This window comes from Scyliorhinus torazame, chromosome 19, assembly GCF_047496885.1.
Source record: "Scyliorhinus torazame isolate Kashiwa2021f chromosome 19, sScyTor2.1, whole genome shotgun sequence".
Taxonomy (NCBI): domain Eukaryota; kingdom Metazoa; phylum Chordata; class Chondrichthyes; order Carcharhiniformes; family Scyliorhinidae; genus Scyliorhinus; species Scyliorhinus torazame.
The window spans coordinates 111928950-112073128 of NC_092725.1; positions in this window are offsets into that span (position 1 = coordinate 111928950).

The window sequence follows — 144179 nt, forward strand, 5'->3', positions numbered from 1 at the left end:
TCAGCATGGACTTCAAAGGACCACTCCCCTCCACTGACCGTAATGTGTACTTTCTCAACGTTGTTGATGAGTACTCCCGCTTCCCGTTTGCAATCCCTTGTCCTGATATGTCCTTTGCCACTGTCATCAAGGCCCTGCGCAGCATTTTCCCCCTGTTTGGTTTCCCCGCCTATATACATAGCGATCGGAGCTCCTCTTTTATGAGTGAGGAGCTGCATCAGTACCTGCTCAGTAAGGGCGTCACCTTGAGCAGGACTACCAGCTACAACCCCTGGGGGAACGGGCAGGTGGAGAGGGAGAATGCTACGGTCTGGAAGGCCATTATTCTGGCCCTACGGTCTAGAAGTCTCCCAGTCTCCCGCTGGCAGGAGGTCCTCCCTGACGTGCTCCACTCCATCCGGTCGCTTCTGTGTACTGCCACAAACGAGACCCCTCACAACCGTCTATTTGTCTTTCCCAGGACGTCGATCTCCGGGGTCTCGCTCCCGGCCTGGTTAACGAAACCTGGGCCGGTCCTCCTACAGAAACATGTGAGGAGCCATAAGGCCGATCCCCTGTTCGAGCGGGTTCAGCTTCTCCACGCGAAGCCTCAGTATGCGTATGTGGCACACCGCGATGGACGACAGGACACAGTTTCCCTCCGGGACCCGGCTCCCGCGGGTACCCCTGCGCCCATTATCACCGCGCCCTTCCCAGCCACTTCCCCACCCACTTTCCCACTTACACCTTCACCAACATCTCCCACAGGGTCCTTTAGCCCTGCCTCTGCATCGTCACCTTATCGGGGACAATGTTATGTGGACGATGTGCTCCCGGAGCCGCAGGTTTCGACATCAGTGTCCACGCCGCAGCCGGAGCTGCGACGTTCGCAGCGAACAATTCTTCCTCCTGTGAGACTGAACTTGTGAGTCCCTTTCACCCCCGCCGGACTTTTTTTTAACGGGGGGTGAATGTGGTGAGCCACATATGGCTACGTAAGGCTGTTGTATATATGTTCTACTGTTCTATTAGTATTGTTATCGCCACTGTTGTATATACTTATTGTTATTGCTGTTCTGTTATTGGTTGTTGCTGTTGTACTGTTGAAATGTTATTTTTGGTGCTGCTGTTGGCTCCGCCTGTGGCTCCGCCCAGCTGTGGAGGTATGAAGCCTGTTGACCTGGGTCAGCCCTGCAGTGCGGGACGAGCTACAGGTCAGCACATATTTAGCTTATTAAAGCATCGGTTCACTGCTTCCAGTGTCTCGTCTGAATTGATGTCTGTCACTCCCACCCGCCTCTCCCTTTCTCCCACCCATCATCCCAACTGTCTATCCATCTCCCATTTCTCCCCTACCTCTCCCTCCCACCCACCGCCCCACCTCTCCCTTTCTCATTGCCAACTCCTCAGCCTCCACTCACCACCCTCAGACTCCCAGACTTTAAATCTGCTACTCCCAGCCCCAGACCACAGACTCCTCATCCTCGGACCTCGGACTCTCTAATGCCAAAATTTCCGGGGACGCCGGTCCGACACCCTCCCAAGCGGCAGGAACGGCCCGGTCGAGTTTCGCGGGCCGCAGGCCGGAGGATCGCCGGAGACACCCAAAATGGCGATTCTCCGGCACCCCCGCTATTCTGAGGCCCGGATGGGCCAAGCGGCCAGGTCAAATCGGCGGGTTCCCCCCGGCGCCATCCACACCTGGTCGCTGCAGTCGTGGGCAGTGCGTGAACGCTGGGGGGGGGGGGGGGGGGCGGCCTGTGGGGGGGTGAGGGGGGATCCTGCACCGGGCTTCACCTGGAATGTGGGGTGGCCCGCGATCGGTGCCCACCGATCGTCGGGCCGTCCTCGCTGAAGGAGGACCTCCTTCCTTCCACGGCCCCGCAAGATCCGTCCCCCATCTTCTTGCGGGGCGGATTTAGAGAGGACGACAACCACACATGCGCGGGTTGGCGCCGGCCAACCCGCGCATGCGCGGATGACGCCCGTTATGCGGCCCCGGCCACGTCATCTCTGCGGCGCCGCTTTTACGCGGGCGACAAGGCCTGGCACAGGTAGATGACGCGGCCCCGATACTGGCCCATTGTCAGGGCCTGAATCGGTCGGGACCGGGGCCGTTCCGCGCCGTCGTGAACCTCAACGGCGTTCACAACGGCGCGGCCACTTCAGCGTGGGAGTGGAGAATCCCGCCCAGAACTCCTGTTCCCCTGGCCTTAGGCTCACTCGCCCTGTGTCTGCTGCCTAACCCGCTCCGCCGTCCAGTAGCTTTCGCTCTCACCCTGACTTGCTGCTATTTCTAGTTCATCCAATCAGAGGCCGGCTTCTCAGTGCATTGGCTGCTCATAGTCTGACTAGGGCGCCAAAGTGAAAACCTTTGAATGGACAAGGTGGAAGGACAGTTTATCTCAAATTTAAAATGGCCGGACCTACCGTAGAACCCCGGGATGAGTATTGTGGAACCCGTGAATTCCACGAAACCCAGTTTTGGAAACATTGCTCCAGAGAGTCCTGAAAAGTTCTGTACTGAAGATTTAAAAATGTGAAACCTGGATCAAACACCAAGGCATCAGAAAAGCTGAAAAAGCAGTCACGAAGATGAAAAAAAATCAAGGAAAAACCCAATTCAAAATTTGTCCTGCTTCTCTCTAGTTGGAGTGACAATGATGAAGTGCCCTCTCCTTGTGTACAGAGCGTTTGTCACCTCCCAGTGAAATGTCACATGTTGACAATCTCACCTCCTTCCATCTAGAAAGATTCACTGGCTAAGAAATTGGGGGCCATGGTGATCATACTAAAAAGCAGTAATACTAGCACCGGTAATGTGGAGTTCCATTTTTTAAAAATGTTTTCAATTAAGGGGCATTTTGTTTTAATTCATACATTTACGGGATGTGAGGGTCGCTGGTTAGGCCAGCATTTATTGCCCATCCCTAATTGCCCTTCAGAAGGTGGTGGTGAGATGCCTTCTTGAACCACTGCAGTCCCTGAGGTGTAGGTAGACCCACTGTGCTGTTAGGGAGGGTGTTCCAGGATGTTGTCCCAACGGCAGTGAAGGAACAGCGATATATTTCCAAGTCAGGGTGGTGAGTGACTTGGAGAGGATCCTCCAGTTGGTGCAGTTCCCAGGTATCTGCTGCTCTTGTCCTTCTAGGTGGTAGTGGCCGTGGGTTTCGAAGGTGCTGTTTACGGAACCTTGGTGAGTTACTGCTGTGCCAATCCACCTACCCTGCACATCTTTTTGGGGTTGTGGGAGTGAGACCCATGCAGACAAAGCGGGAATGTTCAAACTTCACATGGACAGTGGCCGGGAGCGAACCCAGGTCCTCAGCAATGTGAGGCAGCATTGCTAACCACTGCGCCGCCGTGCCACCCTGTGGAGTTCCATTTTAAGTGTACAAGACCAATTCAGACAAGATTTATTGTTTTTTTTCTTTTCTCCTGCTTATCTCTAGTTGGAATGACAATGATGAAGTACCCTCTCCTTGTGCACAGAGCCTTTGTCACCTCCCGGTGAACTGTCACATGTTGTCAATCTCACCTCCTTCAATCTCGAAAGATTCACTGGCTAAGAAATTGGGGGCCAAGGTGATCTTCACAGCCACTGGAAGTGTCAACATCACCTGGCTGAAGGTCCATCTATCGAAGTTGGCACAATTCACTGACCGCAGAGATGTCTCCATCTCAGATGCTGCTCTTGTTTGAGGTGGAGTTCGGAGAAGGGTTCCCCACAGATCTTTGGTGAATATGGCCTTTTATTGAGAACCACCCTCCTCCTCCCTCTGCTCACAGCTTCCCTCTCTGTTCCCTATGCTTCATGTGGCTTCATGCCAACTTCATGGGTGGCACAGTGGTTAGCACCGCTGCCTCACAGCTTCAGGGTCCCGGGTTCAATCCTGGCCTTGGGTGACTGTCTGTGTAGAATTTGCACGTTCTCCCCGTGTCTGCGTGGGTTTCCTCCCACAGTCCAAAGATGTGCAGATTTGTTGCATTGGCCATGCTAAACCCCTTAGTGTCCAAAGGTTTGGTGGAGTTATTGGGTTATGGGGATAGGGTGGAGGCATGGGCCTAGGTAGGGTACTTTTTCAGAGGGTCAGTGCAGACCCGATGGGCCAAATGGCCTCCTTCTGCACTGTATTGATTCTATGATATCCTTGTCATGTTGCAGACCAAGAAGAATCACAACTGTGGCCCCAATTAGCAGGACTGCTGCTGATAGGCCTTCAAAGTTCTTTGGAACACTTTGTAAAAGTACAACAACATTACTCTCTGATTTCAAAATCATTTCTAAATGCTTCCAACAACATTGAACACGGAATTCCACTCACCCTACAACATCAATTGAAAGTCAAAAGCACCTCTTCTGAAAGGCATGTGCTGATCCCTTTAAGTAACACTCGTAGGGGAGACGTCCCCATGCAGTTCAACACATGTTCTGCAAGTGTGAGTGTTCAAAGAGAGGGTGTTAACAGAACTTGTGAGTTCCAAAATGGCATATTGGGCACCAAAACCAGTTTTTGATGCTGAATGCCGTCACAAACTGCCAAATCAGCATGCTTCCAGCACACAAATAGTTCACATGCACAAGCGCCATTCGAATCATACATATGTCACAATGTGCGGTGCAAGAATTTGGCAGAATCTGTACTCCGGTTAGTTTAACATCTCTGGACTGAAAGAGTCCCCATGGTATCACGGAGAAAGCTGCTGTAATATGACACTTACACCTTTCCATTATAACAAAAATAAGATATCATCTAAACTCAGTACTTTTAAAGGTGTGAGTTGAACCCCTGGTATTCCACTCCACAGCAACTTAGATATGAGCAAATTCTGCTGAAGGGTAAGTTTGCTCCTCATACAGATTTTAGCCAAAGGATAGTAAACTGTTCCAGTATTGAAGGGTTTTACTTTGCATTCCAGTGCACAGTGCAATGACGGAGAAGGAAAGCCATCTGCTTGTGATAGCTTACAATCTAATAGATTTTTCTGTAGTTTTTAGAAAGTTACAATGTTTTCCTTATGGATTTTTTTCCTACACAAAATGTCCAGCTTAAAAGCACTTGATCCCTACATATCAATGGTGGTATCAATTACTAATATTAAAGAGAAAGTAAAATCCCTCATAAATACCAGTCTTAATGAAAATGCCTTTCTTGTCAGATAAATCTTGGTCTTAGGAGCAATCAGCTGCATAGATCTTTACCCATTGCCGAATCGTAGAATCTTGCAGCACACAAGGAGACCATTCAACCCAACGTGCCTGGGTGAACTGTTTGAAAAAGCTCTCCAATTACTCCCGCTCCATTGTTCTTTTCTTAAACCCTACATTTTTTCCCCCCCTTTTAAGTATCTGTTGTAAATGTCTTTAAAGGATCGCAGCATGCCATCACTTTAAGGGATGTGTCATGTGATCCAGCCTTAGTTTCACTTCAGCCAGAAGCAGGGCACAGCATAAGCTTCAAGCATTCTGCTCACATGTTCACATGTATATCTGTTCACATGTGCCTAGAATTAATAAATGCACCCACAATGTGTTTGCAAAATCTATTATGAAGCGATTAATGCCTTCATATCATTATTACACCCACCACAGTATCTCCCGATTCCCTTTTGAAAACCCACATTTGATATGTTTTTGTCACTCTTTCTGGCAGTGCATTTCAGCTCAGAATAACTCACTGCAGAAATAAAATTCCTCCACCCCACCGGTTCCTTTGCCAATTTACTTAAACCTGTCTTCCAGTTACTGATCCCACTTATCTGTAGAAAAGTTCCTCCCTGGTTACCGTTAATAATCCTCTCATAATTCTGAGTATCGCAATTAACCTTCCTCTCACCTTCCATGTTCCAATGGGAAAAATCCCAACTTCTCCAGTCTCTCCGGATTCTTTTTTCATTCTTTCACAGGGATGTGGACATCTCTGGCTAGACCAGCATTTGTTACCGGTCCCTAATTCCCCGTAAGGTAATGGTGAAATGTCTCCTTGAACTGCTGCAGTCCATGTGGTGTAGGTACATCCACAGTGCGGAATCACTGACCTTGGGCACGATTCTCGTAAATCTTCTCTGAATTCTTTCCAAGGCCATGGCAACCTTCCTAAAGAATGCCGTCCAGAATTGACCACAATATTTCAGTTGAGACCTAACCAGTGTTTTTGTTTAGCTATCTTGGATTTTGTTTTCAATAAGCATAGTTGTTCTGTTCTGGTGTTTGTTTTAACAATACCTCCCACCACAATTTTGAGGAACATATTCAGTAATCTCCAAAGATCTGATTTTAAGTTATGCAGGAGCCAGGGAAGGCAGAAGCTGCCCATCACGGCACTGGTGGTGAGGCCCTTGCTATTTTATCTCCTCAGCATCATTGCCAACCTTCAGGCCAAACAGCATCTCAAACCCAACAGGAATGATGAGGAGGACAATGAGCAGGAATGAAGCTTCACTGAGCAGGGAGCCTGTGCTCTGGACTAAGGCAGGGTTTCCTAAACCTTGTTTAAAAATTAAAAATGACCAGACCAACCGCAGATCCCCAGGAAGAGTCCCACGGAACCCAATTTGGGAGAACCTGGACTAAGGAATTAATCTCCAGCACTAAGATGGGGGTGGCTGCAGGAGCGGTGCGGAAAGCTGAGGTGAACTTGATTGTGGGAAAAGGATGAAAGCTCAGGGAAAGGAAAGCCCAGGGAAAGGTAAGCCCAAGTTTTTAGTTTGTGGCCTGAAGGAGCACCATTGGCCCACAAGGAAACCTCCAGAAAATTAAACATATGCTTAGTAGTACAGAACCTGAATATTGCTGTAAAGAGAGGTATGCTGCCAGTCTTGCACTGAACAGGACAAATGCAAGAATACCAAATTTCAAATTTCATTCTCCGCAAACAATTATGTTGAATATGTTGAAGCCTTGTGCCCTTTTAAAATAATTTGGAAGTCTTGGTGCCTATACTTCCTATATTGCTTCCTCCATGGAAACACTCCAGCCAATCAGAGTTGACTTGCCAACCAATCAGCACCTTTTTCTCCTGTAATATAAATTGTTGAGCTTGTTTGAAATTTGACATTTTTGCATTTGTCCTGATGAGTTCAATCTGAAAGGCCACGGCAATGTGTTTCCCTTTTCAGCAATATGAAACATTTTTAACTTGCGCGTGGCTCTTCTGCCACCAAATGGCAGCGAATCCAATAATGAGCATTTTTGTTGTAATCTGGAGTTCAAATCGTGGCATGGCCTGAATAATATCATCAGCCTCTGGCTTCTACATATTGACCAGGTCCCGATCCTGCTAAAAACCCAAAAGGTAAAATCGTGGTTAACTTCTTGGGAATACATTCAGAAGCACCAGTTCATCGTGATCCCATCTGCCCTCTTCCCACTGGATGATTCGGGTTAAAATCCGATCTAGAACCTTAAATGGTTGTTTTATTTTTTTCTCCATCTCAGGGTTTATTTAACTGAGCTTGGATCTAATATAAGGTTAAAGATGGCATGACTGATGCAACACACATTCATCGTCATGCCCATAACCTTTTAAAATGAGTTCCTTTGACATCAGAAAACAATCGATACAAGACTATCTTTTGTGCATCGTTGAGCAATATGAAAAATCTGCTTTGGTTAAACACAGTAATCTGCAATATCGCCTGTGTCTAGGGATAGACTTTGCGCAGCATTATTAACTTTTTTCTTTCAGGCTAGTAAGTCAGAAATGTATTTTAACATCCAAAACAGTTAACGCCTTATAACAATGTGCCCTCAATAATTCAACAGTGCATTACATGGTGGCAAATAAGATCTTCTCAATTCATAAACTTTACTACTGCAGCAATTCTACTCTTTGAAAATCACAAATCAATTGGAGAACCCATCAATGATTTTAACTTGCAAGATGTGGTTTATGTACGGTTGAGATAAGCAGCTTCACAATACTTACTATTAGAATATGGTACTGCATTTCTGACGCAATTTCTCCTGTGCTACATTGATTCACTTTGTTGTGAAGCAGGAGCTGTCAATGTTATCCACTTACAGTTCCCACAAAGTGTACTTTTCATGTGATTGTTACATGATAATAGCTCATATTTCCTTCTCAAAACATTCAATGGGATGCTAAAGATAAATGGCAAAAATCAAAAAAGCACATGCGCACATTTCCATTCCACATTCCAGCATCAAAAGGTTTTCCGAGAATCAACTGTTCCTCCACTGCATGTTAGAACAGCCATTTTAGAATTGGATTATAATCCGAGCCCATTTTAGAGGCTATTCCGGATCAGACATACCCTTCGGATGATCACTCCCTCTCATGGTTGAGAAAGACAGGCCTCACAGGCATTTTAATGGGTCTGATGAATTGATCGAACACTCAGCGAAGGAAAAGAACCATTATATAATATTACTGTCATCCGGATAGCCTTTTTAACAAGTTATTTTAACAACATGTTATAGCATCCCGAATATTATGAGGGTCCGGCCATCTCTCCTCAGCACTCTACCTCTGCACTGAGGAGTGCACCGAGGGGCTATTTAAGTCTGGATGCAGAAGACTGTATGAAACATGGAGCGCGATTTAACGGAAAAAGTTCTGTGCCATTTCGGGTATGATTTGTGGGTGTTCCCTGACAGCTGCGTTGGCGAGATCGCAGTCGGTATTTAACGACATTGATGCCAAAAATGAGCCCCCACGAGCTCTCATCAATATTGGTTGTCGCACCGTCTGCTTCGCCAGATCCGTGCCTCAACGTCTCGCCGCTAACAAGGCGAGCTGCTTTTAAACTCTTCCACATCACTCACTCCCAGTCAACACACAAACATCACAGCGCACAAACCTGCTCCTCGTTTTGGGCATGCAGACCTTGCCAGGCTTCTGATCACAGCGGATGCCAGATGGGCCATCCTTTTCCACCGATGGAGTAATCAACACCGCCTGGGAGGCAGTGGCAGTGGCTGTCAGTGCGGGCAGCATAACCAGGAGGATCGCCGTACAATGTCGGAAGAAGACTCAAAGACACCCACCGAACTGCAAGGATAATTTACCACCTCTCTCCTGGCTTGAGTTCCACCTGCCACACCTCAAATTCCCAACCCACTCCCATAAGTCACTGGCTGACACCTCACACCTTCCCCACACCTTGTCCTCAGCATTCTCTGGCACCCACCAGCACAACCCCTTCATGTCCAGTTGCAGTGCCCACACATGCCCCCTGCCATCAAGCGTGCAGCTCACAATGCTCTCTCTCTGTCCTCACAGGGTAAGTTTTCCCTTAATTAGTGTGAGAGGACCAAGATGGGGAGCAGAATACCAGAGATCAGTGCTCCCACCCCCTATGAGGAATGGTCCCTGAAGATCGTGGGGTTGACCAGGGAGAGAGCAGTCAGCAAGTCACCAACAGTGAGGTTGGTCTGTGCCACAGAGGTGATGATCTACAGGCCCAAGTGAGTTGTTCATGTCAGAAGAAATAATGCTTCACTCTCACTGACCGACTCCCCCCCCCCCCCCGCCGGCCACCCAAAGAGGCCACCTCGGAGCAGAGCTATCATATCCCACTCTCTACCAGTGCAGAGACACACACCTCAGTGGGGGACATTAGTGGACAGGTTTCGGAAGCACAATCTGGTGAGCACCACACAGTTGCAGATACACATCAGGTGGAGGCAGGGACAGCCAAGGGAGTGAGCAGTCGGAGGTCTGCTGACTCAACTGAGTCCCAGTCAGATGTCGAGCTTCTGGACAAGGTTATGCCAGAGCAGGTGCAGATGCTCGGACATGGCCATGATATTCAGGAGGACATCAGTGACACTCCGGCTGGTGCGTAGGTGATTGGAGTAGTCCCAAAGGCTAAGGGTGCAGGAGATGATGGCGACACTGCGTGGCACCAGGGCCAACACTGCTAGGGTGGCGACCGCAATGAAAGGCCTGCAGCACGATGTCAGCATCTTGCGTGCTGGTGTCCAAGGCATGACTCAGTCTGTGACGACCATGGCCTTGGGCCTCAACATCATGACCCATTCGATGAGGGACATGTCCCAGATGTAGGTGGACATTACCACGGCACTCCAGAGCATGTCCTAGTTGCTGAGGAATGTGTCCCAGACATACATGGACATTGCTGAGGACACTCCAGAGTGTGGCCGAGTCACGGAGGACCATTACCGAGTGCGTCCACTCCATGGTGAAGACAATGGGGAGGCGCCAGGACAGCCGGAGATGGAAAACGCAGAGAACCCTGGAGCTCACTCCAGTTGCAGCTCCATCCCATGGAGATCCTCAGAGTCCTAAGGACATCATGAGTGAGGAGGAAGCACTGGAGGCAACCCAGTGCCTGCCACCAGGGAGACAAAGGCATTCTCCAGTTCCTCATATTCCCCATCTCCTGACAGCGATGCTTCTCAAGGGCAGCGGACAGAACAGGCTGTCACGGTGATACCAGTGACACCGGAAAGTTGGCCCGTGCCGTTCGTCTCCAGGCCCTCCAGAGGTCCTCCAATGGCATCAAAGGCCACAGGGAGCGGAAAGCAGCAGGCAGCCTCCACTTCTGATTGCATCCTGGGGACACATCCTGGGGGGGGGGGGGGGGGGGGGGGAGGGAGGGAAGGAGAGGGATGCGGGTGGGAAGGAGGGGATGGAGGAGGGAAGGAGTGTAATAGGAAGGAAGGAGGGGAATGGGGAAAGGAGGGGGATGGGAAGGAGAGGAATTGGGGGAAGAGGGTGAGATGACAGACAAAGGTGTGTCCTATGAGAAGCAGGCAAGAATGAGGACCTTCTTGGTCCTCCGGGCATGCCAGACCCTTACCGACACCTGTCCTCTGCCTCCCTAGGCTCGTCCATCATTCCCTCCTGGTCTGCCTCCTCCTCTGATCCACACACTCACCCTTTAGTCACGAGAATATCCCCAGTGCTGAAGCCCAGATCTTGAGTGTTGCCTCTATGGTGCTGACATCTCTAGAGGTCAGGCAAAGAGTTCAGGCTTCAAGGTTTGATTGAAATGCGATGCAATAATCATCGTCTGAGACATGGCACTTGTGCCCACGAGAATACACTTGAGTATATTTTGTTTATTAAATGGTCAACAGTAACAAAGATTTGAAAATCAACTACGTAACGGTCCACATATAACACTAACCATTAAACAACAAGGAAACGTCACCGTTCCATACTGCCACCAATACGAAGCTATATCACCTCATTTTCACCAAAGAAATAAACACAGGGTATCACCCCTCACAGGTTCCTCAACAGAAACAGAGAATAAACTGAAAATGTGTTATTATGTCCAGAAAATTGTCGTAGAAATAATCTGTTCATCAATGTGTGAATGTTTCACATATCAGTGCCATTCTCTGCCTAGGAGCTACAGCTGTGCAGGCCCTCCCAAATGGTCCAATCTCACCCAAACCAAATCCTGGTATCCACATATTCCACTGGCGCTCAAGGTGCAGCTGAACATCCTTGACTTCCAGCGTCTTTAACCTGCGGTGACGTGCCAGTTTCATGCAGCACTCACCACACCAGTAACAAAATCATCAGGAATCTGCTTCAATTCTTAATTTAAACTGGATTGCCTTCTGGACTCATATGTCCCCTGAGGCCTGTGTTCTAGGACCCAGGTGTCATGATATTCAGATAAACATCATGGTGCAAACACACATACACACTGATGGACAGATCAACGGATCAATCAATACACACACAACATCACAGCCAATCACAGGCAAGAGCATACACACTATAAAACGGGGAACACGACACTTCCCATTCATTCCAGCAGGAGACAGCTCAGGGCACAGAGCTCACAGCAAGCCACTCAGACATTCACCATGTGCTGAGTGCTTCTCAAAGATAGTGTTAGGGCTAGGTCCACAGGTTAGAGGGTAATGAACGAACCACAGTAACCAGTTTACAGATGTTGTTATTGTTAGTAATAAAACTGAGTTGTACCATCCGCAACCGTGTTGGTTCGTCTATGTAGCAGAGCACCCAACACGACATAGTACCAGGATTGGAACCCAGTAACTGTGAGACCTACCTACGCATCTTAAGGAATCCGCCATCCTGCGCCATGGACACCATCAGCCCGCCGCAGCCGCTCCAAATCGCTGGAAACCTCGGCATCAACTGGAAGCTGTTTAAACAGCGCTTCCAGTTCTTCCCAGAAGCCACAGAAAGGGAGAAGGCTTCGGACACCAGGAAAATCCCCCTCCTCCTCTCCACGGCAGGGCAACACGCCATCCACATCTACAACTCCCTGGTGTTCACGTAAGGTGAGGACAAGACGAAGTACAAGACGGTCCTTCACAAACCCGAGCAACACTTCAGCGTCGAGGTAAATGAGAGTTTCAAGAGGTACCTCTTCCAGCAGCGCCTGCAGGGTAAGGATGAGCCCTTTCAATCCGTCCTAACACACCTCCGTATCCTCGCGCAATCCTGCGGTTACGAGGCCACCTCCGATTCCATGATTCGGGACCAGATTGTTTTTGGGGTCTCCTCGGGCACCCTACACCAGCAGCTCCTCAAAATTAAAAGCCTCACCCTAGCCACCGCCATCGAAGCCTGCATCCTCCATGAAAACGCGACCAGCCGCTACTCCCAATTCCAGGCGGCCGAATCGGCATTGCAGGGGTCCTACGAGGCTGAGCGGATCCAGGCGCATATTCTTGTAAAAAAGGCGGGATGTCATGATATTCAGATAAACATCATGGTGCAAACATACATACACACTGATGGACAGATCAACGGACCAATCAATACCGCACAACATCACAGCCAATCACAGGCAAGAGCATACACACTATAAAACGGGGAACACGACACTTCCCGCTCATTCCAGCAGGGGACAGCTCAGGGCACAGAGCTCACAGCAAGCCACTCAGACATTCACCATGTGCTGAGTGCTTCTCAAAGATAGTGTTAGGGCTAGGTCCACAGGTTAGAGGGTAATGAACGAACCACAGTAACCAGTTTACAGATGCTGTTATTGTTAGTAATAAAACTGAGTTGTACCATCCGCAACCGTGTTGGTTCGGCTATGTAGCAGAGCACCCAACACGACACCAGGTATCTTAGAAACAATTGCATTTCTTTCCGGCTACAGAAAAGGAAGGGAATAGCACCAGCCGCCTCCAACAATCTGCAGCCACCAGAGGGAGCAAGCAGCAAACACAACCTGCAGCTATGAAGTGCTCTCACAACAACAATGCCAATCCCTTATTCACAATGGCCTTCAGCTGTGAAGTTAGAGGCTACTCACAGTCAAAGGGAGTTAAAGTGGCTGTCAGCATATAATCTTGAACAGGGCCCCAGTGCCCTTGATCTGTGTGCCCAAAAATGGAAATGGCTGCTCAGCTCCTCAGTTCCCCTCTGCAGCCATTGCGCCAGCTTCACATTCTTAAAAAAGAGTACTAAAGGACAGCCGCGTGATTTCCCCCTGGAGGACCCATTAATTCCTGGGTAGCAGTTGCATAGACTTCAGTTTTACGAATGAGATGGAAATTATTGCAAATTAGGGTTAATGATAAGCTCACCATTGGGTGTGGGCCGGTTAGATGGCAAACTGATTCGCACCCGGCACAAATCTCGATTTTAGCCTTTCCCGTTATTTAACCGGTGCACCCAGACCGGGTGCACGCGGTGGTTAAATCATGACCAATGGAAATGGTTCAGGTCTCTCTCTGGTATCATCAAGCTGGATCTTACAAACATTCTCTGCCCAGATCAGGCAAAAACTGGTCCCATTATTTATAAAATTGCACCACACGCAATTGTATTTTATTGATCACACATGATTCATAAAAAAAACTTTTACCAAAATTCAAAATTTATAAATGGTAAATGTTAATCATGCAAGGCATTTTTGAAATGCAGTTAGATACTATATAGGAAAACCTGGCAGACATTTTGCATACAACAATGAGATGGCATATTGGTGGTGACGTTGGAAGAGGAAAGACATGAAGACATCGCACTACTGTTCATGGCATCCATACAATTCACCTAAACAGGAAGATAGGACCTCAGTTTTTCAAAGGACAGCACGTACAATGGTTTTGGCGTGTCAGCCAAATCAGCTGAGATGAAGTCTCAGAGATAAGAGTGCCATTAACTGAGGGATGAGTAACCAGTGCTAGACTTGAAAACAATGCCTATATCCCATGAAGGAATACAAAAAAAAAGTGAAGTTTGTTGTCTTAAAATGTTTTATTGCACTGGATTTGGAAACATAGAAAATAGGAGCAGGAATAGGTCATTCGGCCCTTCCATCCTGTTTTGCCATTCGACGTGACCATGGCTGATCTTTTTTTTTAAAATAAATATTTTATTGAAAATTTTTGGTCAACCAACACAGTACATTGTGCATCCTTTACACAATATTATAACAACACAAATAACAATGACCTATTTTATAAACAAAAACAAAAAAAATGAATAAATAATAAATAACAAAAATGAAAACTAACCCGAATTGGCAACTGCCTTATCACAAGTAACACTCTCCAAAAATATAATTTAACAGTCCAATATATAATTATCTGTAGCAACGACCTATACATATTATACAGTATATATTAACAACCCTGAGAGTCCTTCCGGTTCCTCCTCCCCCCCCCCCCCCCCCCACCCACCTCCCCCCCCCCCCCCCACCCCCGATCCTGGGCTGCTGCTGCTGCCTTCTTTTTTCCATTCCATCTATCTTTCTGCGAGGTATTCGACGAACGGTTGCCACCGCCTGGTGAACCCTTGAGCCGACCCCCTTAGAACGAACTTAATCCGCTCTAGCTTTATAAACCCTGCCATGTCATTTATCCAGGTCTCCACCCCCGGGGGCTTGGCTTCTTTCCACATTAACAATATCCTGCGCCGGGCTACTAGGGACGCAAAGGCCAAAACATCGGCCTCTCTCGCCTCCTGCACTCCCGGCTCTTGTGCAACCCCAAATATAGCCAACCCCCAGCTTGGTTCGACCCGGACCCCCACTACTTTTGAAAGCACCTTTGTCACCCCCATCCAAAACCCCTGTAGTGCCGGGCATGACCAAAACATATGGGTATGATTCGCTGGGCTTCTCGAGCACCTCGCACACCTATCCTCCACCCCAAAAAATTTACTGAGCCGTGCTCCAGTCATATGCGCCCTGTGTAATACCTTAAACTGAATCAGGCTTAGCCTGGCACATGAGGACGACGAGTTTACCCTGCTTAGGGCATCTGCCCACAGCCCCTCCTCGATCTCCTCCCCCAGCTCTTCTTCCCATTTCCCTTTTAGTTCATCTACCATAGTCTCCCCTTCGTCCCTCATTTCCCTATATATATCTGACACCTTACCATCCCCCACCCATGTCTTTGAGATCACTCTGTCCTGCACCTCTTGTGTCGGGAGCTGCGGGAATTCCCTCACCTGTTGCCTCGCAAAAGCCCTCAGTTGCATATACCTGAATGCATTCCCTTGGGGCAACCCATATTTCTCGGTCAGCGCTCCCAGACACGCGAACTTCCCATCCACAAACAGATCTTTCAGTTGCGTTATTCCTGCTCTTTGCCACATTCCATATCCCCCATCCATTCCCCCCGGGGTAAACCTATGGTTGTTTCTTATCGGGGACCCCCCCCAAGGCTCCAGTCTTTCCCCTATGCCGTCTCCACTGTCCCCAAATCTTCAGTGTAGCCACCACCACCGGGCTTGTGGTGTAGTTCCTCGGTGAGAACGGCAATGGGGCTGTCACCATAGCCCGTAGGCTAGTCCCCCTACAGGACGCCCTCTCTAATCTCTTCCACGCCGCTCCCTCCTCCTCTCCCATCCACTTACTCACCATTGAAATATTAGCGGCCCAATAATACTCACTTAGGCTCGGTAGTGCCAGCCCCCCCTATCCCTGCTGCGCTGTAAGAATCCCTTCCTCACTCTCGGGGTCTTCCCGGCCCACACAAAACCCATGATGCTCTTTTCAATCCTTTTAAAAAAAGCCTTCGTGATCACCACCGGGAGACACTGAAACACAAAGAGGAATCTCAGGAGGACCACCATCTTAACCGCCTGCAACCTCCCTGCCAGTGACAGGGATACCATATCCCATCTCTTGAAATCCTCCTCCATTTGTTCCACCAACCGCGTTAAATTTAACCTATGCAATGTGCCCCAATTCTTGGCTATCTGGATCCCCAGGTAACGAAAGTCCCTTGTTACCTTCCTCAACGGTAGGTCCTCTATTTCTCTACTCTGCTCCCCTGGATGCACCACAAACAACTCACTTTTCCCCATGTTCAATTTATACCCTGAAAAATCCCCAAACTCCCCAAGTATCCGCATTATTTCTGGCATCCCCTCCGCCGGGTCTGCCACGTATAGTAGCAAATCGTCCGCATACAAAGATACCCGGTGTTCTTCTCCTCCTCTAAGTACTCCCCTCCACTTCTTGGAACCCCTCAACGCTATCGCCAGGGGCTCAATCGCCAGTGCAAACAATAATGGGGACAGAGGGCATCCCTGCCTTGTCCCTCTATAGAGCCGAAAATATGCAGATCCCCGTCCATTCGTGACCACGCTCGCCATCGGGGCCCTATACAACAGCTGCACCCATCTAACATACCCCTCTCCAAAACCAAATCTCCTCAACACCTCCCACAAATAATCCCACTCCACTCTATCAAATGCTTTCTCGGCATCCATCGCCACTACTATCTCCGTTTCCCCCTCTGGTGGGGCCATCATCATTACCCCTAACAGCCTCCGTATATTCGTGTTCAGCTGTCTCCCCTTCACAAACCCAGTTTGGTCCTCGTGGACCACCCCCGGGACACATTCCTCTATTCTCATTGCCATTACCTTGGCCAGGATCTTGGCATCTACATTTAGGAGGGAAATAGGTCTATAGGACCCGCATTGTAGCGGGTCCTTTTCCTTCTTTAAGAGAAGCGATATCGTTGCTTCAGACATAGTCGGGGGCAGTTGTCCCCTTTCCTTTGCCTCATTAAAGGTCCTCGTCAATACCGGGGTGAGCAAGTCCACATATTTTCTATAGAATTCGACTGGGAATCCATCCGGTCCCGGGGCCTTTCCCGCCTGCATGCTCCTAATTCCTTTCACCACTTCTTCTACCTCGACCTGTGCTCCCAGTCCCACCCTTTCCTGCTCTTCCACCTTGGGAAATTCCAGCCGATCCAAGAAGCCCATCATTCTCTCCCTCCCATCCAAGGGTTGAGCTTCATATAATTTTTTATAAAATGTCTTGAACACTCCATTCACTCTCTCCGCTCCCCGCTCCATCTCTCCTTCCTCATCCCTCACTCCCCCTATTTCCCTCGCTGCTCCCCTTTTCCTCAATTGGTGTGCCAACAACCTGCTCGCCTTCTCCCCATTTTCGTACTGTACACCCTGTGCCTTCCTCCATTGTGCCTCTGCAGTGCCCGTAGTCAGCAAGTCAAATTCTACATGTAGCCTTTGCCTTTCCCTGTACAGTCCCTCCTCCGGTGCTTCCGCATATTGTCTGTCCACCCTCAAAAGTTCTTGCAGCAACCGCTCCTGTTCCTTACTCTCCTGCTTCCCTTTATGTGCCCTTATTGATATCAGCTCCCCTCTAACCACCGCCTTCAGCGCCTCCCAGACCACTCCCACCTGGACCTCCCCATTATCATTGAGTTCCAAGTACTTTTCAATGCACCCCCTCACCCTTAGACACACCCCCTCATCTGCCATTAGCCCCATGTCCATTCTCCAGGGTGGGCGCCCTCCTGTTTCCTCCCCTATCTCCAAGTCCACCCAGTGTGGAGCGTGATCTGAAATGGCTATAGCCGTATACTCCGTTCCCCTCACCTTCGGGATCAACGCCCTTCCCAGCACAAAAAAGTCTATTCGCGAGTAGACGTTATGGACATAGGAGAAAAACGAGAACTCCTTACTCCTAGGTCTGCTAAATCTCCACGGGTCTACACCTCCCATCTGCTCCATAAAATCTTTAAGTACCTTGGCTGCTGCCGGCCTCCTTCCAGTCCTGGACTTCGACCTATCCAGCCCTGGTTCAAACACCGTATTAAAATCTCCCCCCATTATCAGCTTTCCCATCTCTAGGTCCGGAATGCGTCCTAGCATCCGCCTCATAAAATTGGCATCATCCCAGTTCGGGGCATATACGTTTACCAAAACCACCGTCTCCCCCTGTAGTTTGCCACTCACCATCACGTATCTGCCCCCGTTATCCGCCACTATAGTCTTTGCCTCGAACATTACCCGCTTCCCCACTAATATAGCCACCCCCCTGTTTTTCGCATCTAGCCCCGAATGGAACACCTGCCCCACCCATCCTTTGCGTAGCCTAACCTGGTCTATCAGTTTCAGGTGCGTTTCCTGTAACATAACCACATCTGCCTTATGTTTCTTAAGGTGTGCGAGTACCCGTGCCCTCTTTATCGGCCCGTTCAGCCCTCTCACGTTCCACGTGATCAGCCGGGTTGGGGGGCTTCCTACCCCCCCCCCTTGTCGATTAGCCATCCCCTTTTTCCAGCTCCTCACCCGGTTCCCACGCAGCTGTATCTCCCCCAGGCGGTGCCCCCCCGCCCATCCCCTCCCATACCAGCTCCCCCCTCTCCCCAGCAGCAGCAATCCAGTAATTCCCCCCTCTCACCCGCCCCCCCCCCGCTAGATCCCCCTCTAGCGTAATTACTCCCCCCATGTTGCTCCCAGAAGTCAGCAAACTCTGGCTGACCTCGGCTTCCCCCCGTGACCTCGGCTCGCACCGTGCGACGCCCCCTCCTTCCTGCTTCTCTATTCCCGCCATGATTATCATAGCGCGGGAACCAAGCCCGCGCTTCTCCCTTGGCCCCGCCCCCAATGGCCAACGCCCCATCTCCTCCACCTCCCCTCCTCCCCCCATCACCACCTGTGGAAGAGAGAAAAGTTACCACATCGCAGGATTAGTACATAAAACTCCTCTTTCCCCCCTTTTTAACCCCCCTCTTCGCCCCCCACATTCGCCCACCACTTTGTTCAAACGTTCTTTTTAATAACCCGCTCATTCCAGTTTTTCTTCCACAATAAAAGTCCACGCTTCATCCGCCGTCTCAAAGTAGTGGTGCCTCCCTCGATATGTGACCCACAGTCTTGCCGGTTGCAGCATTCCAAATTTTATCTTCTTTTTATGAAGCACCGCCTTGGCCCGATTAAAGATCGCCCTCCTTCTCGCCACCTCCGCACTCCAGTCTTGATAAACGCGGATCACCGCGTTCTCCCATTTACTGCTCCGAGTTTTCTTTGCCCATCTAAGGACCATTTCTCTATCCTTAAAACGGAGGAATCTCACCACTATGGCTCTGGGAATTTCTCCTGCTCTCGGTCCTCGCGCCATCACTCGGTATGCTCCCTCCACCTCCAACGGACCCGCCGGGGCCTCCGCTCCCATTAACGAGTGCAGCATCGTGCTCACATATGCCCCGACGTCCGCTCCCTCCGCACCTTCAGGAAGACCAAGGATCCTCAGGTTATTCCTCCTTGCGTTGTTCTCCAGTGCCTCCAACCTTTCCACACATCGTTTCTGATGTGCCTCATGCGTCTCCGTCTTCACCACCAGGCCCTGTATGTCGTCCTCATTCTCGGCTGCCTTTGCCTTCACGACCCGAAGCTCCCGCTCCTGGGTCTTTTGTTCCTCCTTTAGCCCTTCGATCGCCTGTAGTATCGGGGCCAACAGCTCTTTCTTCATTTCCTTTTTGAGCTCTTCCACACAGCATTTCAAGAACTCTTGTTGTTCAGGGCCCCATGTTAAACTGCCACCTTCCGACACCATCTTGGTTTTTGCTTGCCTTCCTTGCCGCTGTTCTAAAAGATCCACTGCAATCCGGCCACTTTCTCCTCCTTTTTTCATCCGTATCCAGGGGGGATTCCCTTCTGGTTTACCGCACAGTGTTTTTAGCCGTCAAAATTGCCGTTGGGGCTCCTATCAAGAGCCCAAAAGTCCGTTTCACCGGGAGCTGCCGAAACGTGCGACTCAGCTGGTCATCGCCGCACCCGGACGTCTTCATGGCTGATCTTCTACCTCAACACTCCAGCTCTCTCCCCATATCCTTTGATGCCTTTAGTGTCCAGAAATCTATCACATTCAGTAACTTGGTCTCCATGGCCTGAGGTTCTGGAGAATTCCACAGGTTCATCACCATTGAATGAATAAGTTTCTCCTCATCTCAGTCCTAAATGGCCTACCCCGTATCCTGAGAATGTGACCCTTTGTTCTGGAACCCCCAGCCAGAGAAAACATTTAACCCTGCATCCAGTCTGCCTGGTCTGTCAGAATGTTATATGTTTCAATGAGATCCCTTTTGATTCTTCTAAATCCCAGTGAATACAGGCCCAGTCAATCCAATCTCTTCTCATACGACAATCCTGCCACCCCAGGAATCAGTCTGGTGAACATTTGCTGCACTTCCTCTATGCAAATATGTATTTCCTTAGGTAAGAAGACCAAAACTGGACACAATATTCCAGGTGTGGTCTCCCCAAAGCCCTGCACAGCTGCAGTAAGACACCCCTGCTCCTGTACTTAAATCTTCTTGCAATGAAGGCCAACATACCATTTGCCTTCCTAAGCGCTTGCTGCACCTGCATGCTTCCTTTCAATGGACCTGCATGTTTGCTTTCAAAGGATTGAAAGAAATGGGGATAACTAACAAGAGCCACTGGGATGCAGATGACAGAAATCGCTGAATAAGTGGCATGCCATAGGAAGAACCAGGGAATGAGGTATGGGCCTTAAGAAAGGTTGCCGCCTTTCACAAGAAAGTAGAAAAAAAGACTAAATTCCTTTTTGCAAAGCCTGAAATTCCGGGAATTTTAAAACAAACCTGTAAGTTGCTGCTGAAAGTATAATATCATAGGATTATATCTCTTGAGGTCTTATGATCTTTTCTTGTCATCTGCCTACTTGCCGAAGGCTTTTGAATTTGGACTTATTTGCAATGATATATTCTGTCAATTAGTTTTCGATGATAATCATTGTGTGTCTCTATTTTAACGCCACCTTCATGTACAAAATCTATTTTCATGAAGGACATCTGTGTAATCATGGCAGTTTTGTACAGTTGACAATTTCGCTGTCAAAATGAGCTTCAAACAACTGTTCCATTTTGTTAAATTGTCATGAGATTATTCCTGGCTTCCATCTGCTTCCTGCCACTGCACAGTCTCTCTAGAAAAGAACGTTGCTGTGTGAGGAAGCTCCATTAATCTGTGGCAGGAAAAGAGGTTTGGAATTCCTTTTAATATTACAAACACATTGATATGAAGTGCCAGGTGGATGCGAGTGCGAACACCATAATGAATTATGGATAGAACTGAGATGAACACAAGGGATTGGTTCCAGGGGCATTACAAAGCATTTGGGCAGCACGGTAGCACAAGTGATTAGCACTGTGGCTTCACAGCGCCAGGGTCCCAGGTTCGATTCCCTGCTGGGTCACTGTCTGTGCGGAGTCTACATGTTCTCCTCGTGTCTGCGTGGGTTTCCTCCGGGTGCTCTGGTTTCCTCCCACAGTCCAAAGACGTGCAGGTTAGGCCATGATAAATTGCCCTTAGTGACCAAAAAAGGTTAGTAGGAGTTATTGGGTTATGGGGATAGGGTTGGAAGTGAGAGCTTAAGTGGGTCGGTGCAGACTCGATGGGGCGAATGGCCTCCTTCTGCACTGTATGTTCTATAAATATTAATTGCATCACTCAAGATAATCTGCTCATATAATGAAAAAAATGGTTGAACATTTCGAAGGCTGAATGAAAGACCCCAGCTTGGATGCTGAAGAGTTGGATTATCTGGGACATTAAACACATACACAAGTGTGTTTAACTGTTGTGGATCCATTCAGTCACACCAGTGAGCACTGTCATTCAATCACAAATTGAACATGAAAGGAAATCCCGGCATGGGTGGGGCTTTTTTCAAGATTAACCAAACTTAAAGGGACAACATTTTTTTGCATGTGTCAATAATTTGCTCATGCAGTATAACTAGATCAGATTATCCAGTCGTTTAGCACATTGTTGTTTGTGGGATCTTGCAGTGCACAAATTGACTGCTGCTTTCCTACGTTACCATGATGTGGAGATGCCGGCATTGGACTGGGGTGGGCACAGTAAAAAGTCTTACAACACCAGGTTAACGTCCAACAGGTTTGTTTCGAATCACAAGCTTTCGGAGCGCAGCTCCTTCATCAGGTGAGTGATTCGAAACAAACCTGTTGGACTTTAACCTGGTGCTGTAAGACTTCTTACTATTCCTATGTTACAACAGTGTTTACATTTAAAATGTACTCTGAATTCTTTTGCTTTGCACCAATTTCCCCTCCATTTCTTCACCTTCTGATAATGCTTTCTGAGTAGATGTCATCACCATAGCCAGGCTGTGTCTTGTCAGCGTAGCTTTTACTTGGATCAGAAAACAAAACAAATGTACGGTGCTATTGGGCTCATAATACCCCGAAAAAAGCTTTTGCATTGTCATAGAATCATAGAAGCTACAGTGCATGATGATGAGAGTGAAAAACAGCAGCAATAATGCAATGCTGCATGCTGTGTCTCTCTGCACCACAATAGCACAAGCACAGAATGTTTAGCAAAGGGTTTTGCTCATGAATTATTGATCATGGAACTATTGATTCTTTTTTTTACTTTTCAAAAAATGGAGGAGGATGCGAGTAGCCCAGGTTGTTCTGGAGCACCTGGTGCTTGTTTTAGAGAGACATTTGTAGAGGACAGACCAATCAGGATGCCATACAGCCTGGTAGCCACCATCGGCATTGGAAACCAAGAAAGGGGAAGGACAGGAAATACAGAAAGGTCTTACTGTCAAAATGGAGCCATGTTGCCTTTTCAACCTCTGTTCTTTGTGTGGAGATTGCACCTTTCATAATGATTTTGTCACTTGTGGAGGCAGTAGTATAGTGATGTTGCCACTGAACTAAAAGTCCAGAGACCCAGGGTAATGCCAGATCCGAATCCCACCTTGTCAGACGGGGAAATTTGAATTCAATACAAAGTCTGGAATTAAAAGTCGAATGACGACCATGAAACCATTGTAAAAACCATCTGGTTCACGAATGTCCTTCAGGGAAGGAAATTTGCTGTCCTTACATGTGGCTCCAGACTTACAGCTTTATGGTTGACTCTTAAAATGCCCTCTGGAATGGCCTAGCAAGCCACTCAGTTCAAGGGCAATTAAGGATGGGCAATCACCTTGCCAGCGAAACCCAGATCCCATGAATGAATGCAAAAATCAAGATGCAGACCTTCTGTCTGGGCAACAATAAATGGTACTGTATCTCACACTGGAACATCACCTTGACCCACATGCCAGCTTGAGACCTCCAACAACTTTATTTGTTTAGGTGCTTCAGTTCCCCATTCCCAATGATTTGGCACTCCTCTGAATTTCTATTCCCTCCAAAGAGAACAAAGAAAAGTACAGCACAGGAAAGCCCTTCAGCCCTCCAAGCCTGTGCCGACCATGCTGCCCATCTAAACTAAAATCTTCTACACTCCCAGGGTCCGTAACCCTCTATTCCCATCCTATTCATGTAGGAATTTAGATTAGGAGCTCAATAGTTGCGTGCTTCTATCGCCCAGTACTACTACGCTGTGGCATTCAGAATGTTTTCTTCAATGTCAGGAGAAAGTGTTCAGACAAATCTCTTTAACAAAGACAAAGCTGAATAGCTTTCTCACAAGTGGTAGATAGCATTCCTAATACCTTCTACCTTTAATGGTAACAAATGCCTTTGAAACCGTGGAAGTCAGCAATGAGTCATGTGGAAGCAATCTACTGGCCACACTGCACCCGAAAAGCAGCATGCCGTGATGTAATGTAGCTGGTAAATGACGGGAGACCCTGCTCCCGCGATTTGGCCCACTCACCACGCCTCGTGAGATCTAATGCGATCTCGCCAGATGTTGCGATGTGAAGGCCATCCATTGTGGACGGAATCACTTTTTGGCAAATCTGCATATTAGAGTGAGACTTTAATATGAAGTTCCCTGAGGTAACCAAGGAATTGGGATCTAACTCCCTCGCCTTAGAGACCTTGGGCGAGTGCCATTCAGTACTGGTCACCACAAATGGGGACCAGACAGTATGGCATTTGTGAGGGTATCCCAGGGGATTTGAGGCCCCCAGGTGCATGCCCTCTGGGCAGGGTGGTATCCTGGCATTGCTGGTACTACATGGGCACCCTGGTAGTGCCAGTGTGACACCTTGGCAGTGCCACCTGGGGACAAGCCTGGAACTGCTAAGGTGCCCAGGTGGCATTGTGAGGGTGCCAGGCTGGCTGTGCCAAGTTGCCATTTTGTGCGCAGCGGTGATGGGGCGGGAGGGTTCCTTGCGCGGCTGAGGGGGGAGGCTGAGGGCCCACTTACAGTGAGTTTGGGCTAGGGGTGTTCGGGGGTTGTGTCACGGACTCCAGAGATCTAGACGGCATTTAAAATTGGCGTCCCGATCTCTCCCTGCACTGGAATTTCAGAGAGCGGGGTTCCTCAGTGCAGGAAATAGAACTAAGTGCAGCCTCGGCTGCACATTTCCCGCTGAGGCACTAGATCTAACCTCAGTCATGTTTGATAGCACAGTGTTTCCCGCCTTGCAAGCGCCAGAAACACGTGGCTAAATGTTCTTACTATGGGACTCTGTTACCATTTGGTTAAGTCGCGCCTGTTACTGAACTGAGGTGTCTGAATATTTATTCGGCATCATGGCCATAAGAGATGAATTCAATAGCACTTGAAGACATAGGACAAACGCAGGGAGTCTTGCAGACAATATTCTTCACAGTTCATTGGGCACAGTGAGGTATCAAAATTACTGAAAATCGCTAACCATATGAGGAAATTATAGGCTTGTTTTCTGACATGCATATGTTAGTAAAAATATTGAAATCAAATGTAATGAAAATGACTTAAAACACGTTTAAAGTGTAAAAGGGGTAATTCAAAGGTTTATTTTGGTTTAAACAGGGAGTGGCAATTGGAGAAACAGGCTGAAATAAATTATTGATTCCCCCAGCATGAACTATGCCTACGTAAGAGTCAAAATAGCAGAATCATTGATGCATCAGAAGCTAATAACTATATTTACCAATGTAAATTTAGTTCCTGGCCACTGATGAGGATTAGTAATTCCTCTTATCCACTGATCAGTATTCACTGCTTGAACAGAAACACTTGGAATCGCAAAACAAATAGAACAGTCATAACTTGTTTTAATTGGTTTTGAAAAATGTACTGATGCACGATTCTACATTTGGTAATGAGGTTTGGCAGTCCACCTTGAGGTGGCAAAGCTTTTACACTTGTGATTTACTTTCAGACCTGGAAAGGCATTCATTTTAGATGGCATACAGCAAGTGGGATTTTCTCATCTCAGTGTCTATTCTTGTGCAATCGTGGTCCATCTCCAGTCGCAAATGATATTTTCAAAATCGAATCATTTTGAAATCCAGGAGTAGAGGTATAATGAGCCACACTGCTTTTCACATGCCTTAATTGTTCTGAGATAGGTCCCTCTACTATGGATTCTAGGCATGGGACTTGGTTGTCAGACAGACTGTAGACACACTCGGGTATCTGCTTAACACTTGTTTATTAGTATTACATCTCAACAGGTGACAGAGTAGGTATGTTTCTCCTAGACACTTTCGTGTCTAACACTGACTTATAATTGACATCATACATTAGCATAGCCCATCTCTTAATCCTTTATTCTACACAAATGTGTACAAATGATGTGGAGATGCCAGCGTTGGACTGGGGTGGGCACAGTAAGAAGTCTTACAACACCAGGTTAAAGTCCAACAGGTTTGTTTGGAGTCAGAACTTTCAGAGCGCAGCTCCTTCATCAGGTGAACTCCGAAAGCTAGTGACTCCAAACAAACCTGTTGGACTTTGGCTGCTGTTGTTCCCAGATCTCAACCATGACTACCTCCTTTCCATTCCACTTGATAGGTAGCTGATGGAAAATCGTCACGTCAACTTTTGTCTGATTAAGCCTGTGAAGCACTTTAGGATGTCTTACTGTGCTAGTGCTGCTATCGGAGATCGAGGGTTTGGAGGCCAGGAACTACAGTTTCCAATGGACCCCGGGATTTCTGCACACGTGCCAACTTGGAAAGGGCTGCACATACAAAGTTTGTCCTTTTTGCCCTCCTCAGGCTGGGACGCAGAGGATAAAGAAGAGAATAAATAAAACTGAAAGAAATTGGAGGTGAGGTCACCTGAACAGGAGTGCCATTGAAGAGTAGATGTTCCTGGGAGCAGCGGATGGGGAGGGGAAAAGGGAGATGGTTCCAAATCAAGAAGAAGGTCCGAAACCAGGAGGTGGAACAGAATGGGCTGCCAGAAGGAAGTCCTAGGCAGGGTCAAAGAAAAAGATCAGAGGTAGATCCCATTGAGTCAAGATAAATGACAGGAGCAGAGAAAAAGGTTCCAAGTTAAAGTAAGAGCTGCAGGGAGCAGACTAGATGTGATGTCGGCTCGAGAGAAGCCTTGAAAATCTGAGAGGGATGCCAATGGTTGGTGAGAATTTGACGAGGATGTGGAGTTTGGAAACACTGTTGAGAAATACAGCGTTTCAGTAAGACCAGTTGGCGCATGGTGTGACACGCATCTCGATATGTTGTAAGAGTCCCTCCTGTTTATTCCCTGTTTATCCCTTATTTCCCTTTTCTTTTCTTTTTGCTCTTACCATTTTAATCCATGGATGGGTAATAGACCTGTGACTTTAATGCAGCCTGCATCTTTAACTCAAGCAGAAGCAATGGCCTGTGTCTTTAAATTAAGCAGGAAGAATCTGAAGGCATCAGTGATGACTCGCTTTGATTGTCTTGGCTGATGGCCAATGAACTGGCTCAAATGTCTGTACCCTGCCCAGTGGCCAGTGGTGATTGATTCTGGTCCCACTGACATGTTTCTCAGTGTCACAAGGCTGGAGTTATTTTCACTTTGATTCTGAAGCCTGGATGGAGGAGTTCTAACTCTCTTTCAAAGATCTGATGAATTCTGTCTATTAATCTAATGTAAGAGCTCTTCTCTCTCTCTAGCATGTCTGGGCATGGTTCTCTTGGGACTGCAGAGAAGCAAAGTCAGATCATGAGCTGAGAGCAGGGTTTGATGTGAAATCAAGTGTCTCTACAGGAAGATAGAGGCGTGGATGAAAACCAAGAGCTGAAGTCCCAGCTTAATGAGAACCCAGGGGTGTCCATAAAGTCTGCTGCCTGTGAGTAAGAGATTTCCAAAAGTACCAGGATTCTGACTGAATGACTACAAAAAGATCATTACCAGCTGAAAAGGAAAATATTTCCAAGCATACAGTGAAGAAAGTGCACCTTCAGAAACAAAGACCTTCATCCTTATTATTTTCTTTCTTCCCCCCCGCCCTGTGTTTGTCTGTCTTGTGTGTGTAGGTAGAGGCTGGGGAGGTTAATGGGAAAGTCAGGTATTCGCTCACAATTAACCAGTTGTTTTATTGCATATTCTGTATTTGTTCTGCTTATAAATAAACATGATGTGGAGATGGTGGCGTTGGACTGGGGTGAGCACAGTATGAAGTCTTACAACATCAGGTTAAAGTCCAACAGGTTTGTTTCAAGTCACTTCGAAACAAACCTTTTGGACTTTAACCAGGTGTTGTAAGACGTCTTACTATAAATAAACAGTTTAAACTTGTAAACTTGATGGCTGTAACTATTGGACAGCCAAGAGCCAAAGATCTCGTCTATTTTCAGAGGAAGTATTGGTTAGTTCACTTGTGTAGTGACTTTGGGGCCTATGGGGATGGAATTGACTGGGCATTAGCCCAGGGTGTCGTAACAATGTTGTTAAGAAATCCATAGAACCTGTTATTGTTGTATCTTTACTTTGGAATGTAATATGTTTTGACCATAGTTTGCAGTTGGTTAGTATGTACTGAATACTTACACTGAAGATTAGAACATAAATTGGATATGGAAGATAGTTTTATCTTTCCGAATTTGTATGTGTCTAAAGATATAGGGCTGGATTCTTCGATTTTGAGACTAAGTGCTGACACCGGTGTGGAAACAGTGGTGTTTTATGATAGAAAAAACGGCGCCGAACTCTCACCAATTCCGGGACCATTGAGGAGCTAGCGGCCGCACCGGGTAAAACCCCGGCTCCTAGGGCAAAAACGCCTAGAGAATTGCCGGGACCGTAGCCGCTCGCCGCCCCCGGACCATCTGTCATCCCAGCCCTCGCCGAAGCCCCTCCGGCCAGCGGCATGACCCCCGCCCCCCACCGCCAATCGACTGTGGCGGCGCTGGACACAGTCTGCAGCACTGGGCACAGTCTGCAACCGCCATGTGGGGTCGCCGAAAATGAAAAAGATGAGTGTTCCGCGCCATCGGGGACTCAGCCCATGGGGCGGAGCATCATGGGAGGGCCTTTCGATGATGCGCCAACCCTCTTGCAACGGCGCATCATCGAAAGGATGACGCCATTTCAGAGGGGGCAGAGACTTGGAAACCGGCGACAAACCGGCGCCACCCCCGATTTTGCCGTCAAAAGGGATTCTCCGCCCGATCGCCAATTACAAAATCAGCATTGGGTAATGGAGAATCATAGTTGGGGGGAAGCAATAGTGAATATTTGAACCATTTTCTTGTGTTTGTATTGAGATCTTTCCAATCTTTATGCCTGGTGTAATGTAGTTCATTTGTCTTGAAGACAAGTTCATTTGGAATGAAGAGCTTTTCGTATAAGGAACGTTTGAGGACTCTGGGTCTGTATTCGTTGGAGTTTAGAAGGATGAGAGGGGATCTTATTGAAACTTACAAGATACTACGAAGCCTGGATAGAGTGGACGTGGAGAAGATGTTTCCACTTGCAGGAAAAACTAGAACCAGAGGATACCATCTCAGACTAAATGGACAATCCTTTAAAACAGAGTTGAGGAGGAATTTCTTTAGCCAGAGGGTGGCGAATCTGTGGAACTCTTTGCCGCAGAAGGCTGTGGAGGCCAATTCACTGAGTGTCTTTAAGACAGAGATAGATAGATTCATTATTAATAAGGGATCAAGGGTTGTGGGAAGAAGGCAGGAGAATGGGGATGAGAAAATATCAGCCATGATTGAATGGCGGAGCAGACTCGATGGGCCGAGTGGCCTAATTCTGCTCCTATGTCTTATGGTCTTATGGTTTATGTTCTGGTCATATTATTAACTATTAGTGAGATGGTTAAGGCAAGGGATGGAGTGACTGTGTGAATTTAAACTGTGCATTTGATATGTTAATGTACCGAACAAGGCCACAAGCAAATGTTTACCTCAGGCAATTTAACAAGAATGGGTACAGAACATAAGTAGATTTGAATGGGTTGTTAGGATTAAAAGGAAGAAATGTAAGCTGTGAAAGAAAGGTATCAGAGGGAAGGCGCATAAAGTAAGTTTACTTTATTTTAAACTCTAAAAGCTAAACTAAAGAGATGAAGTTAATTAAGTCTGGGAGAGAACAGTTCTAAAAATGAGGTAAAAAAAAGGGGAAAACCTATTTCAGGGATATCCTACGCAGGGAGCTGCTTTAAAACTCACCCAACAACAGTCTTAAAATGTATAAGCAGTTGCGCAGCAAACTGGAGAGATTTAACTCCGGATGTAGTCACATTAATATTGTTTGGAACTGTTTAAAGGATTGGTACTGTGTGAAGCCTTGTCTTATTTAAATGTAATTCAATTTTAGTTTATTATTTTTCTTATATCTTAATAGGCAACAGGGAGGTGGTGGCTTAGTGGTATTGTAACTGTCTAGTAATCCAGATACACAAGATACTGCTCTGGAGACCAGGAGTTAGATTTTTTAAATCAGCAATTACAAGTCTAATGATGACCATGAAAACCGTTGTCAATTATTATAAAACCCTGGTTCACCGATGCCCTTTAGGGAAGGAAACCTGCCAGCATTACCCAGTGTGGCCTACATGTGACTCCAAATCCACAGCAATGTGGTTGACTTTTAACTCATCTCTCATTCAAAGGCAATTATGAATGGGCAAAAAATGCCAGTGACACTCCATATCCCATGAAGTAATTCAAAAAAACCATTTACTTTGTGATAAAATTATCACAAGTAGTGGGAGACATCATTTCTGGATTTCAAACCTTGCCTCCTGCACAGTTAAGGGTAGTTGTTCCAAATTTCCCTTCTGGCATTTGGACAAGTCAGCATTTAGCATCTGCCTTGCCCTTAACATACATTGGTATCTGACTTGTCCAGTAATTATAGAATTTACAGTGCAGAAGGAGGCCATTCGGCCCATCGAGTCTGCACCGGCTCTTGGAAAGAGCACCCTACCCAAACCCACACCTCCACCCTATCCCCATAACCCAGTAGCCCTACCCAACACTAAGGGCACTTTTGGACACTAAGGGCAATTTAGCATGGCCAATCCACCTAACCTGGACATCTTTGGACTGTGGGAGGAAACCAGAGCACCCGGAGGAAACCCACGCACACACAGGGAGAACGTGCAGATGCCGCACAGTCAGTGAGCCAAGGCGGGAATCGAACCTGGGACCCTGGAGCTGTGAAGCAATTGTGCTAACCACTATGCTACTGTGCTGCGGCACCAGCTGGATTGTAACAGAGATCACGGAAAAACAGAGAGGCAAGACCATGGAGGAATTTGAAAACAAAGATGAGAATTTAAAATCAAGACATTGCTTGACTGGGAACCAATGCAGGTCAGCTAGCACAGGGGTGATAGGAGAACAGCACTTGCTTTGAGTGGATGACTTCAAGTTTACACAAGTTGGAATGTGGAAGAACAGCCAGGAGTCTGTTGGAATAGCTAAGTCTCAAAGTAAGAAGGCATGGCTGAGAGTTTCAGCAAATTCACATATCTGAAATTATTCTAAATAGATAGAGCAACATAAAATAATGAACTTGTTGTATTTCTTCAAAAGATTGACTGACTTAAAACAGAAGCATACCATAGTATTTCCTCATTTTCAATCCTATTTTTTACTGCTATAAGCATCCTGTCACTTATTTCCCATATTGTAATAAGCTCCAAGTACCATTGGTGGACATATAGAAGCATATGTTGATGGGGTTAGATAAAGAGGGGTGAGAGGAGTCGGCCGTGGAGACCAGCACTGTTAAGCAGAATAACTTGTTAATGTGCTGTGAATACATTGTCAGCTCTCAAGGTTACAGAGAAAACTTTTTTGGGGGGCGGTGGGCAAGGGGGAATAGTAGGTCTTGCCTAAGTTTGCTGAAGGAGAGACCCTGTGATGCCTAAAATGAGACCCAAAAAATGTAATACTGGGATCAACAGATCCAAAAGTTGGGTGCCGGCCATCCCACGTCTATATTCATACACTTTTACACCTGTTCTATGCCCAAAATGTGGGAGCAACGCACACCAATTTCTACCCATCCAACTGATTTCCCTCCCTTTCTATTGACCCCTTCATAATGGCTTCCTGCATAGACCCTCTTAGACTCTAAGCATTTTCTTGACTTTCCATATTTACGGTCACCCACAGGCCACTCGGCAAATTTATTTTTCGACCAACCAGTTTCATTTCTGTTGTAAAATCCCATCCTTTGAACGACCATCAAAATTATTCAATCCATCTCTTTATTATGGCTCAAATCTTCTCTTTGGATCCTGGCTCTCACTGACTAATTCAATATTAGGTTTCCACTGCCTTGTCTCCCCACTGTTGTAAACTGGCTCCTCTAAGTCTACATCAGACTAAGTAGAACCTGTCCATGCTCAATACATGTCCATGTAACAATATCACAATGCCACTGCCTCGGAGGCAATGGTGTAGTGGTATTGTCACTGGACTAGCATTCCAGAAACCCAGAATAGTTCTGGGGACCCGGGTTTCAATCAAACCGTCAGATGGTGAAATTTAAGCTCAATAAAACACCTGGAATTAAAAGTCTAATGAAGACCATGAAACCATTGTCGATTGTTGTAAAAACCCATCTTGTTCGCTAATGTCCTTTAGGGAAGGAAATCCCCCACCCTTGCCTGGTCTGGCAGCACGGTAGCATAGTAGTTAGCAAAATTGCTTCACAGCTCCAGGGTCCCAGGTTCGATTCCCCACTGGGTCACTGTCTGTGCGGAGTCTGCACGTTCTCCCCGTGTCTGCGTGGGTTTCTTCCCTGTGCTCCGGTTTCCTCCCACAGTCCAAAGATGTGCACGTTAGGTGGATTGGCCATGCTAAAATTGCCCTTAGTGTCCAAAATTGCCCTTAGTGTTGGGTGGGATTACATGGTTATGGGGATGGGGTGGGAGTGTGTGATTGGGTGGGGTGCTCTTTCCAAGAGCCGGTGCAGACCCGATGGGCCGAATGGCCTCCTTCTGCACTGTAAATTCTATGATCTATGATCTACATGTGACTCCAGACCTACAGCCATGTGGTTGACTCTTAAATGCTCCCTCAAGGGCAATTAGGAATGGCCAAAAAATGCTAACCCAGCCAGCCACACCCACATCCCATGAAATATTATTTTAAAAAGCTAAAGCAACGGAGGCTGATATTGCACGAAAAATTAATTTTATCTGATACCTAACATCTTGATTCATACAATCCAGACTCCCTTTAATTAAGTCTGAAGTTTAAGCTTTGTATTTGGACTGATTTTCAAATAATTCTAAAAATATCGACTGTTACTTATAGCAACTGTATAATGTTTTAAAATACCGGCCTTGTGAGTTGATGGTGACCGGATACATGGAGTCAGCTTTCCACTTAGTCACACTAGTAACACCGGGGCAAGTTTGGCGCACCAGCCAATTCAACGCTAAAGAGAGGGTTCCTTTGGAGGGGCGTTTGGGTGGGTGAGGGGGGGTTTCCCTATTGGTGTTTTAAAATGTCATATGGGGGGTTATTGTATATGGGATAAATCCAATGTATAATTTTTGTATAATTTTTGATTGTTGTGTTCTTGTTTCTTTCTTTTTGTTGGGGGGGGCGGGGGGGGGTTTGTTGAAAATCTGTTGAAAATCTGTTGAAAAATTGGAATAAATATATATATATATTTTAAACAGCTTGGGGATTGGCCAGGGTAGATGTGACCACTTGATCATAGGTGGAGCATGAGGAACAGCTCAAATTGTGATTGCCGTCATATCCAAGTCAGACCATCTTCCCCCCCCCCCCGCTGAACACCTGACCTGAGCGATCCATTCCTGGGAGAATAACAACCGCTCACACTGCATTGTCTGAAGCTGATGAATAACCTCAATGTCGAATAAGTCTCCAGCAATACAATTAAAAGAAAACCTGTATTAAGAAAACGGCACCTGAATACCAGTCTTAAATGCAGAAAGAAAAACTTTACTGAAAGAAAGGAAGCAATTATTTCGATTACGCTACTGGTTTTCACTGGTTCATAGAAATGATTATGCAAATAAGTTTTCTCAGAAGCTTGAATTCTAACATAACCAGTGCAATTTTCAGCTATTTTAGGCGCAATTGCTTGATTTTTGTGCCCAAACAAATTCTACCTGTTTAATCTTCATGTTCCTGAGAGAATGAAGAATAAGTATGGGAAGTTGAGAGAACCTTAGATAACGAGGAATAGTGTGAACCTTGTCAAAAAGAAAAAGGAGGCTTTTGTAGGGTCTAGAAGGGTGGGGACAGCCAAAACCCTTGAGGAGTTTAAAGAAAGTAGGAAGGTACTGAAATGGGGAATTAGGAGGGCTAGGAGACGTCATGAAAAGTCATTGGTAAGTAGGATTAAGGTGAATCCCAAAGCTTTTTATACATATGTAAAAAGCAAGAGGGTGGTCAGTGAAAGGATTGGACCATTTAAGGGCAGTGGGAGGAATCTATATGTTGAGCCAGAGGAAATGGGTGAGGTATTACATGAATACTTTGCATCAGTGTTCACTAAAGAAAGGGACTTTGTGCAAGTTGATTCTTGGGTAGGGTGTGTGGACAGTCTGGATCATGTTAACATCGAAAAGAAGTATTGGGTCTTTTAAAAGATATTAAGGTAGATAAATCTCCTGGGCCGGATGGAATTTATCCCAGATTACTGAGGGAAACAAGGGAGAAAAGTGCTGGGGTCTTGACTGACATCTTTGTATCCTCATTGGCTACAGGTGAGATCCCAGAGGACTGGAGTATAGCTAATGTGGTACTGCTGTTTCAGTAAGGTAGCGGAGATAATCTTGGAAACTATAGGCCGGTAAGCCTCACGTCGGTAGTTGGTAAATAATTGGAGAGAATTTTCAGGGACAGGATTTATACGTATTTGAAATAAATGGACTCATAAGCGATAGACAGCCTGGTTTTGTGAAGGGGAGGTTGTGCCTCACTAGCTTTATCGTGTTTTTTGAGGAGGTGCCAAAGATGATTGATAAGTGGAGGGCGCTGGATGTTGTTTACATGGACTTCAGTAAAGCCTTTGACAAGGCAGACTGGTACAAAAATTGAAGTCACATGAGATTAGAAGTGAGGAGATAATATGGATACAGAACTAGCTCGGTCACAGAAGACAAAGGGTAGCAGTAGAAGGATGTTTTTCTGAATGGAAGGTTGTGACTAGTAGTGTTCCACAGGGATCGTTGCTTGGGCCTCTGTTGTTTGTGGTGTATATAAACGATTTGGAGGAAAATGTAGCCGGTCTGATTAGTAAGTTCGCGGATGACACCAAGGTTGGTGGTGTGGCAGATAGTATTGAGGATTGTCAGAAGATACAGCAGGACATAGATAGGTTGGAGACTTGGGCAGGAAAATGGCAAATGGAGTTTAATTCGGACAAATATGAGGTGACGCATTTTGGTAGGTCTAACATAGAAGTGAAATATACGGTAAATGGTAAAACTCTTAGGAATATTGAAAGTCAGAGAGATCTGGTCGTACAGATCCACAGATCTTTGAAGGTGGCAACACAAGTGGACAAGGTGATCAAGAAAGCATACGGAATGCTTGCCTTCATTGGACAGGGTATCGAGTATAAAAACTGGCAAGTCATGCGACAGTTGTATAGAACCTTGGTACGGCCGCACTTGGAATATTGCACACAGTTCTGGTCGCCACACTATCAGAAGGATGCGGCGGCTTTGGAGAGGGTGCAGAGGAGGTTTACCAGGATGTTGCCTGGTCTGGAGAGTGTTAGCTATGTGGAGAGGCTGAATAAACTCAGACTGTTTTCATTAGAAAGATGGAGGTTGAGAGGTGACCTGATAGAGGTCTACAAGATTATGAGGGGCATGGATAGAGTTGATGGGCAGGCATTCTTCCCCAGGGTGGAGGGGTCAGTCACCAAGGGGCATAGGTTTAAGGTCCATGGGGCAAAGTTTAGTGGAGATGTGCGAGGCAGTTTTTTTATGCAGAGAGTGGTGACTGCATGGAACGTGTTGCCAGGGGAGGTTGGGGAAGCAGATACATTAATGGTGTTCAAAAGGCATCTTGACAAATACATGGATAGAATGGGTATAGAGGGATACGGCACAAGGAAGTGCTGAGGGTTTTGGCCAAGGTTGGTATCATGTATGGTACAGGCTTGGAGGGCCAAAGGGCCTGTTCATGTGCTGTATTGTTCTTTGTTCTTTAAGTGTTCAAAGGTACAGACGTTTAATAAAATACAAATTCTCCAAATCCCCCAGTCATTTTTCCCGGCAGTGTGCCATTCTCTGGTGGCGGGATTCACCACTCCTGTTGCTTGTGAATGGGATTTCCAATTGAATCCACCCCACACCGCCGGGAAGCCAGCGGGCGGATGTGTGCTACTGGAGGAAAAAGGAATCCCCTGGAGAACTCTGGCCCTATTTTCACATGGTAATAATGGCATCAAATCTTTCGGACATGAAAGAAGGCACAACAACTGCTTGTGTAGAGAGAGAGAGTCTGAACAAGAACAAAGAACAAAGAAATGTACAGCACAGGAACAGGCCCTTCGGCCCTCCAAGCCCGTGCCGACCATGCTGCCTGACTAAACTACAATCTTCTACACATCTTCTGCTTCAATTAGGCCATCTTCCTTGAGAAATCCAATAATATAAAGTTATATCTAGCTTAATTTCCATTGATTGTTTCTTATACCCTTTATATTTTAAGTGGATATTGGCATTTTCTACTTCAGGACTTCTGAAGCCCTTTATTTTGTCATTAAATCTTTCTTTGACAAGACTTTTGCATTTGTTCAGTCCACATAACACATAACAGGACCTCTTTCAGCCCAAAATAAAATCCAATCAATATATCCCAGCAAAAACTCACACTGGACATAGATACAGGAGTAGACCATTAGGCCCCCAAGCTTACTCTGTCATTTAATTAGATCCATACCTCAACTCCCTTTACCTGCCTCAGCTCCATATCCCTCAATACATGATCATGACATAGATCTGCAGACACAGTAGGCCAAATGGTTTCCTTCTGCGCTGTCACAATACATCAGTCTTGACAGATTCAATTGAGTCCTAGCATCCAGATGTTTGGGGGGGTGAAGAGCTTTCCAGATTTCTGCTACCCTTGGTATGACGAAGTACCTCCCGATTTCAATTATTAATGGCCTGGCATCGTGTTCGCATGGGTTTCGCCCCCACAACCCAAAGAGTGTAAGGTGGGTGGATTGAACACGCTAAATTGCACCTTAATTGGAAAAATGAATTGGGTACTCTAAATTATTAAAAAAAAAAAATTTTTAAATGAATGGTCTGGCAATATGTTAACGATTATGGGTGGGATTTTACCCACCACCAAGAATCGTCTGGTCCCGCCGAAAGTCAATGCTGACTGTTATATTACTTGACGTAATATATATATATATATATTACTGTTTGAACTAGCCGAGTTGATGAAATAAACAATAGTCTTCTTTTAAAGATGAACTAATTTAATGAGTAATATAAATAATATTTGTGAGTCCTTTGTACTTAATACTCAACTAGTAAAAGAAATAAAATACAGTAAAGATAACTAACTAACTATACAATGTAATAATGAAATAACTTATAACTTCTCTCTCTCTAGGTCTTGTCTGTTCACTCTCCTGAAGCACACTCTCCCAGAAAGAGTGGGAAAGTCGTTCTTATACCATCTGATAGTGAGACATCTAGTGTTGAATTGACTGTACTACATTTACATACATTGATCATGTATATTCACATACAGAGATCACTACATTCCCCTTTTTTAACATTTTCTTGCAAATATTAAAAGAAAATTTAGTTACACATGAAATGTAGTGTATACAATGTACAGTAATCACTAGAATCATGAAAAAGTTCACAAATTCAGACGATTGGGTCTTCTTCTTGTCAATCTTCTTAATGTCAAAGGTGATGAAGAAGTTTTAATGTCTTTGTTGATCATCAAATTTGAATGCGTTTGCTGTTCAATTTGTTTTGAGATTGGTTCAAATCAAGATTAGGAAAAATCTTTGCAGTACCTGTGACTTGAAGTAGATCTCTTCTATTTCTTCTCAGAATGTTTCCATCTGATGTTCTTATCAGGTAATATCTTGGAGAAAATTGCCTAATTTTGCGAGCAATGTCAGACCAACCTCCTTCAGGAAGTCTGAATCTAACAGTATCATCCTCAGATAGAGTATACAATTCTTTTGAATGAAGATCAAAATATCTCTTTTACGTTGTTTGTTGTTGTTGAATTTTCTTCACAGTGCAATGTAGTCCAGGATCAGGGAAATGTAACTGAGGTAAAGTCGTCCTCAAAATTCTGTTGGATAACATTTGAGATGGAGCTAATCCTGTTGATAAAGGTGATGTTCTGTAATTGAGTAAAGCTAGATAAAAATCAGATTGCATCTTTTGATTTAGTAAGTAGCTGTTTCATAATGTGAACACCTTTTTCTGCTTTTCCATTGGACTGTCGAAAATTAGGGCTTGAAGTTACATATTTAAGATTGTACTTCAATGAGAATTCTCGCCATTCATGACTTGAGAAACATAGGCCATTGTCAGACATGACGATACGAGGAATATCATGCCTGGCAAATATTTCCTTGCATGCCTTTATGACATGTTGTTCAATTTCACTAGTTCAGGAAAATTGGAAAAATAGTCAAAGACTATGAGATAGTCCTTACCAAATAAGTGAAAGAGACCAGCACCAACCTTGATCAATGGTGATGTTACAAGATCATGTGGTTGCAGTGGTTCTTTGCATTGATGCGACTGGCACGTTGAACACGATGACATCATGTCCTAGATATCATTGTTGATACCTGGCCAATAGATCGACTATCTGGCACGATGTTTACATTTTTCAATGCCTAAATGTCCCTCATGAAGTCTTGAAAGCATTTCAGACCTCATGCTTTGTGGAATCACAATGCGATCTTGTCTCAGCAGTATACCATCTACAATAGTCATGCTTTGGTATTGCGGACAATTACCTTTAGGCCATCCTTGTTGAAGATGATGCATTACTTTCATTGAAGTAGCATCTTTCAGTGTTTCAATGCAAATTTGTTGAAATTTGACATCAGAGACAGAAAGTAGCTCTCTGAATAATTGCAGTTGAGAATCAACATCATTTATCGATTCTTCTTTGAGAATTTCAGTGTTGACTGATCTAGATAAGGTGTCAACAATTACTAATTCTTTGCCTGGTGTGTATTTCAGTGTGAAATCATATCTTCTTAATTTCAACATCAGACGTTGAAGTCTGGGAGTCATATCATTCAAGTTTTGTTCAATGATGTGTACAAGTGGGTGATGGTCAGTTTCTACTGTGAAGTTGGGTAGACAATAGACATAGTCGCGGCATTTGGAAATCCCAGTAACTAACCCGAGACACTCCTTTTCAATTTGGGCGTACCTACACTCAAGTCTCAGTCATGGATCTTGACGCGTAGGCAATAGGAACCCAATTATTGAAATGGTCTTGTTGAAGTAAAACAGCACCTATGCCATTTTTACTAGCATCCGTTGAGATTTTAGTAGGTCTTGTAGGATCAAAAAATGATAAGCATAGAGCTTGTATCAATTGTTGTTTTAAATCTGTCCATTCTTCAGTATGTTTTTCAGTCCAGATGAAATGTGTGTTCTTACTAATCAGCAGACATAGTGCGTTGTTCTGTTAGCTAGATTTGAAATAAACTTTCCAAGAAAGTTGACAAATCCGAGAAAGCTTAAGACTGCCTTCTTATCTTTAAGAATTTGCATTGCGTTGATATCTTGCACTTTATCTTGATCTGCCTTTATCCCTTCAGTTGTGATGTTGTCACCTAAAAATTCCAAAGTGGAGGCGGCAAACATGCATTTGGCTTTGTTCAGTTTCAAACCATATTCATTAATCCTTTTGAATACTTCCCGAAGACATTTCATATGCTCTTCAGGTGTTGTTGACCAGGCGATGATGTCATCAACATAAATCTGAACACCTTCATTTGTTCCATCGTTCTTTGAAAAATTTCCGAAGCTGAGATAATTCCAAAGGGCATCCTGTTAAAACAGTACATTCCGAAAGGTGTATTAAACGTACAGAGAAGTTTACTGGAGTCTTCCAGTTGCATCTGCCAAAAACCTTGAGAGGCATCAAGTTTGGTAAAAATTCTGGAATTGACCATCTCTGTAGTAATATCTTCCTTCTTAGGTATTGGATAATGCTCTCTTTTGATGTCATGATTGAGATCCTTTGGATCCATACCGATTCTTATCTCACCTGTAGCTTTTTTCACGCAGAATAGGGACCTAACCCAGTCATTAGGTTGAGTAATCTTTGATATGATACCTTGAACTTGCAATCTTGAAAGTTCAGCCTTCAGTCTGTCTTTAAGAGGAGCAGGTACACGTCTAGGTGGATGGATTCCTGATTTGGCATCCTTCTTCAGTTGAATTTTGCACTGAAAAGATAACGTACCCATACCTTGAAATACATCAAGGTATTCCTGTAAGAGTTGTTGAATGTCATCCTTGAGCGTAGTCGACTGACAGGTAGTCAAAAAAATTATTTGAATGAACTTCAAATCTTTGCACGCTTGAACTCCAAGTAAAGATGAATGAGTATTATTTACTATCTCAAATCTTACTTGTTTTTGAATGTCCCTGTTTGTGACTCTCAGGTAACATGAACCATGTGAGAAAATGGGATTGCCATTATAATCGCTTAATGAGCATTCTGGAGGTATCACTTCATAATGACTTTGTACCTTGGACAAGCTCTTGGAATTCAAAAGATTCGCCGAGGCACCTGAGTCTAGTTTGAAAGTAATTGGAATTGTGTTAATGTACACAGTAGTCATCCATTTGTTGCTAACGATATTGAATCTTTGATCTTTCATTGCTTGAAGATGCTGTTCATATTCTTGATGAGCTGGCTTTGTTGTTTTAAGATGATTCGTGCTTGCTTGCAATTCATTCTTGATGGATGATTCAACCACACAAACGAAGAGAAAATATCATCATCTTCTGTGAAATCTTCTTGTGTGTTGATTTCTTCTTTTTTGTCCATAGCTCTCACTTTGTAATATTTTTTCTGTGTAACTTGCGGATGTTTGACACAGAAGTATAATGGTTTAACTTCTGACATCTTATACAGCATTTACCAAAAGCAGGGCAGTTTTCCTGTAAGTGGGCATTGTCACACCTTTGACACGTAATCACATTGTCATAATGACGTATTAGTGATGTACTAGTGATGCGCAGACTTCTTCTTCAACGTCTCGCATTTCTGTGCGGAGTGTACATGTGCAGAGCCCGAAAATGCTTGTGAAAGATAGCTTCTGTTCCTCACAGTCTTCTGCTTTGTCTGTGACACCATTTTGATTTTCTTTCCCTCGCGGTAGAGATTTGTGCTTTTTTCCTTGGGATAAAATGCTAAATACTGACTTTTGGTCTGTTCCATGGAGATGCACTTACCAATCGCGATTTGTAATGTTAAATAATTCTGCCGAATTAATGTTTCTCTGACTGTATCATCAAGTGTGCCATAAACAATTTGGTCTCTTACAAGTGAATCATGTAGATCTGCAAAGTTACATGTTTTAGCTCAGAGTTTGAGATCTCTGATGAAATTATTCACCGTTTCACCAACTTTTTGAACTCTTCTGTGAAATCTTAATCTTTCTAAATTTCATTGGTCTGCATTTTGCAATGTTCATTGAACTTCGCTGTAACTTGATCAAATTTTATTTCATCTTCACCAGGATTAAAATGAAATGAATTGAAGATTTTGATTGCTTGCTGTCCTGCCAGGGACAGAAGTAAAGCAATTCTTCTAGCTTCTGGTGTAGCACTTAAGTCACTCGCTTCTAAATAGAGTGGAAACTGTTGCTTGAACAATTTCCAATTCAAATTTAAATTACCAGTGGTCTTGAGATGTCTTGGTGCTTGAACTTGGTCCATTGAAAAGTTGTTTTTGTCAAAGTTTCCGATGTTGCGATGACTTCTGTAGTTGAATAGGTGATTCCGATTTTTTTCTTTCTTTCTTTTTATTCTAAATCTTCACTAGTCTTTCTTAAAAGCTTAAAACACTCTGGTACCATGTTATATTACTTTCCGTAATATATATATAACTCTTTGAACCAGCCAAGTTGATGAAATAAACAATAGCCTTCTTTTAAAGATGAACTAATTTAATGAGTAATATAAATAATATTTGTGAGTCCTTTGTACTTACTACTCAACTAGCAAAAGAAATAAAATGCAGTAAAGATAACTAACTAACTATACAATGTAATAATGAAATAACTTATAACTTCTCTCTCTCTAGCTAATCTAGGTCTTGTCTGTTCACTCTCCTGAAGCACACTCTCCCAGAAAGAGCGGGAAAGTCGTTCTTCTACCATCTGATGGTGTGACGTCTGGTGCTGAATTGACTGTACTACATTTACATACATTGATCATGTATATTCATATACAAAGATCACTACACTGACCTGCCGCTTCCACCGTGGTGTGTCTTACCACGGTAGGGCTGGAAGATCTAGGCCTATGTCCCCATGCTCTAGATTCTCCCACTAGAGAAAAATAGGTGTCCATCAGTCTAACCCTGTTATAGCAAGCAGCCAACATTAAAATTTAAATTCAAAACATTATTTCAAGAGAATACCATTAAAAAGTGACAGAGGTGTGGAGATCTTCAGTACATCCATTGTATAAACAGCGTAATGCACAATTGTGATATGATAATAAACAACCCACTGTCATAAATCATAACTGATTTTTATCATTCATGCATTATTCAAATCAGGTTGACTCAAATAAATGGGATACTATTTCAGTGTCCTCTACCGAATACCTTCATCTCTAGCCAGACTTTCTTGAAATACATTCTCTATATTTCCCCCTCTCTCAAAGTCAGCAAGGCATGGCAAAACTGCATTTAACATTTCTTCCAGAATTTAGAGGAGATCCAAATGAGCACTCATCGGAATCCTTGAGCTGTGATAATAAGGTGAGTAGCAACTGTATTGGTAGCCAGCTTTTGTAATTAAAGTCCGCCACTTTGCACATTCTTGCAGTTATATTTTGATTGAAAACACAAACTGGTGTAAAGCTCCATTGGTCACAGCTCTAATTGAAAGTTAGGATGCATCTGAAATGATTCCCCCACACCACCATCCCCCCTTCCCCCACACACATACAAACACACAACAACGGCTATTTATTATTTTAAATAGGCTTTTAAAGCCAATGTTATTGGAAAAAGTCAGCACTGCGTGTTAGTGATGAAGACCTGAAATAATCAGTTCTGTGATGTCATTCTGCTGAAGGGCTATTCCTTTGACATTACCGACCAGTTTCAGACAAGTTCAGTCCTAACTGTGTAATTCATTGCTGGAAATTGTCATGAAATTCAGTTCTCAAGCTCCCAAGTGCTTATACATATCCATTCTAATTGGTTTTGTTCTTTTTCTACGCTTCTATAAATCATTACCTCTTGGAAACGTATCGAAGTCTGGGGCAGGTATGCAATTTAAGAAGTAACATTATGGGAATCAACTGAGAACTGGAAAGAATAACTCTAAAAGTTGTGGTTCATGATGATAGATGAGGCATTAACGCACCAGCATTTAGAGACGAGGGAATAAAACAACAACTACCTGCATTTACATAGGATGCGATCTAACTGAAAAGTTTTAAAATATTATTTGTGGTGGGTTTTGCTGGGAGTTTCCTACCAGCTATGTAGGCCAGTTCCCCACCGCTATCTAACCACATTTATGGCATGATCTTCCCAAAAAGGGAACAAAGTCCCTGAACGAGCACGTTTAGCCGCTTGTTTAGCCACTTCCCATACCAGCCTCCCCGAACAGGCGCCAGAATGTGGCGACTAGGGGCTTTTCACAGTAATTTCATTTGAAGCCTACTTGTCACAATAACCGATTTTCATTTTCACTTCATTGTTTCCTGGCACTCACGCGTATGCCCATTATTTACAATGGGGATCTCTGCTTGCTGGAACTTCCCGTTGCAGCATGAGATTGGATGCCATTTTTAAATGGCATCCCTATCTCCAAGACCCACAAAAAAAATCCCCGACCTTACCCCAGCCTGAACGCAACACTGGGGGGGGGGGGGGGGGTCCCTTGCGCGGCTCCCCCCTAACACTCATGCCGGGCAACCCGGGCCTGATTGTGCGCATGCAAAAAATGCCAGTTTGGCACCTTGGCAGTGCCAGTGCCCCTGCCAGTACCACCTAGGCTGGCACCCAGATGGCACTGCCAGCCTGGCACTGCCACGGTATGCAGATGGAACCAGCAATGCCAGGGCACCACTTTGCCCGAAGGACATGCAGCTGGGGGCCTTCGATTCCCTTGGAGACCCCCATTAGTGCCGTGCCGTCTGGTCCTCATTTGTAGGGACCAGTACCAAACGGCACTCGCCCAAGGCACCAGAGGTGAAGGGATTAAATCCCAAAGCCTCAAATACCTTGGGAATCTGCACATTAGAGTAAGGTTTGCTGCCTCACTCTAATATGCAGATTTGCTAAAAAGCGACCCCGCCCATTGTGGGCGGGATTCTCCTTGCAGCGTCATGCAAGGTTGCGTTGATTGCGCACTTAGTCACTTTTTTGGGCACAAGGGAGCTTCTCCCTGGTCAAGCCCACACTCAGGGTGTAGGGAGCTTCTCCCTGGTCAAGCCCACACTCAGGGTGTAGGGAGCTTCTCCCTGGTCAAGCCCACACTCAGGGTGTAGGGAGCTTCTCCCTGGTCAAGCCCACACTTAGGGTGTGATTTAATGGCCGCATCGCACTTAAGGAAGAGCGCGACGAGGCTATTAAATCGCAGGAGAGCCCAAGAAACAAGAACCGCGCTGGGCGCCGATCTGTTTGCTATCTAACCGGCCTGCCTGCCGTAGCAGGTGAGAAACCAATAGTCCACCACTTAACCCCAATCTCCATACAATTAATGGGAGCAATCCCTATCTAACGGCCTCCCATGATCTAAAGGCCTCCCCAGCAAGTGGTCACGCGAGCACCGATTTGTACTCCCTTTTAAAAACGTGAAGCTGGCGAGAGGGCTTTTGCGGGAGCCGATGTAGCCATGTAAAATGGCCACCTGCAAAGGACCATGGGAATTGTGGACAATTTGGGATACAGCCAGGTACAAGAAACCAGACTTGGCTGAAACTTGTATCCATTAAGAGTCGATCACCATTTCCCCCAGGACAATAGAGTTTGAATCAAGGAGTTACAACAGTAGCAGACTTACCGCGTCCACCCCCCCTTATTTGGAAAGGCCTACGTGCTTGGGACAATGATAGCTAGGACCCGGCCAGCTATCGAGGTATCCGGCCCCTAATTGGCTGAGATCGATGAGGGTGATTGAAAACTCTATCGATCCATTGGACCCGGAGTAAGGACCGCCCAAAAAGGCGCAAAAGAGACGAAGGATAAAAAGCCCTGCGCACTAGAGATCTGCCTTTTTTGGGACCGGCCTGTGTGCGACCAACTGCAGCAGAACAACCAAGTTCAAGGACCCGCGAAAATTCCTAAAGGACGAGCCCAGCTGAGACGAACCCAACCACTTCGGGCAGCACGGTAGCATTGTGGATAGCACAATTGCTTCACAGCTCCAGGGTCCCAGGTTCGATTCCGGCTTGGGTCACTGTCTGTGCGGAGTCTGCACATCCTCCCCGTGGGTGCGTGGGTTTCCTCCAGGTGCTCCGGTTTCCTCCCACAGTCCAAAGATGTACAGGTTAGGTGGATTGGCCATGATAAATTGCCCTTAGTGTCCAAAATTGCCCCTAGTGTTGGGTGGGGTTGCTGGGTTGTGGGGATAGGGTGGAGGTGTTGACCTTGGGTAGGGTGCTCTTTCCAAGAGACGGTGCAGACTCGATGGGCCGAATGGCCTCCTTCTGCACTGTAAATTCTATGACTTCCAAACCAACCACGTGGACCTGGATAAAGGCCTTATCTCGCACAGTGCCGGTCACTTGAAGTTAAGTAAAGGTCATCTTAGTCGTGAAGTGTAGTTTAGTACGGAGCCGCGTGTGTTATTGCATAGAGATACAAGTCTCCTAATGCCAACCCATGGACTATGTGGTTCCATTCTGGGGGCAACCACAGCCCCAGTGTGCCTGCCCCACCGATCACCCGTAACGCCCACTGCCCACGGAAGCCTCTGGCCATGCGACAAAAGGCTATTGCTAATTTGGAACTCGAAATCGTAGTTAAGTGAGCACTTCCAAGTGGATCCCCATTGTGATGATATGCATAAAGCAATTCTGTATATAATATTATACACAACCTCCGATCACCAGGTGGCAGTGTGAATCTACCACTTGATTCTGCGTCTCGGCAATTTGGGAGTAAGTCGTGTTGGTGGATAGACGTATTTTGCAGTAGTTCTATAATAGTTAATTAGTGTTCGTAGTTTGTTATTTATTTGTTCCAGTTATCTTTACCAAGCAATTGTTTCATAATAAATTATTTAAACTAGATATTCTGTAGTCCATCAATCATATCGGCCAGTCTATAGCACATGATGTGTAGGCGTGTCATGTAGCAATTGGGAGTTATTGCCCAGCATTCCAATAAGTCCATGATGCCTGGACACTGTGGGAGGCAACACCCAGGAAACAGTGGCCAACATCCAAACACCTAGGGACTGAGCCCGGCATCGGGGGCTTATCTGGAACCAGAGGGTGGGCATGCGCACTGCAGAGGGGACCAGCGCCCGGTCCAAGTAATGATTTGTGCAGGTGTCTGGGGCACAAGGTCTGGGGTCTGGTGCTTAGGTGTGTCCCCTCCCCCCCCCCCAGGGCAGGGGTTACATGGGCAGGGTGGGTCAATGAGGGGGGGATTGGGGAAGAGCAATGGGGGGACTGGAGGGTCCCGAGGTGGAATTTACGTCTGGTTGCCAGTCTCACACCATCTCCAATTCCTTCCAGATATTGCACGGGATGGACGATATCTTAGACCCCGCGGAACTTGCCCTAGTGGTGCTGCTGGCAGGCCAGGCAGCCAGAGGAGGCAGCAGCAGCAGCGTCGACAGACACCCGAGGCAACGGCCCATGTCAGGGCCCCGTTCCACACCCTGAGGACTCGGCCGCCCACCAGGCCAGGGAGAGACCCAGAGGGGGAGGCCTGCGACGGCCCAAGGTGTAACAGACACAGAATCACAATTCAGCCAAAGATTGAGGTCGGCGCCGGGCACGCGATGGAATGCCATGCTCCACTGCCTCGACAGCAGCGTGAATGCGATCCACACCGCACGCCGGTGTGGGCATGAAAATTGTACAGTAAAAGCCATTGGCATATCATTAATAGGCCCAGCCCGGGAATTTCCAGCCCCCCACGATGCTCCGGCTCTGCCAGGAGGAATTACCGATGGCGCGGTTCATTTGTGGTGTTTAAAATTGAGAATCAGGCGCCATGGCTGACCCATCAATGGGATGGGTTGGGCGGGGATTTTTCTGTGGGTCTCGGAGATCGGTGGTGGGATTCTCTGTTCCTGAGACTAAGTGTTGACGCTGACGCAGGATTAGTAGACATTCACGACAGCAAAACTAGCGCCGAACCTGGATCGATTGAGCAACTGTAGAGGGGCTAGCACTGGCTCCACGTGGAACACAATCGATTCCAATGAAAAACTTTGCAGGATTCACCAGGTTTGTGATTGACACTCGGGAGGCTGACAAGCTGCAGCCGCATATACACACTTCACTCCCCACACGCACCATCCCAGCCAACAAGATGGCACTGGTTGGGGCGTGCCCATCCCACTGATGGGTTGGCGAGGGCCAGAGGACACATAGGGGGTGGCCTGGATGGACACCTATACTACCCATGGCCCTAAGTTCACAGTGGGCTGTGAGCAGCATGTGTAGCTGCATGGCTGCCTTGCCGGCTGCGGCAATGGTGTTCCGTGCCCGTCCACCCCGACCCCACAGCCCACCTCCTGTCTACCCCCGCTACTCCTCCATACACAGGCAGAACCCCCTGGCCAGCTTTGTATCCAACTATGGCGATGTTGGATACTTTCCACAGCCCCTCTCCCTCCCTCAGCAGCCATGACGCCGGTTTCACCATTTTTAAAAGCACAAGTAAACCACGCCATCGGGAACTCGGCCCATTGGAGACGGAGCATCGCGGAGGCCCCGGAGAATACCGGACGTGCGAACGGTGTTTACTGTATGTGCGTTCTGGACCACATTGACACCACTGTCGGACAGGATTTGGGGTCAAAATGGGGCCCGCTGCGACTTCAGCGGCGGAACCTATTCTCTGCCCAATCGTGTTTCATGATTTTGGCGTCAGCCCCGGATCTCTCACTACAACGGGGAGTTCCAGCGGGCAGAGCACCCCGTTGTGGCCTCGGCTGCACGTTCACCGTTTCGGCCCCTCACTCAAAGCGAGTCGCGTTGAATAACCACGTGTTTCTTGGCACTGTGAGTGCCGGGAAACATGCGGCTAAACACGCGCGCTCGGGGACTTTGGTTCCGCCAGCGGGATCTTCCAGTACTTTCGATGACGACCCACGCTGCAGATTCCCTGGTGGCAGAGGGTAGAGACAATGGGAAACCCCGGTGATGGCAGCGGGACCAGGAGATGCCACTGCCGTCCAATGGTGGGCTGCCTCCACCACTGCAAATCACGCCACGGAGTGGCCACCCAAGTATGTCAATGCAAAATTGCAGATGCTGATGGATCAATAGCCAATGTAGAACTCTAAGGACAGAGTGGTGATGAGTCAGACACTCATGTACTACCAATTTTATTTTACAATTTTAGATCCACAGTAATGATGTGTAACATTGCAGGTTCCTGCAAAAATGAATAATTAATACAGATCAACAGAATCAGGACCACAATTACACATTGGATGAAATATTACAGTTACCTCAGCACTAGTTATGGTTCACTTTACAGTTAAAACAAAATAAAATTAACATTGGATTGCAGAACTTTTGATAGCAGAACATGCATTATATAAAGTTTTATTTGGCTTTCAAAGATGGCGGGCGTGATCTACCAGCCGCGTTGCGGGTGGGTGTCCTGGAGCGAGGGGGGGTCTTTCAGGGGATGTGGAGGGGCCTGAAGAAGGGGGCTCCCAGGGACCCCATTGTTGGGTGTCATCACTTGGGAGAGTGTGGGGTAACACCCAGGTGTGTGGGGTCGAGACTGCCCATGGGTGGGGGGGTGTTGGGGACCCAAAAGCTCAGTTAGAGATCAGGGCACCCATTCAAAATGGCGGCCCAGTCTCTGGGTTCAGCTCCCCGGTGCTGAAACAAAATTCTCAGTGTGTACTAAACTGGTGAGAAACTCCCAAGGACCCAAAAATGTGACTCAGTGTAACTGAATAGCGGTGGGGAACTTGCCGGCAGAGCCGACGGGAAACTCCCTGAAAATACTGCCACAAATGAAGTTAGAAATATTTCCGTTAAATGCCACCCTAAATCTGCAGAAGAAAAATCAACATTTGATAAAATTTAGATCAGGCACCCACAGAACATTTTTAGTTTATTGCATTGCTAATTTTCTCGAGACACAAATATGTCAACCACCGATAATCTAGATGTGCCAAAGAATTCAGGAAAATTGACATTGTGCATGTGGATAGTGAGTGCAGCCTGCAGCTTCTGAACATGTCATGGCCTTTTAGGTCACATTGCTTTTATGTTATCTGATGGGACCTATGCAAATTCAGTGCAACACATGTAGCAGTGAGAGCATTGACTGTCAGAGATTTGAAGGAATTTTAGATGGATTGGGGTGAGGATTTTCAAATGAGGGACAGTCAAAGGTTGCAGCAAATTGGCTCACTGGAGACGAGCTTACCAGCCTCTCACTTTGCTTTACCAGTTCTATGACAAAAAATGAGCAAAGTTTCCCTCAGTTGAAAGAACACCTGTCACACTGCATTTTTGAGAAGTCTGAAGTGTACACGTGCTGCTATCAGCTCCCTTGCATGTACACTACTCCCCCGCTGTTCTCATGCACTGTGTCAAAACCCTGTAATGAGGGTGAAATTCAAACTACAAAGCCGAGAACAATAACAACTTGCAGCGATGGAGCACCCTGAATGTAATAAAACATCTCAAATCTCCTTACAGGAGTGAAACTACAATTCGACATGACCACACAGAACAATATTAGCCCAGGGGATCAAAAACCGGGTCAAAGAGATAGGTTTTAGGGAGTGTAGTGGTATGTATTAGGGGTATTACGGTACCCTGTGATGCCGAGAGGCTATTGGTGGATAGACGCTGGGTCCCGATTGGATCAGCCGCCTACTGGCTCCACCCAGTAAGGCGGAGTATAAGAGCCCAGGTTCTCCCAGCAGCCGCATTCTGTAACTGTGCTGCTGGGGAACAAGTCTGCGTAATAAAGCCATCGATTGACTCCTTCTCATCTCATCTCGTGAGTGATTGATTGTGCTACAATTTATTACGCAGACTTTAAAGGACATGGAGCTCCGAATCATTTCGGAGTGTCTGCGAATCAGCCCCCACGCGGCAAACTCAGCGGCCACTTTTAAACACTGGTTAGCGTGTTTTCATGGATACCTCCGAACGGCTCCCGGCGTACCTACAGAAGACCAGAAAATGCAGGTCCTGCATTCCAGGGTGAGCCCGGAAATCTACACTCTCATAGAGGACGCGGACGATTTCCAGGCGACGCTCGCCATGCTGATAGGAATCTACGTTTGGCCCGTCAACCAGGTCTACGCGCGCCACCAGCTCGCGACGAGAGGGCAAATCCCCGGGGAATCGCTGGACGAATTCTACAGTGCGCTGTTAATACTGGGGAGAAACTGCAACTGCCCATCGGTTTCGGCTAACGAACACACGGAGCGACTGGTTCGAGATGCTTTCGTGGCAGGTATGCTTTCGTCCCAAATTCGCCAGCGATTGCTGGAAAGAGACTCACTAGGCCTCAAGAAGGCACGGGCCCTCGCGGCCTCGTTCGATGTGGCATCGCAGAACGCCCGTGCCTACGCCCCTGACCACGCGGCAGCCCCTTGGGCACTGTAGACCCCCGCCGCCACCGAACCCCCAGCACCCCCCGCTCCCCCGCAGGCCTATGCTGCCAGAGCACCAGATCACCCGGGTGGGCCCCGCTGCTACTTTTGTGGGCAAGCGAAATACCCCCTGTTGCGCTGCCCGGCCCGCTCAGCCCTCTGTAAAGGGTGCGGCAAAAAGGGGAACTTTGTAGCAGTGTGCCAGGCCCGGGGGGTCGCCGCTATCTCCGGGGGAGAACCAGGACCTCAACCCCAACCCCCCCAACGATCCATGTGCGGCCACGGGGCGCCGCCATCTTGGGTCCCGGACTCCATGCGGGAGGGTTGGGTGCCGCCATTTTATGCTCCTCCGGCCATGTGCGATCAATGGGCGGCGCCATCTTGTCCACCCCCGACCGTGTGCGACCCGTGGATGCCGCCATCTTGGCTGACGGCTAAGGACCCCGGGATGGACGGCCCCATGGGGCCTGAAGAAAACGCCCCGATGCAGCAACTGCGACTGGCTTCAGTGACCCTGGACCAGTCGCGGCCCCGAACGCTCCAAATGGCAACAACGACGGTATTCATAAACGGGTACGAGACGTCCTGCCTGATCGACTCTGGGAGCACGGAGAATTTTATACATCCCGATACGGTAAGACGCTGTTCCCTTCCGATCCACCCGAGTAATCAAAAAATATTTCTGCCGACAGGGTCCCATTCAGTAGAGATCAAAGGGTTCTGCATTGCGAACCTCACGGTGCAGGGGCGGGAGTTCAAGAACTACCGGCTTTACGTCCTCCCCCACCTCTGCGCTGCCACACTACTGGGGTTGGATTTTCAATGCAACCTCCAGAGTTTAACGTTTAAATTCGGCAGCTCTATACCCCCACTCACTATCTGCAGCCTCGCGACCCTCATGGTCGACCCGCCTTCCCTGTTTGCGAACCTCACCCCGGATTGCAAACCAGTCGCCACTAGGAGCAGACGGTACAGTACCCAGGACCGAACCTTTATCCGGTCAGAAGTCCAGCAGTTGCTGAGGGAAGGCATAATCCAGGCCAGCAATAGTCCCTGGAGAGCTCAGGTGGCAGTTGTAAAGACCGGGGAGAAGCAGAGGATGGTCATAGACTATAGTCAAACCATCAACAGGTACACGCAGCTGGATGCGTACCATCTCCCCCGCATATCCGACATGGTCAATCGGATTGCACAGTGCAAGGTCTTTTCCACGGTGGACCTTAAGTCCGCCTATCACCAGCTCCCCATCCGCCCGAGCAACCGCAAATACACTGCTTTTGAAGCAGATGGGCGGCTCTATCACTTTTTAAGGGTTTGATTCGGCGTCACTAACGAGGTTTCGGTCTTCCAATGGGAGATGGACCGAATGGTTGACTGGTACGGTTTGCGGGCCACGTTTCCGTACCTCGATAACGTCACCATCTGCGGCCACCACCAACAGGACCACGATGCCAACCTCCGCTAATTCCTCCAGACCGCAAACGCCCTGAATCTCACATACAACAGAGAGAAATGCGTGTTTACCACCGACCGTCTAGCCATCCTAGGCTACATAGTGCGAAATGGAGTTATAGGCCCAGACCCTGAACGCATGCGCTCCCTCATGGAGTTTCCCCTCCCTCACTGCTCTAAGGTCCTGAAACGCTGCCTGGGCTTTTTCTCTTATTACGCCCAGTGGGTCCCCAACTACGCGGATAAGGCCCGTCCGCTAATTCAGTCCACGGCCTTTCCCCTGTCGAAAGAGGCCCGCCAGGCTTTCAGCTGCATCAAAGCGGATATCGCAAAGGCCACGATGCACGCGATCGACGAGTCCCTCCCTTCCAAGACGAGAGCGACGCGTCCGACGTAGCTCTGGCGGCCACGCTCAACCAAGCGGGCAGACCCGTGGCCTTTTTTTCACGCACCCTCCACGCTTCAGAAATCCGCCACTCCTCAGTAGAAAAGGAGGCCCAGGCCATAGTGGAAACTGTGCGACATTGGAGGCAATACCTGGCCGTTAGGAGATTCACTCTCCTCACTGACCAACGGTCGGTTGCCTTCATGTTCGATAATGTACAGCGGGGCAAGATCAAGAACGACAAGATCTTGCGGTGGAGGATAGAACTCGTTACCTATAACTATGAGATCTTGTATCATCCCGGAAAGCTGATCGAGCCTTCCGATGGCCTATCCCGCGGCTCACGTGCCAACGCACAAGTGGACCGTCTCCGTACCCTCCATGAGAACCTCTGCCACCCGGGGGTCACTCGGTTCTATCACTTCATAAAGACCCGCAACCTGCCCTACGCCATCGAGGAGGTCAGGACAGCCACCAGGAACTGCCAAATCTGCGCAGAGTGCAAGTCGCATTTCTACCGGCCAGATAAAGCGCACCTGATAAAGGCTTTGCGTCCCTTTGCGCGCTTCAGTCTGGACTTCAAAGGCCTCCTCCCCTCCACGGATCGCAACAGGTACTTCCTGAACGTGATTGACGAATACTCCCGGTTCCCCTTCGCCATCCCCTGCCCCGTCATGACCGCGGCCACGGTCATTAGAGCCCTCTTACACTGTTCGGTTTCCCCACCTACATACATAGTGATAGGGGGTCCTCCTTCATGAGCGACGGACTGCATCAATTCCTGCTCAGCAAAGGCATTGCCTCGAGCAGGACGACCAGTTGCAACCCCCGGGGGAACGGTCAGGTAGAGAGGGAGACCGTCCTGCGGGCCCTATGGTCCAGAAGTCTCCCAGTTTCCCGCTGGCAGGAAGTCCTCACGGACGCCCTCCACTCCATCCAGTCGCTGCTCTGTACAACAACGAATCAAACACCTCACGAGCGCCTCCTTGTCTTCCCTAGGAAGTCCTCCTCCGGAACGTCACTTCCGACCTGGCTGGCAGCCCCGGGACCCATCCTGCTCCAAAAGCATGTGCGGATGCACAAATCAGACCCGTTGGTCGAGAGGGTTCATCTCCTCCACGTGAAGCCTCAATACGCCTACGTGGCGTACCCCGACGGCCGACAGGACACGGTTTCCCTGCGGGACCTGGCGCCCGCCGGAGCTCCACCCCCCCCCCAACACCAATCACCCCCTCCCTCCCACCAGCGTATCCCATAGCCGCCCCCTTCCCGGGTGGATCGGTCCTTCCTCCGGCCCCGCCTAGAGGTAGTGGAGCAGGAAGAGGCATCGCTACGCTCCCAGAGACGACGGTGCCCGAACCAGCACCTGCATCACCACTGGGGCTGAGACAATCGGCGAGGGCGCCCAGGGCAACCATTCGACTCATCGAATCCGTATAACAAAGCAAGAAATGTCTCTGTAAACAATTCAGTTGCCCAGTAAAAGTGGTATTGTAAATAGTACTGGTAGTTGATATTGGAGCATAGCCGTCATGTTAGCGGCATCCTAAGTACCGACTCTGTAAACCCCTACCAGCATACGGCCCACTACCCCCGCCGGGTTCGTTTTTAACAAGGGGTGAATGTGGTGGTATGCATGAGGGGTATTACGGTACCCTGTGATGCCGAGAGGCTATTGGTGGATAGACGCTGGATCCCAATTGGATCAGCCGCCTACTGGCTTCATCCAGTAAGGCGGAGTATAAGAGCCCGGTTTCACCCAGCAGCCGCATTCTGTAACTGTGCTGCTGGGGAACAAGTCTGCGTAATAAGTTCTCGCCCCAAATGCCATCTGTGTGAAAACATTTCTCCTTCACAATCTGCCAATCTTTCTGGCAATTACTTTAATTCTATACCTCCTTGACTATTTGTTAATTGCATATTTATTGTATTCAGGTTGTGGGCATTAACTGAGGATCCACTTGCGCTCCTATATGCAGGCGCAGACCAAAACTATGCTTGGTGAGTCTGGAGATACATGCTTGTAATGTTTGTTTCTGTAAATAAAACTTTACAAATATATAAAGATTAGGCTCCAGTTCCATCTTTCACTATCAGAACCTTGTTGACCTCTCTAATAAGAAAAATAGGCTCTTCCTATTAATAATAATAATAATCTTTATTGACACATGTAGGCTTGCATTAACACTGCAATGAACTTATTGAGAAAAGCCCCTAGTCGCCACATTCCGGCCTCTTTCGGGTATACTGAGGGAGAATGTCCAATCTACCTAATAGCGCGTCTTTTGGATTTGTGGGAGGAAACCGGAGCACCCGGAGGAAACCCGCGCAGACACAGGGAGAACGTGCAGACTCCGCACAGACAGTGACTCAAGCTGGGAATCAAACCTGGGACCCTGGAGCTGTGAAGCAACAGAGCTAACCACTGTGCTACTGTACTGTCCAGGTGCTACCTATATAAGGCCCCTCTTTCCAAAGAAAAGACACCCTGCCTATCAAATCTTTCCTCACAGCTAAAATACAGCATCCTTTGTATAAACAAAAATGAAAATAATAGCAAACACAATTCTATCCACCTCATGCAAATTGTAATGCCATTCCCTATCAACTTGTAGCCACCTGGGTTGGCCACTTCCTGACTTAAAATGGAGATTCCGCAAAGACTACAGGGAAATTTAGCCAACACAGGCAAAAACGAGCAAGTGCAAAAATTCTGTGTATTAGAACTTGCAGAAGCCCAGACAGCACTGAAACTCACAGCCATCTACATACTAATGAGCGATCCCCGGGAACAATTGAACCATGTGAGGTGAATAAGGCCAAGCCAGACTCCTCGGCGCCAGCAGGTGCCAAGACAAAGGAAAGCCAACGGACACTCAGGGACCGCCCAGCGATCAGGGAACAACTCCAGTATTGGAGAAATCGATCCAATTGATCGAAACGTAGTCCAATCACTTGGAACCAGATACGGGGTCCGCCCCGAACGGTGCAAAGCCCCTGGGGACTAGAAAGTAGAGCCCCCCAAGTTCAAATCGGTCTTCTTGGCAGGGTCACTCAGCAACTCGAATCACCCCTTGACAGTGAACTGCCTAGCTGCCGCAACAACCAAGTAAGTCTCCAGTCAACGCTCGCTACGGGATAGGGGCTCCTAGCAACCAGTCCATACCAGCTTTTGAATCCTCAGACTCAGAATTGAACGAAAGGCCATTTGTTCCCCTGACCTGGTGGGCCAGTTCCGAAGCTAAGTATTGGCCTTTTAGTGATAGAGATAGCCTAGTAGAGTTTTATGCATGAGTAGTGATTTACTGTGTATAATAAATGTGTTTTGATTTGAATCTTACTAATTGGTGTGTTGAGTTATTGATCAGTATTTGAACTTGAACCTCGTGGCGGAGCATACAGATACCTGGCAACTCTTGAGCAAAGGTTATAGAAACAGAGCAAATTCAGTAAAGACCCAACGGGCAACAAATTAAGAGCCAACCAAAGTTAGCAACAAACTTTAAAAGTGGGAAAATCAGAATCAGTTGGTTTTATTCTGGCTGTGAAATTCATTTAAATAGAAAACTCAAAATAGAGTCTAGATACTAATTTGTGCATTCATTCTGTATAGCACCTAGCAATATTACAAGCAATGATTCAGCCTTTCAAATCTTCAAGAGCTTCATAGTTAGAATAAATCCTACCAGTGAAATAATGCAATCCTCGACTGTTTTTCATCTGATCTGAGGCTCAGTAAAACTGCATGGAATTTTTTAAAAATCTGTTGATTCTTTCAGGATGTTTTTCTTTTCTTTTTTTATTTGTAGCTTAGGATACTTCCAATTAAGGGGCAATTTAGCATGGCCAATCCACCTAGTCTGCACACCTTTGGGTTGTGGGGGTGAGATCTACGCAGACATGAGGAGAATGTGCAAAGTCCACATGGACAGTGACCCGGGGCTGGGATCGAACCTGGGTCCTCAGCGCTATGAGGCAGCAGTGCTAACCTCTGCGCCACCATGCTGCCCTATTTCAGGACGTTTATGTCACTACCTAGAAAATTAGGAATAGAAGTCGGCCATTCAGCCCATCGAGCCTGTTCAGCCATTCAAAACAATCCTGGTTGATGGGCCTTTTACACAGACTGTCTCCACAACCCTTTATATTAATGTTAACCAGAAATCTATCAATCGCTACCTTATGCATAATCAATGGCTGAGCTTCCACAGCCCTCTGGGGTCGAGAATTCCAAAGATTTGCAACCCTCTATGCAAAGAAATTACTCCACATCTCGGTCCCAAGTGGCATTCCCCTTATTTTGAAATTGTTCCCCCTGTTTCTGGACTCCTTCAACCCGGGGAAACATCCTACTTGCATCTACCCCGCCCATCTATTCCTTTAAATATTTTGAGGGTTCAATGAGATCGCCTCTCACTCTTCGAAACCCCAGAGAATGCAGGCCCAGTTTGCCCAATCTTTCTTCGTAGGACAGCCCCATCATTCACGGAACAATTAATTGAAATCAGCAAACAAATCACGCAAAATTTTAATCATAAGTTCGAAAAACTGAGTTAGTAGATTACCCTAAGTTCCAGTAATATTGATCTGCACATACAGTGACAGAGTTATCTGTAATACATGGCACAGAGATCATCCTTGACTAAAATAGCTCTGTGAGGGACTTCAAACACTGGCTCCCTTTTTGAGCTGTATTTTACAATTACCGTTGTACTGAAAATGTCAGGACTGCAGATAAATTTCAAAAGAACAGTAATGCTTTTTAGTTTTTGCAACACTCTGAATTGGCCAATTCATTTGGGCTTAAGTTGTAAATATTCTTAATTATATATATATATACACAGGTGGTAGTTCTTTGATATTTAAAAGTCTAAAGTCAGCAGGGGAAGGGAGATTGGTGTGAGTGAGTGAGTGAGGGTGGGTGAGGTGGGAAGGAAGTGATTTATGGCTACACCATCCGCTACTTGCTCACCATGCCAGAAAGCAGGTTGAGGATGTTCTAGGAGTTGAGAAGGGGCAGGAAGGTGCTTTATCATCCTCAATGTTCTCAGCAGCATTGGATGCAATGGACAGTGTAAAGGAGGACTACCTCCTCTGTACGACTGGTGCCCTGCTAATTCTGCTTTGTTCTTTTACTGTGAAAGATAGGAGTCAGAATGTCAGTGATGCGCAGCGCTGTGATGTTCCCAAAATAGCTGAATTGCTGGAAACAATGAGAGGTGGGTGTGAGTCTGGCAGTATTGGGGGATGTATGAAGGCAAGGTGGAGTGTCTGGATGTTAGACATCCAGAGTCCTGAGTTCCAAGGGTGGCTGCCAGGTGAGTGATGGGTATGTGGTGCATTGAAGTGGGCGCAATCGCGCTAGGTAGGAGATGTTATACAAAGACTTATTCACTGATATGCCCACACATTGAACTCATTCAACATCTTGCAACACTGCCATATCACATGTCCTTGGCTCCAGACCCTGGGAATTGACCATCCTGACCATTTTTTCCCACTCCCAATGGAGGATTGTTCTTGAGGCCTTCATGCCATCTGGGGGGCCCCATGGGTCCATCGCATCCCTCCTCCTGCCCACCTACAGCACCAATATCCCTAATGCACCCAGAGGAAACCCATGCAGACACAAGGAGAACATGCAGACTCCACACAGACAGTGACCCAAGCCAGGAATCGAACCATGGGACCCTGCCGCTATGAAGCAACAGTGCTAACCACTGTACTACTGTGCCAACCATAATTCATGAATTCACAAGGAAAATTTATAATTGTGCTCAAAGCACCAAAGGAGAAATTTTGTAAATTTGACTAATTGTCACCTATATTTCTTTGCCCCGTGTTCGGTTTGATGTATGTATCTCAATTTATGTGTCACATTCTTTACTGATAAGGGAAATAACCATGCATAGAATTCTGTCATCAGAAAATATGTTACTTCTGATGACATCTGTCAAGTCCTTGATGAGAACGAGCAAGAAAAATATGGCTCCATTAAGGGACTTTGTGGATAAATATTCTGACATGGAAAGAAATGACCGTGCATTGCAGAATAATGTCTGTATCTTCTGAGGAAGTTGCTTTGCCACATCTAGCTTGTCACAGGGCACCAGTTTAATTAGATCGAAAGACAAATCCTATCAAATACTCACGCTAGATCGAGCATTACGGCTTTGGTTTTGTGCTGAACATCAGTCTTTCCCTGGGCCATGGAACAGAGGAGGTTACAAGGGAACCAATTTGCTCTGAGACAAAATTGATGGAAAAATGCCAAGCTGTGATTGAGATGTTGCAACAGATTCTCGTCCCATGAGTTTTTAATCTGATTGGTTATAAGGGTGCCGGCCTTGCAGTTGTCGGGGCCTGACCTTGATCACTCTATTATGTCGGCACGCTTTTTGTTTTCAGCTTTCCCATGCGGCGAGATAACATTGGTCAGGAGCAGCTGAATGAAATTAACTAGGAGAGATATCTGCTTGGTGTGAGCTCCAATGAACTTTGAACTCATAGAGAGGATGGCAACATCCTGCAAGCTTCACTCACTATTGCTTCTCCTTTCAGCTCCAAATAGACTTGAGCCTTTACTTCCAGCTTCTCACCTCTCCTACAAACAGGACCTCTCCAATCATCATCTACCCCCCCCGCCCCCCCCACTTCTCTCAGATCTGTATCAGTCTCTTACCCTTCTCACAGATCGGGACCACTTTTTCGTGCTCCCCATCCTCTTAAAAATCAGGGCAACATCCCCAGCTTCCTTCCTCTCTTACAAGCAATAATGATCCCTGTTATAAACCTGGCATATACATTTTAGTGTTTGTTAGAACCACACTCCTCCACCCGTGCCCCCCCCCCCTCCCCACTCCCCTTGCCCCCAATTCTATCATAACAACCATTATGACCCAGAAGTAGGCTATTTATGCCTGTCACATTGTATGGTGAAATTTTATAATTATGCTAAGGATTGGAGGTCATTCATGTGTGGTGTGCAAAAAGGCCATTAAGAACTTTGGAGACTATTTCCCATTTTCTTTGAGGTGAAATATCGCCGCTACATTAGTAATGCACAGAGGTTGGTTTTTATTTTTCATAACAGTTTATTTCACTTTCGTAGAGGTCAGGCATCAGTTTTTTAAAAAGAACTGTCAGCGATTTTGTCACAGTTATTGGCTGCCATCTACTGGTCTGAAGGGAGGAACCACCATTAACCACTCTGAGGAGCCCAATTCCATGGCAGAATTTGCATTCAATATCTATTTTATCTTTCTCGTGCCTTCTGCATTACGTTATTAAGTCATTAACGTCCAAACATTACACATTTTCTATCATGGTTTATGCAGGCATCCTGAAGTAAGTTTATGATTTCAGCATAAAGCATCAACTCATTAATTTTGAATGTTGGTAGATTTTATATAATATAATGAAAGTTATCTTAATATTGCTATGAAAGCTGCTGAACAAGATCAATTATTGGGCGACTTTAGAATTATTACGTAGATCAACTGGTGGAATTGAACTGGTATTGTGAGGATATATCATATTAATTTCACTGTTACAGGTTTGAGCGATTGAAACATTACAAGTGACGTGCATGTTTTGTAGATTCCACAGAGTTATGTACAGTATGATATATTCTGAGAAGAAAAAGATATAACTCTATTACTATAAAGTTTTAAACAACTGTATCTCTATCCTTTCTCTGCACAGGACCCTGTAATGAACCGAAAAACATGAACAATTTGGTGAGAGGATATTTATTTTCTCCCAGGCTCTTTTTCTGAAAATGTTATGGGTTTTTGTTTCATTTTCTTTGTCCAATGAAGGGGCAATTTAGCATGGCCAATCTACCTACATCGCACATCTTTGTGTTGTGGGAGTGAGACCCACGCAGATATGAGGAGAATGTGCAAACTCCACACCAGCAGTGACCCGGGGCTGGGATCAAACCCAGTTCCTCGGCGCGTGAGGCAGCAGTACTAACCACTGTGTCATCCTGCCGCCCTGTTTCATTTGTTTTATTGCATTCATGATGATATGGGCTGACTAGGCCAGCATTTATTGCCCAATCCTAACTGCCCTTGAGAAGGTGGTGGTGATCTGCCTTCTTGAACCGCCGCAGTCCATATGGTGTAGGTACACCCACAATATTGTTAGGGAGGGTCTTCCATGATCTTGAACCAGCGACAGCAATATATTTCCAAGTCAGGATGGTGAGTTGCTTAGAGGGGACCTTCCAGATATTACATAGATACGTAGAAGATAGGAAGAGGAGGAGGCCTTTTGGCCCTTTGAGCCTGCTCCACCATTTATCACGATCATGGTTGATCATCCAATTCAATAGCCTAATCCCATTCGCCCCAAGTGCTATATCTAGCCGCCTCTTGAATATATTCAGTGTTTTAGCATAAACTACTTCCTGTGGTAATGAATTCCACAGACTCACCACTCTTTGAGTGAAGAAATGTCTCATCTCTGTCCAAAATGGTTTACCCTGTGACCCCTGGTTCTGAACACACTCACCATCGGGAACATCATCCCTGTATCTGCCCTGCCTAGTCCTGTTAGAATTTTATAAGTCTCTATGAGATCCCCCCTCATTCTTCTGAACTCCAGCGAGAACAATCCCAACCTAGTCAACCTCTCCTCATATGACAGTCCCGCCATCCCTGGAATCAGTCTGGTAAACCTTCGCTGCACTCCCTCAAGAGCAAGAACATCCGTCCTCAGAATAGGAGACCAAAACTGCGCACAAAATTCCAGATGTGGCCTTACCAACGTCGTGTATAATTGCAACAACACATCCCTGCTCCTGTAATCGAAACCTCTCGCAATGAAGGCCAACATACCATTTCCCTTCTTTATCGCCTGCTGCACCTGAATGCTTACCTTCAGCAACTGGTTCACAAGGACACCCAGGTCCCACTGCACACTCCCCTCTCCCAATTTGCAACCATTCAGGTAGTAATCTGCCTTCTTGTTTTTGCTTCCAATGTGAATAACCTCACACTTATCCAAATTATACTGCATCTGCCATAGATTTGCCCACTCGCCCAACCTGTCCAGATCATTCTGTAGGATCCCTGCATCCTTGTCACAGTTCACCCTCCCACCCAACTTGGTATCATCTGCAAACTTTGAGATGTTACATTTTGTTCCTTCATCCAAATCATTAATATATATTGTGAATAGCTGGGATCCCAGTACCGGTCCCTGTGGCACCCCACTAGTTACTGCCTGCCAATTTGAAAAGGACCCATTAATTCCTACTCTTTGTTTTCTCTCTGCCAACCAGTTTTCTATCCACCTCAATACACTTCCCCCAATCCCATGCACTTTAATCTTGCACAATGAGCACATTGGTGCTCACGTATATCTGCTGCCCTTGCCCTTCTAGGCCCTTCTAGGCAGTAGTGGTTGTGGGCTTGGAAGGTGCTGCCTTAAGGAGCCCTGGTGAGTTCCTGTTGTGCATAATGTAAATGGTACACACTGCTGTCACTGTGTGGCGGCAATGGAAAGAAAGTTTGTGATGGGGTGCAAATCCTTTTCCTGAATGGTGTCGAGCTTCTTCAGTATTGTATTGTATCTTGTCTATCTGTGTTTCGTATCTGCCAATTTATTATTTTCCACTCCTTGTACTCTATTTCTTCATGCTGGTCCTAATCCTGAACTATACCCGAGGACTGGGGAATTGTTTCCACCGCCTGGGTGATCATCTGCATTGCCGGCCTGCCATACAAACCGCCCAATTCACTCTACATATCACTTAATCAACAAAGACAAATATTTACCCAAATGGCAGAGCTGGGAGAAAGGCTGGAAGGAGAATGGGATGGACGTTGTGCTGCCCTCTGTGGTGAAAGCATTTAATTTAAATTCCTTTGTTCGCTACATAATGAAGGTCTTTGACCTGAGATGTTTCTTTCTGCCCAGCTGCTTCCTGACCTGCTGAGCAGTTTCAGCATTTTCTGTTTTTATTTCAGATTTTCAGCATCTGCAGCACTTAATGTTTTGGGCTCCACTTCCCCGCCCCAGGGACTAACCTGGTTATTTTAGCCCCTTTGGATATGTAATGGTCATATTTTCCATTAACAGCACATTGCAGTTTTCACCTGTCAAGATTATTGGTGCAGGTGAGACATGCAACGCTCTCCAGTATTTTTCAAAGATTTCCATGCACAAGCCCAGACAGGACCCACTGTAACAAACCTGGAGAGGTTAAAGAAATGAGAACTGACGTCCGATTAAAAAACCCAATTTCAAACAGGACACCTTAGTGCAATAATAAACTTGTGATTTTTATTTTATACTGTGCAAATGTTTAGTGTGAAAGAACAACGGGAAGATTATGGCAAGCAGCGAGAAAGAGAAGGGGAAACAAATCGAATGAGTGGATAAATCAAAACACGTGTAGGAAAGAATGCACAAAACAAGATTGTGCTGCAAGAGATCTGGGACCTGCTCCCATATCAGACTATCACCCGCTGACAGTCTATGGCATGGCATCAGATACCCATTGGAGCATATCTGCCGTCTTAAACAAACTGCCTGGATATTACTACAGAACGCGGAGCTGGACAGCAATGAGCACAACTTTGCTGATAGCACTTCAAAGTGATCTGAGTGCTTATTTTTCTGCATGTTCTGATGCTTCCAGGCTGGAACAGGTCAATTTACGGGAGTTGGTGAGAATTCAGTTAAGTGCCCTAACCAGAATATCGCCATGGCTGTGTTCGCCACAAGCAGTTTGAAGTTTCAGCAGCGGAGATGCAACAGCAGGAATTTGCCCAAAGCTATGGGGCACCATCCGTTACAAGCATATGGCCATTTGGATTTCATCAGAAAAGCATAACATTCAATTAATGTGTAATATCAACTCGAGAATGTTCTCCCCATTAACGGCAGGAAATTGGTGAGTTGCTGTGACTGGTGCATCTCGAAGCAGCTCAACATTCATCATCTGGGAATTGGGGTGGATGGTACCATTCACAGTGACACCAGGCAGATTTCCTTTCTGTTTTCCTTGCATCTCAGCCCCTCATGTGGATGATGCTCTTCGCACTGAGCACCGAGAGGGCAGCGGGACTTCAAGTTAACTTCTCCTTTCAAAGCCAGGCTGTTCTTTGAGCAGTGGCTTGGAGAGTATGTGCAAGATTGTGATGATGGGTTTACATCACAATCAAGTGAGCATCAGCATGCAGAACATCAACAGCCTGAAGGGATGAGCAGAATGGAAATAGAGCCAAGACTGTGTCTGCAGTGGACGAGGCAACATGTTGAGCAACCAGCAACGAGCAATTAATTGCTGCAATCTTTGGCAGAGCTGTCAATGCTGAAATGTCTCAGAAGCATAGATTACCTTTTTTCCCCTCCACTTGCTATTTCCAGTGACAACGCTGCCTTGCAGTTGATGGAAAATAACTCATCCTTTGCCGGAGTTAATAGTTGGTAAGCCTTTCCCCCATTTTCGAGTCCAAAATTCATTTTGCAATGGTGCTGCTGTCATTGTCATCTGCTCGCTTGTTTCAGGACAAAAAAACTGGCTGAAATGTGGTGATTGCTATTTTCAGTGCAATGGCTGATGAAGAGTATTTGGAAAGATTCAGGGAGAAGAGTGCTGTTCACGGTCCTGGTCTAGGGTCAGCTAATTTGTACAGCGTCAGATACAAGTTGAGAAAAGTATCAGCACACTGCATGTGGCTGTGGAAGAGTTTAATTAATTAATTAATCACCTTTATTGTCGCAAGTAGGCTTACATTAACACTGCAATGAAGTTACTGCCAAAAGCCCCTAGTCGCCACATTCCAGCGACAGTGCCTGTTTGTGTACACTGAGAGAGAATTCAGAATGTCCAAAATGTCCAAATTACCTAACAGCTTGTCTTTCAGGACTTGTGGGAGGAAACCGGAGCACCCCGCAGGAAACCCACGCAGACACGGGGAGAACATGCAGATTCCGCACAGTGACCCAAGCCGGGAATCGAACCTGGGACCCTGGCGCTGTGAAGCAGCTGTGCTAACCACTGTGATATGTGCAAGGACAATTTAAAGATACGAAAATAATGAGAGGGGAGCTTCACAACAGTGGGACAAAATTACTGCAGGCCATTGGAGAACTTTAAAATAACCATCTCAACGCATAATCAGCTTGTAGGTCGGCTGATGGGGAAGGAAATTTAGCAGAAAAAGACAAAATCGAAGGGCAAGGAAACATGTTGAACTCACAGGCAAGTAGTGGCACCCAGCCCATAAGTAGGTATTGCAAAACTGCTGCCGCAGCTGGACCGATTCACTGACCGTTGAGGGGCTAGCAGCGGCGCCAGGTGGAACACAATCGATTCCAATGAAAAACTTTGCCGGATTAGCACTCAGGAGGCCGACAAGCTGCAGCCGCACATACACATTACACTCCCCACACACACTCATCCCAGCCAACAAGATAGCATTGGCTGCGCTGGAGAGTGCCCATCCCGCTGATGGGTCGCCTGGGGCCAGAGAGCACCTCGGGGGGGGGGGGGGGGGGGGGGGGGGGGGCTGGGGGGACACCCATACGACCCGTGGCACTAAGTTCACAGTGAGCAGTCAGCGTGTGTGCAGATGCATGGCTGCCTTGCCGCCATCAGCAAAGGTGCTCCTTGCCCGTCCACCCCGACCCCACAGCCCACCTCCTGGCCACACCCCGCTACTCCCCCGGTCCTGGAAGAAGCCCGCTGTCCAGCAGCATGACTGTCAGCAAACTGTGGCGATGCTGGACAGTTTCCGTATCCCCTCACTCCCTCAGCAGCCACAATGGCTGTTTCACGATTTTTAAAACCTGAAGTGAACCTCCTTGACGGGAATTCGGCCCAGTGGAAGTGGAGTATTGCGTAGGCCTCGGAGAAAACCAGGTCAGGCCCGCTAATGATTTGCCAACGGAATTTAGTGTTTGTGCGTTCTGGAACACATTGACTCTGCTGTCGAGGCACCAGAGAATTGCGATTTGGCGTGAAACAGGCGCCCGCTGCTATTTTGCCGTCAAAATCAATTCTCTGCCCAATTGCGTTTCCCGATTCCGGCATCAGCCGAAGGAGAATCCCGCCCAGTACCTCTTTGCCTCTGACTTTCAGCTGATGCTGGTCCATGGATATTACCCACTAGGTGTCCATGGACCATAGAATCCCTACACTGCAGAAGGAGACAACTTGCGCATCAATTCTGCGCTGAATCTCCAAAACAGCATCCTACCTAGGATCACTCCCTTGCCCTATCCCCGTAACCCCACCTAACGTGCGCATCTTCGGACTGTGAGGGGCAATTTAACATGGCCAATCTGTCAACCTGCACATCTTTGGACTATGGGAGGAAACCAGAGCACCCGGAGGAAACCCATGCAGACATTGTGAGAACTTGCAAAGTCACCCAAGGCCGGAATCGAACCCCGGTCCCTGGTGTTGTGAAGCAGAAGTGCTGATCACTGTGTCACTGTATGAATGTCTATAGGGTCTGATTGGCATCTTGATAAGCGTGGCCAAGCGGGGTCCTCTGGCTGATGATCAGTTTCTTTCACACAATCCCATTCAAAGCATCAAGAACACTTAAAAGATAGGAACAGGAGTAGACCTCATGGCCCCCTGATTCTGCTCTGCCATTTAATATCATCATGGTTGATTTTCTGCCTCAACTCCTCTTTCCTCCCCATTTCCTACATCCCTGGATTCCCTGAGAGTTCGCTCCCGGCCTTAAAAATTATCAATGATGGAACATCCACAACACGCTGAAAGAGAACTCCAAAGATTCACCACCATTTGAGTGAAGAGATTTCATCTCGTCTCAGTCCTAAATGATCCCCCCTTTTCCTGAGGCTGGGGTTCCATTGTTCTAAAGTCCCCAGCCAGCGGAGACAACCTCTCAGACTCTACCTTGTCAAACCGCTTCAGGAGCTTGTACATTACAACGGGGTTACCTCTGATTCTGCTGAACGCCAGAGAGCATAGACCCAATTTGCTAAGCCTCTCATCACAGGACAACCTTCTCATCTCAGGGACCAATGTAATGAACCTGTATACTGAGGAAGCAGCCCAAACGATAATTAGGTGAGTATTTGCATACTTTAGAAATGTCTTTGGGTCTGTTTCCCAATTTCTTACAGAATAACAGCCTTTGTCTGCACTAATAATCTGCTCAAGAAAAGTACGTCGCACTCTATCCACAGATATCGGTCTTTCCATGACGTATTGTGTATTTTAAATGTGCATGTCCATTTTATGTTGGTGTTCTCCACGTTAGAATGGCAAGAGATATTCTGCTGGACAGAATCACTTGCAAATGTATTATTTAAAATAAGTGCCTGTCTAATTGAAGTGTGTTTTCCAAAGATACCAACCCCTGGAGGTTACATGAGGAAGGAAAGTGAACCAAGTTCCGAAGCAACAACCCTGCCACCTATTCTCCACAACCAGCCACTGATGCAAACTGTAGTGCAGGTGGTTAGCAGGGTGAAAACATCAGCCTTGGAGTTCCATTCTTTCTTCTCCAAGATATCAGCATTCATTAGGGCACCACGGTAGCACAAGTGGATAGCACTGTGGCTTTACAGCGCCAGGGTCCCAGGTTCAATTCCACGCTGGGTCACTGTCTGTGCGGAGTCTGCACATTCTCCCCATGTCTGTGGGGGTTTCCTCCGGGTGTTCCGGTTTCCTCCCACAGTCCAAAGACGTGCAGGTTAGGTGGATTGGATGATAAATTGCCCTTAGTAACCAAAAAGGTTAGGGGGGGTTATTGGGTTACGGGGATAGGGTGGAAGTGAGGGCTTAAATGGGCCGGTGCAGACTCGATGGGCCAAATGGCCTCCTTCTGCACTGTATGTTCTATGTATTATATTAGGCATGGCAACCATGGAGCATTTGAAAAGATTGGGCCGACCGGGTGCCGAGTAACAATTAATTAACTGTGTATCACAGAATTGTTAGTGCAGAAGGAGGCAGAAACAATGTCTCAGAACCTACCCTGTCAAGCCTCTTCAGAAGATTGTATATTACAACGGGATCACCTCTGATTCTGCTAAACTCCAGAGAGCATAGACCCAATTTGCTAAGCCTCTCATCACAGGACAACTCTTTCAACGCAGGGACCAGCGTAATGAACCTGTGACTGGTATACTGGAGGCATCCAATTCCAAATCCAAATCCATTTGGCCCATTGTGTTGAGCACCTGCTCTCCAGAGGAGGCTCAGTGGCATTCTCCTGCCTTTTCCCCGTACTCCTGAACATTCTGATTACTTTCTGTCATGTGCCCTCCTGTTCAAAAGCTCTGTAACCTCAGGATGTAACTGCTGACCATGTCATATAAACTGCATTGGTTACTGGATGAATCTGGTCTGTTGCCTGTAAGCACTAAAACTACCCTTAATCATAGGACTGGATGTGATGTTGCCACTACCCACATGCTCCATTCAACTGTTACTGAAAATTGCAAACATCCAACAATGGGCAAAGATTTGCAAATATCAGCAGCCTCCTGCTTATTTTGAGCTGATACGCTGAGCTCAACAAGGACAGTTCTAAAGATTGTGTTCGCACAGAAGCTTCATTAGCAATAGGACCAATCCTACCAGTGTGCCCCACCCCTTCCTTTGCCACTGCTCTCCTTTTCCTTCTCTTTTTCTTCTCTTTTCTCTCTCTCTCTCTCTTTCTTCTTATCGTTCTGCCTTTCACTTTAATATTACTAGTCAATGAACTTTCCTCTTTCAGTTATCCTAAGTTGTAAATACACAGTCCTGCTTGCATCATCACTGTGCTGAAAAATCCCATGTTCTCCTACTCTTAACTCAATCTTCGCAGAACTTGTGGAATTCTCCCTCCTCCACACCCTCCCCCCCTCCCCTCCCTCAGTTCCACAACCAGACCTTCAATTTTGCTATGCCATTCAGCCGCTTGCCAACTCAGTTTGGCATCACCTTTGCAGCACTTCCTGATGTGCTGCAACATCTCATTTTCTTGCCCCATAGGAAACTGCTGTAAGTTGCTGTTTTTATTTCTGATTTCCAGATGTCGTTAATAATCACGCTTTCAGTTTATAAGATCAGCAACTTTTTCATGTTTGATTTTCCATGCTGTCTGGTGAAACCGTATTGAACTGCGTCTGTACACATCAATTCAGGCTCTATTGTAGTTGTGCAAGCCTGAAACAATTATACATAAGTTCCCAGCTAAGTAATTCTTTGTTCTTTACAGGCATTTACAGATAATAGAACAATATATAACAGGAACTGAAGGAGCCCATTTTGCTCAGATCATGGATGATTGCCAACCTAACCTTATATAGCCATGTTTGCTCCATATTGCTTAATACCTTTGGTTAACAAAAACCTATCAATCTCATTGTGGTGAACGTTTTATGGTAATCATTCACCACTGTATTACATTGTACCACGCTGTTGCCCATGTGGGCTCCACCTATGGGCCATTGTACTGTACTACACTAATTGTATCATGTTGGTGCCCTTGTGGGCTCTGCCCCTGGCTCCGCCCCCTTGAGGGGAGGTATAAGAGCAGCTGCCCTGTAGGCGGCTCTCACTTGCCGAGCAGTCGCAGGCAGGCACTGTTCTAGTTGATTAACGCCTCTGTTCACTACTATTCTCTGTCTCGAGTGAATTGATGGTCGCATCACTCACATTTCAATTAACAATTGACAGAACATCTATGACCATTTGTGGAAGAGAGTTACAAACTGCTTCAATCTTTTGTATGTAGAATTGTTTCCTACTTTCACTCCTTAAAGTCCAGCTCTAATGTTTAGATTATGCCCCCGAGTCTTAAACTCTCCAATCGGTGAAAAAAGGTTTCTCTCGACCCTTTACATGCCTTTAAATTTAAAAAAGTACCTGCAGTCTGCACAGTGAGCTTTGAGCTTCACTTTGGTACCTCTGTTTTTGATAACTTTTCTGAATGTTTATTTAGATCGGTCACAACGCAGATCTGAATGGGACAATCAATACTTAATTCTAGAATGACTTGTATAACTAAGCTATGACTTTTGTTTGTTTGTAGTTGGAGTGTTTACTTACACTTAAGATTTCTCCCATATCCGTTTGGATATGGTATGATAATTCTAGAATCTATTTCTGGATGAACTTAACTTACTTTCAACTGAGCACTTTAAATTAATGTAACAGAAGCAACTAAAGGTTTCACACTCCCCTTCCTAGGTTGATTTGTAGAACTGTGTGGTCGCCTACAATGCAGATATATGTTGCACTGTTTGACTTTCTCTGCCACAAGCAATTTATCCTAATCATTTTTATTTGGTAAGAAAAATACATCAGGGTTTATGACAGAGCTCAGTCATTATATCATCTATAAGGAGTCATGAGGTGGGTTTCAACCTTTCTGCATTTTCCCCAGGTTCCTGAACTCATATGGGGCATTCCAAGCTGAATATGAATGAGAAGAAGTAGGGGCAGATTTACAGTGAAACATGCCATGACGAGGCACAGGGACTCGACCAATGGGGGAAGATGCTGGGAGGGGGGGCGGAGGGGTGGGGGGAGGGGAGGCTGGAGGGGTGGGGCCCTCACCGCCGTCTGCCGTGTTTTACCGCCGAACCCAGTATTGAAATATTCAGAGTCAGCTCAACTGGCGTGCACATCAACATGGCCAGACAGTTAGCAGAGCATCCAATCTGAGGCTGATTACTTCCTGCATTTTCTGTGGATAGGCTGAAACTAGTGAACCGATCTGCAGCAAAATGCAGACACTGATTGGATGCAGGGGCTGGTTTAGCACAGTGGGCTAAACAGCTGGCTTGCAGTGCAGAATGAGGCAGCAGCACGGGTTCAATTCCCATACCGGCCTCCCCAAACAGGCACCGGAATATGGCGACTAGGGGCTTTTCACAGTAACTTCATTGAAGCCTACTTGTGACAATAAGCGATTATTATATCGGGGCTGGTTTAGCACAGGGCTAAATCACTGGCTTTGAAAGCAGACCAAGGCAGGCTGGCAGCACAGTCCAATTCCCGTACCAGCCTCCCCGAATGTGGCGACTCTGGGCTTTTCACAGTAACTTCATTTGAAGCCTACTTGTGACAATAAGCGATTTTCATTTCTCATTTTTCATGAGAACCAGAGGGTGGGAAAGTGAGTAACGGTTGGCATCAGGCGCGTGAGACCATGAGGCAAGGGAGCGGAGCATACTCTGGGGAAGATGAGGGTGACGCCGGCAGCAGAGTGGACCCTCCTGACTGAGGCCCTGAGGCTATGGTGAGGACACAGTGTGGTGTGTGAAAGCTGAGGTCTATACTGGCAGCTGTGGACCCCACCAAAGGCCAGCAGAAGGCACGTGAGATCCTGAGGCCACAATGAGGACACAAGTATGAGAAAGCCGAGGGTAACGCTGGCAGAAGAGCAGAACCCCCCCTCCCTGGACAGGCCAGCAGATGGCACCCGATGTTGAGGATGGGATGCGGCGGCCATGATGAGAATACAACGTGGGTATGGGAGGCTGCCTTGAGGACCCCGGGCGAGTGAGGTGGGAATGGGAGAGTGTAAGGGGATGAGTGGTGGGGGAGACTTGAGAGGATAAGATTGGGGGGAAATGGTGTGGGGGAGGGGGAGAGGGTGCAAGGGGGTTGGGTTGTAGGGAGGGTTTGCAGGGAGGGAGAGTTTTTGACAGGGTTGACGGGGAGGGAATGTTTGTGAGGGGGTTGCAGGGAGAGAGAGTGTGTGAGGGGGAAGGGGCAGAAGGTGAGTAGACTGAGTGTTGTTTGAAATCCATGGTCAGAATCACAGATTTATGGTTAAAAGATGAATCTCAATTTTGCAGTGCTTGAACTTGATAAAGACGTGTGATTGACTGGACGAACACTTGCTCGTTCAGACACTTTATTAGCTGCCTAAAATCAAGATCAGTTTCTTTAGCAATATGAAGCAACATTTTCAATTTGGCAATCAAAAATGTAGTAAAATGAAGACGAGGCAAGAGGACAAAGCGAAGTAAAGTGACAGTTCGTCATTTTATTTTTAAAATCTCAAAGTACTGAACAGTACACATTCATCCAAACATATGGGTGAATTATCTGACAACTTGCCGATTTCTGGAACTGCCACATCACCTGAAAAGGTTGAAGAAGTGGACGCTGAAATGACAACAGACCTACAAGATATTACTGATTCTGTTGAAGTGAGGGAAGAAAGCTTCTCTGAAGTCATTGCCTTATGGCCAAATGTGCCTCACTGGGTATGATGGAATATTTTGTACTAAATAAGCTGAAAAACATAGGTAATGGGAAATTTAAGAAAAGAGGTTGGAGGCCGAAAGCAGGTTAGAAGCCTTCAGAAGTCCCAATTTCTGAGGGTGAAGAGAAATGGGATGATGGAAATCAGAAATTGACTGATTTTTTCAGAAAACTCTTAAGGCAGACGACTGTTATGTTTGCAAATTATTCCCTGATGCTAGTAAAGGGAAAGAAGCATTAATCGACGGAAATGTTGGAAGAGATACTGTTGATCATGAAACTTCCAAACGCTCATCTTAAAGCTATGTATGTGTTCATTCAAAGATGTAAATTATTGATCTTGTGTTATCAGCTCAGTTTGTTCTTATTGGAGGAAAGTGCTAAGACGTGTTGTTGCCACAGCCAAACTGCTGTCTTCTTTGGGACTACCTCGAAGAAAACATGATGAGTCATCAGTGTCAAGTCGAAGAGGAAATTTGCAGCTTGCCTTGAATATCTCCGTGAATGTGATGAGCTTCTCATAGGACTTTTGAAAAATTATCAATATTGTGAATCAGGGAAGACCAACTTAATGGACCACAACTACAATGACTTCATCACGATAATAGCAGAGCACCTCAGAAACCAATTCAATAATGAAGTAAAAGATGCCAAATACTATTCCATAAAAGCTAATTCAACACCAGATGTGAGTCAAGTGGACCAACTCACATTCATTTTAAGATATGTGACCAGCAATGGTGAAGTTGTAGAGCGATTTCTTTGTCCAGTTACAATCCCACATTTCTGATTGTCTGGAGACAACTGTTTTGGAAATCATTGCAAATTTAGGTTTGGACATCAAAGATTGTCGTGGACACAGCTTTGATAATGCCGTAAATAAGACAGGAAGATATGCAAGTCGACAAGCAAGACTGAACAATGCAAGCCCCTGTGCATTATTCATCCCATGTTACAGTCATTCCTTGAAATTAATCTGCAATACTGCAGCTGAATTCTGTGAGAGAGCTGTACTTTTTTGATTTTGTTGAAAATGTCCATGCCTTTTTTCAGTTTCTATGCATCAATAGAATATGTTGCAATCAAGCTTAGATAAGGCAAGTGGAAAATATTTGACAGTCAACAAAACTTTGTGACACCAGGTGGTCTGTTCATACTGATGCTGTTTTGGGTTTGAAAATGAACTTTGCTGATATAAAGGAAACCTTATTAGACATAGCCGCATCAAATTCAGAAAAGCAATGTGTGAAAGCTGAAGCAAAGTCCTTCGGCGAGAAGTTATGATATTGCCGTTTTTGCTCATTTGTAGAACCGTTTAATTCAAAGAATTAATGTCATCATCAAATCGTTGCAAAATATTGATACAAATTTATTGAACGCTGCACAATTGTTAGCTCCAGTTAAAAGTTTTGTTATGGAAGATTTAAATGGCTATAGCCCGGTGGAAGCAGAGGCACTAACATTAACAAAAAATATAGGTTCCTCTGATATATATGATGAGAAGAGTACAATACGCAGGAAGTTTATTTTGATGAAACTAGAGACAATTAAATCAATGTAAAAGGGAAAGATAAAATAACTGTTGAGACTGTCAACATTATTTGTGACACAATACTGGTTCAATTGCAGAGTGGAAGTGAATCTCTGAAGAAGGCTGTTGATTTATTTCATTTTTTAACAGAGGTATGTACAAAAATGTTAAAAGCCACTGCAGAAAGAAATTAAGTCAATTCTATCGGGAGAACATTAGACTCAAATGTTTTTGAAGGTGATGTGAAGCAGTTCATTAATTTCATCGATAATGATGAGCACAGTTCTTCCAGATTACTAGCCGATTTTTACACACTTATACATGATGGTTTGCAGGCAATGTTTTCAGATGTGAAAACCATCCTGAAAATATTTTTCACAATACCAGTCACAAATTCTTCCAGTGAACATTCTTTTTCTGTACTGAGTAAGTCAAAAGTTATTTGTGAAGTATGATGAGTCAGGAACATTTGACAAGTTCAGCACTCCTGACAATTGAAAATGTGTCAATACAAGATAGGGGGCGGGATTCTCCCCTACCTGGCGGGGCGGGGGGTCCCGTCAGGACGGAGTGGCATGAACCACTACGGCATCAGGCCGCCCCAAAGGTGCGGAATCCTCCGCATCTTCTGGGGCTAGGCCCGCCCCGGAGTGGTTTGCGCCCCGCCGGCTGCCCCACACCGGGAATGGCAGACCGGTACAGCCTCCGGTGCGGAAGGATAGAGTGCCGCCACGGCACAGGCCCGCCCGCAGATCGGTGGGCCCCGATCGCGGGCCAGGCCACCGTGGGGGCAGCTCCGGGGCCAGATCCCCCCGTGCCCCCCCAAGAACCCCGGAGGCCGTCTGCGCCGCCAGGTCCCGCCGGTAAGGGACGTACTCCAATTTACGCCGGTGGGACTGGCAAAAGACGGGCGGCAATTCAGCCCATCGCGGGCTGGAGAATTCGGGCAGTCCCGGGGCCCATTGAGTCGCGCCGGACCCCGCCATTCTCCGAGGCAGGCGGCGCGACTCACGCCGAGCCGATTTTTGGGGGCCCGGAGAATTTGGAGGATGGCGGGGCGGGATTCACGCTGACTCCCGCCGATTCTCCGACCCGGCGGAGGGTCAGACTATCCCGCCCATTACCTACGATTATGTAATTGGTGATTTTATTTTAAAAATGGTGTTGAAAAAAAGCCATCTAAATTGCCATGCCAACAAGGGATGAAACAAGAAAATTTAAAAAATCTGTCCCACTTCCATATTCTCTAGTTTAAATTCTGTTTTTCAAATTGGGCCACTGCTGGTCTCATATAATGGCTGCAGCTGGTCACATGCTGGTAATTCTAACCACTATCGCTCTCAAAGCTGGCCTTCAGAAAGACTCTGGGGCAAAGAACGGAATCCTGCCAGACAAAGCCACCCGATATTGGACTTGGGCTCACGGAACCTCCACTCACGTGAATTTATGACAATAACATTTTTGATTTTGTGAGACGAAGTTAACTTATATTTTTTAAACTGAATGAGACTCTGTGAAATATGCTGAATGGTAGTGTATATATCTTTTTGATTGGAGTATTTAATTCTGCACTGCCTCATTTGAAAAGAAATGCTCATTGTAACACAAGAAAGTTTTAAAATAAAGAGTTGCTCGGCAATGTTTTTACTCGCTGTACAAGCCCGTGGTGCTTGATCTTTCCACCTTGTTGCTCCATCAGCAAGTTCCATGTTTGCTCACCTCAAGACTTACATCACAATATTGACCATCTTTAGCATGATTCCGACAAGAGGTAACCAAGTAAACGGGAAGTAATGGCAATGGAGGACTGGTATTGTCACTGGACCAGTAATCCAGAGACCCAAGCTAATGCTCTGGGGATTCGTGTTCGAATTTCACCAAGGTAGATGTTAGAATTCGATAAGAATCGAGATTTAAAAGTCTAATGATGACCATGAAACCATGTTAATTGTTGTAAAATCCCATCTGGTTCACTAATGTCCTTTAGGGCAGGAAATATGCCATCCTTACCTGGCCTACACGTGACTCCAAATCCACAGCAATGCGGTTGATTCTTAACTGCCCTCTGAAATAGTCCAGCAAACAACTCAGTTCAAGGGCAATAAATGCTGGCCTTGGCAGCGACACCCACATCCCATGAACAAATGAGAAAAGGGGCCAAAGCAATCTTTGTAAGAGGGCATGTACAATTAAATGTAGAAACAAACTCACATAAATGAGTTTGTAACCGTTGAGCTTTATTGCCAGATCAATATGCTGTAGGTCTTTGGCTGCCACCCTGAGACTGTTCATACCTTGAGTATCGATAGTGCAGGAAACCTCCGCATGGTTCTCAGGGGACTGAGCAACGCGGAAAGGTTAGAAAACCTCGAGTGTTAAGCATGAAAGGACAAAGGGACTTTGTATATTGAGATATGTACATCCAAAGTGGGAGAGAAAAGATGAATCCAGATCAGAATCTTAAGTAAAATCGCAACTGCAAGAAAAAGGGAAAAATGTACAAGCTGATATTTAAAAAATGCAAGTTTGGGACCGTATCAGAGAAGATTTCGTCACAAAAAAATGGTCAATGCTTGGAAACAGCCTCACGGCAGAGTAGTGAAGACCGAACCTCCAGAGATATTCACGAGACAGAAATATTATGTAATAGGTGTGAATCATTTTTTCAAATTTAGAGTATCCAATTTGTTTTTCCAATTAAGGGGCAATTTAGCGTGGCCAATCCACCTACCCAGCACATCTTTGGGTTGTCGGGTGAGACCAACGCAGACACGGGGAGAATGTGCAAACTCCACATGGCCGGCATAGATCCTGGGTCCTCAGCCATGAGACAGCAGTGCATCCTCCCCGTGTGTGCGTGGGTTTCCTCCGGGTGCTCCGGTTTCCTCCCACAGTCCAAAGATGTGCAGGTGAGGTGGATTGGCCTTGATACATTGCCCTTAGTGTCCAAAATTGTCCTTAGTGTTGGGTGGGGTTACTGGGTTATGGGGATAGGGTGGAGGTGTTGACCTTGGGTAGGGTGCGCTTTCCAAGAGCCGGTGCAGACTCGATGGGCCGAATGGCCCCCTTCTGCACTGTAAATTCTATGATAACCACTGTACCACCGTGCTGCCCGTAAAAGGTGGGAATCATAAGCTTCTGTGAACAAATAAACTTAGGTGGGTTGGACAGTCTTCTTTGCCCATAATAGATTTTATGAGTAGCACAGGCAGAGATCTTGGAGCAGGTCACTTACTGAACATGTTTTCTGGACATGGTATGTGGCACTGGGTGAAATGGAGTACTGATAAATGTAATAGATCAGCAATGACAACGAAAAAGCAATATATACATTTAAGAAAGGTACGCATAAACCAAAGCAAAAGGATGTAATACTTGGGAATCAAATTTTACCTTGAGTGCTGAGCATATGTGTTACTTGCACAAGCTTAAAGCTGCCTAATGGCTGCAATCAGTCAAGAAAAAGGATTGTTCTAATTGATTTAATCACCCTCAGCAATGGTGCTATGTAGCAAGTGCCTAAGCTCTAGGATCAGTGATCAGCATTTCTGCATCGCAGCACAGGAAAGAAAGGGAGATAAAAGAATGAAGTGTTCAATTCTGGTCGCCACACTACCAGAAGGATGTGGAGGCTTTAGAGAGGGTGCAGAAGAGATTTACCAGACTGTTGCCTGGTATGGAGGGCATAAGCTATGAGGAGCGATTGAATAAACTCGGTTTGTTCTCACTGGAACGAAGGAGGTTGAGGGGCGACCTGATAGAGGTATACAAAATTATGAGGGGCATAGACAGAGTGGATAGTCAGAGGCTTTTCCCCAGGGTAGAGGGGTCAATTACTAGGGGGCATAGGTTTAAGGTGAGAGGGGCAAGGTTTAGAGTAGATGTACGAGGCAAGTTTTTTACGCAGAGGGTAGTGGGTGCCTGGAACTCACTACCGGAGGAGGTAGTGGAAGCAGGGACGATAGGGACATTTAAGGGGCATCTTGACAAATATATGAATAGGATGGGAATAGAAGGATACGGACCCAGGAAGTGTAGAAGATTGTAGTTTAGTCGGGCAGTATGGTCGGCACGGGCTTGGAGGGCCGAAGGGCCTGTTCCTGTGCTGTACATTTCTTTGTTCTTTGTTCTTTGTTCTTTGAAGAGAGCTGATCTAAATGCTGTGAAGCTTTAAGTATGGAGGATATATCGAAAAATAGTTCTGAGAACCAACAAGCGTAGAATGCTTTTAAAATTCTAATAGAAAGCACAAACTAAATACACCCCAAATAGACAGTCGTAGTGTTTGCGCCTTGGTCCAAAAGATTCGGGGTGGGATTCTCAACCCGAACAGACCCAGTTTTCTGGTGCGGCGTGCCCCCACTGGCAGTGAAATCCTCCGTCCAGGCAGCCGGCCAATGGGGTTTCCCATTATGGCCACCCCCATGGCGTCAGGAAATCCCCGGGGGTGAGTGCGTTGCTGGTGAAGCGAAGGATTACGCCAATGGAGAAACCTACCCAAGAAATTTCAAAATGCAAATATATAGCAGTTGGCTGATTTTAAGAGAAAAATATTGAAGATATATAAAGCAAAGTAAGATACTGAAAAAAAAAACCCTGATACAATAAAAGAAATGTAGGAAAAAAGAGATCATAATAAAAACAATGGGAGAAATGAAAAATAATAGATTACCTGTCTTCGTTTTCAACAGGTTAATCATCATAGAATCCATTTGGTGCTGAAGGATTCCATTTGGCCCATCGAGTTACCACATCTGCATGGGCAGCTGGAGGAAGCCCCATTTTGCCTCTTGTCGGGAAGGCCTCCATCAAATTAGCTGCCAGTCCGGTATTTAACTAGGCAGTGGGCTGCCTTCCACTGAAGTAAAGAACCCGGGCGGAGGTTCTGCCCATCAAGAACACTATTGAATGGCAGCTCCACCAAAGTGGTGGTGGCTGCTGCCGGTACTACACACACGAGACCTAGGATCGCCACTGCATCCCAGGCGACAGGAGAATGATAGTGGGGGAGGGGATATTGGGTGGTAGTCATGAGGGAGGGAAGTCAACAGCAAGGAAAGGGACTCTCAGCTGCTGGAGGAGCCTCCTCACACAGTTTTGCTTGTTGTGTTCCCCATATGGTGAGGCCGCTGTTGGCTTAATACCAGGATGATTCCCTTAAATGGGCATTAATTGGCCTTTTAAGGGCCTCAATTGGCAGGAATGTGCGCAGCTTGAGGGAGAACATGAAAGGTTTGGTGTTCCCATGTATCTGCTGTCCTTTTCCTTCTAGATGTTAGAGATTTTGTAGGTGTATTCAAAGGAGGCTCATGGTAGCACAGTGGTTAGCACTGCTGTTTCACGGCTCCAGGGTCCGAAGGTCGATTCCTGGCTTGGGTCACTGTCTGTGTGGAGTCTGCACATTCTCCCTGTGTCTGCATGGATTTCCTCCCACAAGTCCCGAAAGACGTGCTGTTAGGTAATTTTGACATTCTGAATTCTCCCTCTGTGTACCCGCACAGGCGCTTGAATGTGGCGGCTAGGGGCTTTTCACAGTACCTACATTGCAGTGATAATGTAAGCCTACTTGTGACAATAAAGATTATTCTTATTCTTATTATTAAGTGAGTTGCTGCAGTGCATCTTGTAAATGGGAGACACAGTGGGCACAGTGTACCAGTGATAGACAGTAAATATTTATGTTGGGTGGCATGTCGATCAAGTGTTCTGCTTTGTTCTGAATGGTGTTGAGCTTCTTGAGTGTTGTTTGAGTTGCACTCATCCGGGCATGTAGAGAGTACTTCATCATTATTCCTGACTTGTGCCTTGTGGTTGGTGAACAGGCTTAAAGGGGAGTCAGGACTTGAGTTGCTCACTACAGCATTCCCAGCCTCTGACATGCAGTTATAGCCACAGTCTTTATATGGCTGGTCCAGTCCAGTTTCTGGTCAATGGTAACACCCAGGATATTGATAGTGGACAATTCAGTGATGATAATGCGATTGAATGTCAAGGGGAGAAGATTCAGTTCTCTCTTGTTGGGAATGGTCATTGCCTGGCACTTGTGTGTCACGAAAGTCACTTGTGACTTATAATTCAAAGTGTGAACGTTGTCCAGATCTTGCTGAATATGGAAAAGGATTGCTTCAATGTCTGAAGAGTCATGCATAATATTGGACACTGTGGAATCATCACAAACATTCCCACTTCAGACTTTATAATAGAGGAAAAATCATTGATGAAGCAGCTGAAGGTGCTTAGGATGCTACCCTGAGGAACTCCGTAGTAGTGATGTCCTGGAACTGAGATGACTGGCCTCCAACAACCACAACCATCTTCCTTTGCGCTCAAATGGAGTATTTTCCCCCTGACTCCCATTGATTGTACTTTTGTTAGGGCTCCCTCGAAACACACAGTCAAATGCTGCCTCAGTCACTCTCAGCTTATCTCTGGAATTCAGCTCTTATGTCCACATTTGCACCAAGGCTGCAATGGGGTCGGGAGCCAAGTGGCCTTGGTGGAACCCAAATTGAGCATCGGTGAGAGCAGGTTATTTCTGTGTAAGTGTCACATCATAGCATTGTCAGCAACACATTTCATTACTTTGCTGGTGAATCGAGAGTAGATTGCTGGGATAGTAAATTACCAGAGTGGATTTGTCCTGCTTTTTGTGGATGGGACATACCTGAGCAATTTTCCACACTGTTGGGTCAATGACAATGTAGTAGCTGCACCAGAACAGCTTGACCTTATCGTACATCACAGAACCAGGAGTGTCCATTCCACGGTTTTGACCAGTTGAAATAAAATCAAGTGTATAGGAACTTCCGTGCAATAGAATCTGGGGTAGAAATTAATTGTAGCACTAATTTTAGTTACCTAGTTAGGAGATTTAGTAAACTACCTGTTGGGCTCTTTTCAACCCCTCATTAGCCAGTTTTAGGTTAACAACGTTTAAGCAGGAATCATACACAAACCCATTTATCAATGAAGTAAAAACAGTGATCTCTGTAATTACTGCATCCTGAACAGGTTAATTTAAAAATAGTTTAAACATGGGAGATCAAGATATTTAAGTCCTTGGCACATCAGCTTTCTCCTCCCACACAACAGTTTCCCCAGTAAATATAAATGCAATAGACATTTAAATAGTTATTTTGGAACAGGGTAGTGTACTTTGAATGGAAAAGTGACATTAGATAACACTGACATAGCTTTTCATCTTGGCTCTGGAATCTATAAAAGATTTATTTGGCAAAGGACTAGGCTGAAGTCTCTGAGTATCATAATTCTCTCTTTAAAAATGTCAATATACTTAATACTTGGTGCATTCGGCATGTGAATTAAATGCAGTAACAAAAGGTTCTAAGAGAACTCAAAATGATAGCTGTAATTTAATTACAGTTTGAAATATGCTGTTGGTATTTAGACAATGTAATTCAAGGTTATTGAAGGTTGAGAATAATTGGAGGCTGGGGACACAATAATGAGCATGCTCCAAAGAGAAGCGGAGCATTGTATTCCTACAGGACTCCCATCCATAGGTAAACCTGATATGACTGTTATGCTAATCACTTAATTAATATCATGCATATAATTAGTAAAGGAAGGGAAATATCACTGAAAACCTTTAATTATAGGAGATAAGTCACCACCTTTGAGCAAAGAAAAGTATTCCGAAATATTTCTATAAAAGGCGTTCTTTCATCTTATCTAATTTATTAGATACAATCCAGAGATGACACGAGAGCATGTTGTGCTTAGCTCATTATTTAAGCTACCATTTGTTATCTTCTGACCTTAAGCTTTGGATGATATATATTTTTTCTCTGGATTGTACCCGATACATTTATTGTAATGCATCAACACATTTTCTGGTTCAGACAGTGGATGGTACACATTTGTCATTTAAAAAATTCTTAGGTAACAAAGGATATTTCAAAGAGGAAGATGGTTTTGTACAACCCTCTTTTCACCTTATTGTTTCTATCAGTTTGCATGTGTAAGTGCCCTGCTTCCAGTTACAAAAGAATTACCATCTGTGATCTTGACTTAACAACGACATTCCTGACAGAACAAAGACGAATTCAGCTGTCACAGCCAAGGAGCTTTCACTGATTTTACAGCCAACCAGAAACATTCAGTGCAGCAATCATAGATTTTACAGCCAATCTGGATTCTCCTTTAATGGTTTGATAGATTGTGAAAAAAAAACATTCAATGGGGCACAATGGGGGTTATAAATTGCTGCAACAATGACAGAATATAAAGACTACGGGCTAAACCATAATATATCTTCCAGGACAAAGATACGGAAAGACATTTATATGTATATTGAGAAATACAGATTTAAGAGTGGTGTGGACAACACCACAATGAACTCTGACACTGACAGCTAGAGATTTTGTTGACAATGGCAGCTTTATTAGCTAAAGCGTAGGATGTAAAAGTCGGGTGGTATGCTGTTTAAGACTCTTAGTTAGGCCACAGTTAGAGTACTGGGTGCAGGTCCCCACATCACAGGAAGGATGTGATCGCACAGGGAGGGTACAGAGGAAGTTTACATGGATGTTGCCAGGAATGGAGAGCTTTGGCAATGAGGAAGATTGGATAGGCTGGCTGAGCTTTTACTTTAGAACAGAGGAGGCTGAGGGGTAATTCATGGAAGGAATCACTTCTGTTAGCAGAGACTTATATAGTCAGGGAGCAAATATCTAACTTAAGTTGTAGAAGGATTAAAAGGGAATTGAGAAGAAGGTTTTTCACCCAGAGGGTGGTGGGCACTGCCTGATTAAAGTAGAAACTCTCATTCCATTTTAAAATACTTTGATCGGCTGTTGAAATGCTGCAGCATACAGTTTGTATTCTTCATGGGACGTGAGTGTGTTCGGCAAGGCCAGCATTTATTACTCATCCCTGATTGCCCTGAGAAGATGGTGGTGAGCCATCTTCTTGAACCGCTGCAGTCCACGTGGTGTAAGTACACACACAGTGCTGTTAGAAGGTGTTGCAGATCAAGAGCTGGAAAGTGGGATTAGGCTGGTGTGATGAATGTAGAAAATTGTTATATGTTATATTTTGTTGCAATAATGTTATTAAAAACCCTGGGTTCAAATACATACAGGCAGTATGCCTGCTAAAGCTGTGATTGAGAGTTTGTAAAGGTGAGTTAATCATTGATTAGACCATTTGCTTGTATACATATAGATGGCTAATGGAATATTGTTTATATTTAGGAGGTTCCTTGGGGTGTAGATAATTTATGAGGGATTGCGTTTAATCCTAGCTAAGCATGCCATGGGACATCTTACTGGGAGGAAACTGAATAATGCCTTATGCTTGGGATAACGATGATGTAATTAATGGGAGGAGCCAGGTCTGTCTGTAGTTTTGCATCACTCTTCTGATGTGCTCTCTATCGGTGTGACTTTCCGGTGTATTGTTACGCTATCCCCGAGCACCTTTCCACGGATGTGAATCTACTGCTGGGAGCTGTAGTGGAGCAGAGACAGCAACAGGTTGATTTGGATGTTGGTGACTTCATTGTACCATTGACTGTTTAACCTTTAACATGTATTTGGCTTTCTTTGTATAAATGCACTGTTGTAGCTTTGTGTTTGTATCGATAGTCTGTAGCTATAGTCTGTCTGCTATATGATTTTAAGCTGAGCAGCAGTTTGCCATAGAATTTGAGTCTAACAAGTTGTTATTGAAAGGGCCTCTCTTCAAACGTCTGCACAGAGAAACAAGTAACCTTGATTGTTAACTTTATTTATAAGTGGTGTTTGAACTAATTGGAATATATAGTGGCAGGTGTAGGTAGGGATTAAAGATGTTTTTCATTTTATTTAAGAACTGTTTAACTGTTAAATGGAAAGCTATTACTATGTTGGAAGAGACATGGTGTGATTCATTGAAATTGACTAGAATCCAGTTACAGATTAAAACATTGCAACATGATAAAGAACTGAGAACACTTGAATTGGAATTAAAAGCAAAGGAAAAAGTTAAGGAGAGAGCAGCAATGGCAGAAGAGAAAGAAAAGGATAGAATAGCAATGCTGGAAGAATAGGAAAAGGAAAGAGAGGCAATGGTACAAGAACGGGAAAGTGAGAGGGTAGAGAAAGACAAGGAGAAAGAATTTGAACTTTGGAGAATTGAACTGAAGGAGAGGGAGTTAGAAAGATATAGAGAATATCAATTTAAAAGGTTGCAGTTAAAGGCAGAAATTGAGGAAGGTCTAGAGGGAGGAGTAACCCCATCTATTCAAAAACCTAGTGGGGTATGTTTAAATATGTTCAAACGCTGCCAAGGTCTGATGAGAAAGATATGGAAATCTTTTTTAAATCTCATTTGTGAAAGTGGTTGAAAACCATGTGGGTACTATTGATTCAATAAAAATTGGTAGGTAGAACTAATGAAGTATTTGCATTATTATCGAAGGAGGTATCTAGTGTTTATGATGAGAATTTTAAGTGCATGTAAACTTGTGCCAGAAGCCGATAGACAGAACTTTAGAAACCTAAGGGAAGTACCAGGTCAGACACATATAGAGTTTGAAAGAATCAAACAAAATAATTTTAATAGGTGAATAAGAGAATTAAAAATAGACTGAATGTATGATGCTCTTAGGGAAACAATTATTCTGGAGGAATTTAAAGATTCACAATGGCAGTAGTGAGAGCTCAAATGGAAGAGCAAAGGGAGGCATTTCACAGTAAGGAAAACTTCAGCAAAAATGGTTTCCTCCAGATGCTCCGGTTTCCTCCCACAAGTCCCGAAAGATGTCCTTGTTAGGTGAATTGGACATTCTGAATTCTCCCTCAACCTATGAGAACAGGCGCCGGAGTGTGGCGACTAAGGTTTTTTCACAGTAACTCCTTTGCAATGTGTTATAACCTGCCTGCTTACCATTGGCTGGGGACTAATGACAATCCCACAATCCTGTGGGAGTATGAGCTTCCCAATGAGGCAGGCGGAGAAATTATTAGCAGACTCCCTGTATGGCGAGTTTGGAACCAGCCAGGAAGGAGTGAGCAGCAAATGAAGTTGCTGCTGCTGTTGTATATATATGTTATTGTAAATAAATGTTATTTCTTTGTATCCTGAAAACTCGTGCTGGATTCTTCGTGGCCCTCACAAAACAATGTTAATGTAAGCCTACTTGTGGCACTAATAACGATTATTATTATTATTGGCCTGGACTGTTTAAGGATGTAATTGAATTTTGCCACACATGTCACATATGTCAAGTGATAGGAAAACCTCTAGCTATAATCAAACCAGCACCCATAATACACATTCTGGCATTTGAGGAACCATTTACGAGGGTCCTAATTGACCCTTTCTAAGACAAAAAGTGGGAATAAATATTTGTTGACCATAATGAATGTGCCTACTAGATTCCTGGAGGTAATTCCATTACAAAATATTAGAGCTAAGAGGGTTGTAGAGAAGTTAGCAAATTTTATTTTATCAGATAAAGACTACCAAAAGAAATCCAATCAGATCAAGGATCCAATTTTATGTCAAAGTTACTCAGGGATGTTATGGATAGCTTAGGAATAAAGAAATTTAAAATAGGGTAAATGATTGAGTTATTTGAGGAAAATCAAAGTGACCTGAAAGAAATATTACAGTCACATAGAGCTAAATGGGGAAGAAACTAAGAAGTTGAAAGGTGATTGTTCATGATGGGTTGGAATCTCCGTTCAGTGATGCTGGAATCATGAAACACGATTGGCGGAGAATCTTGTGCCAGCCGAAAATTGAGGCCGGCACCAAGCGCCCGACGGATGGCCATGTTCCGGTGCCTCGACAGCAGCGTGAACGTGCTCTGCGCTGCACGGCGGAGTGAGGATGCAAATTGTACAGTAAACACCATTGGCCTATCATTAACGGGCCCAGCCCGGCAATTTCATGGGCCCCCAGCGATGCGCTGTCTCTGCCAGGAGGAAGTACTGACGGTGACGTTCACTTGTGGTATTTAAAATCGGGAAACAAGAGCCGTGCTGTTAAAGGTTAGAAAACCTTGAAGGAGCAATTAGTTCATACTGTCGCTGTGCAGCCGCCTCTTCTGCATTGCCAAGGTGCTTACACAGCATGGGATCCATGTGATTCTGGGAAAATTGTATTGTGGTTGTTAATTTCTGATAATTACTCTCTTAACAACCTTAAGTGGCTTCCTGCTGCTGTTGGGTAGTGAAGGAAACCTGCTATTTCTAATGGTAAAAGGATCATTGATTTAGCCATTTTGTTATAAATACTAAAGCCCAGTTCAAAAATCATTTTTAAAATGGATCCTATCATAAGACTGCAAACCTCAGATTACAAAAGCCCATAGCTTGCAATAATAAAAGCATGGATTTTGAAACATTTTCAGTCTAACCAGAAGCAAATGCAACATTTCTACTGAAGGTCAAAATGAGCACCAAAGTTACATGAAGTCAGCAAATACCAGACCTGATAATAAGTGTAAGTTTACGTTCCAAAACACAGAAGACACCCAAAGATGCAACATAGTCATATCTATGTTGTACATTGATGATTGACAACTAACCATCCAATCAAATGCATTTAAGACTCATCCAAGCCAATCAGCATGTTACAAGGGTAGGAACAGATGGACACAGATTGATAACATTTTCCTTAAAGATAGTGGTCCGGGCAGCCATTTTCCATTCCAGGATCACTCTATACTATATGCTTGACGTTCTACTATCTTATTTCATATTTTCATATTTCCACTCTTACTCTAAATCTGCGCAAGCTGTTTTGCTTTGAGCAAGAAACCATTACTGTATATTTAAAGTTCAATTTGTTTGTACGCTACTAAGTTCAATTATATCTCTTCAAGTCTTCTGCTGGCAAGGGCTTTGTTGAGAATATTTGATTTGTAACCACAAGAAGATTTCAAATTCTCAATTATAATCAATAGACACAATAAAGATTTAATTACGCATCCGAGACGTGTAGTGCAAATTTCTACTGAGTTAAGGCGTATACGAGACTACACTTAACCACAGGTTAGATTTCTTCAATTGGCATAGTACAGCAGAAGGGGAGGAGCACAGAGTCGGAGGAAATCGGAAGACCGAAGATCGTACCATAAGTGGAGAGACCAGAAGGACGGAATACCCAAAGAAAAACGGCTAGACTGGGGTAAGAAAATCTTTTTTCACCTATTAAAAGTCTTAAAGCCACAACGGCTAGTGCTTCGACCCCTCTAGAAAGGACCTTTTAAGACAGAGCTATTCAATCAGGTGCAGGCCGTAGAATTAAATTAAATACGACTGTATAGTTGTGATCGTGTAATCTTCAAATTACACAAACTTGTTTACAACCAAAATATTTGGTTTTAAGGCAGGATCTATGGCCGACAACAATCCTAAAATAGACCTGGTTCCTTCAAAGGGTAGAGAACAACTTCCCACAACTTCAAAGGGAGGTTGCGCTGTACCAGAAGTCTCTATTAACGATATATTGGGTGACCTTAAATCTTCAATTTATAGACATTTTGGATTGTCTAAAGTAGCTACGAAAATTGAATCAAAATATGACATCCCTAAAGGACAGTGGTCCGTTGACAATATCAAGAGGGTTTGGGGAAAAACCACACGATTGACCAAAAAGAAACCTATGAAATGGTCTTTTTGCAGTAATGGCACAGCTCCATAAGCAGCAAGAAACAATTACAAACACAAAACACAATTGCGAACTTAAATCTGCCAAAGAAAAACACGTGGCAGCCATTGACCAATTAGGAGCTGCAAAATCTAAGCTCGAAAAATCTGATCAAACTGAAACACTGTAGGCAGAATCGAAATGCAGAATTCAGCAATTACTATTACAAATTGATGAACTCCAAAAGAGAAATACTGACTCAGACTACACTTAACCACACGGTAGATTTCTACAGGTAGGGTGGAAACATGTCAGAAAACCAGCCCCACTCTTCTCTAAATTTTCTCCCCACTGCTTTCACTCCTGTCTCCAAAGCGTGTATTAAATTCCCCACCGTGTCTATATAGCTGCTGGCAACTTGCAAAGAATTGGATTTATTTTGAAGCATCCATTTAAAATGGGCAGAATACAGTAACCAAGCCGTGATTAGTCAAGTTCGCAGTCAATGCAGTTACTCAGACACTGAAGTGCTTTGCTGCCAGCTCATCATTTGATGCTTCACACAAGCATTTACTTTTCAATCAAAGTAATCATCAGGTGCTTATGCATTGGAATTACATTATCATCCCTGAATGCACCTTCAAAAATCTCCAAACAGTCAAACATCCATAACACTATAAACTCAATGACTGTACTGGCATTCCCCTGATTGCAATGGTCTTCCTGGTGTCCTGGCCCATGAGTAAGTATTGACGAACATCAATGAAATATGGGCGGCATGGTAGCAGTGGTTAGCACTGTTGCTTTACAGTGCCAGGGACCCTGGCAGTGTAGGGAATTGGTGGATGTTGAGTCTGGAGAAGGGTGTATAGATAGCCTGGGTCACATTGAGATCCAAAAAGGCGAGGTGTTGGACGTCCTGAAAAATATTAAGGTAGATAGGTCCCCAGGGATATCGACCTGTAGGACCCACACAGCTCTGGGTACTTGTCCCGCATCAGAATCAGCAAAATCGTGGCCTGTGACATCAGCACCCCTCTTTCCCTTGCCTCATTGAACATCCTCATCAACACCGGCCCCAATATCCCAGAGAACTTTTTATAAAACTCCACTGGGTACCGTCCGGCCCCGGGGCTTTACCCGCCTGCATGGCCTTCAGACCCTCCACTATCTCTTCCAACCCGATCGGGGCCCCCAGTCCTTCTACCAGTTCCCCGTCCACCTTTGGGAAATTCAGACCCCCCAAGTAGTGCTTCCGGCCCCATAGGTGGTTCCGACCTATACAACCTACTGTAGAAATCCCTAAAAGCCTTATTCACCCCTGCTGAATCTCCAACCAGGTTCCCATCTCCATCATTTACTGTCCCTATCTCCCTGGCTGCCTCCCTCTTTCTAAGCTGCTGTGCAAGCATTCTGCTGGCCTTCTCTCCATACTCATAGATCGCCCCCTCGCCTTTCTCAGCTGCTCCACCGCCCTCCCTGTGGTTAACAAGCTGAACACCGCCTGCAGTCTCTGCCGTTCCCTTAAAAGCCCTGCCTCTGGAGTCTCCGCATACCTCCTATCAATCTGTAGTATCTCCTTTACCAGTCGGTCCGTCTCTGCCCTGTCCACCTTCTCCCTATGGGCCCATATCGAGATCAGCTCCCCTCTGACCACCACCTTCAGTGCTTCCCAGACCATCGCTGCTGAAATTTCCCCCGTGTCATTGACCTGCAGGTAGTTCTGAATACATTTCCTCAGCTGCTCGCACACCCCTTCGTCAGCCAAAAGTCCCACATCCAACCACCAGTGCGGGCGCTGGTTACTGTCTTTACTAACCTGCAGGTCAACCCAGTGCGGAGCATGGTCTGAGATTGTGATCACCGAGTACCCTGTGTGCACCACCCCTGCCAGTAAGGCCCTGCTCAAAATGAAGAAATCGATCCGGGAGTACTTCATGCACGTGTGAGTAGAAGGAGAACTCCTTCACCCTCGGCTGCCCAAATCTCTACCCTCCCCAACTGCTCCATGAACACTTTTAGTTCCTTTGTCATTTCTGGCACCCTGTCCGTTTTCGAGCTTGACCAGTCCAAGCCAGGGTCAATAACTGTGCTGAAGTCCCCTCCCATGACCAACCTGTGCAAGTCTAGGTCCGGTATCTTCCCCAGCATCCTCTTTATAAACTCCACATCATCCCAATTTGGCGCATACACATTTACTAATACGACCCTCACCCTCTCCAGTTTCCCACTGACCATAATGTACCAACCTCCCACATCCGAGACTATTCTACCCGCCTCAAACACCACCCGCTTATTGATCAGGATCGCGACCCCTCTAGTCTTTGAATTCAGTCCCGAGTGAAAGACCTGACTGACCTAACCTTTCCTCAATCTAATCTGGTCAGTTACTCTAAGGTGCATCTCCTGCAACATTACCACGTCCGCCTTCAGTCCCCTAAGATGCGCAAACACACGTGCCCTCTTGACCGGCCCATTTAACCCTCAAACATTCCAGGTGATCAGCCTAGTTAGGGGGCTCAATGCCTCCCCCCTTCGCCAATCAGCCATCCCCTTTTTTGGGCCCACCTCCAGCCCATGCTCCACGCCTCCACTGGCCCGCTCCTAGGCAGCCTCCGCCTCCAACCACCTCTCTGTCCCTTGGCCCAAGTCCCTCCCTCGTCAGCAGAACATTTCCCCCCCCTTTCCCGCCCTAGTAACAACACTCTGTAACCCAACCCCTTTGATAAGCCGAACATATGCACACACCCCACTGCCCTTCTGTGAGCTAGCCCGTCCAGCAAGCCTGGTGGCCCCCATTAAAGGTGTTGGATAGCCTCCCACCTATTGTTCCCTCCCTACCCTCCCCCTGCTCATACAAACATACTCCAACACCAAACAATCCCCACACAATTGCCCGACAGAAAAAACACCAAAATCTAAACAAGCACACCTCCATCCCCCAACAGTACAAATGAAAGCCTTAACTCACTCAGCTCTGCCACTGGTCCCAAACCAATACAGGTGGCATTACAAACAGCTTCCACAAAACGAAAAACGAGAAACTTTTTTTTAAAGAACAGAGAAACAAAAAGAAAAAAAAAACATGATCATTGCAGCAAAGTTCAAAAGATCTCAGTCCACCACCAGTCCTTTCCTTTTCACGAAGTCCAGCGCGTCCTCAGGCGATTTGAAATAAAAGTGCTGTTCCTCGTACGTGACCCAGAGACAGGCTGGATACAACAGTCCGAACTTCACCTTTTTCTGAAAAAAGGATCGACCTAATCTGGTTGAAGCCTGCTATTCTCCTGGCCACCTCCACACTCAGGTCTTGGTAGACCCGCAAAATACTGTTGTGCCACTTACAGCTCCGTGTCTGCTTTGCCCACTGTAGAATGAGCTCCTTATCTAAGTACCTATGGAATCTCACCACCATTGCCTTTGGGGCTCTCCCGTTTGCGGCTTCCTCGTGAGCGCTCTGTGAGCCCTGTCCACCTCCAAGGGTCAGGAGAATGCCCCATCCCCTAGCAGCTTCTCAAACATATCTGCGATGTATGCCCCAGCGTCCGCTCCTTCGGACCCCTCCGGGAGCTCAACGAATCTCAAGTTCTGCCAGCAGGACCTATTCTCTGGGTCCTCCACTTTCTCCAGGAGCTTCTTCTGCTGGTCTCTCATCATCCCCACCTCCATCTCCACCACAGTTTGATGTTCCTCCTGCTCAGCCAGCGCCTTCTCCACCTTCTGGATCGCCCGATCTTGGGCGTCCAATCTGAGCTCCAGCCGCTCAATCAACTCTTTTATCGGGTCCAAGCAGTCCCGTTTCTGCTTAGCAAAGGCTTCCTGAATAACTTGCATCAGCTGCTCCATTGACTGCTGGGTCGACGAACCAGAGGTCCGGTCCTCCGCCAAGCTGTCTCCCGCTGCAGCTTCAGCCCAAGCCTTCTCTGTCTTTCTGTTTCTGCCTTTACGAGCACTTCTAGTCCTTCTCTCCATGCACCGATGTGGAAATTCAGTACACAATTGCATCTGTCTTCAGTTTTACAGTTCAAGTCTGGTAGAAAATCGGGGGAAACGATCCAAAAGTCCGACCCCAGCGGGAGCCACCAAATGTGCAACTTACTCCTTCAAAGTCGCCACCGGAAGTCTCCAGATTTCCTTTCTTAGGGACATTAGTGAATCAGTTGGGTTTTTACAACAATCGACAATGATTTTATGGTCGTCATTAGAGAGTTTTTTGTTGCTGTTTATGGGACCTAATAGTCTGTCGCATCTCCCACATTACAAGAGTGCTCAACTTCTAAAGCACTTGATTGGCTATGAAGCACCTGGAGACATCCTGAGGTTCTAAATGGCGCTATTTAAATGCAAGTCTTTCTTTTCAAAATGGGCTCAGTTCTAATTATTATCATCTGTCTTCAATCACATATGTATTATCGAAAATACTATGGAAATAACCTAAAATGTTTTGTTGTAATAAAAGCTTTCCTTTGACCTTTAGCTCTGTGTTTCTCTCTGTGACATTATATTTTGTTTTTTTATGCATTACTGTGAGGCTTTTCTTTAAGGAAAAAAAATAATGAGATTCTCATTCAATTTATGGTGCGTGCACATGACATCTATTCCAGAATTATTTCACCCTGCCACCCTGCTAATGAATATATTTTGAATCTTTGAAATCTCTCCATTCTTTCCGTTAACAATAGCCCAGGGGTGACGCAGTGAGAACATTAGTGAGCAATGCACCTTGATGGTGTCTGCAGGGCAGATGCAGTCCCTGGACTATTTTGCATCTTAAAGGGCAGTGCTGACAGGTGCTTGGTCAGAGATCATAAAGCCTCATATCTGATGTCAGTCAGGGCAAAGTCTTTTGACTTACAAGGATTACTGATGAGTTCTGATCGCTGTCACACTGCAGGCTAGAATACGTTAGGCAGGTCTACAGAAGCAGCATGGAACTGGGGCTGCCTGGAATACGCAATGTTTGCTGCAGATTCATCGTGTTTCACTAGATCTCTCCTTTATAACTTAGTATTGGGATAATGTGCAAATAGCAATGCTGAATTGCCGTTAACATGAAGGAAAAGACTTCCGGTTGCGGCTATGCGGAGCTAAGCCGCACGATTCGGCAGCTCCTGCTACCACGGACTTGCGGGCTCGCTAGAGGAGCCCCAACGGAACTTTTTTTTGATGCAACCCGTGGGGAAGGGAAGAGAGAGGTCCCCCTCCAACTTCTATGAAACGGACCAGAAGTGCAACGGCAAAAAAAGCGGCACTGGAGCAACGGGAGAAGCGAGGGAAAAAAACAAAATGGCGGTGGCCAGGGACAAGGGGGAGCTGCAGGAGTTCATCAAGCGCTGCTTCGAGGAGCAGCGCGAGGAGATGTGCAAGGAGATGTTGGTGCCTATGCTTTCGGCAATTGAAGGACTCGGGATCACCCAGAAGGCCCACGAAGTTAAGATCCAGGAGGTACAGAAAAGAGTCAGTCAGAACGAGGACGAGCTCGTGGGCCTGGCGGTGAGAGTGGAGCAGAACGAGGCGCTACACAAGAGGTGGGCGGGAAGACTCGAAGACCTGGAGAACAGGTCGAGGAGAAAGAATCTGCGGATCCTGGGTCTCCCTGAAGGAGTGGAGGGGGCCGATGCCGGGGCATACGCGAGCACGATGCTCGAGGCGATGATGGGCACGAAGGCCCCTTCGAGGCAGCTGGAGTTGGACGGGGCACATCGGGTGCTGGCGAGGAAGCCCCAGGCAAATGAGCCGCCAAGGGCGATGGTGGTGAGGTTTCACCGGTTCATGGACAGAGAGTGGGTCCTGAAATGGGTCAAGAAGGAGCAGAGCAGTAATTGGGGCAATGCAGAGATCCGAATATACCCGGACTGGAGCACGGAGGTTGCAAAGCGGAGAGCGGGTTTCAACCGGGCCAAAGCGGCATTGTACCGGAAAGGAGTGAAATTCGGAATGCTGCAGCCAGCGCGACTGTGGGTCACATACACGGGCCAACACTATTACTTCGTAACGCCTGAAGAGGCGTGGACCTTTATACAAACCAAAAAGTTGGACTCTAACTGAGGGTTTGTGAGGGTGGGGGGGATGTTTGAGGTTTGATGTGTGATGGCTGTTGTATATAGGGGGTCAATCACGCGCAGGAAATGTTACATGGGCTGGGGGAGAGAGACAGGAGCTGCGCCAGAGGGGGCGGAGCGGGCTTTGGAAAGCGCGGGTTTTTTTTCCCCGCACGCGGGAAGAAAGGCGGGAAGGGGAACGAAGGAATGCATATTGATCGGGAGATTCCCACACGGGGAGGTCAATGGGACGGCGGGGGACGGCGGGGGAAGCCGGGGTCAGCAGGCGTCAGCTGACTTACGGGAGTGACATGGGGGGAGCAAAAAAGCGAGACAGGGGTCTAGCGGGGGGAGGGGAGGGGGGGAAGAGGGGGGGGGGAAGGGAAAAAGGGTTGCTGCTGCACTGGCCGAAAGGGAATGGGACACAGAAGAGGTGGTCGGGACAGGGGTCCTCCGTCTGGGGGACTGGAGGGTGAGGGAGGCGTGGACACGGGACTGGCCTAGAAAAGGAGATGGCTAGTCGGCGGGAGGGGGGGGGGTAAGAGCCCCTCCAATCCGGCTGATAACGTGGAATGTGAGGGGCCTGAATGAGCCGGTGAAGAGGGCTCGAGTGTTCGCGAACTTAAAGGGACTGAAGGCGGACGTGGTCATGCTCCAAGAGACACACCTGAAGGTGGCGGACCAGGTCAGGTTAAGAAAGGGATGGGTAGGACAGGTATTCCACTCGGGACTGGACGCGAAGAATAGAGGGGTGGCAATATTGGTGGGAAAGCGGGTGTCATTTGAGGCCAAGACTATTGTAGTGGACAATGGAGGGCGATATGTAATGGTGAGCGGTAGGCTGCAAGGGACGTGGGTGGTGTTGGTAAACGTATACGCCCCAAACTGGGATGATGCAGGATTCATGAAGCGCATGTTGGGGCGCATTCCGGACCTGGAGATAGGAGGCCTGATAATGGGAGGGGGCTTGAATACAGTGTTGGATCCAGCACTGGACCGCTCCAAATCAAGGACTGGAAAGAGGCCGGCGGCGGCCAAGGTACTTAGGGGGTTTATGGATCAGATGGGGGGAGTGGACCATGGCGGTTTGCAAGGCCGCAGGCCAGGGAATTTTCTTTCTTCTCCCATGTACACAAAGCCTACTCCCGGATAGATTTTTTTGTTCTGGGTAGGGCGCTCATCCCGAGGGTGGAGGGGACGGAGTATTCGGCCATAGCTGTTTCGGACCATGCCCCGCACTGGGTGGAACTGGAGCTGGGAGAGGAGAGGGATCAACGCCCATTGTAGCGGCTGGATGTGGGACTGCTGGCGGACGAGGTGGTGTGTGGGAAGGCGAGGGGGTGTATCGAAAGGTACTTGGAGGCCAACGACAATGGGGAGGTGCGGGTGGGGGTGGTATGGGAGGCGTTGAAGGCGGTGATCAGGGGAGAGCTAATCTCCATTAGGGCTCATAGGGAGAAGACAGAGGGTATGGAAAGGGAGAGGTTAGTGGGGAAGATTTTGAGAGTGGACAGGAGATACGCAGAGGCCCCGGAGGAAAGATTACTTGGGGAAAGACGACGGCTCCAGACGGAGTTTGACCTGTTGACCACAGGGAAGGCGGAGGCACAGTGGAGGAAAGCGCAGGGGGCGACCTACGAGTATGGGGAAAAGGCTAGTCGGATGCTGGCACACCACCTCCGTAAGAGGATGGCAGCAAGGGAAATAGGGGGAGTCAAAGATGGAAGGGGAGCCACGGTTCGGAGGGCGACGAAAATAAACGAGGTATTTAAGGCCTTTTATGAAGAGCTGTACAGATCCCAGCCCCCAGCGGGGGAAGAAGGGATGAGACGATTCCTAGATCAACTGAGATTCCCGAGGGTGGAGGAGCAAGAGGTGGCTGGTTTGGGGGCACCAATTGGGTTAGAGGAACTGAGCAAGGGTTTGGGGAGTATGCAGGCGGGGAAGGCCCCGGGACCGGACGGATTCCCGGTGGAGTTCTACAGGAAGTACGTAGACCTGTTGGCCCCGCTACTGGTGAGGACCTTTAATGAGGCAAGAGAGGAGGGGACCCTGCCCCCGACAATGTCGGAAGCGACAATTTCTTTGATCCTAAAGCGGGACAAGGACCCACTGCAATGTGAATCGTACAGGCCGATCTCGCTCCTCAATGTGGATGTGAAGTTGCTGGCAAAAGTGATGGCCACGAGGATCGAGCACCGTGTCCCGGGGGTGATCCATGAAGACACGACGGGATTCGTAAAGGGCAGGCAATTAAACACTAACGTGCGGCGGCTCTTAAACGTGATGATGATGCCATCGGAGGAGGGAGAGGCGGAGATAGTGGCAGCTATGGACGCGGAGAAGGCCTTTGACTGAGTAGAGTGGGAGTACCTCTGGGAGGTGCTGTGTAGGTTTGGGTTCGGGGGAGTGTTTATCAGTTGGGTTAAGCTCCTTTACAGAGCCCCGATGGCGAGTGTAGTGACGAACCGGCGGAGGTCGGAGTATTTTCGACTGTACCGGGGGAGGAGGCAGGGTTGCCCCCTGTCCCCCCTGTTGTTCGCATTGGCGATCGAACCATTGGCCATGTCATTGAGGGAGTCTAATAAATGGAGTTGGGTGGTCCGAGGGGGAGAAGAGCATCGGGTGTCGCTATATGCGGATGACCTGTTGCTGTACGTGGCAGATCCAATGGAGGGGATGGTGGAGATCATGCAGACTCTAAGGGAGTTTGGGGAGTTTTCGGGCTATAAGCTCAATGTAGGGAAGAGTGAGTTCTTTGTATTACAGGCGGGGGACCAAGAAAGAGGGATAGGGGACCTACCGCTGAGAAGGGCGGAGGGGAGCTTTCGGTATCTGGGGATCCAGATAGCCAGGAGTTGGGGGACCCTACATAAACTGAATCTGACGAGGTTGGTGGAGCAAATGGAGAAGGATTTCAAAAGACGGGACATGTTACCGCTCTCGCTGGCGGGTAGAGTGCAGTCAGTCAAAATGGTGGTCCTTCCGAGGTTTCTGTTTGTGTTTCAGTGCCTTCCCATCGTGATCACTAAGGCCTTTTTTAAGAGAGTAGGTAGGAGTATTATGGGGTTTGTGTGGGCGAATAAGACCCCGAGAGTAAGGAGAGGGTTCCTGGAACGCAGTAGGGACCGAGGAGGGTTGGCGCTGCCAAACCTGGGGAGCTACTACTGGGCAGCAAATGTGGAAATGATCCGCAAGTGGGTTATGGAGGGAGAGGGGGCGGCATGGAAGAGGATGGAGATGGCGTCCTGTAAAGGAGCGAGCCTGGGGGCGTTGGTGATGGCACCGCTGCCGCTCTCGCCGACAAAGTATACCACGAGCCCGGTGGTGGCGGCAACGCTAAGGATCGGAACCAGTGGAGACGGCACAGGGGTGCAATGGGAGCAACGGTGTGGTCCCCGATCATGGGTAACCACCGGTTTGTCCCGGGGAAGATGGACGGGGGGTTCCAGAGCTGGCATCGGGCGGGGATTGGAAGAATGGGGGACCTGTTCATCGACGGGACGTTTGCGAGCCTAGGGGCACTGGAGGAGAAGTTCGAGTTACCCCCGGGAAATGCCTTTAGATATATGCAGGTGAGGGCTTTTGTGAGGCGACAGGTGAGGGAATTCCCGTTGCTCCCGGCACAAGAAGTTCAAGATAGGGTGATCTCGGGTGTATGGGTCGGGGAGGGCAAGGTGTCAGAAATACACCAGGAGTTGAAAGAAGAGGGGGAAGCGCTGGTAGAAGAGTTGAAGGGTAAATGGGAGGAGGAGCTGGGGGAGGAGATCGAGGAAGGTCTGTGGGCTGATGCCCTAGGTAGGGTTAATTCCTCCTCCTCGTGTGCCAGGCTCAGCCTGATACAATTTAAGGTGGTCCACAGAGCGCACTTGACAGGGGCGAGGTTGAGTAGGTTCTTTGGGGTGAAGGACAGATGTGGGAGGTGCTCAGGGAGCCCGGCGAACCATTTCCATATGTTTTGGTCATGCCCGGCACTGGAGGGGTTCTGGAGAGGAGTGGCGGGAGTAATGTCTCAGGTGGTGAAAGTCCGGGACAAGCCAAGCTGGGGGCTAGCAATATTTGGAGTAGTGGACGAACCGGGAGTGCCGGAGGCGGAAGAGGCCGGCATTCTGGCCTTTGCGTCCCTAGTAGCCCGGCGAAGGATCTTGCTAATGTGGAAGGAGGCGAAGCCCCCCAGCCTGGAGGCCTGGATAAATGATATGGCTGGTTCATAAAGTTGGAGAGGATTAAGTTCGCCTTGAGAGGGTCTGCGCAGGGGTTCTACAGGCGGTGGCAACCGTTCCTAGACTATCTCGTGGAGCGTTAGAGGAAGGTCGGTCAGCAGCAGCAGCAACCTTGGGGGAGGGGGGGGGAGGGGGGGGGAGGGGGGGAAGGGTGGACTGCCTGGGAGGGTGGATGAGCAAGAGATAACATGAAGGGTTGGGGAAACTGGCACGTACGGGAGAGGGCCAGTATACAAAGCTGTGTAAATATGTCATTTTGCCATGTATATATCTTGCTCTGCACGATTTCTCGGTTTTTTTTGTTACGGGGGGGGTTATTGTTTGTAAGGGAGAAAAATTATGTTAAAAAACTTTAATAAATATATATTTTTTTTTAAAAACATGAAGGAAAAGGAAACCACTCAAATTATTAACAAGCCTTACTATGAATCCTATTAAATTTGAAGCTGACTTCTGACGATCTATTGAATACTCAAATTATATTGTAACTTTCCTGTCCAATCTGTAATGCATGCCCCCTCTGATGGTTGACTCATATAATGTACCACATATTGTGAGTATTGATCCATTCTAGCCAAGAAGGTCTAAGGGTTCGATCTAACTGTGCTGAGTTAGTTGATGCCAGCCACACTGACGTTTATTTGATGCGGTTCTTATTAATGCCTATGCCAGGGAGGGAACCAATTGCTCAGCAGCCCAGTTCCCAATCATTATCCATTGAACTCTGCTGAATGATGCACTTGTGGCAACATCAAGTTAGCGTACCCCCACAGTTGAGCAGCATAAGAATAGGGGAGCATAGAGACATAGCTCATTTAACCCCTCAAGCGTGTTGTGCCATTCAATGAGCTAATCTGTGATTCTATATACTTACTTTTGTTCCACATCCCTTAATATCTTGGCTAACAAAGTCAGTTTTAAAATTAACAATTGTCTTTTACAGAAGAGAGTTTCAAATTTCCCCCAGCCTTCAGGTGAAGAAGTGTTGCTGAATTTCACTCTCAAAAGTGCTCGCGGCCATAGTTTTTTGTCTCAGTTTCTAGTTCTGGATTCCCCAGCTAGAGGTAATAATTTCTCCTAATCTATTCTATCCATTCCCCTTAATATTTTGCAAACTTTTATCAAGTCACCGTTTATCCTTCAGTGTTTCCCAAGGCCCACCAATCATCGTGTATTCCCTTGCCTTGTTTGTCCTTCCCAAGTGCTTCACCTGACAATTACACAGATTGAATTCCATTTACCACTGAATAGCCCACCTGACCAGCCCGTCTATACCCTCCTGTAACCTAAGGCTATCAAAGAACAAAGAACAAAGAAATGTACAGCACAGGAACAGGCCCTTCGGCCCTCCAAGCCCGTGCCGACCATGCTGCCCGACTAAACTACAATCTTCTACACTTCCTGGGTCCGTATCCTTCTATTCCCATCCTATTCATATATTTGTCAAGATGCCCCTTAAATGTCCCTATCTTCCCTGCTTCCACTACCTCCTCCGGTAGCGAGTTCCAGGCACCCACTACCCTCTGCGTAAAAAACTTGCCTCGTACATCTACTCTAAACCTTGCCCCTCTCACCTTAAACATATGCCCCCTAGTAATTGACCCCTCTACCCTGGGGAAAAGCCTCTGACTATCCACTCTGTCTATGCCCCTCATAATTTTGTATACCTCTATCAGGTCGCCCCTCAAACTCCTTCGTTCCAGACTTCCGGGTGCGGCGATGACCAGCTGAGTCGCACGTTTCGGCAGCTCCCGGTGGAACGGACTTTTGGGCTCTTGATAGGAGCCCCAACGGCAATTTTAACGGCTAAAAACACCGTGCGGTAAACCAGAAGGGTGTTCCCCCTGGACACGGATGGAAAAAGGAGAGGAAAGTGGCCGGATTGCAGCGGATCCTTTGGTACAACGGCAAGGAAGGCAAGCAGAAACCAAGATGGCGTCGGAAGGTGGCAGTTTCATATGGGGCCCTGAACAACAAGAGTTCTTGAAACGCTGCGTGGAGGAGATAAAAAAGGAAATGAAGAAAGAGTTGTTGGCCCCGATATTACAGGCGATTGAAGGGCTGAAAGAGGAACAAAAGACCCAGGAGCAGGAGCTTCGGGTCGTGAAGGCGAAAGCAGCAGAGAATGAGAACGATATACAGGGCCTGGTGGTGAAGTCGGAGATACAGGAGGCACACCAGAAACGATCTGTGGAGAGGTTGGAGGCACTGGAAAACAACGCAAGGAGGAACAACTTGAGGATTCTTGGCCTTCCTGAAGGTGTGGAGGGGGCGGACGTCGGGGCATATGTGAGCACGATGCTGCACTCGTTAATGGGAGCGGAGGCCCCGACGGGTCCGTTGGAGGTGGAGGGAGCATACCGAGTTATGGTGCGAGGATCGAGAGCAGGAGAAACTCCCAGAGCCATAGTGGTGAGATTCCTCCGTTTTAAGGATAGAGAAATGGTCCTTAGATGGGCGAAGAAAACTCGGTGTAGTAAATGGGAGAACGCGGTGATCCGCGTTTATCAAGATTGGAGTGCGGAGGTGGCGAGAAGGAGGGCGAGCTTTAATCGGGCCAAAGCGGTACTTCACAAAAAGAAGATAAAATTTGGAATGCTGCAACCGGCAAGACTGTGGGTCACATATCAAGGGAGGCACCACTACTTTGAAACGGCGGATGAAGCGTGGACTTTTATTGTAGAAGAAAAATTGGAATGATTGGATTATGAAAATGAACGTTTGGACAAAGTGGTGGGGCGAATGGGGGGGGGCGAAGAGGAGTTTTATGTTTTAATCCTGCGGTATGGTAACTTTTCTTTCTCCCACAGGTGGTGATGGGGGGAGGTGGGGAGGGAGAGGAGATGGGGCGTTGGCCATGGGAGGCAGGGCCGAGGGAGAGGCGCGGGCTTGGTTCCCGCGCTATGATAATTATGGCGGGAATAGAGAAGCAGGAAGGAGGGGGCGTCGCACGGTGCGAGCAGTGATCACGGGGGGAAGCCGAGGTCAGCCAGAGTTTGCTGACTTCTGGGAGCAACATGGGGGGAGTAATTACGCTAGCGGGGGGTCTAGCAGGGGGGGGGAGGGGGGAATTACTGGGTTGCTGCTGCTGGGGAAAGGGGGGAGTGGGTACGGGAAAGGATGGGCGGGGGGGCACCGTCTGGGAGAGATACAGCTGCGTGGGAACTGGGTGAGAAGCTGGAAAAAGATGATGGCTAACCGGCAAGGGGGGGGGGTGGGAAGCCCCCCAACTCGGCTGATCACGTGGAACGTGAGGGGGCTTAACGGGCCGATAAAGAGGGCACGAGTACTCGCACACCTTAAGAAACTTAAAGCAGATGTGGTTATGCTACAGGAAACGCACCTGAAACTGATAGACCAGGTTAGGTTGCGCAAAGGATGGGTGGGGCAGGTGTTCCATTCGGGGCTGGATGCGAAAAACAGGGGGGTGGCTATATTAGTGGGGAAGCGGGTAATGTTCAAGGCGAAGACTATAGTGGCGGATAACGGGGGCAGATACGTGATGGTGAGTGGCAAATTACAGGGAGAGATGGTGGTTTTGGTAAACGTGTATGCCCCGAACTGGGACGATGCCAACTTTATGAGGCGAATGCTAGGACGCATCCCAGACCTAGAGACCGGAAAGCTGATAATGGGGGGAGACTTTAACACGGTGTTGGAACCAAGGCTGGATAGGTCGAAGTCCAGGACTGGTAGGAGGCCGGCAGCAGCCAAGGTGCTTAAGGATTTTATGGAGCAGATGGGAGGGGTGGACCCGTGGAGATTCAGTAGACCTAGGAGTAAGGAGTTCTCGTTTTTCTCCTATGTCCATAAAGTCTATTCACGCATAGACTTTTTTGTGTTGGGTAGGGCATTGATCCCGAGGGTGAGGGGAACGGAATATACGGCTATAGCCATTTCGGATCATGCCCCACACTGGGTAGACTTGGAGATAGGGGAGGAAACAAGAGGGCGCCCACCCTGGAGAATGGACATGGGACTAATGGCGGATGAGGGGGTGTGCCTAAGGGTGAGGGGATGCATTGAAAAGTACTTGGAACTCAATGACAATGGGGAGGTTCAGGTGGGAGTGGTCTGGGAGGCGTTGAAGGCGGTGGTTAGGGGGGGAGCTGATATCAATAAGGACACATAAAGGGAAGCAGGAGAGTAAGGAACGGGAGCGGTTGCTGCAAGAACTTTTGAGGGTGGATAGACAATATGCGGAAGCACCGGAGGAGGGACTGTACAGGGAAAGGCAAAGGCTGCATGTGGAATTTGACTTGCTGACTACAGGCACTGCAGAGGCACAATGGAGGAAGGCGCAGGGTGTACAGTATGAATATGGAGAGAAGGCGAGCAGATTGCTGGCACACCAATTGAGGAAAAGGGGAGCAGCGAGGGAAATAGGGGGGGTGAGGGACGAGGAAGGAGAGACGGAGCGGGGAGCGGAGAGAGTGAACGAAGTGTTCAAGACATTTTATAAAAAATTGTATGAAGCTCAACCCCCGGATGGGAGGGAGAGAATGATGGATTTTTTGGATCGGCTGGAAATTCCCAAGGGGGAAGAGCAGGAAAGGGTGGGACTGGGAGCACAGATCACGGTAGAAGAAGTGGTGAAAGGAATTAGGAACATGCAGACGGGAAAGGCCCCGGGACCGGACGGATTCCCAGTTGAATTTTACAGAAAATATTTGGACTTGCTCGCCCCGCTACTGACGAGGACCTTTAACGAGGCAAAGGAAAGGGGACAACTGCCCCCGACTATGTCAGAAGCAACGATATCGCTTCTCTTAAAGAAGGAAAAGGATCCGCTACAATGCGGGTCCTACAGACCAATTTCCCTCCTCAATGTGGATGCCAAGGTCCTGGCCAAGATAATGGCAATGAGAATAGAGGAATGTGTCCCGGGGGTGGTTCATGAGGACCAAACTGGGTTTGTGAAGGGGAGACAGCTGAACACGAATATACGGAGGCTGTTAGGGGTAATGATGATGGCCCCACCAGAGGGTGAAACGGAGATAGTAGTGGCGATGGATGCCGAGAAAGCATTTGATAGAGTGGAATGGGATTATCTGTGGGAGGTGTTGAGGAGATTTGGGTTTGGAGAGGGGTATGTTAGATGGGTGCAGCTGTTGTATAGGGCCTCAGTGGCGAGTGTGGTCACGAATGGACGGGGATCGGCATATTTTCGGCTCCATAGAGGGACAAGGCAGGGATGTCCTCTGTCCCCATTACTGTTTGCACTGGCGATTGAGCCCCTGGCGATAGCGCTGAGAGGTTCCAAGAGATGGAGGGGAATACTTAGGGGAGGAGAAGAACACCGGGTATCTTTATATGCGGATGATCTGCTACTATATGTGGCGGATCCAGCGGAGGGGATGCCAGAAATAATGCGGATACTTGGGGAGTTTGGGGATTTTTCAGGGTATAAATTGAACATGGGGAAGAGTGAGCTGTTTGTGGTGCATCCAGGGGAGCAGAGTAGAGAAATAGAAGACCTACCGTTGAGGAAGGTAACAAGAGACTTTCGTTACCTGGGGATCCAGATAGCTAAGAATTGGGGCACATTGCACAGGCTAAATTTGACGCAGTTGGTGGAACAGATAGAGGAAGATTTCAAGAGATGGGATATGGTAGCATTGTCAATGGCAGGGAGGGTGCAGGCGGTTAAGATGGTGGTCCTCCCGAGATTCCTCTTTGTGTTTCAGTGCCTCCCGGTGGTGATCACAAAGGCTTTTTTCAAAAGGATAGAAAAGAGTATCATGGGTTTTGTTTGGGCCGGGAAGACTCCGAGAGTGAGGAAGGGATTCTTACAGCGTAGTAGGGATAGGGGGGGGCTGGCACTACCGAGCCTAAGTGAGTATTATTGGGCCGCTAATATTTCAATGGTGAGTAAGTGGATGGGAGAGGAGGAAGGAGCGGCGTGGAAGAGATTAGAGAGGGCGTCCTGTAGGGGGACCAGCCTGCAGGCTATGGTGACAGCCCCATTGCCGTTCTCACCAAGGAACTATACCACGAGTCCGGTGGTGGTAGCTACACTGAAGATTTGGGGACAGTGGAGACGACATAGGGGAAAGACCGGAGCATTGGGGGGGTCCCCGATAAGAAACAACCATAGGTTTGCCCCGGGGGGAATGGATGGGGGATATGGAATGTGGCAAAGAGCAGGTATAACGCAATTGAAAGATCTATTTGTGGACGGGAAGTTCGCGAGTCTGGGAGCGCTGACTGAGAAATATGGGTTGCCCCAAGGGAATGCATTCAGGTACATGCAATTGAGGGCTTTTGCGAGGCAACAGGTGAGGGAATTCCCGCAGCTCCCGACACAAGAGGTGCAGGACAGAGTCATCTCGAAGAAATGGGTGGGGGACGGTAAGGTGTCGGATATATATAGGGAAATGAGGGATGAAGGGGAGACTATGGTGGACGAACTAAAAGGGAAATGGGAAGAAGAGCTAGGGGAGGAGATCGAGGAGGGGCTGTGGGCAGATGCCCTAAACAGGGTAAACTCGTCGTCCTCGTGCGCCAGGCTAAGCCTGATTCAGTTTAAGGTATTACACAGGGCTGGAACACGGCTCAGTAAATTTTTTGGGGTGGAGGATAGGTGTGCGAGGTGCTCGAGAAGCCCAGCGAATCATACCCATATGTTTTGGTCATGCCCGGCACTATAGGGGTTTTGGATGGGGGTGACAAAGGTGCTTTCGAAAGTAGTAGGAGTCCGGGTCGAACCAAGCTGGGGGTTGGCTATATTTGGGGTTGCACAAGAGCCGGGAGTGCAGGAGGCGAGAGAGGCCGATGTTTTGGCCTTTGCGTCCCTAGTAGCCCGGCGCAGGATATTGCTAATGTGGAAAGAAGCCAAGCCCCCGGGGGTGGAGACCTGGATAAATGATATGGCGGGGTTCATAAAGTTAGAGCGGATTAAGTTCGTCCTAAGGGGGTCGGCTCAAGGGTTTACCAGGCGGTGGCAACCGTTCGTCGAATATCTTGCGGAAAGATAGATGGGGGGAAAAAGAAGGCAGCAGCAGCAGCCCAGGACTTGGGGGGGGGGGGGGGGTGGGGGGGGGGGGGCCTGAGACAAGGCAGTTGCCAATTAGGGCTAGTTTTTTATTTTTGTTATTTAATATTTATTTATTTGTTGTTGTTTTCTTTTGTTCTTGTTTAAATAAAAAAGGTCATTATTATCTGTATTGTTATAATGTTGTGTAAAGGATGCACAATGTACTGTGTTGGTTGACCAAAAATTTTCAATAAAATATTATTTTTAAAAAAAAACTCCTTTGTTCCAGTGAATAGTTCACTATTTACCACTCTACCTAGTATCATCCGCAAACGTACTGATCAACCCTCCTACATTCAAGTCCAAATCATTTATATAAACCACAAACAGTAAGGGCCCCAACACTGATCCCCGTGGGTCCCCACTGGACACAGGCTCCCAGTCAGAAAAACACCCCTTCACCATCACCCTCTGCTTCCTGCCACTCAGCCAATTCTGGATCCAATTTGCCAAATTTCCTTGGATCCCATGGGCTCATACCTTCACTCTCAGTCTCCCATGTGGGACCTCATCAAAAGCCTTACTGAAGTCCAAGTAAACTATGTCAAATGTATTGCCCTCATCTACACACCTGGTCACCACTTCAAAAAATTGAATCAAGTTGGTCAGACGTGACCTTCCTTTGACAAAACCATGCTGACCGTTCTTGATTAATCTCTGCTTCTCCAAAATGCAGATTAATTCTGTCTTTCAAAAGTGCTTCCCATAGTTTTCCCACCACCTAGGTTAGACTGACTATTTAGCCCCTTTCGCCCTTCTTTAATAATGGTACCACATTGGCTATCCTCCAGTCCTCCGACACCTCTCCTATGACAAGGGAGGAATTGAAAATGATTGCCAGCACCCCTGCCTTGCCTCACTCCTTTCTTGCCTCACTCAACAGCCTGTGATACATTTCATTTGGCCCTGGATATTTATCTATTTTTAAGCCTGCCAGACCACTCAGAAGCTCCTTTCTGTCTGTGTTGAATTTCATTAATTGTAAAGTATGTGGTGCAAGGGGCTATTAGTGGTGGAGATGGGCAGGAAGATTGATGCCACGGTTCCACAGGGTTGGTGGGGGGAGGAATGAGGGAAGGGGGGGGGGGGAGGGATGCGTTGGAGGTCCTCAAGCACTACCTTCAGAGGGCAGTGGGAGCAGGTGGCTTAGGAGTTCATATTCCTATATCTGGGTATGAGAAACTGGCAGCAAAAACAGTATAAGTTCAATGACCTCACATAAGTGGTGAAAGTCAGTGAATGACATCTCCCACCCACCACAGCACCAACATCTCAATCTGGCCAAATAATCCACCTCCCCATCACTCAACGATCGGTGATTCCGAGTACTGAGGACTCAGGCCGAGATGCTGCACCTCACTCTCACACATATTCCAATGATGGTCCACTCACATCTATTTTCCACTGTTTCGATCTATCTCCAGCTATTCAGCTGTGACAGGCACATCACCCATACACAGTGTAATGCAATCTGTGACATCCTTTCCAATCTCCTACAGAGCAAACACCGAGAGCAGAACTGGATGGGGTAATGGGCACCTGCTCCTTCTCAGCCCTACGGAGAAGATGGTTTTCTGCATCATAAGGTTGACTATGACGATACCCATGGCATCAGCATTATTGAAAACATTGAGCACGATGGTAATTTCTTGTCTTATGCCACTTCTCACCTTCCAGCTCACCTTCATCCTACTTTCTGGCATGATACGCAAACTACAAAGGTGTGAGGGGCACCCCTCACACCTTCTTCCTGACACTAACCTTTCACTTCTGGTGTTTGGTTTTCAGTCACGTAAGTACTGCTGCCAAATCTGTCATGATATTCATATAAACATATCATGGTGCAAACACACACACACTGATGGACAGATCAATGGACCAATTAACACACACGCAACATCACAGCCAATCACCAGTGAGAGCACACGCACTATAAAACAGGGAACACCACAGTTCCCGCTCATTCCAGCAGGAGATAGCTCAGAGCACAGAGCTCACAGCGTGCCACTCAGACATACACCATGTGCTGAGTGCCTCTCTAAGATAGTGCAAGGGCTGGGTCCACAGGTTAACTGGTAAAGTACAAACCACAGCCAGAAGTATACAGTAGATGTTATCAAGAATAATAAAACAGAGTTGTACCATCTACAACCGTGTTGGTTTGTTTGTATAGCGGAACACCCAACACGACAGAATCAGAACAGCAAGCCAAGAGGAAGAGAAAAAGAAACTTTGTGGCTAGAATGAAGAGGCCCTGTCACTTGATCGGAAACTCGCAGCCACCTTCATCTACCTTGGGGGAAAATATCAGCACATGGTGAGTCATCGAGTCCTGAGTGGTCTGTAGTCAGGCCAGAGCTAAATGATGGTCCATGTGCCATCTCTCGAGGGGGCGAGGTGCAGATGGCTTCTTGATGACTTTGATGGGGTGGCAAAATAGGAAAGTGTTGATGGGCGTGCATCCTGAGATGCTGTGCTAAATAGCCCCTTATCATTGTCGGAGCATTGAGGTATGCAACTCCAAGTCGGCAGAGAGCATTGCTCAGAGATTGCCTGCTCCAGAGTCTCTGCTCCATCTCCCTGTCATACTGCACACACAAAGGGCGCAATTAAATGGCCGTGTTGTGCCCAGTCCGGATCCGCTCTGGTTAGATCACGGGAGGGGCTGAAATTGGGATCCGGCCCGTTCGCAGATTGATTTGCGATCTAACCGTCCTGCTCCCATTGGCTGGTTCTGCATCCCACCTGGACGTGGCGAGAATCCAACTTTCACCAATTAAGGACAATCTCCATCATTAACAAAATGGACACCTTATCTAATGGCCTCCTGGGATCTAACCAATTCCCCAGAGGGAGGTGGTGTGGACTCCCTTTAACACATCTATTTAAAAATAGGAAGCTGGTGCAACGGCTGCTGTGGGGATCGGAGAAGGTGAGTAGTCATTTTTGAAATTGGGCATACAGCTCAGGGGCACTGGGGGAATCCCCCAGCGGGAGGCAGACCTGGTCAGGGAGCTGGGCACCATCGTTTGGGGGTCGCCCATGGACCGGTGGGGGGAATGAGGGGCTCAGCACCTGCGGATCCTACAGGCCACCCCCCAGATTGCCCGTATCCATAACAGGAGCAACTACAGCTACTGCCTGTCCATCCCACCAAACACCTCCAGGACAGAGCCCTGTTTGAAGTAATATGGCGAAGGTCACTGTAACTCCCTCTGATTATGAGCAGCCTCTGGCCATTGCTAACAAGGAATTGGCGTTGGTAGTTATGTGAGCACTTCACAGCTGCAGGTTGTGTTTGCTGCTTGCTCCTGCTGGTGGTTGCAGATGCGTTTTCTGTTTCCTTCCTTTTCTGTAGCGGGAAAGAAGGACAATTCTTTCTAAGATGCCTGGATCCTGGAACACTGGGCCCAGGGAGTCGTATGAGACCAGAAGGCAATCCGGTTCGAGGCAAGAAGACGTTGCGGGACATGGCGTGCGACATTGATCCAAATGTCCCATTGAAGAAATGCTTTTGCAGATTGCTGATGTTTTTATTGCTGGTGTGATGGTTGCTGCACGTAATGGGACACGTCACCACGGGTTAAACACATCGGAAGACAAGATGTTCAACTGAACCGTGAGCATCAGTGGAATATGTGGATGCCAGGATTTGGTTCCCGCAAGATTGGGCCGTATGGAAGGGCCTGCACAGCTGCAGCTCCTGGACGGAGAATGGCCCTGGTACATGGAACAAGTAACACATTGATGGACAGATCATTTCATGACAGAGTTCTGGACATGATAACACATTCTCAGGCTTGTCCTCCGTTTCTGTTGAGGAACCTGCAAAGGATGATAATGTGATATGTGAAATGTTACGTTGTTGATTTTCTCATCTTTGTTACTGGTGACTATTTAATAAACAAAAATATTGTTAAGTGCATTCTCGTGGGTACACGTGACATGTCTCAGATGAGTTCCATTGCCAAGTATTCCAATTAAACGGTGAGGCCTACACTTTGCCTGAACCATGGGGGCATCAGCACCACATAGCCAGCAGCCAACAATCAAATACTCTAGAGCTGGGCTTCAGCACTGAGAATATCCCCACAACCAAAGGGTGAGTGTCTGAATCAGGGGAGGGTACCTGGGCTCAGTCCCCAGAATGTTTCCTGTAGGGGGTCCGGGATCCAGGGTCTGGGGTCCAGGGTCTAAGGGCCATTGCTGTGGCTGGGGCTGCATTTCAAGGACGGGGTCCCCCAGCACAAGATTCTCTGCAAACATCTGGATGTACCAGATCCAGGGGGTAGTAATAGATGGCTTGCATGTCGCTTTGCATGCACCGGGGCATCAGGGAGAACCCTTCATTAACAGAAAGGGGTTCCAATTCCTGAATATTCAGCTCCTGTGCAACCACCACCTCTGTATTATGCAGAGATGTGGATATCCCTGACATCTTTGAGGACCACCCCAGGGTGATGCGTTGGCTCTTGGGTGATAAGGGGTACCTGCTGATGTCTTGGCTGATGACCCCGGTACGGAGGCCAGAGACCGAGGCGGAGACCTGGTATAATGAGGCCCAGGTGTCATTGAACGGTGCGTTGAACTGCTCAAAATGCAGTCCCGAAGCTTGGACCACTCTGGTGGTATACTGCAGAACGCCCCCACGATGCCTCCCACTTTGTGGTGGTCTGCTGTGCCCACCACAGCCTGGCACAGCAATGGGGCGACATGCTGGAAGAAGAGGAGGCGGGGCATGTGGCCTCATCTGAGGAGGCGAAGGAGGGAGGGCCGGACCAGGAGAGCTTGGAGGACAATCCCTGGGAGCACCCGCAGGACCTGCCGGGTGAAGGAGGACCGGCAGCAGCGGTGAGGTGTGGCATACCCGAAGCGCCTCATCCTCGCCAGCTGCTCTTAGGATGGTGCTTGTCATCATCTCATCCCCTCTCTCCCCCTCCCCAGTTCCTCCCCCTGTCATAACATACACCAGTATATCATGGTGCAGACACACACTGATGGACATGCAGTGGGACCAATCAGCATACACAACACCGCAGCCAATCACCAGTGAGAGCACACGCACTATAAAGATAGGGGACAGGAGAGTTCCCGCTCATTCTAGTAGCAGCCAGCTCGGAGCACAGAGCTCACAGCCTGCTACACAGACATTCACCATGTGCTGAGTGCATCACCTGGTTCGGAAAGCAAGGGTCAACAGTTAAAGCTGGTATTGCATTTACCCACAGTTCAAGTATATTAATATAGTTAACCTTATAATAAAATAGAGTTGCACCACTTCCAGTGTTGGTGACCTGTTTGTGATCCAGAACACCCAACACATCATGGTACAAGGAGTGGTTGCATACTAGCACTTCCGAGACTCACCTGCAACTAATCAGCATTCTGGCATCCTGAAGTATGGAGAACATCAACCCGCCGCCGCCGCTCCGCATCGCCGGCCCCTCAGCATACAGTGAGAACCAGCAACGATACCCAGGCAAGATGTTCAAGATCCGGGTTCCGCAGCAGCTCCAGTGCCATGGCGATCTCCGCGAAAACTGGCGGGAATTCCGGCAAATGTTTGAAATGTTCCTGCTGGCAGCCGAACTAGACGACCTGGCCGATCCTGAAAAAACAGAGCTTCTCCTCACCATCGCCGGTGCCAGAGCAGAAGAAACTTTTAAATTCAAGTTCTCCAAGGGGCAAAACAGGAGCGACTTCCAGGCAGTCCTGGACAAATTCGGCAAATACTGTGAGGAAAACACACTCCAACCAGCAAGGAAAGGTAAGAGAAGCGCCAGTACTCACCTCGAGGCCAAAATCCTGAAGCAGAGAACAATTTTGGTCGGCGGCCATCTTTCTAAAGGGTTTGCACTTGCGCAGTTGCGCGCTGCCGCGCATGCGCAATCACAAAAACGGCCATCAATAAAGGAACCGCGATCTGCACATGTGCAAACACCTCCTACATGCTACGTCACGCGCGTCATGACATCAGAGGCCCCGGACCACGCCCATTTAAAGGGGAAACGTCCCAAATCAAAGAAGAAATCTTTTAAAGCTGTAAAACAACCTTCCTTCACCTGGAATGACAATGCACAATGCCTCAAATTGAACCAGAAAATGAAATAAACCTCCGAAGAACCCTGCAACAAGCAGTTACCTACCCCCAAACCGAGTCCGATTCCGACTTCCCGTAGACCAGTGACACCGAGGACCCAAGGGAGTGAGTACTTACTTTAAAAGCCTTACCTTTACAGGAGCAGCCCTTCGGATTTCGGCGGCAGCGGTGCGCAGGGGCCTTCTGGGAGGTGAGTAGTGAATTTAAAAACCCTTACCTGGTCCCGTGTCTGTTCTTCTTTTCTGTTTTATTTGTTTTTATATAAGACGGTGTGGTAGTATGTATTGGGGGTCATGTGGGACTGGAAGCCCTAATGTCATTGGCTGACAGATCCCGGGTCCTGGTTGGCCGTTGACCTCATACTCCGCCCTGAAGGCGAAGTATAAGAAGCCGGTGCCTTCCCCCGCATGCCAGTTTACTATCGGGCTGCTGGGGAACAGACACGCTTAATAAAGCCTCATCGACTTCACTCTGTTTGTCTCACGGAGTCTTTGTGCGCCACAGACGGGAACCGGAAGTTCGGCCCGCGGACCTCTGGGAAGTCCCCCCCCCCCCCCCCCCCCCAACCAATAAATTCTGGTGGAGAGGAAACCCGAGACACTACACGTGTAGTGTCTCCCACCCGCCCTCCTCCTCTAACCTAATAATAAGACCCATTGGTGTGAGGTAAGTGCCATATTATATTATTATTATATTATTAGCATTGTGCAGGTCAAGGTTCGGAGGTGGAGGAGCAGTCTCTGTCAGCGAGAGAACCTGAGAACATCTAAGACACTCAGAAGGTAAGAAGGTAAGTAAGTGATTTTTACTTATTTTTACTTTTATACCTTTTTTCAAATTGTGTGTGTCGGGGGGAAACTGAAGTGACATCACAGAAAAGCTGTGGCCAGAGTGGCTAGTATTTGGTAACTAATTAAACATAATAACTTAAGTATAATTTAGAGGGATATCTAAGCCAGAGATCGGAGAGTACTATAGTTAGCTATCGCATTTCTATTAGAAACCTAGTGCTAGGAAACAGATAGTTGACAGTAACTTTGAAATTTTAAAAAAAATATTTTTAAAAAAGACAAATTTTAATTTTAATTTTAATTAATTGACGCAATGTCAGTTAGAGGGGTGCTGTGCTCTGACTGTGAGATGTGGCAGGTCCGGGAGGCTTCCAGCGTCCCGGATGGCTTCATCTGCAGAAAGTGCACCCAACTGGAGCTCCTCACAGACCGCATGGTTCGGTTGGAGCAGCAATTGGATGCACTTAGGAGCATGCAGGTGGCGGAAAGCATCATAGATCGCAGTTATGTAAATGTGGTCACACCCAAGGTGCAGGCAGAGAAATGGGTGACCACCAGAAAGGGCAGGCAGTCAGTGCAGGAATCCCCTGTGGTTGTCCCCCTCTCGAACAGATATACCCCTTTGGATACTGTCGGGGGGGATAGCCTATCAGGGGAAAACAGCAGCAGCCAGAGCAGTGGCACCACGGCTGGCTCTGATGTTCAGAAGGGAGGGTAAAAGCGCAGAAGAGTAATAGTAATAGGGGACTCTATAGTCAGGGGCACAGATAGGCGCTTCTGTGGATGTGAAAGAGACTCCAGGATGGTATGTTGCCTCCCTGGTGCCAGGGTCCAGGATGTCTCCGAACGGGTAGAGGGCATCCTGAAGGGGGAGGGCAAACAGGCAGAGGTCGTTGTACATATTGGTACTAACGACATAGGCAGGAAGGGGCATAAGGTCCTGCAGCAGGAGTTCAGGGAGCTAGGCAGAAAGTTAAAAGACAGGACCTCGAGGGTTGTAATCTCAGGATTACTCTCTGTGCCACGTGCCAGTGAGGCTAGAAATAGGAAGATAGAGCAGCTAAACACGTGGCTAAACAGCTGGTGTAGGAGGGAGGGTTTCCATTATCTGGACCACTGGGAGCTCTTCCGGGGCAGGTGTGACCTGTATAAGAAGGACGGGTTGCATCTAAACCGGAGAGGCATAAATATCCTGGCCGCGAGGTTTGCAGGTGTCACACGGGAGGGTTTAAACTAGTATGGCAGAGGGGTGGGCATGGGAGCAATAGGTCAGAAGGTGAGAGCATTGAGGGAGAACTAGGGAATAGGGACAGTGTGGCTCTGAGGCAGAGCAGACAGGGAGAAGTTGCTGAACACAGCGGGTCTGGTGGCCTGAAGTGCATATGTTTTAATGCAAGGAGCATTACGGGTAAGGCAGATGAGCTTAGAGCTTGGATTAGTACTTGGAACTATGATGTTGTTGCCATTACAGAGACCTGGTTGAGGGAAGGGCAGGATTGGCAGCTAAACGTTCCAGGATTTAGATGTTTCAGGCGGGATAGAGGGGGATGTAAAAGGGGAGGTGGAGTTGCGCTACTTGTTCGAGAGAATATCACAGCTGTACTGCGAGAGGACACCTCAGAGGGCAGTGAGGCTATATGGGTAGAGATCAGGAATAAGAAGGGTGCAGTCACAATGTTGGGGGTATACTACAGGCCTCCCAACAGCCAGCGGGAGATAGAGGAGCAGATAGGTAGACAGATTTTGGAAAAGAGTAAAAACAACAGGGTTGTGGTGATGGGAGACTTCAACTTCCCCAATATTGACTGGGACTCACTTAGTGCCAGGGACTTAGACGGAGCGGAGTTTGTAAGGAGCATCCAGGAGGGCTTCTTAAAACAATATGTAGACAGTCCAACTAGGGAAGGGGCGGTACTGGAACTGGTATTGGGGAATGAGCCCGGCCAGGTGGTAGATGTTTCAGTAGGGGAGCATTTCGGTAACAGTGACCACAATTCAGTAAGTTTTAAAGTACTGGTGGACAAGGATAAGAGTGGTCCGAGGATGAATGTGCTAAATTGGGGGAAGGCTAATTATAACAATATTAGGCGGGAACTGAAGAACATAGATTGGGGGCGGATGTTTGAGGGCAAATCAACATCTGACATGTGGGAGGCTTTCAAGTGGCAGTTGAAAGAAATACAGGACCGGCATGTTCCTGTGAGGAAGAAAGATAAATACGGCAATTTTCGGGAACCTTGGGTGACGAGTGATATTGTAGGCCTCGTCAAAAAGAAAAAGGAGGCATTTGTCAGGGCTAAAAGGCTGGGAACAGACGAAGCCTGCGTGGAATATAAGGAAAGTAGGAAGGAACTTAAGCAAGGAGTCAGGAGGGCTAGAAGGGGTCACGAAAAGTCATTGGCAAATAGGGCTAAGGAAAATCCCAAGGCTTTTTACACGTACATAAAAAGCAAGAGGGTAGCCAGGGAAAGGGTTGGCCCACTGAAGGATAGGCAAGGAAATCTATGTGTGGAGCCAGAGGAAATGGGCGAGGTACTAAATGAATACTTTGCATCAGTATTCACCAAAGAGAAGGAATTGGTAGATGTTGAGTCTGGAGAAGGGGGTGTAGATAGCCTGGGTCACATTGTGATCCAAAAAGACGAGGTGTTGGGTGTCTTAAAAAATATTAAGGTAGATAAGTCCCCAGGGCCTGATGGGATCTACCCCAGAATACTGAAGGAGGCTGGAGAGGAAATTGCTGAGGCCTTGACAGAAATCTTTGGATCCTCGCTGTCTTCAGGGGATGTCCCGGAGGACTGGAGAATAGCCAATGTTGTTCCTCTGTTTAAGAAGGGTAGCAAGGATAATCCCGGGAACTACAGGCCGGTGAGCCTTACTTCAGTGGTAGGGAAATTACTGGAGAGAATTCTTCGAGACAGGATCTACTCCCATTTGGAAGCAAATGGACGTATTAGTGAGAGGCAGCACAGTTTTGTGAAGGGGAGGTCGTGTCTCACTAACTTGATAGAGTTTTTCTAGGAGTCACTAAGATGATTGATGCAGGTAGGGCAGTAGATGTTGTCTATATGGACTTCAGTAAGGCCTTTGACAAGGTCCCTCATGGTAGACTAGTACAAAAGGTGAAGTCACATGGGATCAAGGGTGAGCTGGCAAGGTGGATACAGAACTGGCTAGGCCATAGAAGGCAGAGAGTAGCAATGGAGGGATGCTTTTCTAATTGGAGGGCTGTGACCAGTGGTGTTCCACAGGGATCAGTGCTGGGACCTTTGCTCTTTGTAGTATATATAAATGATTTGGAGGAAAATGTAACTGGTCTGATTAGTAAGTTTGCAGACGACACAAAGGTTGGTGGAATTGCGGATAGCGATGAGGACTGTCGGAGGATACAGCAGGATTTAGATTGTCTGGAGACTTGGGCGGAGAGATGGCAGATGGAGTTTAATCCGGACAAATGTGAGGTAATGCATTTTGGAAGGTCTAATGCAGGTAGGGAATATACAGTGAATGGTAGAACCCTCAAGAGTATTGAAAGTCAAAGAGATCTAGGAGTACAGGTCCACGGGTCATTGAAAGGGGCAACACAGGTGGAGAAGGTAGTCAAGAAGGCATACGGCATGCTTGCCTTCATTGGCCGGGGCATTGAGTATAAGAATTGGCAAGTCATGTTGCAGCTGTGTAGAACCTTAGTTAGGCCACACTTGGAGTATAGTGTTCAATTCTGGTCTCCACACTACCAGAAGGATGTGGAGGCTTTAGAGAGGGTGCAGAAGAGATTTACCAGAATGTTGCCTGGTATGGAGGGCATTAGCTATGAGGAGCGGTTGAATAAACTCGGTTTGTTCTCACTGAAACGAAGGAGGTTGAGGGGAGACCTGATAGAGGTATACAAAATTATGAGGGGCATTGACAGAGTGGATAGTCAGAGGCTTTTCCCCAGGGTAGAGGGGTCAATTACTAGGGGGCATAGGTTTAAGGTGAGAGGGGCAAGGTTTAGAGTAGATGTACGAGGCAAGTTTTTTACGCAGAGGGTAGTGGGTGCCTGGAACTCGCTACTGGAGGAGGTAGTGGAAGCAGGGACGATAGGGACATTTAAGGGGCATCTTGACAAATATATGAATAGGATGGGAATAGAAGGATACGGACCCAGGAAGTGAAGAAGATTGTAGTTTAGTCGGGCAGCATGGTCGGCACGGGCTTGGAGGGCCGAAGGGCCTGTTCCTGTGCTTTACATTTCTTTGTTCTTTGTTGTTCTTTGAGTCTTTTCGAGTCGCTGTTATAACAAAGAACATGCTGACCCGAATCAAAACCACCAGCTGCTGTCGGTGCAAAGCATTGATCCAGACGACGAGTGGTGTGCCACCCTGATGGTCAACCGATCCCAGATACGATTCCGTCTGGACACTGGTGCTTCCGCTAATCTCCTAGCATGGTCAGCCTTTCAGACCCTTGGGGTTAAACCAACCATTCTTCTGTCGACCTGCCAACTAGTGGACTACAATGGCAACGTCATTCCTGCTACCGGTTCATGCCAACTCGAAGTGACGCACAACTCGCGAAAAGCCATCCTTCCCTTCGAGATCGTGGGCTCCTCGAAGGACTCTCTGCTAGGCCCACATGTGTGCAAACTCCTACACCTCGTTCAACGAGTACACTCTCTCCAGAGGACACGTCTGCCTTCCAGGATGCGGACTTCAGGGCGCAACTCAATGCCATCATCGACCAGCACCGCGACGTTTTCGAAGGCATGGGCACGCTTCCAAACACTTACAAAATCCTGCTCAACAAGACACACCTATGGTTCATGCACCTCGCAGAGTCCCAGCACCCCTCAAGGACCGCCTCAAGCAGCAGCTGCAGGACCTCCAGGACCAAGGAGTGCTCTCCAGAGTGACGGAACCAACCGACTGGGTCAGTTCCATGGTGTGCATAAAGAAGCGCTCCGGCGAGCTCCGGATCTGCATTGACCCAAAGGATCTGAATCGCAACATAATGAGGGAGCATTACCCTATCCCCAAGCGCGAGGAGATCACTTGCGAGATGGCTCGGGCCAACATCTTCACCAAACTTGATGCCTTGAAAGGATTCTGGCAAATTCAACTAGACAGGTCCAACAGAAAGCTGTGTACCTTTAATACCCCGTTTGGTAGATACTGCTACAACAGGATGCCATTTGGGATTATATCGGCATCAGAAGTATTCCACCGGATTATAGAGCAAATGATGGAGGGCATTGAGGGTGTGCGCGTCTATGTTGACGACATCATCATTTGGTCCACCACACCGCAGGAGCATATCAATCGCCTCCAGCGCGTTTTCAAACGATTACGGGACCAAGGCCTTCGCCTCAACAGAGCCAAATGTTCCTTCGGCCAGACGGAACTCAAGTTCCTAGGGGACCCCATCTCCCGGTTGGGTGTGCGTCTGGATGCGGACAAGGTGGCAGCCATCACGGCCAGGCAGAAGCCAGCGGATAAGAAGGCAGTCCTCTGATTTCTGGTCATGGTCAACTTCCTGGGGAAGTTCATCCCCAACCTCACTTCCCATATCACAGCTCTCCGGAACCTGGTCAGGAAGATGACAGACTTCCAATGGCTTCCCGCCCACGAGCGCAAATGGGAGGAGCTTAAGACCAAGCTTACAACGGCCCCGGTATTGGCATTTTTTGATCCCACAAAGGAAACAAAAATTTCAACGGACGCCAGCCAATCCGGCATTGGGGTGGTGCTCCAGCAACGCGATGAGGCCTCATCATGGGCCCCCGTTTCATTTGCGTCATGTGCCATGACCCCCACAGAACAGCGCTACTCACTGATCGAAAAGGAGTGCCTGAGCCTGTTGACTGGGGTCGACAAATTTCATGATTACATGTACGGCCTCCCCCAATTCACTGTCGAGACCGACCATCGCCCGCTGGTCAACATTTATACAAAAAGACCTGAATTATATGACCCCTCACCTCCAGCGCATTCTGCTTAAACTCCGGCGGTACGATTTCCAGCTCCTATACACCAGGGGCAAGGACCTGATCATAGCCAACGCTGTGTCCAGGGCAGTCAACACCCCGTGTGACCCAGAGGGGTTCATCTGCCCAGTTGACGCCCATGTGGCCTTCACGGCCTCCAATCTGCCAGCCACGGATGAACGTCTTATCCACATTCGCCGCGAGACTGCGGCTGACCCCCTACTACAGCGTGTCATGCGCCACATGACGGACGGGTGGCTCAAGGGCCAATGCCCGCAGTTCTACAATATCAGAGACGATCTGGCAGTAGTCAATGGTGTCCTCCTGAAGCTGGACTGCATCGTGATCCCGCACAGCATGCGCCAGCTCATTTTGGAACAGCTACACGAGGGCCATCTTGGTGTGGAGAGGTGCCCGAGATGCTGTGTACTGGCCCGGCATCAATGAGGACATCGCCAACACAGTGCTCAACTGCCCCACCTGTCAGCGATTCCAGCCGGCCCAACCACGTGAGACCCTACAGCCCCATGAGTTGGTCACGTCCCCTTGGTCTAAGGTAGGCGTTGACCTGTTCCATGCGCTCGGCAGGGACTATGTTCTGATTGTAGACTATTTTTCGAACTACCCGGAGGTCGTACGCCTGCACAACATCACATCATCGGCGGTCATCCGTGCCTGCAAGGAGACCTTTGCTCATCACGGCATCCCACTCACTGTGATGTTGGACAGTGGCCCCTGCTTCACGAGCCAGGAATGGTCCAACTTTGCCAGCAGGTACAACTTTGTGCATGTGACATCCAGCCCCCTGCACCCCCAGTCCAATGGCAAAGCGGAAAAGGACGTCCACATCGTCAAACGGCTGCTCTGCAAGGCTGCCGATGCAGGATCCGACTTCTACCTCACCTTACTGACCTATCGTTCGGCCCCACTATTCAGCGGATACAACAGTCTTGTGCACAACACAAGGCGGCGCATGACGCTCAGGCGACTGATCTCCCTGCTCTGGCGCCGGATGACATCGTCCGCATCCATCTTCCGGAGGGTGGCTGGTCGGCAACTGCTGTGGTTCTTCGGCAGGTGTCTCCCAGCTCGTTCCTGGTTTGTCTGCCAGATGGTTCCATTCGCCGCCGCAATCGGCGTGCCCTTCGTCTCGTTCCACGCTTGCTATCTGATCCTCCACCGGTGCCACGCCCTCCTGTTGTCCCCAACCTGGACTATGCGGAGATTCCAAATACTCTGCATCCTCCTCACTCTGCCATGGCCCAGCCCGTTCCTCAGCCGGTGGCTCCTGACCCACCCTTGAGGTGGTCAACCAGAATTCGTCGCCCACCTCAGAGACTTGACTTATGAGTTTTACGATGTTGGACTCTTTGATCTGTTCTGTTATCCTATTTCATCGTTCCAGTAGTTTGTATATAATGTTCATTTCGTTGTTGGCGTGACACCCTATTTCTCGGCATCAGGCACCTTCCCGTGTAAATAGATTAGCCTCATGTACATAGTCATGTAAACAACATGCACACACATAGTCAGGTACATTCACTACATGATATTTATTGTCATGCAGGCACATATTCTTTATATAAAAGGGTGAATGTCATAATATACACCAGTATATCATGGTGCAGACACACACACACACTGATGGACATGCAGTGGGACCAATCAGCATACACAACACCACAGCCAATCACCAGTGAGAGCACACGCACTATAAAAACACAGGACAGGAGAGTTCCCGCTCATTCTAGTAGCAGCCAGCTCGGAGCACAGAGCTCACAGCCTGCAACACAGACATTCACCATGTGCTGAGTGCATCACCTGGTTAGGACTAGGCAAGGGTCAACAGTTAAAGCTGGTATTGCATTTACCCACAGTTCAAGTATGTTAATCTAGTTAACCTTATAATAAAATAGAGTTGCACCACTTCCAGAGTTGGTGACCTGTTTGTGATCCAGAACACCCAACACATCCCCGCCCCTCCAGGTCCACCCTTCCCACCACATTCTTCCAGTTCCCCCTCCTCCCCCCATTGGCCACCCTCAACCCCACCCCCAACCCTCCCAACCATTCTCCCCCGACTACCCTGTTTCACCCTCCCAGGGTCTGTGCAACTTCACTCCAGGGTGATGGGCATGTGTTGGCATTGTCAGCGAGTCACTATACTAGGCAGGAGAGTGATGATAACCTGTGGTGAGTGCTCCAAGTCTATGCCATAATCTGACTCCTGTCTTTCTCCTGACAACGCGCTCACACACATCGCCTACATACGGTATGCATCGGAGGCTCCTGACCTAGGGCCACCTGCATCTGGGACACATCCCCCAGCAACTGCTGGACATTGGTGGGTTGTGCTGGTGGGTGTCAGGGTGTGCTGGCGGTATTATGCTAATGTTGGGGGTTGCTGGGAGGTGCCAGGCACCAACTCATTGGGGAGGGGAGGATGGACCGTCAAGGGGGTAGCAAGAGGGACCGATGCCAGAGGGCCGGTGTTAACCTACCCATGCGGCTCAGTGGAGATATTGGTCTTCTTCCTGCACTGGACAGAGATCGTCCTGGTCACACTGCCCATTGCCTCCCAGGCAGCATTGGCGGCTCTAAGGCTGATCATCCGACCTATTCAGGTGCAGAGTGTCTCATCTCGCCTCCACGGTGTCCAGCAGCCTGGCTAGGTAATCATACCCGAAATGTAGATCAGGTCTCTGTGGTAGCATGGCTGTGTGCTGACTGCAGTGTGTTCAGAGGTAGCTGTTTTTGAGCTGCGCCCCCTGTGAGTGTGGAGCAGCCAGGTGCGGTCCAGGTAAATCAGCTGGCCGGACGGCCATTTTGACCATGAAGCCTGTGGGGGATCATTCAGGCTCTAATTGCCATTAGATACAGGCCACGGTCTCATTGGGTCGGCCGCCGGGAAGCACCCGGGAAGTCGTGCCCACTGTGACACTTAGTGCTTCTCCCATTAGGTCGCGCCCAAAGGGATTTCCATTACTCCCCCACACTTGTTAAAACCTTTGACTCAACCACATTTGGCCATGCTAAATTGCCCCTTACTGCCCAAAAGTTGGCTTTGGTTATGGAATTACAGGGATAGGGCGGGGGGAGTGGGCCTAGTCAGGTGCAGACTCAATGGCCTCCTTCTAAAACTGCAGTGATTCTATGATGACTCCAGTTGGGTTGGGGGTGGCTGAGACAAAAGAGGGATGATTGCAATAATGGAAATATTGATGTTTTTCGAGTTCCCAGCTTGATCCTTTTTTACAATATTTATTTACAATAATGGAAGGCAGTATCCAATATATCCACTGATTTTGCTGAATGAGCTGTCAACACGCCTACATACGATTCCTTCTGTTGCAAGCTGCATAATATAACTCACAAAACCCATACCTATCAGCCCTGGTTAAAACATATTTTGTAAACTGCAATCTATAGACATTAAATTGGAACACTGGAAAATTATTATTTGGATTTCTGAAGATGTATTTTCTTCATTCATTTACAGATTGTGGGCATCGCTCGTTTGGCCAGCATTTATTGCCCATCCTTAGTTGCCCTTCAGAGGTGGCGGTGAGCTGCCTTCTTGAACCGCTGCAGTCCCTGAGATGTAGATACATCCATGGTACGGTAAGGGAGAGAATTCCAGGATTTTGACCCAGGCACAGTGAAGGAATTGTGTTATATTTCAGGGTCGTCAGTGACTTGGAGGGCAACCTCCAGGTGATGGGGTTCCCAGGTATCTGCTGCTCTTGTCCTTCGAGATTGTAGAGGTTGTGGGTTTGGAAGGTGGTGCCTAAGGAACTTTGGTGAGTTCCTGCAGTGCATCTTGTAGATAGTACATACGGCTGCCAATGTTCATTGGTTGTGGAGGATTGAATGTTTGTGGAAGGGATAGCAATCAAGCAGATGGTGTTGAACTTCTTGAGTGTTGTTGGAGCTGCACTCATCCAGCAAGAGGAGAGTATTCCATTACACTCCTGACTTTGCCTTGTAGACTGATAGGTATGGGTTTTGTAAGGTGGATAGGCTTTGGGGGGTCAGGAGGTGAGTTACTCACCACAGTATTCCTTGCCTTTGACCTGCTCTGGTAGTCACAGTATTTAAATGGCTATTCCAGCACACGGTTTCTATGCTGATATTGCTCCAACCCAAAGCTGACGAACCTGAGTGAGAGGGCTCATTTGGTACATTCAGCTTATTGACAGCAGGCTAAGTGGGAATGCCAACATCCAAATTTGGTTTAGGCCCCTTTGCTGAAACTATCATGTGAGGAACTGGGTACCCTGCCAACTTGGCTCCCATTTTCAGCTGGAAATTTCATTTCTCTCCACATCTGCCAGTGCTGCTCCAAAACCAACCAGCAGAAGATGGACCAGACCAATCCGGGGTAATATATCCTTTCAATTTTGCCTTCCTGTCAGCGAAGTCCTACCTTAACGTTGCTTCTTCATGGTATTGTCAAGATTGCATAATCCATGTAGAATCACGTGTGTATGGAGGTGCCCATGTCCTACTAATTCAAGATTTAACTGATGCATTTGCATGCAATGCTACCACACAACTACAGGCGGCACGGTGGTACAGTAGTTAGCACGGCTGCCTCACAGCACCAGGGGCCTGATGTGTAAGGCAGGTAGGTTCGATGTGGACTGCACTCGATGCAGGAAAGCTAGAAACAGACGTCTAACACTGGAAAAGATCCAACACTGTTTTATTCAACGATAGAACTGAGATACATATTCAGCTGTGGGTCGACACAAAACTGAACTGACTGGAGACCTTGTAGTAACCTGAATAGACTTACTAGCTACCGCATGGTGTTTGCACTTATTAGCTCGTGGACTCTGACTGTCTCAGTGGCTGGGTCCCGAGAGAGTGGGAAACCTAGTGCCCTCTGGCTTTATAGTGGTATTGTCCTGTCTGGTGATTGGCTGCATTGTGTTGTGTGTTTACTGGTCATCCTGTGTGTCAATCACTGCCTATCTGCATCTCATTATATACATGAGTGGATATTATGGCATCTTCCCCCCCTTTTTGTTAAGGTAAATAAATACTAAGGTGTGCGTGCGTATATATATATATATATATGCCTGACTATATACAAAAGGTGTCTAAATGAACGTATATACATAGGAAGGTGTCGATGGTGCAGATACATGGCAAACAAAACAATATTTACAGAGGTTAAATCGATGAAGTCACAAAATGTACAAAAGTTCAGTCTACAGATTCAGTGTTTGTGGTGGGCGACGAATTCTTGTTGATCGCCGCAGAGGTGGATCAGGAGCCGGCTGCACGTGGATAGGCGGGATCGCTGCCATCGCAGTGGTCGCATGGGCCGGCAGGATTGCTGGTAGATCGGTGGCCTCGTGGCAGGGTACGTCCGGCGAAAGCATCGTAGGCAGCGGGGCACTTCGGTCAGGTAGTGGGCGTGGAACTCTTCGCAGTGCCCGTCTGTTGCGCCGTAGCAGGGAGCCATCAGCCATGTGGACAAGGAACGATCTTGAGGCCACTTGTTTGATCACAACAGCTGTGGCTGACCAGCCGCCCTCAGGCAACTGGACACGAACATGATCAGTTGGGGCCAGCTCGGGTAGATCCGTGGCATGAGCATCATATGTGGCCTTCTGTTGGGCCCGTGACTGCTGCATTTTCTGTAAGACCGTGACGTGGTCAAGGTCTGGAACATGGATGGCTGGAACTGTGGTCCTCAGAGTGCGATTCATGAGCATCTGCGCTGGAGACAACCCAGTGGACAGTGGGGTTGCCCTGTATGCCAGCATTGCCAGTTTGAAGTCGGAGCCTGAGTCTGCAGCTTTGCACAGCAACCGCTTTACAATATGGACCCCTTTCTCGGCCTTCCCGTTTGACTGCGGGTAGTGGGGACTATAGGTTATGTGACGGAAGTTGTAGGACTGTGCAAAATCAGACCATTCCTGGCTGTAAAAGCAAGGACCATTGTCGCTCATTACCGTGAGCGGAATCCCATGCCTGGCGAACATTTCTTTGCAGGCTTTGATTACCGCCTTCGACGTGAGGTCGGACAGTTTTACTACTTCTGGATAACTGGAGAAGTAGTCGACCAGGAGTACATAGTCACGCTGCTTGGCGTGGAAAAGGTCTACACCTACTTTGGGCCACGAAGAGGTCACGATCTCGTGCTGTTACAGCGTTTCCATGGGTTGAGCTGGTTGAAACTTCTGACAGGTAGGGCAGTTGAGGACTGTGTCGGCAATGTCCTGGCTGATGCCCGGCCAATATACCGCCTCCCGAGCTCTGCGTCGGCATTTCTCAACCCCAAGGTGACCCTCATGGAGTTGGCCCAGCACCATAGCCCGCAAGCTCTGAGGAATTATGATCCTGTCGAGTTTCAGGATTCCCTCCATCACCGTCAGGTCGTCTTTTACTTTATAGAATTGGGGACATTGTCCCTTCTGCCAGCCATTGGTAAGGTGCTGCACCACACGCTGCAGCAGAGGATCCTCACGAATTTGGACCACCCGTTTGTCAGAGGCCGGAAGGTTGGTGGCACACAACTGCACTTGCGCTTCTATGTGGCAGATGAAGTCACTTTGTTCACACGGTGTGGTAATGGACCTGGATAGGGCATCTGCAATGATCAGCTCTTTGCCTGGCGTGTAGACAAGTTCGAAGTCGAAGCGGCGTAGCTTAAGAAGAATTCGCTGTAACCGAGGTGTCATGTCATTTAAATCCTTCGGGATTATATTGACTAGAGGCCTGTGGTCCGTTTCTACCGTGAATTTTGGCAGGCTGTAGACGTAGTTGTGAAACTTGACTATCCCTGTCAGGAGGCCCAGACACTCCTTCTCAATTTGAGCGTACCGTTGCTCAGTGGGCGTCATGGCCCTGGAGGCATATGCCACTGGAGCCCAGGACGAGGAGTCATCTCGCTGAAGGAGCACCACCCCAATGCCGTCTTGGCTTGCATCAGTCGATATCTTGGTTTCCTTGGTTGGGTCGAAGAACGCTAGAACCGGGGTTGTGGTGAGCTTTGCTTCCAGCTCACGCCATTCCTCTTCATGCGTGGGCAGCTACTGGAATTCCATCGAATTCTTGACGAGATGGCGGAGGGTGGTGGTGTGGGATGCTATATTGGGAATGAATTTCCCGAGGAAGTTGACCATCCTGAGGAAGCGGAGGACCGCCTTCTTTTCCTCCAGGGTCTTCATGGCGTTGATCACCGAGACCTTGTCGGCATCGGGCCGCACGCCCTGCTGCGAGATATGGTCACCCAGGAACTTAATATCTGATTGACCAAATGAGCACTTGGCCCTGTTGAGCTGGAGACCATGTTCATGAATTCGCTGGAATACCTTTCTGAGGTGAGTGATGTGTTTTTGGGGCGTTGTGGACCAGATAATTATGTCGTGGACATATACTCGCACCCCCTCGATGCCCTCCATCACCTGCTCCATGATGTGGTGAAATACTTTGGAGGCAGATATGATCCCAAAAGGCATCCGGTTGTAGCAGTAGCGACCGAACAGGGTGTTGAACATGCACAGCTTGCGACTGGACGCATCCAGCTGTATTTGCCAAAAACCCTTGGAGGCGTCCAGCTTAGTAAAGAATTTGGCATGAGCCATCTCACTGGTCAATTCTTCACGTTTTGGTATCGGGTAATGCTCCCGCATGATGTTGCGGTTTAGATCCTTAGGATCAATGCAAATGCAAAGCTCCCCTGACGGCTTCTTTACGCAGACCATGGAGCTGACCCAGTCTGTTGGCTCTGTGACCTTCGATATATTAATCTAGGGCAAAGGTTCGGCACAACATCGTGGGCCGAAGTGCCTGTTCTGTGCTGTATTTTTCTATGTTTTCTATGCTCTATGTTCTATAATGCCCTGGTCTTGGAGGTCCTGTAATTGCTTCTTCAGACGATCCTTGAGGGGTGCCGGCACCCGGCGTGGTGCATGAATTACAGGGGTGGCGTTCGGCTTGAGCAGGATTTTATACTGGTATGGGAACGTGCCCATTCCATCGAATGCGCTGTGGTACTGCGAGATAATGTCATCTATGTCGGCTTGCAAGTTTCCATCAGGCGAGGCCGTCGCCGGTGATGATGACATGGTGTGGACTCACTGAACCAGGTTCAGGAGCTTGCAGGCTCGAGCACCGAGCAGGGACGCTCTGTCAGGCCCGACGATTTCAAACTACAGTGTTGCCTTGATCGCCTTGTTGGATACCTCTAGTTGACAGGAGCCACTGGCAGCTATGGCATTGACATTGTAGTCAAGGAGCTGGCAAGCCGGTGGAAGAATGCTTGGTCTGGCGCGGATGGTGTCGAGGTCGGATTTTGAGATGAGTTTCGCTGATGCATGGTGTCCAGTTTAAATCGGATGCGAGCCTTGTTGATTGTGAGGACAGCACACCACTCGTCGTCGGGATCCACGCTGAGGATCGAGAGGCATTTCGCCGTTGTGGTGAAAGGCAGCGCATGTGTAGTTATGATGCCCACCCGGTATGGAAACTTGAGGCACTCAGCATCATGGTCTGTTGGGCTGTCGGGATCGGAATCTGGCATGCCTTGTTGTATTGAGCGGACACTTCTGCACCACAGCTGGGATCGTTGGCTGCTGAGTGATGGAGCAGATCTGCAAAGGACTGCCTAGTGGCCAAGCTTGCCACACTGTAGACACCGGCATCCTTTTGCCAGATATTGCCGCTTTAAATGGGCGGAGCCACAATTTGGACACGTCATGACTCTGACGTCAGCGCGTTCCGTGCGCCATCACGCATGCGCAGTGCGGTCGGTCAACGTACGCACCTGCGCAGTCGGGTTTTCGGGCTCGTCGTCCACTCGGTCGTGGCACGCATACGCAGGGACCCGGGAAATGCGTGCAAAACGGCCACTCTCCTCGATGCTCAGGTCCTGCATTTGTTCAATGGCCTGCACCCGTTCTGCCTTGTGGGAGGCCAACTTTGCAGTTTCTGCCGCCCTGATGTGGGAGTAACGATTCTTAGCATGCTCATGGACAACGCACGTCTCGATAGCGGCAGAGAGGGTCAACTGTTTGACTTTCAGGAGCTGCTGCCGAAGGGAGTCGGAATGGACCCCGAAAACGATCTGATCCCGGATCATGAAATCAGCCGTCGAGTCATCGTTTCATGACTGCGCTCGGATGCGGAGATGGGTCACGAAGGACTGAAAAGGTTCATCCTTACCCTGAAGCCTCTGCTGGAAAACATACAGTTCAAAGCTCTCATTCACCTCAATGTCGCAGTGGCTGTCAAACTTCAGCAGGACTGTTTTGAATTTCTTTTGTCTTTGCCGTCAGCGAACGTAAGGGAGTTGTAGATGTGGGTGGCGTGGTCCCCCGCGGTGGAGAGAAATAGCGCGATCTTCCTGGCATCCGATGCTGCTTCGAGGTCAGAGACCTCGATGTTCAAGAGGAACTTTTGCTTGAAGATTTTCCAATTGGCGCCGAGGTTGCCGGAGATGCGGAGCTGCGGAGGAGGCTGGATGTTTTCCATTTCACTGGATGGCTGCTTGCTGGTCAATGCTGATTCACTTGAGGTAGGTCCGTCAAGATCAGTATCACTCTGGTACCATGATGTGTTCGGCAGGTAGGTTTGATGTGGACTGCACTCGTTGCAGGGAAGCTAGAAACAGACGTCTAACACTGGAGAAGATCCAACACTGTTTTATATTCAGCTGTGGGTCGACACTGTACTGAACTGACTGGAGACCTTGTAGTAGCCTGACTAGACTTACTAGCTACCGCATGGTGTTTGCACTTGCTAGCTCGTGGACTCTGACTGTCTCAGTGGTTGGGTCCCGAGAGAGCGGGAAACCTAGTGCCCTCTGGCTTTATAGTGGCAGTGTCCAGTCTGGTGATTGGCTGCACTGTGTTGCGTGCTTACTGGTCATCCTGTGTGTCAATCACTGCCTGTCTGCATCTCATTATATACGTGAGTGGATATTATGACAGGACCTGGGTTTGATTTCGACCTCAGGTGACTGTGTGGAGTTTGTACATTCTCCCCATGGCTTTCCTCCGGTTACTCCGCTTCCTCTAACAGTCAAAAGATGTTCAGGTTAGGTGGATTGGCCATGCTAAATAGCCCATTAGTGTCGAATGATTAGGTGGGGTTACGGGGGCGGGGGGAGTGGGCCCAGGTGGGTTGCTCTTTTGCAGTGTCGGTGCAGACTCAATGGGCTGAATGGCCTCCTTCTGTATTGTAGCGATTCTATGAACAACATATTTAACAGTCTATTGATGATAGCAGTGTTAATATACCAGGCTAATCGGTACTTTTGGAACTGAGTTGGCATTGATGGCTCAGGAAAGTTTAGTCAATATCCTCGATGCATATCATAGCATTCTCGGAATGTCTGCTGAGTTGAAGCTCTGCTTTCTTGAAATCACTGGCATTTATCATTCCGATAGAAAGGAAAGTAGCTAGTTGCGCATTTGGAGGTCTGAAGGATGTCAGCAGCCAGTTATTGATTTCCTTTGTTAGATATTCCAGCTGGTTTACAATGCTGGTCCAAAGGTATCAAAGTTGTGCAAGAAATAAATAAAAATTACAGAAACTATGAATTGTGTGTTACCATGCATTCTGTGTTAATAGCACTCTAAAATGGAGCCTTGTGTATCAATCATAGCATGATGCAGATTTTGCGTAGGCTAACATAGGATATACAGCATAGAAACGGACATCTCAGGATTGTTACGGCGCAGAAGGAAGCCATTTGGCCTATCGTGTCTGCACCGGCTCTCCAAGCGAGCATGATGACTTAGTCCCACTCCCCTGCCTTTTCCCTGTACACCTGCACATTGTTTCTTATTAAGCCCTCTTGAATGTCTCAACTGAACCTGCCTCCACCACACTTCCAGGCAGTGCATTCCAGACCCGAACTACTTGTATGCAAAAGTTTTTTCTTCTCACATCACATTTGCTTCTTTTGCAAAACACTTTATTTATCTGTGCCCTCTCGTTCTTGAATCTTTCACGAGTGGTAACAGTTTCTCCCCATCTACTCTGTCCAGCCTAACCAGCCTGGGACTGCGTTCATGCATCTTTCAAGCTCCTCCCATCTTTCCTCATCTCAATGTATCATCGCAATCCTTTATTTCTTTCATTTAAAATACAACTATACTATTCACTTCAACCACTCCTTGTGGCAGTGAGGTAAACACTCTCGCCATCATTTAAAAAAAAACTCACAGGATTTGGGCATGCTGGCAAGGCCATCGTTTGTTGCCCACCCCTAATTGTCCTTGAGAAGGTGGTGATGAGCTAGTTTCTGAAGCCACCGCAGTCCACTGGGTGCAAGTGCACTCACACTGCTGATGGAAGAAAGTTCCAGGATTTTGACCCAGTGACAGTGACAAGACTGTAACGCAGTTCCAAGGCAGGATGGTGTGCGACTTGGAAGGGAACTTGCAGGTGGTGATGTTCCTTTTCACCCTTTTGCCCTTCTAGGTGTTAGAGCTCATGGGTTTGTCAAAGAACCTTGCTGAGTTGCTGCAGTGCATTTTGTAATTGGAATATGTGGTGGTGGAATGAGTGCATGTTTAAGGTGGGGGAAGGGATGCTGGCAAGCCGACTGCTTTGTCCTATGTAGTGTCGAGCTTCATGAGCCACACTTATCCAGGCAAGTGGAGAATATTCCATCACCACCCCAACCCCCCAATTTGTGCCTCCAGAGTCTGGCCAGACTTTGGGAGGGCGAGGAGGTAAGTTACTCATTGCGGAATTCCCTGACCTGCTCTTGCAGCCACAGCATATTGATGGCTGGTGCCACAATGGGGAGGAAGGCAGGCGCCCCAGCCCTTGCCTTCCTGATCGTCCATTGGAGACTCCTGCTGGGCTGGAGATCAGCAGCTCCACCCAAGGCCGCAGACTACCTGTCCGACTTGGAAGAATTCCCTAAATTGGAAAAAAATAAAATTCGTGAGCATGTGAAGGCTATTCATCAGCCTGTCCAAAAACCTGTTTGTGACCAGCAACCAATAGCGGAAGGAGGCGGAGAAGGGGCGGAAGGGAGGTTTGAAATGGACAATGGAAGGGGGAAAAAAAGGGTGGGGGAAATGGGGAGAAAGGGAAGGTGGGGAAGACGGGGAGGATGGGGAGAGAGAGGGCAAGCAGGGAGTTGGGAAGGGACAAGTAATAATAATAATAACAATCTTTATTGTCACAAGTAGACTTACAATAACACAGTAAGAAGTCTTACAACACCAGGTTAAAGTCCAACAGGTTTGTTTTGAATCACTAGCTTTCGGAGCACAGCCCTTCCTCAGGTGAATGAAGAGGTGGGTTCCAGAAACAGTCAATGATGCAAGACGATACTTTGAATCCGATTTGCAGGTAATTACGTCTTTACAGGCCCAGACGGAGCAACTGGAGCGAGGGATAATCACAGGTTAAAGAGTTGTGAATTATCTCAAGCCAGGACAGTTGGTAGGATTTCGCAAGCCCGGCCAGATGGTGGGGGGTGAATGTAATGCGACATAAATCCAAGGTCCCGGTTGAGGCCGTACTCATGTGTGCGGAACTTGGTTATAAGTTTCTGCTCGGCGATTCTGCATTGTTGCGCGTCCTGAAGGCCACCTTGGAGAACGCCTACCCGAAGATCAGAGGCTGAATGCCTTGACTGCTGAAGAGTTCACCGACTGGAAGGGAACATTCCTGCCTGCCAATTGTCGCGCAATGTCCGTTCATCCGTTGTCGGAGCGTCTGCATGGTCTCGCCAATGTACCACGCTTCGGAACATCCTTTCCTACAGCGTATGAGGTAGACAATGTTGGCTGATTCGCAAGAGTATCTACCACGTACCTGGTGGGTGGTGTTCTCACGTGTAATGGTGGTACCCATGTCGATGATCTGGCATGTCTTTCAGAGATTGCCAAGGCAGGGTTGTGTGGTGTCGTGGTCACTGTTCTGAAGGCTGGGTAGTTTGCTGCAAACAATGGTCTGTTTGAGGCTGCGCGGTTGTTTGAAGGCAAGTAGTGGGGGTGTGGGGATGACCTTGGCAAGATGTTCGTCTTCATCGATGACGTGTTGAAGGCTGCAAAGAAGATGTCGTAGATTCTCCTCTCCGGGGAAGTACTGGATGACGAAGGGTACTCTGTCGGTTGTGTCCCGTGTTTGTCTTCTGAGGAGGTTGGTGCGGTTTTTCGCTGTGGCGCGTTGGAACTGTCGATCGATGAGTCGAGCGCCATATCCCGTTCGTACGAGGGAATCTTTCAGCGTCTGTAGATGTCTGTTGCGCTCCTTCACGTCTGAGCAGATCCTGTGTATACGGAGCGCTTGTCCATAGGGGATGGCTTCTTTAATGTGTTTAGGGTGGAAGCTGGAGAAGTGGAGCATCGTGAGGTTATCCATGGGCTTGCGGTAAAGCGAAGTGCTGAGGTGACCGTCCTTGATGGAGACGAGTGTGTCCAAGAATGAAATCGATTCTGGAGAGTAGTCCATGGTGAGTCTGATGGTGGGATGGAACTTATTGATGTCATTGTGTAGTTGTTTCAGTGATTCTTCGATGTGGGTCCAAAGGAAAAAAATGTCATCGATGCATCTGGTGTATGATGTCGGTTGTAGGCCTTGTGCGGTGAGGAGGTCTTGTTCAAACCTGTGCATGAAGATGTTGGCATATTGAGGTGCGAATTTGGCCCCATGGCTGTTCCGTGTGTCTGGATGAAGAACTTGTTATCGAAGGTGAAGATGTGATCCAGAATGAAGCGGATGAGTTGCAGGATTGCGTCTAGGGATTGGCAGTTGTCGGCGTTGAGTACTGAGGCTGTTGCAGCAGTGCCGACGTCATGGGGGATGCTGGTGTAGAGTGCCGAGACGTCCATTGTGACAAGGAATGTTCCTGGTTCAATGAGTGCTGAGTTTCTGTAAGAAGTCCGCCGTATCGCGCCAGAAGCTGGGCGTTCCTTGTACGATGGGTTTCAAGTTGTCCTCGATGTAGCCAGAGAGGTTCTCACACCAGAGGGTCCCATAGATAGGATAGGACACCTGGTGTGTTGGCATTGTGTATTTTCGGGAGGCAGTAGAGATCTCCAACGTAGGGAGTACGGGGGATGAGAGCACATAGGGTGCTCTGAAGGTCTGGATCTAAGGTCTTGATCAGTCTGTTGAGTTGGCGAGTGTGTCCTTTGGTCGGATCTGCGGGTAACTGTCTGTCGTGTTTCTGGTTGTTGAGTTGTCGGTACGCTTCTTTGCAGTAGTCCGTTCCGTTCAGTATGACGGTGGCCCCTCCCTTGTCTGCTGGTTTGATGACAATGTTGCGGTTGGTCTTGAGAGCGCGGTTGGCATTGCATTGTGCTTGGGTGACGTTCGGTGCTGTCTTGTGAATGCAACTGATGAAAAGCAGACAAGATCCCGAAAGGGCTATAGATCACAAACCCGCTCAAGTCGACCTACAACGCAGACTATGCTGAGAGACTCTGCCTTTGCACTTCCCTCACACTCCTCAACAACCACATACACCAGCTCGACAGCAGAAGCCGAAAGCTGGAAACCAAGATAGAGTCCATATTCTCAACTTGCACTCAGGACATAGCAGACCAGCTGCGGAACACCACCAAACAGATGAGACAACGATACTATGCCACTTATATGCACACCAAGAACAGGAAGCTTGAGAAACTCGGCATCACCACCAGCAGCAACTAAGCCTCCCCGGTACCACAGTAGAAAACAATACAGGGAAATCTATTGTCAACTTGTCGGACTACACCCTTCAACCAGACAAAATCAAAGTCCTCAGCAGAGGGCGCAATTTCTGCACCACCACTAAAATGGACCCCATCAGTCTCGCGGCAGATACGGGGGAATTTACCTGGCGAATGAGGCTCCGGGAGTTCTTCCACAGACCCCAAGAGGCCGACAGCGAGCCCAATGAGCCAACCAATGAAACGGAACAGCAAACCGAGAGATCTGCAGTGCGGCAACCGAAAAGGAAAGAGCTGAATTGGACCGCTCCGGAAGGCCGTTGTCCAAGACTCGACATGTATGCTCAAGCCGTCAGGAGTCGCGTAAATGCCAGATTCATCAGTTGCATTCATAAGATAGCCCCGATCTTCGAGAAAGCATTCTCCAAGGCGGCCTTCAGGACGCGCGACAACGTAGAATCGCCGAGCAGAAACTTATAGCCAAGTTCCCCACACGTGAGTACGGCCTCAACCGGGACCTTAGATTCACGTTGCATTACTTTCACCCCCCCCCCCCACCATCTGGCCTGGGCTTGCAAAATCCTACCAACTGTCCAGGCTTGAGACAATTCACACCTCTTTAACCTGTGATTATCCCTCGCTCCAGTTGCTCCATCTGGACCTGTAAAGACTTAATTACCTGCAAAGACTCGCATTCAAAGTACTGTCTTGCATCATTGACTTTGTCTATCTATATGTTTCTGGAACCCACCTCTTCATTCATCTGAGGAAGGAGCTGTGCTCCGAAAGCTAATGATTCGAAACAAACATGTTGTTGTAAGACTTCTTACTGTGCTCACCCCAGTCCAACGTCTGCATCTCCACATCATTACATTAACACTGCATTGAAGTTACTGTGAAAACCCCCTAGTCGCCACATTCCAGCGGCTTTTCGGGTTCACAGAGGGAGATTTCAGAATGTCCAAATGACCTAACAGCGCCTCTTACAGGATTTGTGGGAGGAAACCGGAGCACTCGGAGGAAACTCACGCAGGCACGGGGAGAACGTGCAGACTCCGCACAGACAGTGTCCCAAGCCGGGAATGGAACCTGAAACCCTGGAATTGTGAAGCAACAGTGCAGTGCTAACCACCATGCTACCAGTAGCGGGGACGTGACCACAACAGCACCGTCGAGGCATGCCCGGTTGATGCCAAACGCACCCCCTGGTAATTTCTAATACCAGGAAGCAGCATGTACCTAATTAAAACAGTGCGGTTGCAGCAACTGACCAGCAGGGGCCCCACACCTGTACATGTGTTTCTCTTGGATGTATACTTGTTGTTTGTCGTGTATTTTATCCTTTTTTTAATATATCCTTTTTGTAGGTTCTTCTTTATTGTTGTGTGATAGCCCTGGCAAATGTTATTATAAATAAATGGAAAACCAATAAAAAAACTTCTTTTGAAACATTTATGGCTATAGTTCAGTATAGTTCAGTTTCTGGTCAGTGGTAACCCAGCTCATGATGGTCATTTACTCTCTATCTACTAACATTACACACACCACAGAGCGGTACAATAATGATTATGTGGACAATGAATTCTTACATTTTAAAAAAATAATTTCCCAAGCCTCGATTCATTAATTCTTGCCATAGTGTAATTTGCAATTGATGGTCTGATTTAATATCCTGCTGGAAAACACTTTTGGAATGTGGAAAGAATTTGTCAATTTGTTTCCAAACACATGAATAAATCATTTACATGCAGGTGGTTTGTTCTTAATCATGTTTACATCACAGAAAATTACAAGTAAATGGACTGATGGATAAGCTCTTACAGAATTATCGAATTTAAAAAAATTAGTGTCATCTTAAAATTGCACAATACTTCATAAGAAGCACATTAAAGTAAAATGATTGTCCCAATAATTTTTGCAATCCTGAATGAAACATTAAATTAATTTTGCTGTGAAGTGCAGATGCCAGTGTATTTAATCTTATCTGGCTTTGAATTTCTTTTTACTCGAGTAAGAAATGCCTTTTTCTACCGATACAGTCAACCATGACTGAGACGACTGGGAAAAAGAACACGGAGAAATGTCAAGGATGGTATCCATAGCATTATAGCAATAACTATTCCAGCCTTATGCTGCTGACAATTTTTTTTCACTCTGGGTGCACGTTATTGCTTTCATGTTATGAGGAATAAAGAAATATATAAATGATGGAGAATGACAGTGAGTTGTTCATTCACTTCGTAGTTCAATATCTTCAAGTGTAGACCTTTTAGCTTTCAAATGTTCCACAAAAGGTATATCAGTGTATTACAAACCATTCAGAAATCGCACAAGAGTCAACACTTTCCCAATAATATGAGGCTTTGTACGTCGTCACTGAATGCAGGCAAGCAAATAAGCTTGCGTTTATAAATGCCTTACATGATCGTAGGGTGGTGCAAAGCATACCATAACCAATCAAATACTGTTGCATTATAATCACAACCTTTAAAAAAAATTATTCCTTCATGGGATGTGGGACGGGATTCTCTGTCGGTGAAAAATGTACTGGAGCATGTATTGAGAGCTCATTCACGGGCCCGACCCAGTTGTTTCCAGCCTTCTGCGAAGCTCCATCTCCGCCAGGCGGATGTGACGGCTGCATGGTTCACTTGTGGTATTCAAAATCGGGAAACAGGTGCCGTGGCTGCTGAGAGAGCGAGGGGACGGGCGGCTTCTGCCAGGGCCAGGGGCAGGAGCGGGGAGGGGGGTTGACCAGGAGATGGGCTGTGGGTTTGGGGTTTCTTCCCGGAACTGGGGTGTCAGGGCACAGACCACCATTGTCATGGCCGGTAAGGCAACCGTCTGGATGCGCACTCCACTGACTGCACACTGTGGCCCTTAGATGTGCACAGCGCCACCGGCCGTATGGATACCCTCCAGGTCAACCCCCCCCCCCACCATGAATCCCGAGACCCCAGCTAACTCATCAACGAGGTGGGGGGTTGTCTAGCGCAGCTCGATACCCACCAGGTGTTGGCACTCCTCAGTGCACCCATCCGAGGCATTGTCCCACTGCAGGGGCATCAGGGAGCCACAAAGCGCCTCAACTGATAGCCCCTCAGGAGATGCATCAGTAGAGCCGGTCTCCTGTGTATCTTGCCCTGCAACCTGGTCCCCTTTGATGGTGGTCCGCTGGAGCGACTGGGCCTGGATGGGTCCAGCAGCCTTCAGGGTGTCACAGGTGGCACAATGCCACCCTGTTCTGCCCGTTGCCCAATGGATGAGCCAGGAACTGGTGGGAGGGATTCAGAAGTGCTGAAGTGTTGCAGCACCTCCGCTGCAGATGTTACCAGGACAGACCCCATCACCGCCTCCTCCCTCAGGGTGTCCAATGGTCCCCAGGATGCTCCTTGCGATGGGGTGTGGCCTGAGCTCCTCGCAGGACATTCCTGGGCCTCCAGGACTGGCAGTGCCAGGTGGTAGACGAGCCCCCGGAGCTCGCTCGGGGATTGGTTGCAGGGCAAGATACACAGGAGACCGGTTCTACTCCTGATGCACCTTCTGGGGCGCCAGCTAGAAGGAGCACTAGGATATTCAAGAGTAGAAAGGTAGACACCAGTTAAGCTGGCACGGGTGAAGCACATAGGCTAGCGATAGGGGCTAGGGCACAACATTTGTATATATCACAATAAACACCTGTTAATCAACGTTACAAACTGTCTCGGTCCTCTGCCTGAAGGGAGTGAGGGGTGAGCTGGGTCAGGAGCAGAGGGTGAGTCGGGTGCTTGGGCAGGGTTGTATGGGGTGGGGAGGCTGACAGTATGGGGCACCGGTGTTGGAGGTGGACAGGGGCCAGGGCCCCCAGGGAAATTGGAGGTTGTTCCCGGGATTGCCCTCGTAGGCGACAGGGTAGGGGTCATATATTTTGGTCCCCCTATTTGAGGAAAGATGTGGTGGCCTTGGAGGCAGTTCAGAGGAGATTCACCAGATTTATTTCAGAGATGAGGGGCTTTTCGTATGAAGAGAGATTGAACAGATTAGACTGATACTCTCTAGAGTTTAGAAGAATGAGGGGAGACCTAATTAGAACATAGAACATAGAACAATACAGCGCAGTACAGGCCCTTCGGCCCACGATGTTGCACCGAAACAAAAGCCATCTAACCTACACTATGCCATTATCATCCATATGTTTATCCAATAAACGTTTAAATGCCCTCAATGTTGGCGAGTTCACTACTGTAGCAGGTAGGGCATTCCACGGCCTCACTACTCTTTGCGTAAAGAACCTACCTCTGACCTCTGTCCTATATCTATTACCCCTCAGTTTAAAGTTATGTCCCCTCGTGCCAGCCATTTCCATCCGCGGGAGAAGGCTCTCACTGTCCACCCTATCCAACCCCCTGATCATTTTGTATGCCTCTATTAAGTCTCCTCTTAACCTTCTTCTCTCCAACGAAAACAACCTCAAGTCCATCAGCCTTTCCTCATAGGATTTTCCCTCCATACCAGGCAACATCCTGGTAAATCTCCTCTGCACCCGCTCCAAAGCCTCCACGTCCTTCCTATAATGCGGTGACCAGAACTGTACGCAATACTCCAAATGCGGCCGTACCAGAGTTCTGTACAGCTGCAACATGACCTCCCGACTCCGGAACTCAATCCCTCTCCCAATAAAGGCCAACACTCCATAGGCCTTCTTCACAACCCTATCAACCTGGGTGGCAACTTTCAGGGATCTATGTACATGGACACCTAGATCCCTCTGCTCATCCACACTTTCAAGAACTTTACCATTAGCCAAATATTCCGCATTCCTGTTATTCCTTCCAAAGTGAATCACCTCACACTTCTCTACATTAAACTCCATTTGCCACCTCTCAGCCCAGCTCTGCAGCTTATCTATATCCCTCTGTAACCTGCTACATCCTTCCACACTATCGACAACACCACCGACTTTAGTATCATCTGCAAATTTACTCACCCACCCTTCTGCGCCTTCCTCTAGGTCATTGATAAAAATGACAAACAGCAACGGCCCCAGAACAGATCCTTGTGGTACTCCACTTGTGACTGTACTCCATTCTGAACATTTCCCATCAACCACCACCCTCTGTCTTCTTTCAGCTAGCCAATTTCTGATCCACATCTCTAAATCACCCTCAATCCCCAGCCTCCGTATTTTCTGCAATAGCCTACCGTGGGGAACCTTATCAAACGCTTTGCTGAAATCCATATACACCACATCAACTGCTCTACCCTCATCTACCTGTTCAGTCACCTTCTCAAAGAACTCAATAAGGTTTGTGAGGCATGACCTACCCTTCACAAAGCCATGCTGACTATCCCTGATCATATTATTCCTATCTAGATGATTATAAATCTTGTCTCTTATAATCCCCTCCAAGACTTTACCCACTACAGACATGAGGCTCACCGGTCTATAGTTGCCGGGGTTGTCTCTGCTCCCCTTTTTGAACAAAGGGACCACATTTGCTGTCCTCCAGTCCTCTGGCACTATTCCTATAGCCAATGATGACATAAAAATCAAAGCCAAAGGTCCAGCAATCTCTTCCCTGGCCTCCCAGAGAATCCTAGGATAAATCCCATCAGGTCCCGGGGACTTATCTATTTTAAGCCTGTCCAGAATTGCCAACACCTCTTCCCTACGTACCTCAATGCCATCTATTCTATTAGCCTGGGGCTCAGCATTCTCCTCCACAACATTATCTTTTTCCTGAGTGAATACTGACGAAAAATATTCATTTAGTATCTCGCATATATCTTCAGACTCCACACACAATTTCCCATCCCTGTCCTTGACTGGTCCTACTCTTTCCCTAGTCATTCGCTTATTCCTGACATACCTATAGAAAGCTTTTGGGTTTTCCTTGATCCTTCCTGCCAAATACTTCTCATGTCCCCTCCTTGCTCGTCTTAGCTCTCTCTTTAGATCCTTCCTCGCTACCTTGTAACTATCCATCGCCCCAACTGAAACTTCACACCTCATCTTCACATAGGCCTCCTTCTTCCTCTTAACAAGAGATTCCACTTCACTGGTAAACCACGGTTCCCTCGCTCGACGCCTTCCTCCCTGCCTGACCGGTACATACTTATCAAGAACACGCAGTAGCTGATCCTTGAACAAGCCCCACTTATCCAGTGTGCACTTGCAGCCTACTTCTCCACCTTATCCCCCCCAAGTCACGTCTAATGGCATCATAATTGCCCTTCCCCCAGCTATAACTCTTGCCCTGCGGTGTATACTTATCCCTTTCCATCATTAACGTAAACGTCACCGAATTGTGGTCACTGTCCCCAAAGTGCTCTCCTACCTCCAAATCCAACACCTGGCCTGGTTCATTACCCAAAACCAAATCCAACGTGGCCTCGCCTCTTGTTGGCCTGTCAACATATTGTTTCAGGAAACCCTCCTGCACACACTGTACAAAAAACGACCCATCTATTGTACTCGAACTATATCTTTTCCAGTCAATATTTGGAAAGTTAAAGTCTCCCATAATAACTACCCTGTTACTTTCGCTCTTATCCAGAATCATCTTCGCCATCCTTTCCTCTACATCCCTAGAACTATTAGGAGGCCTATAAAAAACTCCCAATAGGGTGACCTCTCCTTTCCTGTTTCTAACTTCAGCCCATACTACCTCGGAAGAAGAGTCCCCATCTAGCATCCTCTCCGCCACCGTAATACTGCTCTTGACTAGCAGCGCCACACCTCCCCCTCTTTTGCCTCCTTCTCTGAGCTTACTAAAACACCTAAACCCCGGAACCTGCAACATCCATTCCTGTCCCTGCTCTATCCATGTCTCCGAAATGGCCACAACATCGAAGTCCCAGGTACCAACCCATGCTGCTAGTTCCCCTACCTTGTTTCATATACTCCTGGCATTGAAGTAGACACACTTCAAACCTCCTACCTGAACACTGGCCCCCTCCTGCGACGTCAAATCTGTGCTCCTGACCTCTATACTCTCATTCTCCCTTACCCTAAAACTACAATCCAGGTTCCCATGCCCCTGCTGCATTAGTTTAAACCCCCCCAAAGAGCACTAACAAATCTCCCCCCCAGGATATTTGGGGCATACAAGATGCTAAAAGGTATGGATAAAGTAGACATGGTGCATTCTCATTCTCTTTCCTGTATGTGGAAAATGGCTACAGAATTCTGAACCATAATAGAGGAGAAGTTTGCGCTAAACACACTGGGGTTTCATTTGAACTGGATTAAGATTTCTGCTAAAATTGGAGTTCAGTATCAGCCTGCAAGTTGGAGAGGGATATTACATTAGGCTTATCTGTTCATATCACTGATTATTTGTTGTAGCTGTTCACTATTTGCACATTGGTACCTTCCTCTATTGTGTTAATTTTACTTTAGTCCCTCTCACTTTCGCAATTTCATCTTGGATCAACATGATCCAAGACAATTATGATATTTTAAAATTTAATGGCTTGAGTATTCTGTTTTCTTGTCCAATATATTGGGCTAACCAACCGGATACTATTCCAGATGAACCAATTTGAAAACATTCAAGGTGTGACAAGCTATCAAATCAGATCTAGAGCTCAGGGTGTTCAGAGCTTTGACACAGATGGACGTGTTTAATTCTTATTCACACTATCTCTCCGATCACTCAGTTTGTGCATATTTGCTTTGTGGTGCCTTTATTTTCGTTTTGATTCCTGCCTCTGGTACGAGTTCATTATTTCACAATATACACCTTCTGTGGATAGTAATAAACTTGCTTTGAGCTCCAGCAGTCGTTTGAATAATAAACCTTTTAACCCCTTCAGACCTGCAAATTTCCCTTCACAGGAGCTGACATAACTGTATTCTTCAATAGTCTTAGTCTTTGTTTTGTAAATAATGTATGCAGCACAAGGGCTTTGTTGCGATTGTAATAGGGCAGTGTGCACAGGTATATATTCTTAAAGCAGTGTTACTGGCTGTCATGTTGAAAATTATACAATTTGCAACTCCCAAAAGCACAGCTAAATGGACTTCTAAGATTAATTCACACTTCCAAACTACAAAGAGACAGAGAGCAGCACCACCCATTTCTGCGCAATCGATGGATTTGCCTGATGGGGATTCCATTAGGTGAAGCAGAAGGTTTGGTGACCTCTTTGACTTGTCTGTCCATGAATAAATAAAACTATTTCTAAGACTGCTCTGACAATGCATGCAAATTGAGATTTGTTTGGCACATTGTGAAGATCTTGGTTCATTTATAGAAAGGGTGTAGACTGTGTGTTTGTGACCGAAATCAAAGCACATTCTGTTTGAAAGCTTTTCCATTCCGCTCCAACATCTTTTAAGGTCCTTCATCGTGCATTTTTCACATTTCAAATTGATTTTTTACTGCATCCGTTTTAAACCCCATCTCTCCTGCATGGTTCGTTTACAGTGGCTTCCCTCCAAATGCCAAGGTTGGACCTACCTGGCCACAATGTTTCACAATTTATACACCTCAGAAAATATGGCAGACAAAAATAAAAAATCCTATAGCACCCATGTTGTCATGCAAATTGGTGGTTAATTGGCAACCCAGTTTTACGTCCCTCCTGATTTTCATTTCAATTTGAGTCAACAATAATGAGAATAAGGAGAGATGTAAAACGGGTTGTTGCCAATTAGCTATTGCCTGTTTACACAGTGTTACGAATCCAGTTGGAGTTATAACTGGACAGGAAGATCACAGAATGGGACCCTGGCTGGAAAGACCATCTGCGGGATTCTCCGTCAGTGGGATCCCCTGCTTCGTTGGCAGTGCACCCGTGGGTTTCCCGATAGCATGGGATAGCCACAATGGGAAACCCCATTGGCAGGCTGCCAGAACGGAGAATCCCGCTGCCGGCAGGACTGTACTGTGCCGGAAAATGGGGCTAGTGGGACGGAGAATCCTGCCCCGCAAACTTTACTTTTTATATAAAACATGGAGAAAGAGAGCCCCAGGATCACTAATTAGTTTTATCAACAAGAAAAAAACATTTATTAAGCAGGAAAAGTTGGATTATTATACAATACTCCTTTAGTTTAACAAATACCCGCAAATTTAAAGGTTAATGTGGATTATAAAGTAAATCTTAAGCTACAATGGTCTCATTAATGTCACAACACCCTGGGTAAGTGCGCAAGCAATTCCAGGCCCACTAGAGTCGGAGTTGCAACGCAAGTGCAATTAGATGTTATTTTAAAATACCTGAGGACTTTGGCTGAGCCCAATAATCTGCAGTCACCAGGTTTGTGGCCTTTTATTATGTAAAGTATTACAATTAAACTGATAGAAAAATGTAGCTGACTGTCTAAAAGCCCTTTTCCAAACCTCCGCCTTTCTAACTACCCCCACTCTCTCTGCACACACACACAGAGAAAGACAAACAACACAAAGGGAATGAGTGATTGAAAGGTAAAGAAAATATTAATAACAATAAAATGATAAAGGATCTTTGATGTACCAGGATGGCTTCCAGTTAATATCTTCCTGGGGTTCAAGCTTTTGTTTTAATACTTCTTCCTTCTAGGCTTGAGATGTTTTTCTCTAACAAGGGTGTCTACTTTCTCTGTAGTTTCAGGATTATTTAAAGTTTACAGCAAAGTTGTGCCAGGCATTCACTAGTTTTAGAACAATAAAGAAATTCTTCACTTCAGCAGTGTGAGAGAGAGAGAGAGTCCCTTTCACGCTCAAGGTCTAAAAACCTATGCCAAGTTCTCTCAGAAAGCATCATGCAGGAACCAATCACTGACTGTTGTCAGGCAGAACACTGACCCTGGCCAATCCACAGGTTGCCAGCCAACGAAGCAACCTGACTTCCTCCAAAGCTGGTTCCTAAGATTTACTCTGCGCCGAAGAGTCTGTCGTCTCCTCTCCAAAATACAAAATCTAGGTACACAATGTCCTGACAAGCAGGCTGCTTAAGTTTAAGTCTTCTGCTTAAAGGCACATTCTGAACATGGGTCCATGATTCAAAGATAATAAAAGAAAAGAAAATGGGAACAAAGGAAAAAAACAGGAAGATCTCTTACAAATTTTGGCTGCTCAATGGAAACCCAATGCTCTGACATTTTAAATATTGGTATGCCCTCTTTTCCATGTGTGTGAAGTGCCCAATCTCTATTGTTACCAAGAGTAACCAGTGAACAGAGAGCAATGCCTTTTATTGCATGTGAAAGCATGAACTCAACAATAGAAACTGTTGTGTTTGATCCTTTGTACTTCACGAAGAAATCCATGAAACACTGCGACTTGTCCAAACCCAAATCTTTTATTGAGTCTCGTGTGTAGGATCGCAATCTGATACAGAGCACGTTATCATGGAGTCTGCTAACTACTCCTCTGGAACTTGCACCTAACATTGACCATTCATATGTATGTTTTAGTACCCACTCTATCTTCTTCTGAAGATGGCTGGATGTGTCTCCCCTTATATCGGAGTCTCAGGTCACATGACCTTGTTCTAGTGACTGCATGGTGTGTCTGTATCGCCACTTGCTGATTGGAGGTTGCACACCTTCCAACTATGATACAGCCCGTAGACATATGACCACAGAAACAAAAACAGTAAAACTCGGAAATGGCCAGTACTGGTTTTAATTGGTCTTGGGAGCCTTAAAGTGGAATTCCAGTTCCGACCAATAGCCGTCATTTCCAAGTTCTACTGGTTTTCCCTTCAATTACCAGTAGGAATTTACCTTCAAGTTTAAAAGTAGTGGCACAAAAAAAAAGTGGTCTTCTATTTTAAATCCTAATACTGAATTAACTTTACAAATGTCATCAGACTGAGGGACATGTTAATGAGCTTCTGTTTGATATTAGCTCAGTGAGAGAAGGCTGAATAATAACATTTTGATGGGTGGGTAATTACACTGAGCCTTGTGTAATGGTTCAAATTCGCAGCACTCTTCACCCAGCACTTTATTAATGCAGACCTGTTTACTGAAACATTTTGGAAAACTTGGCAGAGAAATGGCACCTTGACTTTTGAATGCATTTTTATTTAATGGAAAATGCAATTAATCTTTGATAGGGTGACAGCCAGTCTATCCGGAAGACACTACGCAAAAATTAAAATTTCAACCGATTATAAGGAAACCATATTATTTCAAGCCATTGGATATGATAGCGCTTAATATTGTTCTTAATGGAAAAAAACTGCTGTAAGCAATGATAAAATATATATTATTAAGGGAAAAGTGCTGAATAGTTACATTTTCCAGAATACAATCTGCATACATTATCAGAAGGACCATTTAGGAGAATGTTCTACTTTGCAACATAAATCTGGAACCAATTCACTTTCATTAGTTGTTTGGTACCCAAAATAGCTGCTGCTGTTTCAATACCCACACAGTATCCTTGGGCAGTATTTTTTTATTAAAGATTCATTCAAGGGATGTGGGCTTTGCTGGCTAGGCAGCATTCATTGCTCAACCCTAGTTGCCCTTGAGAAGGTGGTGGGGAGCTGCCTTCTTGAACCGCTACAGTCCATGTGGTGTAGGTACACCCACAGTGCTGTTAGAGAGGGAGTTCCAGGATTATGACCCAGCGACATTGAAGGAACGCTGATATATTTCCAAGTCAAGATGCCTTTGTCCTTCCCTATACAGTAGTGGTCGTAGGTTTGGAAGGAGCTGTCGAAGGAGCCTTGGTGAGTTCCTATAGTGCATCTTATAGATGGTGCACATTGTTGGCGGCGGGGGTGAATGTTTGTGGAAGGAGTACAATTGCTTGTGCCAACATTTTGATTAAATCGTTCAGTCGCTATTAAAGAAAGCTTGTGAAATGGTAAACCTATACAAATGATTGCTTAATTCGTGAATCGAATCAAAATTTCACAAGAAACCTGATGGATACCTAATGATAAAAAGGGGTTGGTGCAGATTGATACAGATTTGGGCGGCACGCTGGTACAGTGATTTGCACTGCTGCCTCACAGCTCCAGGGACCTGGGTTCAATTCCTGCCTCGGTGATTATCTGTGGAGTTTACTCTTTCTCCCATGTCTGCGTAGGTTTCCTCCGGGTGCTCCGGTTTCCTCACACATTCCAAAGAGGTACAGGTTAGGTGGATTGGCCATGCTAAATTTCCCCTGACACTGTCCTCCCAGCTGATGCAGAGACTCGGTTACAGGCAGCATTGATGGTACTGTTGCCCCCACCATCAACGCCCTGGGGTTCACCATTGACTAGAAATTGAACTGGAAATTTCATATGGATATGCAAAAGAAAGTCGGAGAATGGGTCTCTGAGGCAAGTAACTCACCCTCTGACTCCCAAAGACTGACCACCACCTAAAAGTCGAAAGTTAGGGGTATGATCAATGACTTTCCACTTGTCCATGTGGAATCATAGAATCATAGAAGTTTACAGCATGGAAACAGGCCCTTCAGCCCAACCAGTCCATGCCGCCCAGTTTTTACCATTAAGCTAGTCCCAGTTGCCCGCACTTGGCCCATAACCCTCTATACCCATCTTACCCATGTAACTATCTAAATGCTTTTTAAATGACACAATTGTACCCGCCTCTACTACTACCTCTGGCAGCACATTCCAGACACTCACTACCCTCTGAGTGAAGAAATTGCCCCTCTGGGCCCTTCTGAATCTCTCTCCTCTCACCTTAAACCTATGCCCTCTAGTTTTAGACTCCCCTACCTTTGGGAAAAGATGTTGACTATCTACCTTATCTATGCCCCTCATTATTTTATAGACCTCTATAAGATCACCCCTAAGCCTCCTACGCTCCAGGGAAAAAAGTCCCAGTCTATCCGGCCTCTCCTTATAACTCAAACCATCAAGTCCCGGTAACATCCTAGTAAATCTTTTCTGCACTCGTTCTAGTTTAATAATATCCTTTCTATAATAG